The sequence below is a fragment of the Drosophila miranda genome (assembly GCF_003369915.1).
Source record: "Drosophila miranda strain MSH22 chromosome Y unlocalized genomic scaffold, D.miranda_PacBio2.1 Contig_Y1_pilon, whole genome shotgun sequence".
NCBI classification, from domain to species: Eukaryota; Metazoa; Arthropoda; class Insecta; order Diptera; family Drosophilidae; genus Drosophila; species Drosophila miranda.
The window spans coordinates 34681971-34814814 of record NW_022881603.1 but is presented as its reverse complement, the minus strand read 5'-3'; the positions used below and the strand labels follow the sequence as shown (position 1 = coordinate 34814814).

The 132844-nt window shown below is 44.6% G+C and overlaps 19 protein-coding genes and 18 long non-coding RNA genes across 55 annotated transcripts in view; 16 read left to right on the top strand and 21 right to left on the bottom strand.

Annotated features, from left to right (window-relative positions):
• The window catches only part of LOC117189592, a 1659-nt gene extending 550 nt beyond the window's left edge, over positions 1 to 1109 (bottom strand). Inside the window, exons 1-4 of one of the 2 annotated variants that reach the window (XR_004473463.1) lie at positions 814 to 1109; positions 490 to 751; positions 315 to 417; positions 1 to 227 (exon numbers count right to left, since the gene is read on the bottom strand). The exon at positions 1 to 227 is cut by the window's left edge and continues 550 nt beyond it. This is a non-coding gene — a long non-coding RNA (uncharacterized LOC117189592). Of the gene's footprint in view, positions 234 to 314; positions 418 to 489; positions 752 to 813 lie in introns of both variants that reach the window. The other variant, XR_004473462.1, reaches the window with a different exon arrangement.
• LOC117189560 overlaps positions 1 to 3684 on the top strand; it is a 15213-nt gene extending 11529 nt beyond the window's left edge. Inside the window, exons 1-3 of one of the 3 annotated variants that reach the window (XR_004473438.1) lie at positions 2464 to 2655; positions 2720 to 3337; positions 3383 to 3406. Coding sequence is in view for 2 of the 3 variants with exons in the window: in XM_033394710.1 (XP_033250601.1) it covers positions 3310 to 3337; positions 3396 to 3670 (303 nt within the window). In the remaining variant the exon portion in view is untranslated. Of the gene's footprint in view, positions 1 to 2463; positions 2656 to 2719; positions 3338 to 3382 lie in introns of those variants that run through there. The other 2 variants (XM_033394709.1, XM_033394710.1) reach the window with 2 other exon arrangements.
• On the bottom strand, positions 1534 to 1968 carry LOC117189589. Its single transcript, XR_004473458.1, has 2 exons — positions 1858 to 1968; positions 1534 to 1794 (listed from the first exon to the last, which is right to left on the bottom strand). It is a non-coding gene; the product is annotated as an uncharacterized LOC117189589 (long non-coding RNA).
• Positions 3433 to 5225, bottom strand: LOC117189572. Of its 2 annotated transcripts, none has more exons than XR_004473440.1 (4): positions 4805 to 5225; positions 4481 to 4742; positions 4306 to 4408; positions 3433 to 4218 (listed from the first exon to the last, which is right to left on the bottom strand). It is a non-coding gene; the product is annotated as an uncharacterized LOC117189572 (long non-coding RNA). The 2 variants fall into 2 exon arrangements; XR_004473439.1 differs by having other exon boundaries at positions 3433 to 4224; positions 4805 to 5223.
• A 300-nt stretch (positions 5226 to 5525) lies between these two features.
• Positions 5526 to 5960, bottom strand: LOC117189587. Its single transcript, XR_004473456.1, has 2 exons — positions 5850 to 5960; positions 5526 to 5786 (listed from the first exon to the last, which is right to left on the bottom strand). It is a non-coding gene; the product is annotated as an uncharacterized LOC117189587 (long non-coding RNA).
• Positions 5961 to 6509: 549 nt separating this feature from the next.
• On the top strand, positions 6510 to 7692 carry LOC117189567. The gene is made up of 3 exons (XM_033394717.1): positions 6510 to 6647; positions 6712 to 7329; positions 7388 to 7692. The coding sequence occupies exons 2-3, from the start codon at positions 7302 to 7304 to the stop codon at positions 7660 to 7662; spliced, it is 303 nt and encodes a 100-aa protein (XP_033250608.1). The 5' UTR covers positions 6510 to 6647; positions 6712 to 7301; the 3' UTR covers positions 7663 to 7692.
• Positions 7693 to 23277: 15585 nt separating this feature from the next.
• LOC117189552 lies at positions 23278 to 24671 on the top strand. The gene is made up of 3 exons (XM_033394698.1): positions 23278 to 23455; positions 23535 to 23876; positions 24280 to 24671. Exons 2-3 carry the CDS (start codon positions 23815 to 23817, stop codon positions 24521 to 24523), a joined length of 306 nt encoding a protein of 101 aa, XP_033250589.1. The 5' UTR covers positions 23278 to 23455; positions 23535 to 23814; the 3' UTR covers positions 24524 to 24671.
• Positions 24672 to 31227: 6556 nt separating this feature from the next.
• LOC117189551 lies at positions 31228 to 39165 on the bottom strand. Its single transcript, XM_033394697.1, has 2 exons — positions 39114 to 39165; positions 31228 to 32269 (listed from the first exon to the last, which is right to left on the bottom strand). Exon 2 carries the CDS (start codon positions 32172 to 32174, stop codon positions 31260 to 31262), a length of 915 nt encoding a protein of 304 aa, XP_033250588.1. The 5' UTR covers positions 32175 to 32269; positions 39114 to 39165; the 3' UTR covers positions 31228 to 31259.
• Positions 39166 to 42917: 3752 nt separating this feature from the next.
• On the bottom strand, positions 42918 to 43348 carry LOC117189585. Its single transcript, XR_004473454.1, has 2 exons — positions 43238 to 43348; positions 42918 to 43178 (listed from the first exon to the last, which is right to left on the bottom strand). It is a non-coding gene; the product is annotated as an uncharacterized LOC117189585 (long non-coding RNA).
• Positions 43349 to 43718: 370 nt separating this feature from the next.
• LOC117189597 lies at positions 43719 to 44418 on the top strand. The gene is made up of 2 exons (XR_004473470.1): positions 43719 to 44035; positions 44100 to 44418. It is a non-coding gene; the product is annotated as an uncharacterized LOC117189597 (long non-coding RNA).
• Positions 44419 to 44446: 28 nt separating this feature from the next.
• Positions 44447 to 45070, top strand: LOC117189562. The gene is made up of 2 exons (XM_033394712.1): positions 44447 to 44723; positions 44782 to 45070. Exons 1-2 carry the CDS (start codon positions 44696 to 44698, stop codon positions 45054 to 45056), a joined length of 303 nt encoding a protein of 100 aa, XP_033250603.1. The 5' UTR covers positions 44447 to 44695; the 3' UTR covers positions 45057 to 45070.
• On the bottom strand, positions 44828 to 46745 carry LOC117189546 (putative nuclease HARBI1). 3 transcript variants are annotated; one of them, XR_004473436.1, is made up of 3 exons: positions 46344 to 46745; positions 45691 to 45793; positions 44828 to 45609 (listed from the first exon to the last, which is right to left on the bottom strand). XR_004473436.1 is itself a non-coding variant. In XM_033394691.1 (3 exons), exons 1-3 carry the CDS (start codon positions 46207 to 46209, stop codon positions 45315 to 45317), a joined length of 726 nt encoding a protein of 241 aa, XP_033250582.1. In that variant the 5' UTR covers positions 46210 to 46251; the 3' UTR covers positions 44828 to 45314. The 3 variants fall into 3 exon arrangements, 2 of the variants coding, with proteins under 2 accessions (XP_033250582.1, XP_033250583.1); XM_033394691.1 differs by lacking the exon at positions 46344 to 46745 and adding an exon at positions 45882 to 46251; XM_033394692.1 differs by lacking the exon at positions 46344 to 46745 and adding an exon at positions 45882 to 46251 and having other exon boundaries at positions 44828 to 45603.
• Positions 46746 to 47044: 299 nt separating this feature from the next.
• On the bottom strand, positions 47045 to 47475 carry LOC117189582. Its single transcript, XR_004473452.1, has 2 exons — positions 47365 to 47475; positions 47045 to 47305 (listed from the first exon to the last, which is right to left on the bottom strand). It is a non-coding gene; the product is annotated as an uncharacterized LOC117189582 (long non-coding RNA).
• A 370-nt stretch (positions 47476 to 47845) lies between these two features.
• On the top strand, positions 47846 to 48572 carry LOC117189596. The gene is made up of 2 exons (XR_004473469.1): positions 47846 to 48162; positions 48227 to 48572. It is a non-coding gene; the product is annotated as an uncharacterized LOC117189596 (long non-coding RNA).
• Positions 48573 to 49213: 641 nt separating this feature from the next.
• Positions 49214 to 49842, top strand: LOC117189564. Its single transcript, XM_033394714.1, has 2 exons — positions 49214 to 49495; positions 49554 to 49842. The coding sequence occupies exons 1-2, from the start codon at positions 49468 to 49470 to the stop codon at positions 49826 to 49828; spliced, it is 303 nt and encodes a 100-aa protein (XP_033250605.1). The 5' UTR covers positions 49214 to 49467; the 3' UTR covers positions 49829 to 49842.
• A 12307-nt stretch (positions 49843 to 62149) lies between these two features.
• On the bottom strand, positions 62150 to 62728 carry LOC117189580. Its single transcript, XR_004473450.1, has 2 exons — positions 62627 to 62728; positions 62150 to 62567 (listed from the first exon to the last, which is right to left on the bottom strand). It is a non-coding gene; the product is annotated as an uncharacterized LOC117189580 (long non-coding RNA).
• Positions 62729 to 63252: 524 nt separating this feature from the next.
• LOC117189555 lies at positions 63253 to 64400 on the top strand. Its single transcript, XM_033394702.1, has 3 exons — positions 63253 to 63365; positions 63430 to 64053; positions 64112 to 64400. The coding sequence occupies exons 2-3, from the start codon at positions 64026 to 64028 to the stop codon at positions 64384 to 64386; spliced, it is 303 nt and encodes a 100-aa protein (XP_033250593.1). The 5' UTR covers positions 63253 to 63365; positions 63430 to 64025; the 3' UTR covers positions 64387 to 64400.
• LOC117189539 (putative nuclease HARBI1) lies at positions 64158 to 66799 on the bottom strand. Of its 5 annotated transcripts, none has more exons than XM_033394679.1 (4): positions 65674 to 66089; positions 65212 to 65611; positions 65021 to 65123; positions 64158 to 64933 (listed from the first exon to the last, which is right to left on the bottom strand). In XM_033394679.1, the coding sequence occupies exons 1-4, from the start codon at positions 65848 to 65850 to the stop codon at positions 64645 to 64647; spliced, it is 969 nt and encodes a 322-aa protein (XP_033250570.1). In that variant the 5' UTR covers positions 65851 to 66089; the 3' UTR covers positions 64158 to 64644. The 5 variants fall into 5 exon arrangements, 3 of the variants coding, with proteins under 3 accessions (XP_033250570.1, XP_033250569.1, XP_033250568.1); XM_033394678.1 differs by having other exon boundaries at positions 64158 to 64939; positions 65674 to 66087; XR_004473434.1 differs by lacking the exons at positions 65212 to 65611; positions 65674 to 66089 and adding an exon at positions 66708 to 66799 and having other exon boundaries at positions 64158 to 64939.
• A 400-nt stretch (positions 66800 to 67199) lies between these two features.
• On the top strand, positions 67200 to 67922 carry LOC117189595. Its single transcript, XR_004473468.1, has 2 exons — positions 67200 to 67512; positions 67577 to 67922. It is a non-coding gene; the product is annotated as an uncharacterized LOC117189595 (long non-coding RNA).
• A 640-nt stretch (positions 67923 to 68562) lies between these two features.
• Positions 68563 to 69191, top strand: LOC117189561. Its single transcript, XM_033394711.1, has 2 exons — positions 68563 to 68844; positions 68903 to 69191. Exons 1-2 carry the CDS (start codon positions 68817 to 68819, stop codon positions 69175 to 69177), a joined length of 303 nt encoding a protein of 100 aa, XP_033250602.1. The 5' UTR covers positions 68563 to 68816; the 3' UTR covers positions 69178 to 69191.
• Positions 69192 to 81661: 12470 nt separating this feature from the next.
• LOC117189576 lies at positions 81662 to 82248 on the bottom strand. The gene is made up of 2 exons (XR_004473446.1): positions 82139 to 82248; positions 81662 to 82079 (listed from the first exon to the last, which is right to left on the bottom strand). It is a non-coding gene; the product is annotated as an uncharacterized LOC117189576 (long non-coding RNA).
• A 545-nt stretch (positions 82249 to 82793) lies between these two features.
• LOC117189571 lies at positions 82794 to 83912 on the top strand. Its single transcript, XM_033394721.1, has 3 exons — positions 82794 to 82877; positions 82942 to 83565; positions 83624 to 83912. Exons 2-3 carry the CDS (start codon positions 83538 to 83540, stop codon positions 83896 to 83898), a joined length of 303 nt encoding a protein of 100 aa, XP_033250612.1. The 5' UTR covers positions 82794 to 82877; positions 82942 to 83537; the 3' UTR covers positions 83899 to 83912.
• On the bottom strand, positions 83670 to 85616 carry LOC117189543. Of its 3 annotated transcripts, none has more exons than XM_033394686.1 (4): positions 85191 to 85616; positions 84729 to 85128; positions 84538 to 84640; positions 83670 to 84450 (listed from the first exon to the last, which is right to left on the bottom strand). In XM_033394686.1, exons 1-4 carry the CDS (start codon positions 85374 to 85376, stop codon positions 84279 to 84281), a joined length of 861 nt encoding a protein of 286 aa, XP_033250577.1. In that variant the 5' UTR covers positions 85377 to 85616; the 3' UTR covers positions 83670 to 84278. The 3 variants fall into 3 exon arrangements, with proteins under 3 accessions (XP_033250577.1, XP_033250576.1, XP_033250578.1); XM_033394685.1 differs by having other exon boundaries at positions 83670 to 84456; positions 85191 to 85614; XM_033394687.1 differs by lacking the exons at positions 83670 to 84450; positions 84729 to 85128 and having other exon boundaries at positions 84482 to 84640; positions 85191 to 85615.
• A 141-nt stretch (positions 85617 to 85757) lies between these two features.
• LOC117189581 lies at positions 85758 to 86345 on the bottom strand. Its single transcript, XR_004473451.1, has 2 exons — positions 86235 to 86345; positions 85758 to 86175 (listed from the first exon to the last, which is right to left on the bottom strand). It is a non-coding gene; the product is annotated as an uncharacterized LOC117189581 (long non-coding RNA).
• A 533-nt stretch (positions 86346 to 86878) lies between these two features.
• On the top strand, positions 86879 to 88077 carry LOC117189570. The gene is made up of 3 exons (XM_033394720.1): positions 86879 to 87039; positions 87104 to 87729; positions 87789 to 88077. Exons 2-3 carry the CDS (start codon positions 87702 to 87704, stop codon positions 88061 to 88063), a joined length of 303 nt encoding a protein of 100 aa, XP_033250611.1. The 5' UTR covers positions 86879 to 87039; positions 87104 to 87701; the 3' UTR covers positions 88064 to 88077.
• On the bottom strand, positions 87835 to 89774 carry LOC117189538 (protein ALP1-like). Of its 3 annotated transcripts, none has more exons than XM_033394676.1 (4): positions 89352 to 89774; positions 88890 to 89289; positions 88699 to 88801; positions 87835 to 88611 (listed from the first exon to the last, which is right to left on the bottom strand). In XM_033394676.1, exons 1-4 carry the CDS (start codon positions 89535 to 89537, stop codon positions 88068 to 88070), a joined length of 1233 nt encoding a protein of 410 aa, XP_033250567.1. In that variant the 5' UTR covers positions 89538 to 89774; the 3' UTR covers positions 87835 to 88067. The 3 variants fall into 3 exon arrangements, 2 of the variants coding, with proteins under 2 accessions (XP_033250567.1, XP_033250566.1); XM_033394675.1 differs by having other exon boundaries at positions 87835 to 88617; positions 89352 to 89773; XR_004473433.1 differs by lacking the exon at positions 88890 to 89289 and having other exon boundaries at positions 87835 to 88617; positions 89352 to 89773.
• Positions 89775 to 89915: 141 nt separating this feature from the next.
• On the bottom strand, positions 89916 to 90503 carry LOC117189575. The gene is made up of 2 exons (XR_004473445.1): positions 90393 to 90503; positions 89916 to 90333 (listed from the first exon to the last, which is right to left on the bottom strand). It is a non-coding gene; the product is annotated as an uncharacterized LOC117189575 (long non-coding RNA).
• A 526-nt stretch (positions 90504 to 91029) lies between these two features.
• LOC117189569 lies at positions 91030 to 92225 on the top strand. The gene is made up of 3 exons (XM_033394719.1): positions 91030 to 91190; positions 91255 to 91878; positions 91937 to 92225. Exons 2-3 carry the CDS (start codon positions 91851 to 91853, stop codon positions 92209 to 92211), a joined length of 303 nt encoding a protein of 100 aa, XP_033250610.1. The 5' UTR covers positions 91030 to 91190; positions 91255 to 91850; the 3' UTR covers positions 92212 to 92225.
• LOC117189536 (protein ALP1-like) lies at positions 91983 to 93854 on the bottom strand. 2 transcript variants are annotated; one of them, XM_033394672.1, is made up of 4 exons: positions 93484 to 93854; positions 93022 to 93421; positions 92847 to 92949; positions 91983 to 92759 (listed from the first exon to the last, which is right to left on the bottom strand). In XM_033394672.1, exons 1-4 carry the CDS (start codon positions 93667 to 93669, stop codon positions 92216 to 92218), a joined length of 1233 nt encoding a protein of 410 aa, XP_033250563.1. In that variant the 5' UTR covers positions 93670 to 93854; the 3' UTR covers positions 91983 to 92215. The 2 variants fall into 2 exon arrangements, with proteins under 2 accessions (XP_033250563.1, XP_033250562.1); XM_033394671.1 differs by having other exon boundaries at positions 91983 to 92765; positions 93484 to 93852.
• Positions 93855 to 95602: 1748 nt separating this feature from the next.
• On the top strand, positions 95603 to 117385 carry LOC117189554. Of its 3 annotated transcripts, XM_033394701.1 has the most exons (4): positions 95615 to 95725; positions 95790 to 96332; positions 116958 to 117038; positions 117097 to 117385. In XM_033394701.1, the coding sequence occupies exons 3-4, from the start codon at positions 117011 to 117013 to the stop codon at positions 117369 to 117371; spliced, it is 303 nt and encodes a 100-aa protein (XP_033250592.1). In that variant the 5' UTR covers positions 95615 to 95725; positions 95790 to 96332; positions 116958 to 117010; the 3' UTR covers positions 117372 to 117385. The 3 variants fall into 3 exon arrangements, 2 of the variants coding, with proteins under 2 accessions (XP_033250592.1, XP_033250591.1); XR_004473437.1 differs by lacking the exons at positions 116958 to 117038; positions 117097 to 117385 and adding an exon at positions 112959 to 113260 and having other exon boundaries at positions 95603 to 95725; positions 95790 to 96458; XM_033394700.1 differs by lacking the exons at positions 116958 to 117038; positions 117097 to 117385 and adding an exon at positions 112972 to 113260 and having other exon boundaries at positions 95790 to 96413.
• On the bottom strand, positions 98767 to 99292 carry LOC117189605. Its single transcript, XR_004473479.1, has 2 exons — positions 99198 to 99292; positions 98767 to 99133 (listed from the first exon to the last, which is right to left on the bottom strand). It is a non-coding gene; the product is annotated as an uncharacterized LOC117189605 (long non-coding RNA).
• LOC117189601 lies at positions 105620 to 106494 on the top strand. The gene is made up of 2 exons (XR_004473475.1): positions 105620 to 105911; positions 105989 to 106494. It is a non-coding gene; the product is annotated as an uncharacterized LOC117189601 (long non-coding RNA).
• LOC117189600 lies at positions 107196 to 107813 on the bottom strand. Its single transcript, XR_004473474.1, has 2 exons — positions 107628 to 107813; positions 107196 to 107562 (listed from the first exon to the last, which is right to left on the bottom strand). It is a non-coding gene; the product is annotated as an uncharacterized LOC117189600 (long non-coding RNA).
• Positions 113018 to 114320, bottom strand: LOC117189545 (protein ALP1-like). The gene is made up of 3 exons (XM_033394690.1): positions 114057 to 114320; positions 113882 to 113984; positions 113018 to 113800 (listed from the first exon to the last, which is right to left on the bottom strand). Exons 1-3 carry the CDS (start codon positions 114145 to 114147, stop codon positions 113251 to 113253), a joined length of 744 nt encoding a protein of 247 aa, XP_033250581.1. The 5' UTR covers positions 114148 to 114320; the 3' UTR covers positions 113018 to 113250.
• Positions 115083 to 115670, bottom strand: LOC117189579. Its single transcript, XR_004473449.1, has 2 exons — positions 115560 to 115670; positions 115083 to 115500 (listed from the first exon to the last, which is right to left on the bottom strand). It is a non-coding gene; the product is annotated as an uncharacterized LOC117189579 (long non-coding RNA).
• LOC117189599 lies at positions 115952 to 116835 on the top strand. The gene is made up of 2 exons (XR_004473473.1): positions 115952 to 116357; positions 116422 to 116835. It is a non-coding gene; the product is annotated as an uncharacterized LOC117189599 (long non-coding RNA).
• On the bottom strand, positions 117143 to 118955 carry LOC117189541 (putative nuclease HARBI1). 2 transcript variants are annotated; one of them, XM_033394682.1, is made up of 4 exons: positions 118536 to 118955; positions 118074 to 118473; positions 117899 to 118001; positions 117143 to 117811 (listed from the first exon to the last, which is right to left on the bottom strand). In XM_033394682.1, exons 1-4 carry the CDS (start codon positions 118719 to 118721, stop codon positions 117481 to 117483), a joined length of 1020 nt encoding a protein of 339 aa, XP_033250573.1. In that variant the 5' UTR covers positions 118722 to 118955; the 3' UTR covers positions 117143 to 117480. The 2 variants fall into 2 exon arrangements, with proteins under 2 accessions (XP_033250573.1, XP_033250572.1); XM_033394681.1 differs by having other exon boundaries at positions 117143 to 117817; positions 118536 to 118954.
• Positions 118956 to 132844: the final 13889 nt, after the last annotated feature.

The window sequence follows — 132844 nt, the reverse complement described above, 5'->3', positions numbered from 1 at the left end:
GCTGTTCCAAAGAGGCGACTGTGGAAAACGGGTAAGGTTTCATCAGCTTTTTAGAAAACCTAAATGCCGAGTCCCCGATAAGCATTACAGGGACGTTTACTCCGCTTATTTCCTTGGCTTTCTCTTGGAGTAATGCCGATGCTTCGATATGTTTTGCACGGCTTGACTTCTGGTATATCATCGAGTCATTGCACCTTCCTGCAGAGCCGATATTTACATATGTAAATCTGTATCTAAAAAGAATCGGATTTAAATAATTTAGGACATTAAACCAACTTGCTAAATACATATTTTTGTGCAAGATATTTGCATACCTATAATCCACTAGGGCAAACAAGACTGTGGAATACCAGCCCTTATAGTTATGGTGGTCTACTGCCTCAGGTGCTGGTGGTTTTATTTCGATGTGGCATCCATCTAGAATAAAAAGGAAGTTTAAAAACCAATTTATATGTAAACATATTGCTGAAGTTCTTATTGATTTCCTACCAATTGCACCTAGGCACTGAGGAAACCCAATTGCCTCGAATCCCTTTACGCACTCATCAATTTTGTCGGAAGTTAGGTAATTGGGCGACGTGTACTCCTTCGAAAACTCGTCGATAAGTGCTCTGCAAAACTCGTGCAGGATACTACACACAATGTTTGGAGCTACACCGAAAAGCCTGCCAACTGTTCGGTACTCAGAGGACGAGCCCAAAGTGTATAGCGCAATGGCGATGCGCTTTTCCAAAGGAATTTAGGAATTTTCCTAAAACCATAAAATATGTCCTTGTACTTTAAACTATGGTTGAAGTTAGTAGAAGTACTCACAAACGACCATAATCTTCCTGGCTTTTGTGTTTTTATGGCAGTCATCTGGGTCATCTCATCCTCGTCAATGTTAAAGTCATCATCGTCATCATCATTATTCATTGACAGCAACATTATTAGTTGGTGCAAGAAAATATTTTGCTGTTGAACCACAGCCGAAATAATTGCTATATCTTCATCATCCATTATAAGAACCAAGAACTAATAAATCTTCCGCGCAAATTTAATGAACTTGTTATTGGCATCAGCTGTTTTTGACGGATGGTGGATGGTGGCAGTGTGAATCGGAGTTTCACATCTGTCAAAAAATCCCACCATTCCCCGGGATGGGTTCAGTGTGCAGAGCCTATAAGACCATTAGTTCTGCCCACATAATTTTAGTTTTTAGTTCTTGCTTTTATTGTATTTTGACTAAAGCAAGGTTTAAACAAAATAGTTCAACAAAAAAAAACGAGGGGGAACGTTGTGAGTTGCTGTGGACACCGCAACTCTACAGTTATACCCGATACTAAGTCAGTATCGCAAATGCGAAGATAATTTGCATCGTATGACGTTGTCGATAAACGGATAGCCGGGAAATTTGTTCAGTAAATTGCGCTGGGTATCGTCCTTGACACGCGGCGTAGGTGCCATGATCGTCGGAAATGGTAGATGAGGCCCAAAAATTTCAGCAACACACCCACGCTGTGGAATGTAATCTGAGCTCAATTTCAGTTCATCTTTTCCCAAGTTGCCTGATCGTCCCAACATGGTTAGAATGTTTATTGCCGTCGAAGGCGAGAATGTCATTATTTTCGGCTCCTCCAAGTAATGGCGGCAAGCTTGCTTGAATACTTTGATAATTTCGCCATTATTAAACACGCATTGCGCCCGCAAGCCCAAAGAGCTGGCGTATCGCATGAAAATGTCGTGCTCTGACGACCGAAATGTGCATGGGAATTGTTGGCAGCATCGCCGGCCAGCCATAAAGTACAGCAGTTGCTGCGGAATAAACTTATGTATCTTTAATAATTTCGTTCATTTCGATCAAACGAATTTACAAACCGCAACTTTTTTCACACAATCTGGCGCCGCTTTCCGTAGATGTCAAATTTTGTACGCGTCAAGTGGGACCAGTGTGACCCTCAGAAATATACCGAAACATACCGTCTTACTTTAAAAATATACCGTAAATATACTGACGAGCTCAAGTTGTATAAATGTTCCTCAATTTTGATATTCTGTCGAATATTCTCAGCTATACAGAATATTTAGCCATGCCCACAAATTTTCAACTGATTAATGATTCAATTTTCTACTTAACTGGCTTATTCTAAATAATTGCTTTTATTGGATTTTTCGTAAAAAAAAGGTTTTAGCGAAATAGGTCAAGACAAAAAAACGAAAGAGGATAGTCGTTCATATTGCTCAATTTAGAGATTCCGTTGAATAATTCTGGCTTACTAATAGGCTATTCACACTGACGACCATCCACCATCCACCATCCATTTCGGGGATGGTCCGAAATAGGCTATTCACACTGACGACCATCCACCATCCATTTCGGGGATGGTCCGTAAGGTTTTGCCGTTCCGAAAATTTCCCAGTTAGTCCACCATCCATTTTGGATGTTCCTAAACCGCACGTTTCTATGCTATAGTTAGCCGATGGTTTTCAAATGCAACTCTGAATAATTGTCATTCACAATGGAAAAATGGTATTCACTGCGAAAACGTAAACAATGATTGTGACAAAATTAACAAAAAACAAAAACAACAACAGAACAGCTCGGAAGGACAGCAGACCAAATTTTCGAAAAACTTATTAATAAAATGTATTTAGTGCCAGAAAACTCCTCCAGTGGTACGTTGAATAGATATATTTGTTTTTTATTGTTTATAATATATAATATTATTACACAATGCAGCAAACAAGAGAACAACATCAGGCGGCAGGGTGAAATGGAGTGCCGCGCTTGACAGCCTGCTGATTGACATATGGAAGGAGAAAATTAAAGATTTGCGCGGACCACGCAAAAATTCACATGTGTAAATTAAGTTGTCCGTATGTCCAAGTAGCCTTAGCTGCTTGATGCGGTGGTCCTCGTGCGGGTTCCGTGGTATAGAATCCTCTATGAAGATGGAGAGATAACTGTCTCTCTTATCACTGGCCTTGTGGTACAGTGGTATAGAATTAATAATTCAAAGTGTTTACGGCTGGTTGCCGGAGCAAGGTTTATTAACAAGCGTTAGCTTTCGTTATAAGAACAGAACTAAAACTAGGAGCCACCAGCAAGCTGGGGCATAAGCTGAATCAAAATTATTTAATTGCCAAAGAATGCAAAGCTACAAAATATATGTACTTAGAGCTACAAAGCTACAGTCGGTAAGCCGACTTGGCATAAGCGATAATGCTGATCTTGCGGCATGTGCAAGATATCAGATTACCGCCGGTTGACCGTCACATTCAGGGCGCTGAACTGAAGTTCGCTGATTTGGCATCTTGAGTGCAAACAACATGGAGCAGAGCACATTGGACAACGACAGTAAGTTTTATTAATTTATTGCTAAAAAAATATATTTCATTTAAGGTGTTCATTGCAGATACTGATGAGTCCTTTTCGGATATTATTGAGATGGCCCTGGACGGATCTTGTAGCTCCAGCACCTTGTCTGGGCGTCCGCCAAAGAAAAAGAAAAAGACCGACATTTCGTGGCTGGCAGAGATCGCCCAGGAGCGTCTCGAACAACAAAAGGACCACCACAGAAAGAAGGAGGAGCACGACGTTAGGCAGGAAAAGATGGTGCAGGACTTGATCAGCACCCAAACAAAATTCCAGAACGACTTATTAGAAGTTTTAAAAAATAAAAATAAATAAGTTTTTAATTTTCATTACGGTCTACACAATATTTTGCGATTGCAGATCGTATCTGTTCTGCTGACTGATTAAAGTCAGCAGAACTGTCGCTGGTATCGGGCTGTTCGCGCTGCTCATTTGTTGCAAGCTCCCAATTTTCATTAATCGCGCTGTTGTGCTTATTTAATATATTGTGTAAAATACAACAGCTCATTATTATGGCGCTATTATTTTTGTGGTGGCTATCAAGACCTTTTCCGATTATTCGAAAACTGGCTTTTAAATGCCCAAATGCATTTTCCACCACTCGCCTAGCTTTGGAAAGGTTGTAGTTAAACGTGCGCTGTTCCAAAGAGGCGACTGTGGAAAACGGGTAAGGTTTCATCAGCTTTTTAGAAAACCTAAATGCCGAGTCCCCGATAAGCATTACAGGGACGTTTACTCCGCTTATTTCCTTGGCTTTCTCTTGGAGTAATGCCGATGCTTCGATATGTTTTGCACGGCTTGACTTCTGGTATATCATCGAGTCATTGCACCTTCCTGCAGAGCCGATATTTACATATGTAAATCTGTATCTAAAAAGAATCGGATTTAAATAATTTAGGACATTAAACCAACTTGCTAAATACATATTTTTGTGCAAGATATTTGCATACCTATAATCCACTAGGGCAAACAAGACTGTGGAATACCAGCCCTTATAGTTATGGTGGTCTACTGCCTCAGGTGCTGGTGGTTTTATTTCGATGTGGCATCCATCTAGAATAAAAAGGAAGTTTAAAAACCAATTTATATGTAAACATATTGCTGAAGTTCTTATTGATTTCCTACCAATTGCACCTAGGCACTGAGGAAACCCAATTGCCTCGAATCCCTTTACGCACTCATCAATTTTGTCGGAAGTTAGGTAATTGGGCGACGTGTACTCCTTCGAAAACTCGTCGATAAGTGCTCTGCAAAACTCGTGCAGGATACTACACACAATGTTTGGAGCTACACCGAAAAGCCTGCCAACTGTTCGGTACTCAGAGGACGAGCCCAAAGTGTATAGCGCAATGGCGATGCGCTTTTCCAAAGGAATTTAGGAATTTTCCTAAAACCATAAAATATGTCCTTGTACTTTAAACTATGGTTGAAGTTAGTAGAAGTACTCACAAACGACCATAATCTTCCTGGCTTTTGTGTTTTTATGGCAGTCATCTGGGTCATCTCATCCTCGTCAATGTTAAAGTCATCATCGTCATCATCATTATTCATTGACAGCAACATTATTAGTTGGTGCAAGAAAATATTTTGCTGTTGAACCACAGCCGAAATAATTGCTATATCTTCATCATCCATTATAAGAACCAAGAACTAATAAATCTTCCGCGCAAATTTAATGAACTTGCTATTGGCATCAGCTGTTTTTGACGGATGGTGGATGGTGGCAGTGTGAATCGGAGTTTCACATCTGTCAAAAAATCCCACCATTCCCCCGGGATGGGTTCAGTGTGCAGAGCCTATAAGACCATTAGTTCTGCCCACATAATTTTAGTTTTTAGTTCTTGCTTTTATTGTATTTTGACTAAAGCAAGGTTTAAACAAAATAGTTCAACAAAAAAAAACGAGGGGGAACGTTGTGAGTTGCTGTGGACACCGCAACTCTACAGTTATACCCGATACTAAGTCAGTATCGCAAATGCGAAGATAATTTGCATCGTATGACGTTGTCGATGAACGGATAGCCGGGAAATTTGTTCAGTAAATTGCGCAGGGTATCGTCCTTGACACGCGGCGTAGGCGCCATGATCGTCGGAAATGGTAGATGAGGCCCAAAAATTTCAGCAACACACCCACGCTGTGGAATGTAATCTGAGCTCAATTTCAGTTCATCTTTTCCCAAGTTGCCTGATCGTCCCAACATGGTTAGAATGTTTATTGCCGTCGAAGGCGAGAATGTCATTATTTTCGGCTCCTCCAAGTAATGGCGGCAAGCTTGCTTGAATACTTTGATAATTTCGCCATTATTAAACACGCATTGCGCCCGCAAGCCCAAAGAGCTGGCGTATCGCATGAAAATGTCGTGCTCTGACGACCGAAATGTGCATGGGAATTGTTGGCAGCATCGCCGGCCAGCCATAAAGTACAGCAGTTGCTGCGGAATAAACTTATGTATCTTTAATAATTTCGTTCATTTCGATCAAACGAATTTACAAACCGCAACTTTTTTCACACAATCTGGCGCCGCTTTCCGTAGATGTCAAATTTTGTACGCGTCAAGTGGGACCAGTGTGACCCTCAGAAATATACCGAAACATACCGTCTTACTTTAAAAATATACCGTAAATATACTGACGAGCTCAAGTTGTATAAATGTTCCTCAATTTTGATATTCTGTCGAATATTCTCAGCTATACAGAATATTTAGCCATGCCCACAAATTTTCAACTGATTAATGATTCAATTTTCTACTTAACTGGCTTATTCTAAATAATTGCTTTTATTGGATTTTTCGTAAAAAAAAGGTTTTAGCGAAATAGGTCAAGACAAAAAAACGAAAGAGGATAGTCGTTCATATTGCTCAATTTAGAGATTCCGTTGAATAATTCTGGCTTACTAATAGGCTATTCACACTGACGACCATCCACCATCCACCATCCATTTCGGGGATGGTCCGAAATAGGCTATTCACACTGACGACCATCCACCATCCATTTCGGGGATGGTCCGTAAGGTTTTGCCGTTCCGAAAATTTCCCAGTTAGTCCACCATCCATTTTGGATGTTACTAAACCGCACGTTTCTATGCGATAGTTAGCCGATGGTTTTCAAATGCAACTCTGAATAATTGTCATTCACAATGGAAAAATGGTATTCACTGCGAAAACGTAAGCAATGATTGTGACAAAATTAACAAAAAACAAAAACAACAACAGAACAGCTCGGAAGGACAGCAGACCAAATTTTCGAAAAACTTATTAATAAAATGGATTTAGTGCCAGAAAACTCCTCCAGTGGTACGTTGAATAGATATATTTGTTTTTTATTGTTTATAATATATAATATTATTACACAATGCAGCAAACAAGAGAACAACATCAGGCGGCAGGGTGAAATGGAGTGCCGCGCTTGACAGCCTGCTGATTGACATATGGAAGGAGAAAATTGAAGATTTGCGCGGACCACGCAAAAAATCACATGTGTAAATTAAGTTGTCCGTATGTCCAAGTAGCCTTAGCTGCTTGATGCGGTGGTCCTCGTGCGGGTTCCGTGGTATAGAATCCTCTATGAAGATGGAGAGATAACTGTCTCTCTTATCACTGGCCTTGTGGTACAGTGGTATAGAATTAATAATTCAAAGTGTTTACGGCTGGTTGCCGGAGCAAGGTTTATTAACAAGCGTTAGCTTTCGTTATAAGAACAGAACTAAAACTAGGAGCCACCAGCAAGCTGGGGCATAAGCTGAATCAAAATTATTTAATTGCCAAAGAATGCAAAGCTACAAAATATATGTACTTAGAGCTACAAAGCTACAGTCGGTAAGCCGACTTGGCATAAGCGATAATGCTGATCTTGCGGCATGTGCAAGATATCAGATTACCGCCGGTTGACCGTCACATTCAGGGCGCTGAACTGAAGTTCGCTGATTTGGCATCTTGAGTGCAAACAACATGGAGCAGAGCACATTGGACAACGACAGTAAGTTTTATTAATTTATTGCTAAAAAAATATATTTCATTTAAGGTGTTCATTGCAGATACTGATGAGTACTTTTCGGATATTATTGAGATGGACCTGGACGGATCTTGTAGCTCCAGCACCTTGTCTGGGCGTCCGCCAAAGAAAAAGAAAAAGACCGACATTTCGTGGCTGGCAGAGATCGCCCAGGAGCGTCTCGAACAACAAAAGGACCACCACAGAAAGAAGGAGGAGCACGACGTTAGGCAGGAAAAGATGGTGCAGGACTTGATCAGCACCCAAACAAAATTCCAGAACGACTTATTAGAAGTTTTAAAAAATAAAAATAAATAAGTTTAATTTTTCATTACGGTCTACACAATATTTTTTATTTTTTTTATTTATTTATTAAATTAACAAATTATCTGTTAATAATGGTGCTTAGTTACTAAAGGCGGAAAAAGATAAGTTAAAAGTTAGCTAAATTTAAATGATTATAAATATTGCATGCAATTAGTTTAAGAGACAGTTCAGGGGATAGGGTTTGACAGAGGGAGTTATAATTATGGCATAAAACCCTAAAAGGTTCATGATCAGCATAATTAGACCTACATATGGGTAGACGGATAGGCCTAAAAGTACGGGTAGGTCTAGATGGAACGGCCAAGTCAATCTGACCCAAGAGAGTTTGGGAGTCAACAGTCCCAAGAAGGAGCTTGTGCACGAACATTACGCCATTGCATATTCTGCGATGGTGCAACGACGGCAGGTCAATAAGATTTAGCCTAGACCGGTAGGGTGGCAAGATTCTACCCGAGTCCCAGTTAAAGTTCCGAAGGGCAAAAATTAAAAATTGCTTTTGCACGGATTCAATAACAGCCTGCTGCTCTTTATACTGCGGGCTCCACACACAAGAACAATACTCCAATATAGGACGTACTAACGAGATGTACAGTTGTTTCGTAACGTACGGGTCGTCAAACTCCTTGGACCAACGCTTGATGAACGCTAAAACACCCTTAGCTTTATTTACAGTTGCAGCTATATGGGTGTTGAAACACATCTTATGATCAAAAAGGACTCCGAGGTCATTTGAACTCGAAATTCGCTCAAGGACATGATTTCCTAGAACATATGAGACAAAATGAGGAGCGCGACGGTAAAATGTCATAAGTTTGCATTTGGAAAGGTTCAGAAAAAGAAGATTAGTTGAACACCACAATAGTAGTTCACTTAGATCAAGTTGAAGGCGTGTGTGCAAATACCAATCAGAGTAAGAAAGACAGATTTTGACATCATCAGCATACATTAGTGTAGTAGAGTATGTTATAACTTGAGGAAGGTCGTTCACAAATAAAATAAACAGAAGCGGGCCCAGATGACTTCCCTGTGGCACACCTGAAGTAACATTAACAGTATTTGACAACACGTTAGAAAACAAAACACGTTGAGTACGGTTAGAGAGATAGGACAAAATCCAATCTAGAAGATTCGTTGGGAACCCTAATAAAGAGAGCTTTTGAATAAGCAGAGCATGGTTCACAGAATCGAATGCCTTGCTGAAGTCCGTAAAAACTACATCCGTCTGCAAACCAATTTGAAAACCACGGTGGATTAGGTTAGAAAACTCAAGAAGGTTAGTCGATGTTGAACGATGTCTGAAAAAACCGTGTTGCGACGGAGATATCAAGCTGCAACAAAGATGTTGCAGTTGCCGGGTGACCAGGAACTCAAGAAGCTTCGGGATGGCGGAAAGCTTTGCGATACCACGATAGTTTTCAATGTTTGATCTTGAACCTTTTTTGTGAAGCGGAATGATGTAGGACTCATTCCAAATTACTGGGAGACAAGACTGTTCCAAGGAGAGGTTGAAGAGAAAGGTCAAGGGTTTGAAAAGGGACTGGGCACAGTGCTTTAAGATGCAACTTGGTACCTTATCTGGACCCGCAGAAAACGATATGTCCATAGATGACAAACCTTCCAGAACAACGCTTTCCTCGAAAAAGGGCAGAAAAATGCTGTTAGCTTGAGGTAGCTGGTACGGATACGGAGTGGATGCGTTGTAAATATGAGACGAGTAAGTTGTTTGGAAAAAGTTAGCGAATAAATTTGCAATACCAACAGCAGAAGCTTCTCTTATGTTCTGGTAATGAAGGGACGGAGGAAAAACGTTTGACTTGCGCTTAGAGTTAACGAACGAATAGAATTTTTTAGGATCACTACGAAAGTTACTACTACATTGTGAAAGGTAATGATTATAACACTGACTATTGACGGCAAGGAACAGAGAGCGAGCGGAGGAGTATAGAGCTAAGGCCGACGTGGAGCCCGACTTCTGGTACTTTTTATAGAGCCGGGATTTATTATTTTTTAAGTATGACAAATACTTGGAGAACCAGGGAGGCTTGGACGATACAGGTACAGTGATATCTGGAACAAACGTATTAAGGGCGGAGTAATTAGAACTATAAAACGAGTTAACAGTTGCGTCTATGTTCGGTAATGAATAAAGAAACGACCAATCAACACGCGAGAGATGTAGATCTAAATCAATAAAGTTTGTTTTGCGAAAACACTTTATGTGACAAGGAGCCATGGAACTGTCAGCACCTCCAGATTGTGTACACTCCAGTGATATCAACAAAGTTGGATGGTAAGGATCTTCAGGGAGAGATATTGGGCTTGCTCTAGATACCGTAGCAAGAGAACCATCATTAACAAAAACGAGGTCAAGAAGTCTGTCCCTAATGTTTTTAACGGCATTAATTTGGACAAGGGAATTATCCGTTAGCCCATTGATAAAGTCATTATGGCAATAGGGAAACAACAGGTTAGCGTCATTACAAGGCAGCCAAGAAAGAAATGGGAGGTTAAAGTCCCCCATGACAATAATTCGATCATTGCACCCTAATGCAGAAACAACATTATTAATTGCTGAGAGGTGGTGTAAGTAAAGCTCAGCATCAGACCTGGGAGGAATGTAAGAGCAGGTTAAATAGAAAAATGCGGAGCCAACACGAACTTTGACTGCAACAAATTCAATTCCATGAATGTTATTGAATCGGAATAACTCAGATGAGAAAACAGATTATCTGCGATTGCAGATCGTATCTGTTCTGCTGACTGATTAAAGTCAGCAGAACTGTTGCTGGTATCGGGCTGTTCGCGCTGCTCATTTGTTGCAAGCTCCCAATTTTCATTAATCGCGCTGTTGTGCATATTTAATATATTGTGTAAAATACAACAGCTCATTATTATGGCGCTATTATTTTTGTGGTGGCTATCAAGACCTTTTCCGATTATTCGAAATCTGGCTTTTAAATGCCCAAATGCATTTTCCACCACGTGCGCTGTTCCAAAGAGGCGACTGTGGAAAACGGGTAAGGTTTCATCAGCTTTTTTGTTACACTTAGCTTGTTTCCCAGAGGGCAATGCCGGCTAGCTGTCGACCCCAGGGCTGGGTAGTTCCCCTTGCCCGCCAAATGTAGACAAAAAAGGAGACATACTACTTCTCGGGACATCAAAACTAACAACAACCTAACAACAACAAAGAAAATCATAAACAGACGGCTATCAAGTGGGTGAAGCTTGGGTGTTATCACTTCGCGCGCCCGCCCTACCTGTGACCAAACACAACGTTCATTTTGGCCACCCTCTGCTGGAACGGTAACGGCTGGCCTAATACATGGCTTACGCCACGCGTCCTCCCTCTATTTTAAATTTAAGGCATCATGCTTCAATATATATCCAAGCTTTAATAATCGTAAATTGACAATTTCATCTTTCTCATTAATAAATAGCTATACTCCAAATTATCACTAACCACTAAGAAACACCAAAACGTTCGACACAAAGGCAAACAAGGAAATAACTGCTGAAATTTCGTTCAACCAAACAGGGATACCCTCACCCATACGTAATGGAATATGTGTAGATGAGTGGATCCAGTTTTACGGGAGTTAATTTAACTCGGGCCCCTACGGAGACTTAACCTACCAAGAGCTCTTGTTAAGGGTCCCCGGGTCATAAACAATAAACAATATTTTTTTCACAAATCGCTCGACCAAATACGGTGGACTGATGGGACCCCCGCGTCACCCACTAAGGGTTAATCTTCTGGCACTGAACAGCTGATCGCAGATTTAGGTTCGTGAAAGGTGTTGGTGTTTTTACATATTTTTTTTCAATGTACGTTAAACGGTTTAAGCTAATACTAATTACTAAATAAAGGACAACACACGGAACAAAATAACATTTAATGTGGAACGGTGTTTGGAGTGCGGACTATGTTTTTTTTCTTTAAATTCAAACGACGTGGGCGATCGCTGGCCGTGGCCGGTCAGCCCTAAATTTATATAGGTCCGAGTATACGTGTGCGCGTGTGTGTGTGTGTGAATAGGGTTTCGGGGTTGTTACCTGGTGAATGAGACCAAACGTGTGGCACGCACTGGAAGGCGATGCAACGATCGTGCGGTGTGGCTAGAATCGCCCTGGCAGCTAAATCGTTCTCTTTCACCCTCCCCCTTCACACGTCCCGCGCTACTTGGCTCACACACGCGCAACTGGAACGTACTCACTCAGGTTCCGTTGGGCAGTCTTCTTCTCTGCAGTCGACTTTCTCGAACTCCAGTGTCCCTCTCCAGGAAACCTTCTGGCCCGGTTCTGGTGGCTATATTCCTTGCCGGCTGTTTGTAAAATTTTCTGCATTACAACCTATTTTATCGCCCGCCTTTTCTGTACTCACTTCAAACTTTCTGTTTTAAGCACAAAATTTCCAATTTCGACGTTACTCCGTCCACGCTCCACGATTTCTATAATCCAATCCACGTTTTCTAATATTTTCACTCCTATTTATCCCTTTTTCCCTTACTAATACATATAACTAATCCTATTCTCTTCCTTATATCCCCAGTGAGGGCTCCAGCTCCCCCCGATGTCACCATACACCATCGAGCCTCCCTGGACTTCCGCTAGATGGCGCGTCGCCCTCAGCCCTGGCCACCTATCGTTCAGGTGGGACTGGAACACCACCACGAGTATGTCGTCAGTCCCAGGAGGGACAACATACGCGTGGGCATGCCCACCGGATTCCGGAACACTATTGAGTACACGCCGGCGTGCCCTGCATTCTTCTGCCGCGCCCAACGTAGGCCACACCCACACCTCACTACATTCTCAGGTCTTTGGCGTGGTACACTCCTATGGGACGGCCGTTAAGGTCCTCCAGAGCATACGCGTTCTCTCCTACTGGCTTCACTACCCGGCATCGGATGAATTTGCGCGCGAACTTGGCATTAAAGCCTTTTCCAAAGTCACTAAGGACAAAATTTCGGCGGAATACCTCTTGTCCCGGCCTCGCGTAAAACACCCGAGCTCGCTGGTTGTATCTTACCCTACTACGCTCGTATGCCTGATGTAAACTAGCGCGAATCCTCTCTTGGATGAGTTGTCGCTTGTCCTGACCCTCCAGCAGCGATATGTCATGCTCGCCGATTGACCGCAGTCGCTTTGCCAGCTTGTAGCATGACCCATGCAAATACATTTGCTGCCCGAAGACTGCAAAGAATGGTGTTTCGCCTGTTGCCCCGTGAACCGAGTTCCTAATAGCCAGTTCTATCTCCGGCAGATGCACATCCCAGTCCCGGTGATCGTCTTCCAGATACGCCCGAATCGCGCTGAGTACTGTGCGATTCACGCGTTCGGCTGCGTTACTCTGCGGAGAATACACTGGCGTCCTCATATGAGTGACTCCGAATGCATCGGTCATCTCCTTAAAATTTTTCGAGACGAACTGAGCCCCATTGTCCGAGTGAATCATCTCCGGCACTCCAAACTTGTAAAACACCTCGTGAACGAGGAATCTTACAACTTCCTTTGCTGTGGCCTTGGTCATGGTCTTTAGGAATGTAAACTTAGAGAACTGGTCAACTACAATAAATATCCACGCCTGACCGTTCTTTGACCGCGGATATTTGCCCAAAAAATCAATATAAAGTTTTTGGAACGGGCGCTCAGTGACCACTTCTTGCCCCATCCCGACCTGCATCCGATAATTCGGCGCTTTCGACTCCTTGCACACGGTGCACCGTCGGATATAATCCCGCACCTCTATCGCCATGTTCGGCCAGTAAAACTGCCTACGCAATAAGTGCAAGGTTTTCGCGATTCCTCCGTGCGCTGTCTTCTCTTCCGAATGTGCTTTGTCTATCAACGCGGCCGTCAGCGAACTCGGAACCCACAATTTCCAGACGGCGCCCTCCAGTTGATCATCCAATCGTTCAAAGCGCATGCGCTTGAATATCATGCCGTCAACAATCTGGAGATCAGGTAAGCGGTCTTGGTTCTCTGTTATTTCCTTCCTTAACTCCTGATATTCTCCAGATTCAAACTCCACCGTTTCAAAACCCAGGATACTACTCGGATCCACTTCCAGCTCTTCAATACTGCGTGACAATGTATCTGCCACTACATTGTCCGCTCCTTTCCGGTGTTCTATGCCGAAATCGAAGGCCTGCAGTTGAAGGGACCAACGAGCTAAGCGACCATCCAGGTTCTTCATGGTCATGAGCCATTTGAGACTGGCGTGGTCAGTTATGACTGTAAACGGCATAAGCTCTACGTACGGACGGAACTTAAGGATCGCCATGAGGGCTGCCAGACACTCCTTCTCTGTCACCGAGTAGTTTTTTTGGTGGCAATTCAGTTTGGCAGAGAAAAACGCTATGGGCCTCTCGTTCTGCTCGTCATCCCTTTGGAAGAGTACGGCTCCTACTCCATAATGTGAGGCGTCGCACTGTATGTAGAAGTGCCGCTTGAAATCCGCGTGTACCAGGACTGGTGCCGAGGTGAGTGCAGCTTTTAGCTCCCCCATGGCTCGTTTTGCCTCCTCCGTCAATTTAAACTTTCCATTTCCCGACTTTTTCAGGGCGTCTGTGAGCGGACCGGCCATCTCAGCATAGTTTTTCATAAAGCGCCGGTACCAGCCCGCAGTTCCCAGGAAACTACGCAATTCTCGAACAGATCGCGGCTCGGGAATGCGCAAAATGGCCGACACACGATCCGGATCCATCTTCAGCGCTCCTCCTCCCACTATAAATCCCAGGTATTTAATGTTTTTATAGCAAAAATTAGATTTGCTCAGCCCTATCGTTAAATTTGCTTCTCGTAGACGCTCGGCAACCTGTCGCAGAATCTTCACGTGCGTTTGGAAGTCTTCAGCTATAATCAGCAAGTCGTCGAGATACGCATAGACGTTTGAACGCATCTCAACCGGAATCACCTTATCGACCAGTCTACATAGGCATTAAGCGGCGTTGCAGAGGCCAAAGGGCATCATACGGAACTGGTACAGAGGCCGTCCCGGCACCGTGAACGCCGTATATGGTCGACTCTGCTCGTCCAGCTCGATTTGCCAAAAAGCGAATTTTAAGTCGACGCTGGAGATATATATCGTCTGATCGAGACGCGACAAGATCCCCTCGATGCTAGGAAGTGGGTAAGCGTCCTTGATGGTTACTTTGTTGAGCTTTCGGGCATCGAGACAGAAACGATTTTTGCCCGGCCTTCGCACCACGGTGGTACGGTTGCTCCACGGACTATCACTGTACTCGATGACTCCCAAAGCCAACATTTTGTCCACCTCACCACACACCACTTCCTGCATCGCTGGCGACAGCGGGTAATGTCGATCCTTCACAGGCTCGGCCTTCTCCACCAACTGAATTTTGTGAGTCTCTCTCGACGTCCTCCCCAGGCCTACGGCTTCGAAAGTCAGAAACTCTGCCTTCACCTGATCCAAGGCTGCCCTTTGCTCTTCTGACAACTCCCATTCTTCCTGCACTATCTCCTTCTCCGGGCCTTCCACATAGTGAGCGACTTGATCAGCCAGCACTTCTTCCACTAATCTGTGAGATGCCTCTACTGGACCTTCTCCCATCCCCCCAGGAGCCAATGAGAATCCCCGCCAAAAGTCTACCCCCAAGTAAATTTCCTGTTCCAAGAAAGGGCATACGAAAAACGTTAATCTTTTTACCTCTCCCTTGTATTTCACCGGTAATTCTACTCGGCCAACGATTGCGCGATCTTCCCCATTCGCTACCTTCACTATAGAAGAATATCGACGAGCCTCCACGCCCAGCTTCTCCAGGAATTCCTGACCATTACACCCTAGCATGCTGTGTGTAGCGCCTGAATCCAACAGGCCTCGCACGGACTCGCCCATTATCGAGATTTCTGCGAAAACTCTCGGGTCTTTCTTGCACCAACGCTTTACTGAAGCAATCACCTGCCTCCTCATAGCTCGCCTTTGCTTAAAACGGGATCTCGCCTTTCTCACCCGCACCGACAGTGCTCGCATACCATCCACTCGTGGTTCAGAAAATATTCTATTTCTGGTTTCTAAATAATTTCTTAAGCGCTCTTCATATGATAAGTTCCTTAACCTAGCATGCAATTTACGTCTATCTAATTCATTTTTATTTTCTTCTACTTTCTCTGCGCAGGCCCCTTCTGTGAGCGTGATTCGCCTGCTTGGATCGCACCCCTCTTCACGTTTCCCGCGCAATTCGGACAGGTTGGACAATATGCATCGGGCTTTCCACACCGGTAGCAGAAAATTCGCCTCTCCGATGCCATACAGTCCCTAAAGCCATGATCGGTCTGCCCGACCGACTTCTGTGGAACACGCTGTGTCACTTGCGCTTCCTCAATGACCTCTGCCTCTTCATCGCCAATCGACCGATCCTGCGCGACCTCGCTGACGTTCGCATTCGGCCCGCGACCATAGTTTGTGGCTTTGGGTGCTCCTCGCCACGAAGATCGAGCCTTCCTCTTCAGATGTGCCTCTATTTCCACGCACTCATCCCGCAGTTGGTCTAAGGAATAAACCCGTAAGCCGTAGACGAAACTCGCTATCTCATCTGGGAGTGCCTTTTTGACGATTTTTACCATCTCCTTTTCAGGTGGTGGCAGCTCGACGCGAGCTTTCTCATGACATGGAAAAAGTCTTCCACACTCTCGTTTGACCGCTGCATTCTTTCTCGCAGTTCTCTCATGCGGTCGAACTCGGACGCCGTGCCTCGGAAACGAGCAATTAAGTCGCCCCTTAGTTCCTGCCAAACACCACCGCCCTGATCACGGATGTACTGCCAGTACCATTCCCGCGCGTTTCCTGTAACCAGGTGATGAAATCCGTTTAGAACTTCATCCCACGGACAGCGGCATTGGGCTTGTAGGAATTCAATTCGGAACACAAAATCCTCGACTGTCATTTTGTTGCTGTCTCCGTCGAACGTCACGTCCCATTTTTCGACTCGGCCCCACCGTGGCCAAGGTCTATAACCCGGGGGATTTGGATGCGGATCTTCTCGAGGAATCCCACCAGCTCTCCTACCCTCGCCACGACCCTGACCCGAGTGTCTGAGTGCTATCGGGTTTGGCCAATTTCGCGCTTGATGCCCACCCCGTTGATGCTGCTCACTGGATGCGGTCGGTCCTCCTCCTGAAGACGGTTCAGGACCAATACCACCTCGCCTCGAGGGAGCCAAAAATGGTTTTGGTGGCGGAATCGGCGCATCAGTCGTGCTAGACGGCTTCCTTTTCGGGATTGCTCCTCGATACTCCTGCTCGTGGTGAACCTCCTCCCGCTGCGGTTCCTTCTGCTGCTGCAGCTGTCTAACCGGCTGGAGTACCTCGTTGAGTTGGTGCATCATCTCGATAAACCCCTTACGCAACTCCTCCTGCAACACCCGACAAATCGAGTCAGTGTTCGCTGCCCTGTGTGTCGCATGAGCCTGAGCCAACGATACGTTGACTGCTGATGCCAGTTCGGAAGCAAGCGTGGGTGTAGGATCGGACATTGGCCATTCTTCTGACCTGGCCTGGACCGGTGTTCTTGGCAACCCACCCACAGCTCCAATGTCCTCCCGATCTTGATCAAACATCGCCCCTGACACTTCTCCTATCTGGTCCACTGTTTTGTTTACGCGTGATCGCGTATGATACTGTCGACTACCCCCTTCTTGTGGCATCTGCCCCGAGCAACACCAATATTAAAAAAAAAAAAAAAAAGGGAAACTCCTAAACTAGGATAATATATATAAATAAAGAAATAAATACCCAAAGAAATAACTAGTAAGAATAAATAACACCACGCTTCGGACCAATAAATACTCCGATAAATAAATAAATAAATACCGATATAAATATTGCGCCAACCAGCGCCGTTAACGAGATATATGCAATTAAATATTTGAATAAATAAATAATAGCATACATGTATATTCGATCGACACCTAAGACACTCAAACACATTCAACACAACACAAAACCTAACAACAAAAATTCCTAACAGTTCTTCTTCTTCTTACAAGATTCATTAAGAGGGGGACACGTGACTAGCCGGGACCAGCAACCGCTCCAGTTTCTGCGCTCCACTTGACAGTCGCCCTACGGATATCCTACAATTACGAACACCACCTTTGTGTGGCCTGTCATCTACTCTAGTCATCGCTCTAAGCGATGGCCGATAAACGAGAAGCCTCACGGTGCATGAGCTCACTTTGCTTGTGATTTGTTCCTGTCATCCATCATACCGATCTGCCATGACAACAGATGCATCGCGGGTTGTCTTTACGACTCCCGGGCCACCTACTCCTCACCACCTCTCGGCAGACAGACAACAGGTTCAAAAACACGAAAGCGGCTTTGTTTTAAACAAACAGGTGCGAAACTACAATGAACATTTACCTACATGACTTACTCTAACTTATTCCAATATCACATTCCATCACAGATTTATTCGATATCACAGTCCACCAGGCAATGTGTCCGTCGCAAACTCCCTGTCCATTTTTTTGTTGAACGGCAGTGACTTACGTTCACTTGCGACATCGAATAGCGACAAAATGTTCAACTGTAATTCGTAAGTCCCTATCACATATTTTATATATCCGTTAACTGCCTCCGTCTATCCATCCCTAGCATCAATCACCCCGCGCCATTAAGGACCAGCTTTACGCTCACCTTAAGCCTGCAGCAGCGACTTCTGCCGGGACAGCTAACCTGCACTTCGCGAGCTGTCGTCTTATCCACAACATTTATTTTTTTTTCCATTCCCCGCATCTGCCTTTACCAGCCCGAGTGACATTTGTTGTAATACCACCCGAACCTGCGTCAGTCCAGATGCATGCGAATTCGAAAATAACATTGGGCGCCATTTGTTACACTTAGCTTGTTTCCCAGAGGGCAATGCCGGCTAGCTGTCGACCCCAGGGCTGGGTAGTTCCCCTTGCCCGCCAAATGTAGACAAAAAAGGAGACATACTACTTCTCGGGACATCAAAACTAACAACAACCTAACAACAACAAAGAAAATCATAAACAGACGGCTATCAAGTGGGTGAAGCTTGGGTGTTATCACTTCGCGCGCCCGCCCTACCTGTGACCAAACACAACGTTCATTTTGGCCACCCTCTGCTGGAACGGTAACGGCTGGCCTAATCCATGGCTTACGCCACGCGTCCTCCCTCTATTTTAAATTTAAGGCATCATGCTTCAATATATATCCAAGCTTTAATAATCGTAAATTGACAATTTCATCTTTCTCATTAATAAATAGCTATACTCCAAATTATCACTAACCACTAAGAAACCCCAAAACGTTCGACACAAAGGCAAACAAGGAAATAACTGCTGAAATTTCGTTCAACCAACAGGGATACCCTCACCCATACGTAATGGAATATGTGTAGATGAGTGGATCCAGTTTTACGGGAGTTAATTTAACTCGGGCCCCTACGGAGACTTAACCTACCAAGAGCTCTTGTTAAGGGTCCCCGGGACATAAACAATAAACAATATTTTTTTCACAAATCGCTCGACCAAATACGGTGGACTGATGGGACCCCCGCGTCACCCACTAAGGGTTAATCTTCTGGCACTGAACAGCTGATCGCAGATTTAGGTTCGTGAAAGGTGTTGGTGTTTTTACATATTTTTTTTCAATGTACGTTAAACGGTTTAAGCTAATACTAATTACTAAATAAAGGACAACACACGGAACAAAATAACATTTAATGTGGAACGGTGTTTGGAGTGCGGACTATGTTTTTTTTCTTTTAATTCAAACGACGTGGGCGATCGCTGGCCGTGGCCGGTCAGCCCTAAATTTATATAGGTCCGAGTATACGTGTGCGCGTGTGTGTGTGTGTGAATAGGGTTTCGGGGTTGTTACCTGGTGAATGAGACCAAACGTGTGGCACGCACTGGAAGGCGATGCAACGATCGTGCGGTGTGGCTAGAATCGCCCTGGCAGCTAAATAGTTCTCTTTCACCCTCCCCCTTCACACGTCCCGCGCTACTTGGCTCACACACGCGCAACTGGAACGAACTCACTCAGGTTCCGTTGGGCAGTCTTCTTCTCTGCAGGCGACTTTCTCGAACTCCAGTGTCCCTCTCCAGGAAACCTTCTGGCCCGGTTCTGGTGGCTATATTCCTTGCCGGCTGTTTGTAAAATTTTCTGCATTACAACCTATTTTATCGCCCGCCTTTTCGGTACTCACTTCAAACTTTCTGTTTTAAGCACAAAATTTCCAATTTCGACGTTACTCCGTCCACGCTCCACGATTTCTATAATCCAATCCACGTTTTCTAATATTTTCACTCCTATTTATCCCTTTTTCCCTTACTAATACATATAACTAATCCTATTCTCTTCCTTATATCCCCAGTGAGGGCTCCAGCTCCCCCGATGTCCCCATACACCATCGAGCCTCCCTGGACTTCCGCTAGATGGCGCGTCGCCCTCAGCCCTGGCCACCTATCGTTCAGGTGGGACTGGAACATTTTAGAAAACCTAAATGCCGAGTCCCCGATAAGCATTACAGGGACGTTTACTCCGCTTATTTCCTTGGCTTTCTCTTGGAGTAATGCCGATGCTTCGATATGTTTTGCAAGGCTTGACTTCTGGTATATCATCGAGTCATTGCACCTTCCTGCAGAGCCGATATTTACATATGTAAATCTGTATCTAAAAAGAATCGGATTTAAATAATTTAGGACATTAAACCAACTTGCTAAATACATATTTTTGTGCAAGATTGTTATGATCCGCCTCTTTGCCACCCTGGCCTATCGTTCCCAGCTAGCTCACGGGGAAAAACAAAAAAACAAACAAAAAAAACAAATCTAATTTATAGGACAGACTTTTCCTCGTTGGCACTTTCGTCAGCGGGGATAGTTGGTTTCGTTATCCCTAGCAGGGTCCCACCCTTCCATGAGAGCCACCTTTTGAATTCGCTCCCTTTTCATATTCAGGGTCCCGCTCTTCTTCTCGCTCTCGTCCCACCCAACTACCGTTTTCTATTCACTCATGACTCTTTTCAAATATTCCTTTTATATCCATTATATTTTCTTATTTATCTTGAACATTATTAATTAATAATAATTAATAATCTAGGTTTATATAAAGGAAACAAATACTAACACAAAAATACTAACAAAAAAAAATAAACCCTATTTCGGCCGAGTTGGCAGCCCCCTTTGATAGAGGTTGTTGCTTCCTGATGCTTGCTGATGTTTACGTTTAATCGTGGTGTTTTTTGTATGATCGTGATATTTTGTTTAATTGTGGGTCGGACGGGTGTAGATGTGTGAAATGTGGTGATGTTATGTGATGTGTTATGAATGAGGGTATACATGCGTGGGTTGTGTGTGATGTGGGTGGATGAAGGTGGGTGTGTGTGAATCGTGTGTGTGTATTGCTGCTTTGAAGTCCGGATTCTTTCCCCGGGGGGGCTGGTGTGTGGGGACAGAAACGTGTCTCCAGTCGGTGCTCCGATGACGGTCCCTTGGTGCCGGTGCTCCGCTGACGGTTCTCGCATCAGTTTCCCGGCCTGGCCAGTACCGGGATGCTGCTGCCGATGTCCGCCGCTTCCGCTGATGTTGATGCCTGCCGCTGATGTCTTGGTGGGATCGTCGTCTCCACGATCACCAATTTTGTTTCCTTTTTTCTTTCAGGGCACGTGCGGCCTCCACTATTCTCCACCGGAAACTCTCCCTTTTTTCTTCCTCGCCCCGTTTCCTTTTCTCCCACGCAACTCTGCCACTGCTTCCCAGGATCCACTGTAGATGCCGCTGTCTCTTTCTTCTCCAGCCCTGATACCTATCGGCTCTCTCCAAAACCGCCCATAACACCACACTACCGTTTCCAGGATTACTCCGCCGAAACGGGAGTGCCAAGCTGGCGGGCTTTTTCAATTAAGGGGCCCCAAACGTAGGCCATCGCCCACACCCTGAGATTGAGAGTCTCTGGCTCCATCGACTGAGATGCCTGGGCTACTGCTTCAGATCCTTTGCGTCAAACACCCCAATACGTGAGCCTTGCAACGTCTCCAGCTCGTACAGACTGTTGCCCATACTCCGGATCACTCGGCACTTGACGTATTTTGGGCTGAACTTCGCGTTGATGTTGTTTTTAAATTTGCTCAACACGAAATTCCGCTTATATATCTCCTGACCCGGTGAGTACCTAATTTCTCGAGCTTTTCGATTATACCTGTTCTTCGCTCTGTTCTCCATCTTGTCACTCCTTGCCAAGGGTGACATTTGTGCATCATTTAGGGCACCCAGTCTGCGTGCCAATTTATAATCTCGGCCGCTAGTAAACATGTGCTGCCCAAACAACACAAAGTATGGCGACGTCCCGATACCCGTGTGTATAGCGCTCCTAGCCACACACTGGATCTCCGTCAGCTTCTCGTCCCAGCGCGTGTGATCCTCACTAGCGTATGTCCTTATTGCTGCCAGTACAGTCTGGTTCACTCGTTCGGCCGCGTTCGCCTGCGGTGCATAGTTCCCCGACTTCAGGTGCGTTATGCTTCTCCTATCCAGGAATTGAGAGAATTCAGCTGACACAAATTGCTTTCCATTATCGGTATGCACTATTTCAGGCACGCCAAACTGCGCGAAGACCTCGGCGTGCAAGAATCGGATCACGGCCGAAGACGTCGCCTTAGGCAAAGCCTTCAACCAGACATATCTGGACATGTGATCGAGGACTATTAGTATGACCACATTGCCACTTCGAGTCCTCGGATATGGACCCAGGAAATCCAGGTACAGTTTTTGAATCGGCCTCTCGGTTCTGGTTTCGGCCCCCATGAGTGGACGGTGAACCTGTGTTGAATGTTTTGTTTCTTTGCAGGTGTTACAATCAGCCACATATGCCTTCACCTGCACGGTCATCCGGGGTCAATAATAGAACTGTCGCAGCCGTCCCAGTGTCCTCGCGATTCCTCCATGCATTGCCACATCGCTGTCGTGAGCCTGTTGGATCAGTGTGCTCGTCAGGGCTTCCGGGATCCATAGCTTCCACGAAAACTCCTCTAATTCCGGCCGGCCAAACAGCAGTCCTTCCTCCACCTTCAGGTCTGGGAATTCATCCTCATCGCTCTGGACCGACTCAATTTTTCTTCGGTATTCTTCATCCTCGAAGGCTGTGGTGTCGAACTCCAGGAAGTCGATAGCGTCCACGTCAAAGGGACGTGACAGCATATCGGCGACGATATTTTCCTTTCCTTTGCGGTGCTCGATTTCGAAGTCATAAGCCTGGAGAGCCAACGACCACCTGGCTAGCCTCCCATCCAGTGCTTTGAATCGCATGAGCCACTGCAAACTCGCGTGATCTGTTATCACCGTGAATGGCATCAGTTCTACGTATGCACGGAACTTCTCTATGGCTCTTACCGCCGCCAGACACTCCTTCTCTGGCACGCTATAGTTGAGCTGTGCCCCTCTTAGCTTCGCCGAAAAGAATGCGATCGGGTGCTCTGCTCCTTCATCATCCCTCTGGAAGAGAACTGCTCCAATCCCCACGTGGCTCGCATCACACTGGATGAAGAAGTGCTTCTTAAAGTCTGGGTGATGTAGCTTGGTAAGTGCTTTCTGTAGCTCCTCGAACGATTTTCCTGCCTCCTCCGTCAGCTTAAATTGCCCTTTTCCTTTCAGACAGTCTGTCAGAGGAGCCGAGAGTGCCGAGAAATTTCGGATAAACCGCCGATACCAGCCAGCTGTCCCCAAAAATCTCCGGATTTGTCTCACGTTCCTTGGCATTGGTATTTTGGCCTGTACTTTCTCCGGATCTGTCCTAAGTGCGCCGTCGCCTACGATGTACCCTAAATACTTTAAATATTTATAGCCGAATTTCGATTTTTTTCTTCCAATTGTCAGGTTTGCCTCCTTGAGACACTTGGCCACTTCCTCTAACAGGTGTATATGCTCCTCAAACGTCCGGGAAATAACTAGTAGATCGTCTAAGTATACAAAGACATGGCTTCGGAGTCGTTGTGGAATTACTCGATCCATCAACCGACACAGCCGTTGGGCTGCATTGCACAACCCGAAGGGCATCGATTTAAATTGATAGAGTGGTCTGCCCGGCACCGTGAATGCTGTGTACGTCCGACTTTCAGGCTCCAGCTCTATCTGCCAAAATGCGTGCTTTAAATCGATGCTGCTGATGTACACCGTATCCTCTACGCGGCTCAGAATTGACTCGATGCTCTGCAGCGGGTAAGCATCCTTCACGGTTAATTTGTTTAGTTTCCGCGCATCCAGACACAATCGGTTTTTTCCCGGCTTACGTACCAGCGTCACGCGGTTGCTCCACGGGCTCTCGCTGGTTTCGATGACTCCGAGGCGCAACATTTCGTCCACCTCGGCAAACAACAGCTCTTGCACCGCGGGAGACACCGGGTAGAATCGCTCCTTTACGGGTACGGCTCCCTCGATTAATTGAATTTCGTGCCTTTCGAGCGTCGTTCTTCCCAAAACCATGTGTGTCGAATGCCCTGAAGTTGTTCTTCACCTAGTCCAGACGTGTCTGCTGCGTGTGCGTCAATTCGTGCGGTTCCGTTGGTCTAATACTAGTAAGCACCTCAGCATCAATTTCGGCTAATTCCTTGTGTCGTTCTAGGCCTACTATATGCGGAGCCAGACCAAACTTCCGCCAGAAATCGACCCCTAGGTACAGCGGTTGTTTCAGCGAGGGACACAGGAACAACTACATGGTCTGCTTTAACGTTGGAGGACCTATCTATTGGCTGCTTCGCGGCGACGTGGAACTCGACTCCTCCGATTGCGTCGTGCTCATTTTCGCGTTTCCCGGCCGACATTTAGGGCATTTAGGGAGAATGACCCCGGCCAGCCCGCACTTGTAGCAGAACAGGTTACGCACGGCCGACTCACACTCAAAATAGGTGTGACCCGGCTGAGCGCAATTCCAGCACTTCAGCTGGGTGCGGTCGCCTCCGGATTCCCTCGTCCTATGGACAGCATCCAATGCCTCGGTCTGTTCCTCCGGGTCGTGAGTGTTCGCATCCAATTCATGTACTTTGTGATCTTCCCTGCGCCTACTACCCCCATGGTCTGGACCGCTCCTTGTCCATCGCGTCGCCAGCAGTTTCTCGGCGTCCGCACACTCTTCTCGCAGCTTCTGGAGATTTGGTATCTGCATTGGATAAATCACCCTCGAAATTGCATCCCTAATATTGATCTTTATGATCTTTATTAGATCATAATCCGAGAACGGATTTAGCAATCTCGACCTCAACACCAACATCTCCTGGATGTACTGGTCCGCCGACTCCCCGTGGCGTTGTCGGCGTTCCCTGAGCTCTTGCTCTCGCTTGAACTCTGTCCGACGAACTTGAAACTGCTGCTGAAGACCATATCTCAGATTCGGCCAGTCCGGCATTCCTACCGTCCGCACATGCATCCAGTACCAATCCCTTGCGTGGCCACTGACCAATGTGTAAAAGGCTTTCAACACCTCCGCCCACGGTACCTGATACGACGTCTGTAGATGCTCCACCCGGAATATGAATTCCGCCACGGGCATCCCCTTTGGATCGCCGTCGAAGCTAAGTCCCCATCTTCGTATCTGCACTTGCTCCTGCCTAGCCTCTCCGAAACTCGGTCGATTCCTGTTAGGGTTTGCTCCTGCGCCCATCCCGTTGAACAGCCACTCCTCCACGGGTCTCTGATCGGCTTGGGTCCTCTGATCGGCCTCCAATGTTCGGTTGTCCACGAACAAGTGCGTTGGATGTGCTTGCCGTTCGCTCCGCTTTTAACGAACCCACCACAGCGTTGATCTCTCGCATGAACTCTAGCATGTCTGCTTGCATTGACGATCTCAGCGCTTCCATTTGCTGCCCGAGCGACGCTCGGTAGGTCTCCTGTGCTTGGGCTAAGGCTGCGTTCACGGCTGAGCTTAACTCGGACGGTAACACCAGGTCCTTACGGGTTCGCTGTTGACCTCCTACCGCTCCGGCTTCTGGGTCCTCCTGGTACAACCCATGTACGCATGGGTACGCATGTACGTTTTCCGCCACTTGCGACGGCCCTTCCAGCCTACTGCCGGCTTTACCGTCCTGGGACCGAGTCGTCGGCATGTTGTACGGCTGGTACCTGCGCTGTGCCTCTGGGCTACGCCTTGTGGAATAATTAATTCCATGTTTAGATAACCAAATAAATAAATTTAAATACATAAATCGGTTAATTTAAATCAATAAATTGATAAATCTAAATATCTAAATTGATTCAATCAAATAAATAAACATCTACATCTACAATTAATCGCCTAATTAAATGCAACACTAAATAACTAAATACTTCCTCTCCCAAACAAAAACTCTTTTTCCGATGACTTGCCTAATGCCTACTTCTAAAATTGCTTTTAAACAATGCTAGCGAGAATCGTCAGTCCTCAAAAAAAATGATTTCCCTTTGGGTTTTCTTGCTTCGGCTTTCCAATAGTCTGCTAAATCACTAACAAAAAAAAACATATAATTCCCAAATTGCTTCAGACAAAAATTCACCTTTAATTTGTTTGGTGGGACGAGAGACAACTGCATTAATTGTTTTGCAGGTGAGCGGACCCCCTTCTTTTCCCCTTGCTATTTACCTTCGCTTACTTTTTCTGAGTGCCAACTCCCTTTGCTGTTTCCTCCCTCAGATCGCCGTGGATCCCCCAGAATCGGACAACGACGTTAATGCCTCTGGACATAACCCGGACCACGACTCGACAGATCCTCCGGCACCTCTTCCTCTTTTCAGATCCAGACAGCGAGCTCCACGAGTCGGGCAACGAGGCTACTACCACCTGGTAATACCTGGACCACAACTCGGGACACACACTTCCTTCCCTTCTACCTCCGATACATAACTACCATGTCCATTTTCCTCTCTTCTACTCCTCTCAGCGGCTACGACGGCTAGGATTTATTCCCGGCTCGCGGACCGGCTGAGTTTCGTTCTACCAGGGTTCCATTTTACACCGGGTCTTTAAGACTCGCGTTTAAAATCGATCCCTTCTATTAGCATTGGGCGCCATTTGTTATGATCCGCCTCTTTGCCACCCTGGCCTATCGTTCCCAGCTAGCTCACGGGGAAGTCAGGGGTGTTTCCGACCCGATAAGCCAGGGGACGGATTGAACAAAACAAAAAAACATACAAAAAAAACAAATCTAATTTATAGGACAGACTTGTCCTCGTTGGCACTTTCGTCAGCGGGGATAGTTGGTTTCGTTATCCCTAGCAGGGTCCCAACCTTCCATGAGCGCCACCTTTTGAATTCGCTCCCTTTTCATATTCAGGGTCCCGCTCTTCTTCTCGCTCTCGTCCCACCCAACTACCGTTTTCTATTCACTCATAACTCTTTTCAAATATTCCTTTTATATCCATTATATTTTCTTATTTATCTTGAACATTATTAATTAATAATAATTAATAATCTAGGTTTATATAAAGGAAAAAAATACTAACACAAAAATACTAACAAAAAAAATAAACCCTATTTCGGCCGAGTTGGCAGCCCCCTTTGATAGAGGTTGTTGCTTCCTGATGCTTGCTGATGTTTACGTTTAATCGTGGTGTTTTTTGTATGATCGTGATATTTTGTTTAATTGTGGGTCGGACGGGTGTAGATGTGTGAAATGTGGTGATGTTATGTGATGTGTTATGAATGAGGGTATACATGCGTGGGTTGTGTGTGATGTGGGTGGATGAAGGTGGGTGTGTGTGAATCGTGTGTGTGTATTGCTGCTTTGAAGTCCGGATTCTTTCCCCGGGGGGGGGTTGGTGTGTGGGGACAGAAACGTGTCTCCAGTCGGTGCTCCGCTGACGGTCCCTTGGTGCCGGTGCTCCGCTGACGGTTCTCGCATCAGTTTCCCGGCCTGGCCAGTACCGGGATGCTGCTGCCGATGTCCGCCGCTTCCGCTGATGTTGATGCCTGCCGCTGATGTCTTGGTGGGATCGTCGTCTCCACGATCACCAATTTTGTTTCCTTTTTTCTTTCAGGGCACGTGCGGCCTCCACTATTCTCCACCGGAAACTCTCCCTTTTTTCTTCCTCGCCCCGTTTCCTTTTCTCCCACGCAACTCTGCCACTGCTTCCCAGGATCCACTGTAGATGCCGCTGTCTCTTTCTTCTCCAGCCCTGATACCTATCGGCTCTCTCCAAAACCGCCCATAACACCACACTACCGTTTCCAGGATTACTCCGCCGAAACGGGAGTGCCAAGCTGGCGGGCTTTTTCAATTAAGGGGCCCCAAACGTAGGCCATCGCCCACACCCTGAGATTGAGAGTCTCTGGCTCCATCGACTGAGATGCCTGGGCTACTGCTTCAGATCCTTTGCGTCAAACACCCCAATACGTGAGCCTTGCAACGTCTCCAGCTCGTACAGACTGTTGCCCATACTCCGGATCACTCGGCACTTGACGTATTTTGGGCTGAACTTCGCGTTGATGTTGTTTTTAAATTTGCTCAACACGAAATTCCGCTTATATATCTCCTGACCCGGTGAGTACCTAATTTCTCGAGCTTTTCGATTATACCTGTTCTTCGCTCTGTTGTAGGCTTCATGAGAGTTTCCTCGGACCTCATCTCGGACTATCTCCATCTTGTCACTCCTTGCCAAGGGTGACATTTGTGCATCATTTAGGGCACCCAGTCTGCGTGCCAATTTATAATCTCGGCCGCTAGTAAACATGTGCTGCCCAAACAACACAAAGTATGGCGACGTCCCGATACCCGTGTGTATAGCGCTCCTAGCCACACACTGGATCTCCGTCAGCTTCTCGTCCCAGCGCGTGTGATCCTCACTAGCGTATGTCCTTATTGCTGCCAGTACAGTCTGGTTCACTCGTTCGGCCGCGTTCGCCTGCGGTGCATAGTTCCCCGACTTCAGGTGCGTTATGCTTCTCCTATCCAGGAATTGAGAGAATTCAGCTGACACAAATTGCTTTCCATTATCGGTATGCACTATTTCAGGCACGCCAAACTGCGCGAAGACCTCGGCGTGCAAGAATCGGATCACGGCCGAAGACGTCGCCTTAGGCAAAGCCTTCAACCAGACATATCTGGACATGTGATCGAGGACTATTAGTATGACCACATTGCCACTTCGAGTCCTCGGATATGGACCCAGGAAATCCAGGTACAGTTTTTGAATCGGCCTCTCGGTTCTGGTTTCGGCCCCATGAGTGGACGGTGAACCTGTGTTGAATGTTTTGTTTCTTTGCAGGTGTTACAATCAGCCACATATGCCTTCACCTGCACGGTCATCCGGGGCCAATAATAGAACTGTCGCAGCCGTCCCAGTGTCCTCGCGATTCCTCCATGCATTGCCACATCGCTGTCGTGAGCCTGTTGGATCAGTGTGCTCGTCAGGGCTTCCGGGATCCATAGCTTCCACGAAAACTCCTCTAATTCCGGCCGGCCAAACAGCAGTCCTTCCTCCACCTTCAGGTCTGGGAATTCATCCTCATCGCTCTGGACCGACTCAATTTTTCTTCGGTATTCTTCATCCTCGAAGGCTGTGGTGTCGAACTCCAGGAAGTCGATAGCGTCCACGTCAAAGGGACGTGACAGCATATCGGCGACGATATTTTCCTTTCCTTTGCGGTGCTCGATTTCGAAGTCATAAGCCTGGAGAGCCAACGACCACCTGGCTAGCCTCCCATCCAGTGCTTTGAATCGCATGAGCCACTGCAAACTCGCGTGATCTGTTATCACCGTGAATGGCATCAGTTCTACGTATGCACGGAACTTCTCTATGGCTCTTACCGCCGCCAGACACTCCTTCTCTGGCACGCTATAGTTGAGCCTCTTAGCTTCGCCGAAAAGAATGCGATCGGGTGCTCTGCTCCTTCATCATCCCTCTGGAAGAGAACTGCTCCAATCCCCACGTGGCTCGCATCACACTGGATGAAGAAGTGCTTCTTAAAGTCTGGGTGATGTAGCACGGGTGCACTGGTAAGTGCTTTTTTGAGCTCTTCGAACGATTTTCCTGCCTCCTCCGTCAGCTTAAATTGCCCTTTTCCTTTCAGACAGTCTGTCAGAGGAGCCGAGAGTGCCGAGAAATTTCGGATAAACCGCCGATACCAGCCAGCTGTCCCCAAAAATCTCCGGATTTGTCTCACGTTCCTTGGCATTGGTATTTTGGCCTGTACTTTCTCCGGATCTGTCCTAAGTGCGCCGTCGCCTACGATGTACCCTAAATACTTTAAATATTTATAGCCGAATTTCGATTTTTTTCTTCCAATTGTCAGGTTTGCCTCCTTGAGACACTTGGCCACTTCCTCTAACAGGTGTATATGCTCCTCAAACGTCCGGGAAATAACTAGTAGATCGTCTAAGTATACAAAGACATGGCTTCGGAGTCGTTGTGGAATTACTCGATCCATCAACCGACACAGCCGTTGGGCTGCATTGCACAACCCGAAGGGCTGCCCGGCACCGTGAATGCTGTGTACGTCCGACTTTCAGGCTCCAGCTCTATCTGCCAAAATGCGTGCTTTAAATCGATGCTGCTGATGTACACCGTATCCTCTACGCGGCTCAGAATTGACTCGATGCTCTGCAGCGGGTAAGCATCCTTCACGGTTAATTTGTTTAGTTTCCGCGCATCCAGACACAATCGGCTTTTTCCCGGCTTACGTACCAGCGTCACGCGGTTGCTCCACGGGCTCTCGCTGGTTTCGATGACTCCGAGGCGCAACATTTCGTCCACCTCGGCAAACAACAGCTCTTGCACCGCGGGAGACACCGGGTAGAATCGCTCCTTTACGGGTACGGCTCCCTCGATTAATTGAATTTCGTGCCTTTCGAGCGTCGTTCTTCCCAAAACCATGTGTGTCGAATGCCCTGAAGTTGTTCTTCACCTAGTCCAGACGTGTCTGCTGCGTGTGCGTCAATTCGTGCGGTTCCGTTGGTCTACTCCTAGTCAGCACCTCAGCATCAATTTCGGCTAATTCCTTGTGTCGTTCTAGGCCTACTATATGCGGAGCCAGACCAAACTTCCGCCAGAAATCGACCCCTAGGTACAGCGGTTGTTTCAGCGAGGGACACAGGAACAACTCCATGGTCTGCTTCTGGCCTCCATACGTCATTACTGTCGACACATGTCCCAGTATTTTATGAGGAGTGCCGCCCGCTGTTTGTACTGAGAATTTCTTTATGTCTTGAAGTTTCAGCTCCAATTCTCCTATCAGTTCCAGGCCACCTTTCCCCAGAAGGCTCACCGATGCCCCTGTATCCAGTAGTCCCATCAGCGTCCTCGGGCCCAACTTCACTCGTGCGAATGGCCTGTCATCCTGACGAATTGCCGAGTGGACTGCAGCACACACCTGGAGCCGCCTTCTCTTTCGCCCCTGAAACCTGTCCCGAGCCCGCTGTGCTCTGACTGCTCCCGTTCGGATACTCTCATCGAGTTCGTCCCCCATTATCCGATTCCTGGCCTGTTCGTACTGCCGCTGTCTTTCCTTTATCGGCTTGCGCTCGGACCATCTAGCTTCGGGTAATACCGCTTGGTTAACCTTATATATGGTAGTGTAAATATTCTTATTGTTACTTCTTTCCTTAGGGGTATCTAATTTAACGTTGGAGGACCTATCTATTGGCTGCTTCGCGGCGACGTGGAACTCGACTCCTCCAATTGCGTCGTGCTCCTTTTCGCGTTTCCCGGCCGACATTTAGGGCATTTAGGGAGAATGACCCCGGCCAGCCCGCACTTGTAGCAGAACAGGTTACGCACGGCCGACTCACACTCAAAATAGGTGTGACCCGGCTGAGCGCAATTCCAGCACTTCAGCTGGGTGCGGTCGCCTCCGGATTCCCTCGTCCTATGGACAGCATCCAATGCCTCGGTCTGTTCCTCCGGGTCGTGAGTGTTCGCATCCAATTCATGTACTTTGTGATCTTCCCTGCGCCTACTACCCCCATGGTCTGGACCGCTCCTTGTCCATCGCGTCGCCAGCAGTTTCTCGGCGTCCGCACACTCTTCTCGCAGCTTCTGGAGATTTGGTATCTGCATTGGATAAATCACCCTCGAAATTGCATCCCTAATATTGATCTTTATGATCTTTATTAGATCATAATCCGAGAACGGATTTAGCAATCTCGACCTCAACACCAACATCTCCTGGATGTACTGGTCCGCCGACTCCCCGTGGCGTTGTCGGCGTTCCCTGAGCTCTTGCTCTCGCTCGAACTCTGTCCGACGAACTTGAAACTGCTGCTGAAGACCATATCTCAGATTCGGCCAGTCCGGCATTCCTACCGTCCGCACATGCATCCAGTACCAATCCCTTGCGTGGCCACTGACCAATGTGTAAAAGGCTTTCAACACCTCCGCCCACGGTACCTGATACGACGTCTGTAGATGCTCCACCCGGAATATGAATTCCGCCACGGGCATCCCCTTTGGATCGCCGTCGAAGCTAAGTCCCCATCTTCGTATCTGCACTTGCTCCTGCCTAGCCTCTCCGAAACTCGGTCGATTCCTGTTAGGGTTTGCTCCTGCGCCCATCCCGTTGAACAGCCACTCCTCCACGGGTCTCTGATCGGCTTGGGTCCTCTGATCGGCCTCCAATGTTCGGTTGTCCACGAACAAGTGCGTTGGATGTGCTTGCCGTTCGCTCCGCTTTTAACGAACCCACCACAGCGTTGATCTCTCGCATGAACTCTAGCATGTCTGCTTGCATTGACGATCTCAGCGCTTCCATTTGCTGCCCGAGCGACGCTCGGTAGGTCTCCTGTGCTTGGGCTAAGGCTGCGTTCACGGCTGAGCTTAACTCGGACGGTAACACCAGGTCCTTACGGGTTCGCTGTTGACCTCCTACCGCTCCGGCTTCTGGGTCCTCCTGGTACAACCCCGCATGTACGTTTTCCGCCACTTGCGACGGCCCTTCCAGCCTACTGCCGGCTTTACCGTCCTGGGACCGAGTCGTCGGCATGTTGTACGGCTGGTACCTGCGCTGTGCCTCTGGGCTACGCCTTGTGGAATAATTAATTCCATGTTTAGATAACCAAATAAATAAATTTAAATACATAAATCGGTTAATTTAAATCAATAAATTGATAAATCTAAATATCTAAATTGATTCAATCAAATAAATAAACATCTACATCTACAATTAATCGCCTAATTAAATGCAACACTAAATAACTAAATACTTCCTCTCCCAAACAAAAACTCTTTTTCCGATGACTTGCCTAATGCCTACTTCTAAAATTGCTTTTAAACAATGCTAGCGAGAATCGTCAGTCCTCAAAAAAAATGATTTCCCTTTGGGTTTTCTTGCTTCGGCTTTCCAATAGTCTGCTAAATCACTAACAAAAAAAAACATATAATTCCCAAACTGCTTCAGACAAAAATTCACCTTTAATTTGTTTGGTGGGACGAGAGACAACTGCATTAATTGTTTTGCAGGTGAGCGGACCCCCTTCTTTTCCCCTTGCTATTTACCTTCGCTTACTTTTTCTGAGTGCCAACTCCCTTTGCTGTTTCCTCCCTCAGATCGCCGTGGATCCCCCAGAATCGGACAACGACGTTAATGCCTCTGGACATAACCCGGACCACGACTCGACAGATCCTCCGGCACCTCTTCCTCTTTTCAGATCCAGACAGCGAGCTCCACGAGTCGGGCAACGAGGCTACTACCACCTGGTAATACCTGGACCACAACTCGGGACACACACTTCCTTCCCTTCTACCTCCGATACATAACTACCATGTCCATTTTCCTCTCTTCTACTCCTCTCAGCGGCTACGACGGCTAGGATTTATTCCCGGCTCGCGGACCGGCTGAGTTTCGTTCTACCAGGGTTCCATTTTACACCGGGTCTTTAAGACTCGCGTTTAAAATCGATCCCTTCTATTAGCATTGGGCGCCATTTGTTATGATCCGCCTCTTTGCCACCCTGGCCTATCGTTCCCAGCTAGCTCACGGGGAAGTCAGGGGTGTTTCCGACCCGATAAGCCAGGGGACGGATTGAACAAAACAAAAAAACATACAAAAAAAACAAATCTAATTTATAGGACAGACTTGTCCTCGTTGGCACTTTCGTCAGCGGGGATAGTTGGTTTCGTTATCCCTAGCAGGGTCCCAACCTTCCATGAGCGCCACCTTTTGAATTCGCTCCCTTTTCATATTCAGGGTCCCGCTCTTCTTCTCGCTCTCGTCCCACCCAACTACCGTTTTCTATTCACTCATAACTCTTTTCAAATATTCCTTTTATATCCATTATATTTTCTTATTTATCTTGAACATTATTAATTAATAATAATTAATAATCTAGGTTTATATAAAGGAAAAAAATACTAACACAAAAATACTAACAAAAAAAATAAACCCTATTTCGGCCGAGTTGGCAGCCCCCTTTGATAGAGGTTGTTGCTTCCTGATGCTTGCTGATGTTTACGTTTAATCGTGGTGTTTTTTGTATGATCGTGATATTTTGTTTAATTGTGGGTCGGACGGGTGTAGATGTGTGAAATGTGGTGATGTTATGTGATGTGTTATGAATGAGGGTATACATGCGTGGGTTGTGTGTGATGTGGGTGGATGAAGGTGGGTGTGTGTGAATCGTGTGTGTGTATTGCTGCTTTGAAGTCCGGATTCTTTTCCCGGGGGGGGCTGGTGTGTGGGGACAGAAACGTGTCTCCAGTCGGTGCTCCGCTGACGGTCCCTTGGTGCCGGTGCTCCGCTGACGGTTCTCGCATCAGTTTCCCGGCCTGGCCAGTACCGGGATGCTGCTGCCGATGTCCGCCGCTTCCGCTGATGTTGATGCCTGCCGCTGATGTCTTGGTGGGATCGTCGTCTCCACGATCACCAATTTTGTTTCCTTTTTTCTTTCAGGGCACGTGCGGCCTCCACTATTCTCCACCGGAAACTCTCCCTTTTTTCTTCCTCGCCCCGTTTCCTTTTCTCCCACGCAACTCTGCCACTGCTTCCCAGGATCCACTGTAGATGCCGCTGTCTCTTTCTTCTCCAGCCCTGATACCTATCGGCTCTCTCCAAAACCGCCCATAACACCACACTACCGTTTCCAGGATTACTCCGCCGAAACGGGAGTGCCAAGCTGGCGGGCTTTTTCAATTAAGGGGCCCCAAACGTAGGCCATCGCCCACACCCTGAGATTGAGAGTCTCTGGCTCCATCGACTGAGATGCCTGGGCTACTGCTTCAGATCCTTTGCGTCAAACACCCCAATACGTGAGCCTTGCAACGTCTCCAGCTCGTACAGACTGTTGCCCATACTCCGGATCACTCGGCACTTGACGTATTTTGGGCTGAACTTCGCGTTGATGTTGTTTTTAAATTTGCTCAACACGAAATTCCGCTTATATATCTCCTGACCCGGTGAGTACCTAATTTCTCGAGCTTTTCGATTATACCTGTTCTTCGCTCTGTTGTAGGCTTCATGAGAGTTTCCTCGGACCTCATCTCGGACTATCTCCATCTTGTCACTCCTTGCCAAGGGTGACATTTGTGCATCATTTAGGGCACCCAGTCTGCGTGCCAATTTATAATCTCGGCCGCTAGTAAACATGTGCTGCCCAAACAACACAAAGTATGGCGACGTCCCGATACCCGTGTGTATAGCGCTCCTAGCCACACACTGGATCTCCGTCAGCTTCTCGTCCCAGCGCGTGTGATCCTCACTAGCGTATGTCCTTATTGCTGCCAGTACAGTCTGGTTCACTCGTTCGGCCGCGTTCGCCTGCGGTGCATAGTTCCCCGACTTCAGGTGCGTTATGCTTCTCCTATCCAGGAATTGAGAGAATTCAGCTGACACAAATTGCTTTCCATTATCGGTATGCACTATTTCAGGCACGCCAAACTGCGCGAAGACCTCGGCGTGCAAGAATCGGATCACGGCCGAAGACGTCGCCTTAGGCAAAGCCTTCAACCAGACATATCTGGACATGTGATCGAGGACTATTAGTATGACCACATTGCCACTTCGAGTCCTCGGATATGGACCCAGGAAATCCAGGTACAGTTTTTGAATCGGCCTCTCGGTTCTGGTTTCGGCCCCCATGAGTGGACGGTGAACCTGTGTTGAATGTTTTGTTTCTTTGCAGGTGTTACAATCAGCCACATATGCCTTCACCTGCACGGTCATCCGGGCCAATAATAGAACTGTCGCAGCCGTCCCAGTGTCCTCGCGATTCCTCCATGCATTGCCACATCGCTGTCGTGAGCCTGTTGGATCAGTGTGCTCGTCAGGGCTTCCGGGATCCATAGCTTCCACGAAAACTCCTCTAATTCCGGCCGGCCAAACAGCAGTCCTTCCTCCACCTTCAGGTCTGGGAATTCATCCTCATCGCTCTGGACCGACTCAATTTTTCTTCGGTATTCTTCATCCTCGAAGGCTGTGGTGTCGAACTCCAGGAAGTCGATAGCGTCCACGTCAAAGGGACGTGACAGCATATCGGCGACGATATTTTCCTTTCCTTTGCGGTGCTCGATTTCGAAGTCATAAGCCTGGAGAGCCAACGACCACCTGGCTAGCCTCCCATCCAGTGCTTTGAATCGCATGAGCCACTGCAAACTCGCGTGATCTGTTATCACCGTGAATGGCATCAGTTCTACGTATGCACGGAACTTCTCTATGGCTCTTACCGCCGCCAGACACTCCTTCTCTGGCACGCTATAGTTGAGCCTCTTAGCTTCGCCGAAAAGAATGCGATCGGGTGCTCTGCTCCTTCATCATCCCTCTGGAAGAGAACTGCTCCAATCCCCACGTGGCTCGCATCACACTGGATGAAGAAGTGCTTCTTAAAGTCTGGGTGATGTAGCACGGGTGCACTGGTAAGTGCTTTTTTGAGCTCTTCGAACGATTTTCCTGCCTCCTCCGTCAGCTTAAATTGCCCTTTTCCTTTCAGACAGTCTGTCAGAGGAGCCGAGAGTGCCGAGAAATTTCGGATAAACCGCCGATACCAGCCAGCTGTCCCCAAAAATCTCCGGATTTGTCTCACGTTCCTTGGCATTGGTATTTTGGCCTGTACTTTCTCCGGATCTGTCCTAAGTGCGCCGTCGCCTACGATGTACCCTAAATACTTTAAATATTTATAGCCGAATTTCGATTTTTTTCTTCCAATTGTCAGGTTTGCCTCCTTGAGACACTTGGCCACTTCCTCTAACAGGTGTATATGCTCCTCAAACGTCCGGGAAATAACTAGTAGATCGTCTAAGTATACAAAGACATGGCTTCGGAGTCGTTGTGGAATTACTCGATCCATCAACCGACACAGCCGTTGGGCTGCATTGCACAACCCGAAGGGCTGCCCGGCACCGTGAATGCTGTGTACGTCCGACTTTCAGGCTCCAGCTCTATCTGCCAAAATGCGTGCTTTAAATCGATGCTGCTGATGTACACCGTATCCTCTACGCGGCTCAGAATTGACTCGATGCTCTGCAGCGGGTAAGCATCCTTCACGGTTAATTTGTTTAGTTTCCGCGCATCCAGACACAATCGGCTTTTTCCCGGCTTACGTACCAGCGTCACGCGGTTGCTCCACGGGCTCTCGCTGGTTTCGATGACTCCGAGGCGCAACATTTCGTCCACCTCGGCAAACAACAGCTCTTGCACCGCGGGAGACACCGGGTAGAATCGCTCCTTTACGGGTACGGCTCCCTCGATTAATTGAATTTCGTGCCTTTCGAGCGTCGTTCTTCCCAAAACCATGTGTGTCGAATGCCCTGAAGTTGTTCTTCACCTAGTCCAGACGTGTCTGCTGCGTGTGCGTCAATTCGTGCGGTTCCGTTGGTCTACTCCTAGTCAGCACCTCAGCATCAATTTCGGCTAATTCCTTGTGTCGTTCTAGGCCTACTATATGCGGAGCCAGACCAAACTTCCGCCAGAAATCGACCCCTAGGTACAGCGGTTGTTTCAGCGAGGGACACAGGAACAACTCCATGGTCTGCTTCTGGCCTCCATACGTCATTACTGTCGACACATGTCCCAGTATTTTATGAGGAGTGCCGCCCGCTGTTTGTACTGAGAATTTCTTTATGTCTTGAAGTTTCAGCTCCAATTCTCCTATCAGTTCCAGGCCACCTTTCCCCAGAAGGCTCACCGATGCCCCTGTATCCAGTAGTCCCATCAGCGTCCTCGGGCCCAACTTCACTCGTGCGAATGGCCTGTCATCCTGACGAATTGCCGAGTGGACTGCAGCACACACCTGGAGCCGCCTTCTCTTTCGCCCCTGAAACCTGTCCCGAGCCCGCTGTGCTCTGACTGCTCCCGTTCGGATACTCTCATCGAGTTCGTCCCCCATTATCCGATTCCTGGCCTGTTCGTACTGCCGCTGTCTTTCCTTTATCGGCTTGCGCTCGGACCATCTAGCTTCGGGTAATACCGCTTGGTTAACCTTATATATGGTAGTGTAAATATTCTTATTGTTACTTCTTTCCTTAGGGGTATCTAATTTAACGTTGGAGGACCTATCTATTGGCTGCTTCGCGGCGACGTGGAACTCGACTCCTCCAATTGCGTCGTGCTCCTTTTCGCGTTTCCCGGCCGACATTTAGGGCATTTAGGGAGAATGACCCCGGCCAGCCCGCACTTGTAGCAGAACAGGTTACGCACGGCCGACTCACACTCAAAATAGGTGTGACCCGGCTGAGCGCAATTCCAGCACTTCAGCTGGGTGCGGTCGCCTCCGGATTCCCTCGTCCTATGGACAGCATCCAATGCCTCGGTCTGTTCCTCCGGGTCGTGAGTGTTCGCATCCAATTCATGTACTTTGTGATCTTCCCTGCGCCTACTACCCCCATGGTCTGGACCGCTCCTTGTCCATCGCGTCGCCAGCAGTTTCTCGGCGTCCGCACACTCTTCTCGCAGCTTCTGGAGATTTGGTATCTGCATTGGATAAATCACCCTCGAAATTGCATCCCTAATATTGATCTTTATGATCTTTATTAGATCATAATCCGAGAACGGATTTAGCAATCTCGACCTCAACACCAACATCTCCTGGATGTACTGGTCCGCCGACTCCCCGTGGCGTTGTCGGCGTTCCCTGAGCTCTTGCTCTCGCTCGAACTCTGTCGGACGAACTTGAAACTGCTGCTGAAGACCATATCTCAGATTCGGCCAGTCCGGCATTCCTACCGTCCGCACATGCATCCAGTACCAATCCCTTGCGTGGCCACTGACCAATGAGTAAAAGGCTTTCAACACCTCCGCCCACGGTACCTGATACGACGTCTGTAGATGCTCCACCCGGAATATGAATTCCGCCACGGGCATCCCCTTTGGATCGCCGTCGAAGCTAAGTCCCCATCTTCGTATCTGCACTTGCTCCTGCCTAGCCTCTCCGAAACTCGGTCGATTCCTGTTAGGGTTTGCTCCTGCGCCCATCCCGTTGAACAGCCACTCCTCCACGGGTCTCTGATCGGCTTGGGTCCTCTGATCGGCCTCCAATGTTCGGTTGTCCACGAACAAGTGCGTTGGATGTGCTTGCTGGTTCCCGGGTGATTCCTGTTGACCTCCTCCCAGACTGGTTGCATTTCATCCCCGATTCCTTCCATTCGCATCACTCGCCGTTCGCTCCGCTTTTAACGAACCCACCACAGCGTTGATCTCTCGCATGAACTCTAGCATGTCTGCTTGCATTGACGATCTCAGCGCTTCCATTTGCTGCCCGAGCGACGCTCGGTAGGTCTCCTGTGCTTGGGCTAAGGCTGCGTTCACGGCTGAGCTTAACTCGGACGGTAACACCAGGTCCTTACGGGTTCGCTGTTGACCTCCTACCGCTCCGGCTTCTGGGTCCTCCTGGTACAACCCCGCATGTACGTTTTCCGCCACTTGCGACGGCCCTTCCAGCCTACTGCCGGCTTTACCGTCCTGGGACCGAGTCGTCGGCATGTTGTACGGCTGGTACCTGCGCTGTGCCTCTGGGCTACGCCTTGTGGAATAATTAATTCCATGTTTAGATAACCAAATAAATAAATTTAAATACATAAATCGGTTAATTTAAATCAATAAATTGATAAATCTAAATATCTAAATTGATTCAATCAAATAAATAAACATCTACATCTACAATTAATCGCCTAATTAAATGCAACACTAAATAACTAAATACTTCCTCTCCCAAACAAAAACTCTTTTTCCGATGACTTGCCTAATGCCTACTTCTAAAATTGCTTTTAAACAATGCTAGCGAGAATCGTCAGTCCTCAAAAAAAATGATTTCCCTTTGGGTTTTCTTGCTTCGGCTTTCCAATAGTCTGCTAAATCACTAACAAAAAAAAACATATAATTCCCAAACTGCTTCAGACAAAAATTCACCTTTAATTTGTTTGGTGGGACGAGAGACAACTGCATTAATTGTTTTGCAGGTGAGCGGACCCCCTTCTTTTCCCCTTGCTATTTACCTTCGCTTACTTTTTCTGAGTGCCAACTCCCTTTGCTGTTTCCTCCCTCAGATCGCCGTGGATCCCCCAGAATCGGACAACGACGTTAATGCCTCTGGACATAACCCGGACCACGACTCGACAGATCCTCCGGCACATCTTCCTCTTTTCAGATCCAGACAGCGAGCTCCACGAGTCGGGCAACGAGGCTACTACCACCTGGTAATACCTGGACCACAACTCGGGACACACACTTCCTTCCCTTCTACCTCCGATACATAACTACCATGTCCATTTTCCTCTCTTCTACTCCTCTCAGCGGCTACGACGGCTAGGATTTATTCCCGGCTCGCGGACCGGCTGAGTTTCGTTCTACCAGGGTTCCATTTTACACCGGGTCTTTAAGACTCGCGTTTAAAATCGATCCCTTCTATTAGCATTGGGCGCCATTTGTTATGATCCGCCTCTTTGCCACCCTGGCCTATCGTTCCCAGCTAGCTCACGGGGAAGTCAGGGGTGTTTCCGACCCGATAAGCCAGGGGACGGATTGAACAAAACAAAAAAACATACAAAAAAAACAAATCTAATTTATAGGACAGACTTGTCCTCGTTGGCACTTTCGTCAGCGGGGATAGTTGGTTTCGTTATCCCTAGCAGGGTCCCACCCTTCCATGAGCGCCACCTTTTGAATTCGCTCCCTTTTCATATTCAGGGTCCCGCTCTTCTTCTCGCTCTCGTCCCACCCAACTACCGTTTTCTATTCACTCATGACTCTTTTCAAATATTCCTTTTATATCCATTATATTTTCTTATTTATCTTGAACATTATTAATTAATAATAATTAATAATCTAGGTTTATATAAAGGAAAAAAATACTAACACAAAAATACTAACAAAAAAAACCCTATTTCGGCCGAGTTGGCAGCCCCCTTTGATAGAGGTTGTTGCTTCCTGATGCTTGCTGATGTTTACGTTTAATCGTGGTGTTTTTTGTATGATCGTGATATTTTGTTTAATTGTGGGTCGGACGGGTGTAGATGTGTGAAATGTGGTGATGTTATGTGATGTGTTATGAATGAGGGTATACATGCGTGGGTTGTGTGTGATGTGGGTGGATGAAGGTGGGTGTGTGTGAATCGTGTGTGTGTATTGCTGCTTTGAAGTCCGGATTCTTTCCCCGGGGGGCTGGTGTGTGGGGACAGAAACGTGTCTCCAGTCGGTGCTCCGCGGTTCTCGCATCAGTTTCCCGGCCTGGCCAGTACCGGGATGCTGCTGCCGATGTCCGCCGCTTCCGCTGATGTTGATGCCTGCCGCTGATGTCTTGGTGGGATCGTCGTCTCCACGATCACCAATTTTGTTTCCTTTTTTCTTTCAGGGCACGTGCGGCCTCCCCTATTCTCCACCGGAAACTCTCCCTTTTTTCTTCCTCGCCCCGTTTCCTTTTCTCCCACGCAACTCTGCCACTGCTTCCCAGGATCCACTGTAGATGCCGCTGTCTCTTTCTTCTCCAGCCCTGATACCTATCGGCTCTCTCCAAAACCGCCCATAACAAGATATTTGCATACCTATAATCCACTAGGGCAAACAAGACTGTGGAATACCAGCCCTTATAGTTATGGTGGTCTACTGCCTCAGGTGCTGGTGGTTTTATTTCGATGTGGCATCCATCTACAATAAAAAGGAAGTTTAAAAACCAATTTATATGTAAACATATTGCTGAAGTTCTTATTGATTTCCTACCAATTGCACCTAGGCACTGAGGAAATCCAATTGCCTCGAATCCCTTTACGCACTCATCAATTTTGTCGGAAGTTAGGTAATTGGGCGACATGTACTCCTTCGAAAACTCGTCGATAAGTGCTCTGCAAAACTCGTGCAGGATATTACACACACTGTTTGGAGCTACACCGAAAAGCCTGCCAACTGTTCGGTACTCAGAGGACGAGCCCAAAGTGTATAGCGCAATGGCGATGCGCTTTTCCAAAGGAATTGCAGCTCGGCAGTTGGTGTCCTTCTTTCGCAGCACTTCAAGCCGATTCACTAAAATATCAAAGCAGGGCCTCCATTCGGAAACTCTCTTTGAAAAACGCCTCGTTGTTTTCTGGTACATCTTTCTCCCAAAATGTCCCGAACCGCTTCTAAAACCATAAAATATGTCCTTGTACTTTAAACTATGGTTGAAGTTAGTAGAAGTACTCACAAACGACCATAATCTTCCTGGCTTTTCTGTTTTTATGGCAGTCATCTGGGTCATCTCATCCTCGTCATCATCATTATTCATTGACAGCAACATTATTAGTTGGTGCAAGAAAATATTTTGCTGTTGAACCACAGCCGAAATAATTGCTATATCTTCATCATCCATTATAAGAACCAAGAATTAATAAATCTTCCGCGCAAATTTAATGAACTTGTTATTGGCATCAGCTGTTTTTGACGGATGGTGGATGGTGGCAGTGTGAATCGGAGTTTCACATCTGTCGAAAAATCCCACCATTCCCCCGGGATGGGCTCAGTGTGCAGAGCCTATAAGACCATTAGTTCTGCCCACATAATTTTAGTTTTTAGTTCTTGCTTTTATTGTATTTTGACTAAAGCAAGGTTTAAACAAAATAGTTCAACAAAAAAAAAACGAGGGGAACGTTGTGAGTTGCTGTGGACACCGCAACTCTACAGTTATACCCGATACTAAGTCAGTATCGCAAATGCGAAGATAATTTGCATCGTATGACGTTGTCGATGAACGGATAGCCGGGAAATTTGTTCAGTAAATTGCGCTGGGTATCGTCCTTGACACGCGGCGTAGGCGCCATGATAGTCGGAAATGGTAGATGAGGCCCAACAATTTCAGCAACACACCCACGCTGTGGAATGTAATCTGAGCTCAATTTCAGTTCATCTTTTCCCAAGTTGCCTGATCGTCCCAACATGGTTAGAATGTTTATTGCCGTCGAAGGCGAGAATGTCATTATTTTCGGCTCCTCCAAGTAATGGCGGCAAGCTTGCTTGAATACTTTGATAATTTCGCCATTATTAAACACGCATTGCGCCCGCAAGCCCAAAGAGCTGGCGTATCGCATGAAAATGTCGTGCTCTGACGACCGAAATGTGCATGGGAATTGTTGGCAGCATCGCCGGCCAGCCATAAAGTACAGCAGTTGCTGCGGAATAAACTTATCTTTAATAATTTCGTTCATTTCGATCAAACGAATTTACAAACCGCAACTTTTTTCACACAATCTGGCGCCGCTTTCCGTAGATGTCAAATTTTGTACGCGTCAAGTGGGACCAGTGTGACCCTCAGAAATATACCGAAACATACCGTCTTACTTTAAAAATATACCGTAAATATACTGACGAGCTCAAGTTGTATAAATGTTCCTCAATTTTGATATTCTGTCGAATATTCTCAGCTATACAGAATATTTAGCCATGCCCACAAATTTTCAACTGATTAATGATTCAATTTTCTACTTAACTGGCTTATTCTAAATAATTGCTTTTATTGGATTTTTCGTAAAACAAAGGTTTTAGCGAAATAGGTCAAGACAAAAAAACGAGAGAGGATAGTCGTTCATATTGCTCAATTTAGAGATTCCGTTGAATAATTCTGGCTTACTAATAGGCTATTCACACTGACGACCATCCACCATCCACCATCCATTTCGGGGATGGTCCGTAATAGGCTATTCACACTGACGACCATCCACCATCCATTTCGGGGATGGTCCGTAAGGTTTTGCCGTTCCGAAAATTTCCCAGTTAGTCCACCATCCATTTTGGATGTTCCTAAGCCGCACGTTTCTATGCGATAGTTAGCCGATGGTTTTCAAATGCAACTCTGAATAATTGTCATTCACAATGGAAAAATGGTATTCACTCCGAAAACGTAAACAATGATTGTGACAAAATTAACAAAAAACAAAAACAACAACAGAACAGCTCGGAAGGACAGCAGACCAAATTTTCGAAAAACTTATTAATAAAATGGATTTAGTGCCAGAAAACTCCTCCAGTGGTACGTTGAATAGATATATTTGTTTTTTATTGTTTATAATATATAATATTATTACACAATGCAGCAAACAAGAGAACAACAGCAGGCGGCAGGGTGAAATGGAGTGCCGCGCTTGAGAGCCTGATGATTGACATATGGAAGGAGAAAATTGAAGATTTGCGCGGACCACGCCAAAATTCACATGTGTAAATTAAGTTGTCCGTATGTCCAAGTAGCCTTAGCTGCTTGATGCGGTGGTCCTCGTGCGGGTTCCGTGGTATAGAATCCTTTATGAAGATTATGTTGGAGAGATAACTGTCTCTCTTATCACTGGCCTTGTGGTACAGTGGTATAGAATTAATAATTCAAAGTGTTTACGGCTGGTTGCCGGAGCAAGGTTTATTAACAAGCGTTAGCTTAAATTCGAAGAACAGAACTAAAACTAGGAGCCACCAGCAAGCTGGGGCATAAGCTGAATCAAAAGTATTTAATTGCCAAAGAATGCAAAGCTACAAAATATATGTACTTAGAGCTACAAAGCTACAGTCGGTAAGCCGACTTGGCATAAGCGATAATGCTGATCTTGCGGCATGTGCAAGATATCAGATTACCGCCGGTTGACCGTCACATTCAGGGCGCTGAACTGAAGTTCGCTGATTTGGCATCTTGAGTGCAAACAACATGGAGCAGAGCACATTGGACAACGACAGTAAGTTTTATTAATTTATTGCTAAAAAAATATATTTCATTTAAGGTGTTCATTGCAGATCCTGATGAGTACTTTTCGGATATTATTGAGATGGACCTGGACGGATCTTGTAGCTCCAGCACCTTGTCTGGGCGTCCGCCAAAGAAAAAGAAAAAGACCGACATTTCGTGGCTGGCAGAGATCGCCCAGGAGCGTCTCGAACAACAAAAGGACCTCCACAGAAAGAAGGAGGAGCACGACGTTAGGCAGGAGAAGATGGTGCAGGACTTGATCAGCACCCAAACAAAATTCCAGAACGACTTATTAGAAGTTTTAAAAAATAAAAATAAATAAGTTTTTAATTTTCATTACGGTCTACACAATATTTTGCGATTGCAGATCGTATCTGTTCTGCTGACTGATTAAAGTCAGCAGAACTGTTGCTGGTATCGGGCTGTTCGCGCTGCTCATTTGTTGCAAGCTGCCAATTTTCATTAATCGCGCTGTTGTGCATATTTAATATATTGTGTAAAATACAACAGCTCATTATTATGGCGCTATTATTTTTGTGGTGGCTATCAAGACCTTTTCCGATTATTCGAAATCTGGCTTTTAAATGCCCAAATGCATTTTCCACCACTCGCCTAGCTTTGGAAAGGTTGTAGTTAAACGTGCGCTGTTCCAAAGAGGCGACTGTGAAAACGGGTAAGGTTTCATCAGCTTTTTAGAAAACCTAAATGCCGAGTCCCCGATAAGCATTACAGGGACGTTTACTGCGCTTATTTCCTTGGCTTTCTCTTGGAGTAATGTCGATGCTTCGATATGTTTTGCAAGGCTTGACTTCTGGTATATCATCGAGTCATTGCACCTTCCTGCAGAGCCGATATTTACATATGTAAATCTGTATCTAAAAAGAATCGGATTTAAATAATTTAGGACATTAAACCAACTTGCTAAATACATATTTTTGTGCAAGATATTTGCATACCTATAATCCACTAGGGCAAACAAGACTGTGGAATACCAGCCCTTATAGTTATGGTGGTCTACTGCCTCAGGTGCTGGTGGTTTTATTTCGATGTGGCATCCATCTAGAATATAAAGGAAGTTTAAAAACCAAATTTTAAAAACCAACCAATTTAACCAAACATATTGCTGAAGTTCTTATTGATTTCCTACCAATTGCACCTAGGCACTGAGGAAATCCAATTGCCTCGAATCCCTTTACGCACTCATAAATTTTGTCGGAAGTTAGGTAATTGGGCGACATGTACTCCTTCGAAAACTCGTCGATAAGTGCTCTGCAAAACTCGTGCAGGATATTACACACACTGTTTGGAGCTACACCGAAAAGCCTGCCAACTGTTCGGTACTCAGAGGACGAGCCCAAAGTGTATAGCGCAATGGCGATGCGCTTTTCCAAAGGAATTGCAGCTCGGCAGTTGGTGTCCTTCTTTCCCAGCACTTCAAGCCGATTCACTAAAATATCAAAGCAGGGCCTCTCCATTCGGAAACTCTCTTTGAAAAACGCCTCGTTGTTTTCTGGTACTACTTTTTCCCATTACTTCACGAACCGCTTCTAAAACCATAAAATATGTCCTTGTACTTTAAACTATGGTTGAAGTTAGTAGAAGTACTCACAAACGACCATAATCTTCCTGGCTTTTGTGTTTTTATGGCAGTCATCTGGGTCATCTCATCCTCGTCATCATCATTATTCATTGACAGCAACATTATTAGTTGGTGCAAGAAAATATTTTGCTGTTGAACCACAGCCGAAATAATTGCTATATCTTCATCATCCATTATAAGAACCAAGAATTAATAAATCTTCCGCGCAAATTTAATGAACTTGTTATTGGCATCAGCTGTTTTTGACGGATGGTGGATGGTGGCAGTGTGAATCGGAGTTTCACATCTGTCAAAAAATCCCACCATTCCCCCGGGATGGGCTCAGTGTGCAGAGCCTATAAGACCATTAGTTCTGCCCACATAATTTTAGTTTTTAGTTCTTGCTTTTATTGTATTTTGACTAAAGCAAGGTTTAAACAAAATAGTTCAACAAAAAAAAAACGAGGGGGAACGTTGTGAGTTGCTGTGGACACCGCAACTCTACAGTTATACCCGATACTAAGTCAGTATCGCAAATGCGAAGATAATTTGCATCGTATGACGTTGTCGATGAACGGATAGCCGGGAAATTTGTTCAGTAAATCGCGCTGGGTATCGTCCTTGACACGCGGCGTAGGCGCCATGATAGTCGGAAATGGTAGATGAGGCCCAACAATTTCAGCAACACACCCACGCTGTGGAATGTAATCTGAGCTCAATTTCAGTTCATCTTTTCCCAAGTTGCCTGATCGTCCCAACATGGTTAGAATGTTTATTGCCGTCGAAGGCGAGAATGTCATTATTTTCGGCTCCTCCAAGTAATGGCGGCAAGCTTGCTTGAATACTTTGATAATTTCGCCATTATTAAACACGCATTGCGCCCGCAAGCCCAAAGAGCTGGCGTATCGCATGAAAATGTCGTGCTCTGACGACCGAAATGTGCATGGGAATTGTTGGCAGCATCGCCGGCCAGCCATAAAGTACAGCAGTTGCTGCGGAATAAACTTATCTTTAATAATTTCGTTCATTTCGATCAAACGAATTTACAAACCGCAACTTTTTTCACACAATCTGGCGCCGCTTTCCGTAGATGTCAAATTTTGTACGCGTCAAGTGGGACCAGTGTGACCCTCAGAAATATACCGAAACATACCGTCTTACTTTAAAAATATACCGTAAATATACTGACGAGCTCAAGTTGTATAAATGTTCCTCAATTTTGATATTCTGTCGAATATTCTCAGCTATACAGAATATTTAGCCATGCCCACAAATTTTCAACTGATTAATGATTCAATTTTCTACTTAACTGGCTTATTCTAAATAATTGCTTTTATTGGATTTTTCGTAAAACAAAGGTTTTAGCGAAATAGGTCAAGACAAAAAAACGAGAGAGGATAGTCGTTCATATTGCTCAATTTAGAGATTCCGTTGAATAATTCTGGCTTACTAATAGGCTATTCACACTGACGACCATCCACCATCCACCATCCATTTCGGGGATGGTCCGTAATAGGCTATTCACACTGACGACCATCCACCATCCATTTCGGGGATGGTCCGTAAGGTTTTGCCGTTCCGAAAATTTCCCAGTTAGTCCACCATCCATTTTGGATGTTCCTAAGCCGCACGTTTCTATGCGATAGTTAGCCGATGGTTTTCAAATGCAACTCTGAATAATTGTCATTCACAATGGAAAAATGGTATTCACTCCGAAAACGTAAACAATGATTGTGACAAAATTAACAAAAAACAAAAACAACAACAGAACAGCTCGGAAGGACAGCAGACCAAATTTTCGAAAAACTTATTAATAAAATGGATTTAGTGCCAGAAAACTCCTCCAGTGGTACGTTGAATAGATATATTTGTTTTTTATTGTTTATAATATATAATATTATTACACAATGCAGCAAACAAGAGAACAACAGCAGGCGGCAGGGTGAAATGGAGTGCCGCGCTTGAGAGCCTGATGATTGACATATGGAAGGAGAAAATTGAAGATTTGCGCGGACCACGCAAATATTCACATGTGTAAATTAAGTTGTCCGTATGTCCAAGTAGCCTTAGCTGCTTGATGCGGTGGTCCTCGTGCGGGTTCCGTGGTATAGAATCCTTTATGAAGATTATGTTGGAGAGATAACTGTCTCTCTTATCACTGGCCTTGTGGTACAGTGGTATAGAATTAATAATTCAAAGTTTTTACGGCTGGTTGCCGGAGCAAGGTTTATTAACAAGCGTTAGCTTTCGTTATAAGAACTTAACTAAAACGAGGGGGAACGTTGTGAGTTGCTGCGGACACCGCAACTCTACGGTTATACCCGATACTAAGTCAGTATGGCTCTTCTCCGGCAGACGCCGCTAATATTAAACGACACGACAAAGAGTGCGTGCGAGAGAGACAGAAAATCAGTCTGAGCGTGACGTCGGGCGCTGCGTAGCCAGTGCAAATTGATTTGTTCCTATTGGCTATAAAAATGATCTGATCTGATCCAGATTCAGCAATCTGATAGATATGGTCATTATCTATGATTCTGCGTTTTTGGTTTTCTCATATCTTTAAAATTGTGGATGCCACAGATTTTCGTCCTTTGTGGGGGCGGAAGTGGGCGGTGCGAAGTTTTGAAATATTTTTGTAGCAGTGACATATCACAGAAGTCTGGATCCAAAACATCGTTGCTCTAGCTCTTATAGTCTTTGAGCACTAGGCGCTAATAGGGACGGACAGACGGACAGACGGACGGACGGACGGACAGACGGACAGACAGAAAGGGCTCAATCGACTCGGCTATTGATGCTGATCAAGAATATATATACTTTATGGGGTCGGAAACGATTCCTTCTGGACGTTACACACATCCATTTTCACCACAAATCTAATATACCCCAATACTCATTTTGAGTATCGGGTATAACTAGGAGCCATCAGCAAGCTGGGGCATAAGCTGAATCAAAAGTATTTAATTGCCAAAGAATGCAAAGCTACAAAATATATGTACTTAGAGCTACAAAGCTACAGTCGGTAAGCCGACTTGGCATAAGCGATAATGCTGATCTTGCGGCATGTGCAAGATATCAGATTACCGCCGGTTGACCGTCACATTCAGGGCGCTGAACTGAAGTTCGCTGATTTGGCATCTTGAGTGCAAACAACATGGAGCAGAGCACATTGGACAACGACAGTAAGTTTTATTAATTTATTGCTAAAAAAATATATTTCATTTAAGGTGTTCATTGCAGATCCTGATGAGTACTTTTCGGATATTATTGAGATGGACCTGGACGGATCTTGTAGCTCCAGCACCTTGTCTGGGCGTCCGCCAAAGAAAAAGAAAAAGACCGACACTTCGTGGCTGGCAGAGATCGCCCAGGAGCCTCTCGAACAACAAAAGGACCACCACAGAAAGAAGGAGGAGCACGACGTTAGGCAGGAGAAGATGGTGCAGGACTTGCTCAGCACCCAAACAAAATTCCAGAACGACTTATTAGAAGTTTTAAAAAATAAAAATAAATAAGTTTTTAATTTTCATTACGGTCTACACAATATTTTTTTTTTTTTGTTTTTATTTATTAAATTAACAAATTATCTGTTAATAATGGTGCTTAGTTACTAAAGGCGGAAAAAGATAAGTTAAAAGTTAGCTAAATTTAAATGATTATAAATATTGCATGCAATTAGTTTAAGAGACAGTTCAGGGGATAGGGTTTGACAGAGGGAGTTATAATTATGGCATAAAACCCTAAAAGGTTCATGATCAGCATAATTAGACCTACATATGGGTAGACGGATAGGCCTAAAAGTACGGGTAGGTCTAGATGGAACGGCCAAGTCAATCTGACCCAAGAGAGTTTGGGAGTCAACAGTCCCAAGAAGGAGCTTGTGCACGAACATTACGCCATTGCATATTCTGCGATGGTGCAACGACGGCAGGTCAATAAGATTTAGCATAGACCGGTAGGGTGGCAAGATTCTACCCGAGTCCCAGTTAAAGTTCCGAAGGGCAAAAATTAAAAATTGCTTTTGCACGGATTCAATAACAGCCTGCTGCTCTTTATACTGCGGGCTCCACACACAAGAACAATACTCCAATATAGGACGTACTAACGAGATGTACAGTTGTTTCGTAACGTACGGGTCGTCAAACTCCTTGGACCAACGCTTGATGAACGCTAAAACACCCTTAGCTTTATTTACAGTTGCAGCTATATGGGTGTTGAAACACATCTTATGATCAAAAAGGACTCCGAGGTCATTTGAACTCGAAATTCGCTCAAGGACATGATTTCCTAGAACATATGAGACAAAATGAGGAGCGCGACGGTAAAATGTCATAAGTTTGCATTTGGAAAGGTTCAGAAAAAGAAGATTAGTTGAACACCACAATAGTAGTTCACTTAGATCAAGTTGAAGGCGTGTGTGCAAATACCAATCAGAGTAAGAAAGACAGATTTTGACATCATCAGCATACATTAGTGTAGTAGAGTATGTTATAACTTGAGGAAGGTCGTTCACAAATAAAATAAACAGAAGCGGGCCCAGATGACTTCCCTGTGGCACACCTGAAGTAACATTAACAGTATTTGACAACACGTTAGAAAACAAAACACGTTGAGTACGGTTAGAGAGATAGGACAAAATCCAATCTAGAAGATTCGTTGGGAACCCTAATAAAGAGAGCTTTTGAATAAGCAGAGCATGGTTCACAGAATCGAATGCCTTGCTGAAGTCCGTAAAAACTACATCCGTCTGCAAACCAATTTGAAAACCACGGTGGATTAGGTTAGAAAACTCAAGAAGGTTAGTCGATGTTGAACGATGTCTGAAAAAACCGTGTTGCGACGGAGATATCAAGCTGCAACAAAGATGTTGCAGTTGCCGGGTGACCAGGAACTCAAGAAGCTTCGGGATGGCGGAAAGCTTTGCGATACCACGATAGTTTTCAATGTTTGATCTTGAACCTTTTTTGTGAAGCGGAATGATGTAGGACTCATTCCAAATTACTGGGAGACAAGACTGTTCCAAGGAGAGGTTGAAGAGAATGGTCAAGGGTTTGAAAAGGGACTGGGCACAGTGCTTTAAGATGCAACTTGGTACCTTATCTGGACCCGCAGAAAACGATATGTCCATAGATGACAAACCTTCCAGAACAACGCTTTCCTCGAAAAAGGGCAGAAAAATGCTGTTAGCTTGAGGTAGCTGGTACGGATACGGAGTGGATGCGTTGTAAATATGAGACGAGTACGTTGTTTGTTAAAAGTTAGCGAATAAATTTGCAATACCAACAGCAGAAGCTTCTCTTTTGTTCTGGTAATGAAGGGACGGAGGAAAAACGTTTGACTTGCGCTTAGAGTTAACGAACGAATAGAATTTTTTAGGATCACTACGAAAGTTACTACTACATTGTGAAAGGTAATGATTATAACACTGACTATTGACGGCAAGGAACAGAGAGCGAGCGGAGGAGTATAGAGCTAAGGCCGACGTGGAGCCCGACTTCTGGTACTTTTTATAGAGCCGGGATTTATTATTTTTTAAGTATGACAAATACTTGGAGAACCAGGGAGGCTTGGACGATACAGGTACAGTGATATCTGGAACAAACGTATTAAGGGCGGAGTAAATAGAACTATAAAACGAGTTAACAGTTGCGTCTATGTTCGGTAATGAATAAAGAAACGACCAATCAACACGCGAGAGATGTAGATCTAAATCAATAAAGTTTGTTTTTCGAAAACACTTTATGTGACAAGGAGCCATGGAACTGTCAGCACCTCCAGATTGTGTACACTCCAGTGATATCAACAAAGTTGGATGGTAAGGATCTTCAGGGAGAGATATTGGGCTTGCTCTAGATACCGTAGCAAGAGAACCATCATTAACAAAAACGAGGTCAAGAAGTCTGTCCCTAATGTTTTTAACGGCATTAATTTGGACAAGGGAATTATCCGTTAGCCCATTGATAAAGTCATTATGGCAATTGGGAAACAACAGGTTAGCGTCATTACAAGGCAGCCAAGAAAGAAATGGGAGGTTAAAGTCCCCCATGACAATAATTCGATCATTGCACCCTAATGCAGAAACAACATTATTAATTGCTGAGAGGTGGTGTAAGTAAAGCTCAGCATCAGACCTGGGAGGAATGTAAGAGCAGGTTAAATAGAAAAATGCGGAGCCAACACGAACTTTGACTGCAACAAATTCAATGCCATGAATGTTATTGAATGGGAATAACTCAGATGAGAAAACAGATTATCTGCGATTGCAGATCGTATCTGTTCTGCTGACTGATTAAAGTCAGCAGAACTGTTGCTGGTATCGGGCTGTTCGCGCTGCTCATTTGTTGCAAGCTCCCAATTTTCATTAATCGCGCTGTTGTGCATATTTAATATATTGTGTAAAATACAACAGCTCATTATTATGGCGCTATTATTTTTGTGGTGGCTATCAAGACCTTTTCCGATTATTCGAAATCTGGCTTTTAAATGCCCAAATGCATTTTCCACCACTCGCCTAGCTTTGGAAAGGTTGTAGTTAAACGTGCGCTGTTCCAAAGAGGCGACTGTGGAAAACGGGTAAGGTTTCATCACCTTTTTGAAAACCTAAATGCCGAGTCCCCGATAAGCATTACAGGGACGTTTACTCCGCTTATTTCCTTGGCTTTCTCTTGGAGTAATGCCGATGCTTCGATATGTTTTGCAAGGCTTGACTTCTGGTATATCATCGAGTCATTGCACCTTCCTGCAGAGCCGATATTTACATATGTAAATCTGTATCTAAAAAGAATCGGATTTAAATAATTTAGGACATTAAACCAACTTGCTAAATACATATTTTTGTGCAAGATTGTTATGATCCGCCTCTTTGCCACCCTGGCCTATCGTTCCCAGCTAGCTCACGGGGAAGTCAGGGGTGTTTCCGACCCGATAAGCCAGGGGACGGATTGAACAAAACAAAAAAACATACAAAAAAAACAAATCTAATTTATAGGACAGACTTGTCCTCGTTGGCACTTTCGTCAGCGGGGATAGTTGGTTTCGTTATCCCTAGCAGGGTCCCGCCCTTCCATGAGCGCCACCTTTTGAATTCGCTCCCTTTTCATATTCAGGGTCCCGCTCTTCTTCTCGCTCTCGTCCCACCCAACTACCGTTTTCTATTCACTCATGACTCTTTTCAAATATTCCTTTTATATCCATTATATTTTCTTATTTATCTTGAACATTATTAATTAATAATAATTAATAATCTAGGTTTATATAAAGGAAACAAATACTAACACAAAAATACTAACAAAAAAAAATAAACCCTATTTCGGCCGAGTTGGCAGCCCCCTTTGATAGAGGTTGTTGCTTCCTGATGCTTGCTGATGTTTACGTTTAATCGTGGTGTTTTTTGTATGATCGTGATATTTTGTTTAATTGTGGGTCGGACGGGTGTAGATGTGTGAAATGTGGTGATGTTAGGTGATGTGTTATGAATGAGGGTATACATGCGTGGGTTGTGTGTGATGTGGGTGGATGAAGGTGGGTGTGTGTGAATCGTGTGTGTGTATTGCTGCTTTGAAGTCCGGATTCTTTCCCCGGGGGGGCTGGTGTGTGGGGACAGAAACGTGTCTCCAGTCGGTGCTCCGCTGACGGTCCCTTGGTGCCGGTGCTCCGCTGACGGTTCTCGCATCAGTTTCCCGGCCTGGCCAGTACCGGGATGCTGCTGCCGATGTCCGCCGCTTCCGCTGATGTTGATGCCTGCCGCTGATGTCTTGGTGGGATCGTCGTCTCCACGATCACCAATTTTGTTTCCTTTTTTCTTTCAGGGCACGTGCGGCCTCCACTATTCTCCACCGGAAACTCTCCCTTTTTTCTTCCTCGCCCCGTTTCCTTTTCTCCCACGCAACTCTGCCACTGCTTCCCAGGATCCACTGTAGATGCCGCTGTCTCTTTCTTCTCCAGCCCTGATACCTATCGGCTCTCTCCAAAACCGCCCATAACACCACACTACCGTTTCCAGGATTACTCCGCCGAAACGGGAGTGCCAAGCTGGCGGGCTTTTTCAATTAAGGGGCCCCAAACGTAGGCCATCGCCCACACCCTGAGATTGAGAGTCTCTGGCTCCATCGACTGAGATGCCTGGGCTACTGCTTCAGATCCTTTGCGTCAAACACCCCAATACGTGAGCCTTGCAACGTCTCCAGCTCGTACAGACTGTTGCCCATACTCCGGATCACTCGGCACTTGACGTATTTTGGGCTGAACTTCGCGTTGATGTTGTTTTTAAATTTGCTCAACACGAAATTCCGCTTATATATCTCCTGACCCGGTGAGTACCTAATTTCTCGAGCTTTTCGATTATACCTGTTCTTCGCTCTGTTGTAGGCTTCATGAGAGTTTCCTCGGAGCTCATCTCGGACTATCTCCATCTTGTCACTCCTTGCCAAGGGTGACATTTGTGCATCATTTAGGGCACCCAGTCTGCGTGCCAATTTATAATCTCGGCCGCTAGTAAACATGTGCTGCCCAAACAACACAAAGTATGGCGACGTCCCGATACCCGTGTGTATAGCGCTCCTAGCCACACACTGGATCTCCGTCAGCTTCTCGTCCCAGCGCGTGTGATCCTCACTAGCGTATGTCCTTATTGCTGCCAGTACAGTCTGGTTCACTCGTTCGGCCGCGTTCGCCTGCGGTGCATAGTTCCCCGACTTCAGGTGCGTTATGCTTCTCCTATCCAGGAATTGAGAGAATTCAGCTGACACAAATTGCTTTCCATTATCGGTATGCACTATTTCAGGCACGCCAAACTGCGCGAAGACCTCGGCGTGCAAGAATCGGATCACGGCCGAAGACGTCGCCTTAGGCAAAGCCTTCAACCAGACATATCTGGACATGTGATCGAGGACTATTAGTATGACCACATTGCCACTTCGAGTCCTCGGATATGGACCCAGGAAATCCAGGTACAGTTTTTGAATCGGCCTCTCGGTTCTGGTTTCGGCCCCCATGAGTGGACGGTGAACCTGTGTTGAATGTTTTGTTTCTTTGCAGGTGTTACAATCAGCCACATATGCCTTCACCTGCACGGTCATCCGGGGCCAATAATAGAACTGTCGCAGCCGTCCCAGTGTCCTCGCGATTCCTCCATGCATTGCCACATCGCTGTCGTGAGCCTGTTGGATCAGTGTGCTCGTCAGGGCTTCCGGGATCCATAGCTTCCACGAAAACTCCTCTAATTCCGGCCGGCCAAACAGCAGTCCTTCCTCCACCTTCAGGTCTGGGAATTCATCCTCATCGCTCTGGACCGACTCAATTTTTCTTCGGTATTCTTCATCCTCGAAGGCTGTGGTGTCGAACTCCAGGAGGTCGATAGCGTCCACGTCAAAGGGACGTGACAGCATATCGGCGACGATATTTTCCTTTCCTTTGCGGTGCTCGATTTCGAAGTCATAAGCCTGGAGAGCCAACGACCACCTGGCTAGCCTCCCATCCAGTGCTTTGAATCGCATGAGCCACTGCAAACTCGCGTGATCTGTTATCACCGTGAATGGCATCAGTTCTACGTATGCACGGAACTTCTCTATGGCTCTTACCGCCGCCAGACACTCCTTCTCTGGCACGCTATAGTTGAGCTGTGCCCCTCTTAGCTTCGCCGAAAAGAATGCGATCGGGTGCTCTGCTCCTTCATCATCCCTCTGGAAGAGAGCTGCTCCAATTCCAACGTGGCTCGCATCACACTGGATGAAGAAGTGCTTCTTAAAGTCTGGGTGATGTAGCTTGGTAAGTGCTTTTTTGAGCTCCTCGAACGATTTTCCTGCCTCCTCCGTCAGCTTAAATTGCCCTTTTCCTTTCAGACAGTCTGTCAGAGGAGCCGAGAGTGCCGAGAAATTTCGGATAAACCGCCGATACCAGCCAGCTGTCCCCAAAAATCTCCGGATTTGTCTCACGTTCCTTGGCATTGGTATTTTGGCCTGTACTTTCTCCGGATCTGTCCTAAGTGCGCCGTCGCCTACGATGTACCCTAAATACTTTAAATATTTATAGCCGAATTTCGATTTTTTTCTTCCAATTGTCAGGTTTGCCTCCTTGAGACACTTGGCCACTTCCTCTAACAGGTGTATATGCTCCTCAAACGTCCGGGAAATAACTAGTAGATCGTCTAAGTATACAAAGACATGGCTTCGGAGTCGTTGTGGAATTACTCGATCCATCAACCGACACAGCCGTTGGGCTGCATTGCACAACCCGAAGGGCATCGATTTAAATTGATAGAGTGGTCTGCCCGGCACCGTGAATGCTGTGTACGTCCGACTTTCAGGCTCCAGCTCTATCTGCCAAAATGCGTGCTTTAAATCGATGCTGCTGATGTACACCGTATCCTCTACGCGGCTCAGAATTGACTCGATGCTCTGCAGCGGGTAAGCATCCTTCACGGTTAATTTGTTTAGTTTCCGCGCATCCAGACACAATCGGTTTTTTCCCGGCTTACGTACCAGCGTCACGCGGTTGCTCCACGGGCTCTCGCTGGTTTCGATGACTCCGAGGCGCAACATTTCGTCCACCTCGGCAAACAACAGCTCTTGCACCGCGGGAGACACCGGGTAGAATCGCTCCTTTACGGGTACGGCTCCCTCGATTAATTGAATTTCGTGCCTTTCGAGCGTCGTTCTTCCCAAAACCATGTGTGTCGAATGCCCTGAAGTTGTTCTTCACCTAGTCCAGACGTGTCTGCTGCGTGTGCGTCAATTCGTGCGGTTCCGTTGGTCTACTCCTAGTCAGCACCTCAGCATCAATTTCGGCTAATTCCTTGTGTCGTTCTAGGCCTACTATATGCGGAGCCAGACCAAACTTCCGCCAGAAATCGACCCCTAGGTACAGCGGTTGTTTCAGCGAGGGACACAGGAACAACTACATGGTCTGCTTCTGTCCTCCATACGTCATTACTGTCGACACATGTCCCAGTATTTTATGAGGAGTGCCGCCCGCTGTTTGTACTGAGAATTTCTTTATGTCTTGAAGTTTCAGCTCCAATTCTCCTATCAGTTCCAGGCCACCTTTCCCCAGAAGGCTCACCGATGCCCCTGTATCCAGTAGTCCCATCAGCGTCCTCGGGCCCAACTTCACTCGTGCGAATGGCCTGTCATCCTGACGAATTGCCGAGTGGACTGCAGCACACACCTGGAGTCGCCTTCTCTTTCGCCCCTGAAACCTGTCCCGGGCCCGCTGGGCTCTGACTGCTCCCGTTCGGATACTCTCATCGAGTTCGTCCCCCATTATCCGATTCCTGGCCTGTTCGTACTGCCGCTGTCTTTCCTTTATCGGCTTGCGCTCGGACCATCTAGCTTCGGGTAATACCGCTTGGTTAACCTTATATATGGTAGTGTAAATATTCTTATTGTTACTTCTTTCCTTAGGGGTATCTAATTTAACGTTGGAGGACCTATCTATTGGCTGCTTCGCGGCGACGTGGAACTCGACTCCTCCAATTGCGTCGTGCTCATTTTCGCGTTTCCCGGCCGACATTTAGGGCATTTAGGGAGAATGACCCCGGCCAGCCCGCACTTGTAGCAGAACAGGTTACGCACGGCCGACTCACACTCAAAATAGGTGTGACCCGGCTGAGCGCAATTCCAGCACTTCAGCTGGGTGCGGTCGCCTCCGGATTCCCTCGTCCTATGGACAGCATCCAATGCCTCGGTCTGTTCCTCCGGGTCGTGAGTGTTCGCATCCAATTCATGTACTTTGTGATCTTCCCTGCGCCTACTACCCCCATGGTCTGGAACGCTCCTTGTCCATCGCGTCGCCAGCAGTTTCTCGGCGTCCGCACACTCTTCTCGCAGCTTCTGGAGATTTGGTATCTGCATTGGATAAATCACCCTCGATAGTGCATCCCTAATATTGATCTTTATGATCTTTATTAGATCATAATCCGAGAACGGATTTAGCAATCTCGACCTCAACACCAACATCTCCTGGATGTACTGGTCCGCCGACTCCCCGTGGCGTTGTCGGCGTTCCCTGAGCTCTTGCTCTCGCTCGAACTCTGTCCGACGAACTTGAAACTGCTGCTGAAGACCATATCTCAGATTCGGCCAGTCCGGCATTCCTACCGTCCGCACATGCATCCAGTACCAATCCCTTGCGTGGCCACTGACCAATGTGTAAAAGGCTTTCAACACCTCCGCCCACGGTACCTGATACGACGTCTGTAGATGCTCCACCCGGAATATGAATTCCGCCCCGGGCATCCCCTTTGGATCGCCGTCGAAGCTAAGTCCCCATCTTCGGCCTCCAATGTTCGGTTGTCCACGAACAAGTGCGTTGGATGTGCTTGCCGTTCGCTCCGCTTTTAACGAACCCACCACAGCGTTGATCTCTCGCATGAACTCTAGCATGTCTGCTTGCATTGACTACCTCAGCGCTTCCATTTGCTGCCCGAGCGACGCTCGGTAGGTCTCCTGTGCTTGGGCTAAGGCTGCGTTCACGGCTGAGCTTAACTCGGACGGTAACACCAGGTCCTTACGGGTTCGCTGTTGACCTCCTACCGCTCCGGCTTCTGGGTCCTCCTGGTACAACCCCGCATGTACGTTTTCCGCCACTTGCGACGGCCCTTCCAGCCTACTGCCGGCTTTACCGTCCTGGGACCGAGTCGTCGGCATGTTGTACGGCTGGTACCTGCGCTGTGCCTCTGGGCTACGCCTTGTGGAATAATTAATTCCATGTTTAGATAACCAAATAAATAAATTTAAATACATAAATCGGTTAATTTAAATCAATAAATTGATAAATCTAAATATCTAAATTGATTCAATCAAATAAATAAACATCTACATCTACAATTAATCGCCTAATTAAATGCAACACTAAATAACTAAATACTTCCTCTCCCAAACAAAAACTCTTTTTCCGATGACTTGCCTAATGCCTACTTCTAAAATTGCTTTTAAACAATGCTAGCGAGAATCGTCAGTCCTCAAAAAAAATGATTTCCCTTTGGGTTTTCTTGCTTCGGCTTTCCAATAGTCTGCTAAATCACTAACAAAAAAAAACATATAATTCCCAAATTGCTTCAGACAAAAATTCACCTTTAATTTGTTTGGTGGGACGAGAGACAACTGCATTAATTGTTTTGCAGGTGAGCGGACCCCCTTCTTTTCCCCTTGCTATTTACCTTCGCTTACTTTTTCTGAGTGCCAACTCCCTTTGCTGTTTCCTCCCTCAGATCGCCGTGGATCCCCCAGAATCGGACAACGACGTTAATGCCTCTGGACATAACCCGGACCACGACTCGACAGATCCTCCGGCACCTCTTCCTCTTTTCAGATCCAGACAGCGAGCTCCACGAGTCGGGCAACGAGGCTACTACCACCTGGTAATACCTGGACCACAACTCGGGACACACACTTCCTTCCCTTCTACCTCCGATACATAACTACCATGTCCATTTTCCTCTCTTCTACTCCTCTCAGCGGCTACGACGGCTAGGATTTATTCCCGGCTCGCGGACCGGCTGAGTTTCGTTCTACCAGGGTTCCATTTTACACCGGGTCTTTAAGACTCGCGTTTAAAATCGATCCCTTCTATTAGCATTGGGCGCCATTTGTTATGATCCGCCTCTTTGCCACCCTGGCCTATCGTTCCCAGCTAGCTCACGGGGAAGTCAGGGGTGTTTCCGACCCGATAAGCCAGGGGACGGATTGAACAAAACAAAAAAAACATACAAAAAAAACAAATCTAATTTATAGGACAGACTTGTCCTCGTTGGCACTTTCGTCAGCGGGGATAGTTGGTTTCGTTATCCCTAGCAGGGTCCCGCCCTTCCATGAGCGCCACCTTTTGAATTCGCTCCCTTTTCATATTCAGGGTCCCGCTCTTCTTCTCGCTCTCGTCCCACCCAACTACCGTTTTCTATTCACTCATGACTCTTTTCAAATATTCCTTTTATATCCATTATATTTTCTTATTTATCTTGAACATTATTAATTAATAATAATTAATAATCTAGGTTTATATAAAGGAAACAAATACTAACACAAAAATACTAACAAAAAAAAATAAACCCTATTTCGGCCGAGTTGGCAGCCCCCTTTGATAGAGGTTGTTGCTTCCTGATGCTTGCTGATGTTTACGTTTAATCGTGGTGTTTTTTGTATGATCGTGATATTTTGTTTAATTGTGGGTCGGACGGGTGTAGATGTGTGAAATGTGGTGATGTTAGGTGATGTGTTATGAATGAGGGTATACATGCGTGGGTTGTGTGTGATGTGGGTGGATGAAGGTGGGTGTGTGTGAATCGTGTGTGTGTATTGCTGCTTTGAAGTCCGGATTCTTTCCCCGGGGGGGCTGGTGTGTGGGGACAGAAACGTGTCTCCAGTCGGTGCTCCGAGGTTCTCGCATCAGTTTCCCGGCCTGGCCAGTACCGGGATGCTGCTGCCGATGTCCGCCGCTTCCGCTGATGTTGATGCCTGCCGCTGATGTCTTGGTGGGATCGTCGTCTCCACGATCACCAATTTTGTTTCCTCTTTTCCTTTTCTCCCACGCAACTCTGCCACTGCTTCCCAGGATCCACTGTAGATGCCGCTGTCTCTTTCTTCTCCAGCCCTGATACCTATCGGCTCTCTCCAAAACCGCCCATAACAAGATATTTGCATACCTATAATCCACTAGGGCAAACAAGACTGTGGAATACCAGCCCTTATAGTTATGGTGGTCTACTGCCTCAGGTGCTGGTGGTTTTATTTCGATGTGGCATCCATCTAGAATAAAAAGGAAGTTTAAAAACCAAATTTTAAAAACCAACCAATTTAACCAAACATATTGCTGAAGTTATTATTGATTTCCTACCAATTGCACCTAGGCACTGAGGAAATCCAATTGCCTCGAATCCCTTTACGCACTCATCAATTTTGTCGGAAGTTAGGTAATTGGGCGACATGTACTCCTTCGAAAACTCGTCGATAAGTGCTCTGCAAAACTCGTGCAGGATATTACACACACTGTTTGGAGCTACACCGAAAAGCCTGCCAACTGTTCGGTACTCAGAGGACGAGCCCAAAGTGTATAGCGCAATGGCGATGCGCTTTTCCAAAGGAATTGCAGCTCGGCAGTTGGTGTCCTTCTTTCCCAGCACTTCAAGCCGATTCACTAAAATATCAAAGCAGGGCCTCTCCATTCGGAAACTCTCTTTGCAAAAACGCCTCGTTGTTTTCTGGTACATCTTCCTCCCAAAATGTCCCGAACCGCTTCTAAAACCATAAAATATGTCCTTGTACTTTAAACTATGGTTGAAGTTAGTAGAAGTACTCACAAACGACCATAATCTTCCTGGCTTTTGTGTTTTTATGTCAGTCATCTGGGTCATCTCATCCTCGTCATCATCATTATTCATTGACAGCAACATTATTAGTTGGTGCAAGAAAATATTTTGCTGTTGAACCACAGCCGAAATAATTGCTATATCTTCATCATCCATTATAAGAACCAAGAATTAATAAATCTTCCGCGCAAATTTAATGAACTTGTTATTGGCATCAGCTGTTTTTGACGGATGGTGGATGGTGGCAGTGTGAATCGGAGTTTCACATCTGTCAAAAAATCCCACCATTCCCCCGGGATGGGCTCAGTGTGCAGAGCCTATAAGACCATTAGTTCTGCCCACATAATTTTAGTTTTTAGTTCTTGCTTTTATTGTATTTTGACTAAAGCAAGGTTTAAACAAAATAGTTCAACAAAAAAAAAACGAGGGGGAACGTTGTGAGTTGCTGTGGACACCGCAACTCTACAGTTATACCCGATACTAAGTCAGTATCGCAAATGCGAAGATAATTTGCATCGTATGACGTTGTCGATGAACGGATAGCCGGGAAATTTGTTCAGTAAATTGCGCTGGGTATCGTCCTTGACACGCGGCGTAGGCGCCATGATCGTCGGAAATGGTAGATGAGGCCCAAAAATTTCAGCAACACACCCACGCTGTGGAATGTAATCTGAGCTCAATTTTAGTTCATCTTTTCCCAAGTTGCCTGATCGTCCCAACATGGTTAGAATGTTTATTGCCGTCGAAGGCGAGATTGTCATTATTTTCGGCTCCTCCAATTAATGGCGGCAAGCTTGCTTGAATACTTTGATAATTTCGCCATTATTAAACACGCATTGCGCCCGCAAGCCCAAAGAGCTGGCGTATCGCATAAAAATGTCGTGCTCTGACGACCGAAATGTGCATGGGAATTGTTGGCAGCATCGCCGGCCAGCCATAAAGTACAGCAGTTGCTGCGGAATAAACTTATCTTTAATAATTTCGTTCATTTCGATCAAACGAATTTACAAACCGCAACTTTTTTCACACAATCTGGCGCCGCTTTCCGTAGATGTCAAATTTTGTACGCGTCAAGTGAGACCAGTGTGACCCTCAGTAATATACCGAAAGATACCGTCTTACTTTAAAAATATACCGTAAATATACTGACGAGCTCAAGTTGTATAAATGTTCCTCAATTTTGATATTCTGTCGAATATTCTCAGCTATACAGAATATTTAGCCATGCCCACAAATTTTCAACTGATTAATGATTCAATTTTCTACTTAACTGGCTTATTCTAAATAATTGCTTTTATTGGATTTTTCGTAAAACAAAGGTTTTAGCGAAATAGGTCAAGACAAAAAAACGAGAGATGATAGTCGTTCATATTGCTCAATTTAGAGATTCCGTTGAATAATTCTGGCTTACTAATAGGCTATTCACACTGACGACCATCCACCATCCACCATCCATTTCGGGGATGGTCCGTAAGGATTTGCCGTTCCGAAAATTTCCCAGTTAGTCCACCATCCATTTTGGATGTTCCTAAACCGCACGTTTCTATGCGATAGTTAGCCGATGGTTTTCAAATGCAACTCTGAATAATTGTCATTCACAATGGAAAAATGGTATTCACTCCGAAAACGTAAACAATGATTGTGACAAAATTAACAAAAAACAACAACAGAACAGCTCGGAAGGACAGCAGACCAAATTTTCGAAAAACTTATTAATAAAATGGATTTAGTGCCAGAAAACTCCTCCAGTGGTACGTTGAATAGATATATTAGTTTTTTATTGTTTATAATATATAATATTATTACACAATGCAGCAAACAAGAGAACAACAGCAGGCGGCAGGGTGAAATGGAGTGCCGCGCTTGAGAGCCTGATGATTGACATATGGAAGGAGAAAATTGAAGATTTGCGCGGACCACGCCAAAATTCACATGTGTAAATTAAGTTGTCCGTATGTCCAAGTAGCCTTAGCTGCTTGATGCGGTGGTCCTCGTGCGGGTTCCGTGGTATAGAATCCTTTATGAAGATTATGTTGGAGAGATAACTGTCTCTCTTATCACTGGCCTTGTGGTACAGTGGTATAGAATTAATAATTCAAAGTGTTTACGGCTGGTTGCCGGAGCAAGGTTTATTAACAAGCGTTAGCTTTCGTTATAAGAACAGAACTAAAACTAGGAGCCACCAGCAAGCTGGGGCATAAGCTGAATCAAAAGTATTTAATTGCCAAAGAATGCAAAGCTACAAAATATATGTACTTAGAGCTACAAAGCTACAGTCGGTAAGCCGACTTGGCATAAGCGATAATGCTGATCTTGCGGCATGTGCAAGATATCAGATTACCGCCGGTTGACCGTCACATTCAGGGCGCTGAACTGAAGTTCGCTGATTTGGCATCTTGAGTGCAAACAACATGGAGCAGAGCACATTGGACAACGACAGTAAGTTTTATTAATTTATTGCTAAAAAAATATATTTCATTTAAGGTGTTCATTGCAGATCCTGATGAGTACTTTTCGGATATTATTGAGATGGACCTGGACGGATCTTGTAGCTCCAGCACCTTGTCTGGGCGTCCGCCAAAGAAAAAGAAAAAGACCGACATTTCGTGGCTGGCAGAGATCGCCCAGGAGCGTCTCGAACAACAAAAGGACCTCCACAGAAAGAAGGAGGAGCACGACGTTAGGCAGGAGAAGATGGTGCAGGACTTGATCAGCACCCAAACAAAATTCCAGAACGACTTATTAGAAGTTTTAAAAAATAAAAATAAATAAGTTTTTAATTTTCATTACGGTCTACACAATATTTTGCGATTGCAGATCGTATCTGTTCTGCTGACTGATTAAAGTCAGCAGAACTGTTGCTGGTATCGGGCTGTTCGCGCTGCTCATTTGTTGCAAGCTGCCAATTTTCATTAATCGCGCTGTTGTGCATATTTAATATATTGTGTAAAATACAACAGCTCATTATTATGGCGCTATTATTTTTGTGGTGGCTATCAAGACCTTTTCCGATTATTCGAAATCTGGCTTTTAAATGCCCAAATGCATTTTCCACCACTCGCCTAGCTTTGGAAAGGTTGTAGTTAAACGTGCGCTGTTCCAAAGAGGCGACTGTGAAAACGGGTAAGGTTTCATCAGCTTTTTAGAAAACCTAAATGCCGAGTCCCCGATAAGCATTACAGGGACGTTTACTGCGCTTATTTCCTTGGCTTTCTCTTGGAGTAATGTCGATGCTTCGATATGTTTTGCAAGGCTTGACTTCTGGTATATCATCGAGTCATTGCACCTTCCTGCAGAGCCGATATTTACATATGTAAATCTGTATCTAAAAAGAATCGGATTTAAATAATTTAGGACATTAAACCAACTTGCTAAATACATATTTTTGTGCAAGATATTTGCATACCTATAATCCACTAGGGCAAACAAGACTGTGGAATACCAGCCCTTATAGTTATGGTGGTCTACTGCCTCAGGTGCTGGTGGTTTTATTTCGATGTGGCATCCATCTAGAATAAAAAGGAAGTTTAAAAACCAAATTTTAAAAACCAACCAATTTAACCAAACATATTGCTGAAGTTCTTATTGATTTCCTACCAATTGCACCTAGGCACTGAGGAAATCCAATTGCCTCGAATCCCTTTACGCACTCATCAATTTTGTCGGAAGTTAGGTAATTGGGCGACATGTACTCCTTCGAAAACTCGTCGATAAGTGCTCTGCAAAACTCGTGCAGGATATTACACACACTGTTTGGAGCTACACCGAAAAGCCTGCCAACTGTTCGGTACTCAGAGGACGAGCCCAAAGTGTATAGCGCAATGGCGATGCGCTTTTCCAAAGGAATTGCAGCTCGGCAGTTGGTGTCCTTCTTTCCCAGCACTTCAAGCCGATTCACTAAAATATCAAAGCAGGGCCTCTCCATTCGGAAACTCTCTTTGAAAAACGCCTCGTTGTTTTCTGGTACTACTTTCTCCCAAAATGTCCCGAACCGCTTCTAAAACCATAAAATATGTCCTTGTACTTTAAACTATGGTTGAAGTTAGTAGAAGTACTCACAAACGACCATAATCTTCCTGGCTTTTGTGTTTTTATGGCAGTCATCTGGGTCATCTCATCCTCGTCAATGTTAAAGTCATCATCATTATTCATTGACAGCAACATTATTAGTTGGTGCAAGAAAATATTTTGCTGTTGAACCACAGCCGAAATAATTGCTATATCTTCATCATCCATTATAAGAACCAAGAATTAATAAATCTTCCGCGCAAATTTAATGAACTTGTTATTGGCATCAGCTGTTTTTGACGGATGGTGGATGGTGGCAGTGTGAATCGGAGTTTCACATCTGTCAAAAAATCCCACCATTCCCCCGGGATGGGCTCAGTGTGCAGAGCCTATAAGACCATTAGTTCTGCCCACATAATTTTAGTTTTTAGTTCTTGCTTTTATTGTATTTTGACTAAAGCAAGGTTTAAACAAAATAGTTCAACAAAAAAAAAAACGAGGGGGAACGTTGTGAGTTGCTGTGGACACCGCAACTCTACAGTTATACCCGATACTAAGTCAGTATCGCAAATGCGAAGATAATTTGCATCGTATGACGTTGTCGATGAACGGATAGCCGGGAAATTTGTTCAGTAAATTGCGCTGGGTATCGTCCTTGACACGCGGCGTAGGCGCCATGATCGTCGGAAATGGTAGATGAGGCCCAACAATTTCAGCAACACACCCACTCTGTGGAATGTAATCTGAGCTCAATTTCAGTTCATCTTTTCCCAAGTTGCCTGATCGTCCCAACATGGTTAGAATGTTTATTGCCGTCGAAGGCGAGAATGTCATTATTTTCGGCTCTTCCAAGTAATGGCGGCAAGCTTGCTTGAATACTTTGATAATTTCGCCATTATTAAACACGCATTGCGCCCGCAAGCCCAAAGAGCTGGCGTATCGCATGAAAATGTCGTGCTCTGACGACCGAAATGTGCATGGGTATTGTTGGCAGCATCGCCGGCCAGCCATAAAGTACAGCAGTTGCTGCGGAATAAACTTATCTTCAATAATTTCGTTCATTTCGATCAAACGAATTTACAAACCGCAACTTTTTTCACACAATCTGGCGCCGCTTTCCGTAGATGTCAAATTTTGTACGCGTCAAGTGGGACCAGTGTGACCCTCAGAAATATACCGAAACATACCGTCTTACTTTAAAAATATACCGTAAATATACTGACGAGCTCAAGTTGTATAAATGTTCCTCAATTTTGATATTCTGTCGAATATTCTCAGCTATACAGAATATTTAGCCATGCCCACAAATTTTCAACTGATTAATGATTCAATTTTCTACTTAACTGGCTTATTCTAAATAATTGCTTTTATTGGATTTTTCGTAAAACAAAGGTTTTAGCGAAATAGGTCAAGACAAAAAAACGAGAGAGGATAGTCGTTCATATTGCTCAATTTAGAGATTCCGTTGAATAATTCTGGCTTACTAATAGGCTATTCACACTGACGACCATCCACCATCCACCATCCATTTCGGGGATGGTCCGTAATAGGCTATTCACACTGACGACCATCCACCATCCACCATCCATTTCGGGGATGGTCCGTAAGGTTTTGCCGTTCCGAAAATTTCCCAGTTAGTCCACCATCCATTTTGGATGTTCCTAAGCCGCACGTTTCTATGCGATAGTTAGCCGATGGTTTTCAAATGCAACTCTGAATAATTGTCATTCACAATGGAAAAATGGTATTCACTCCGAAAACGTAAACAATGATTGTGACAAAATTAACAAAAAACAAAAACAACAACAGAACAGCTCGGAAGGACAGCAGACCAAATTTTCGAAAAACTTATTAATAAAATGGATTTAGTGCCAGAAAACTCCTCCAGTGGTACGTTGAATAGATATATTTGTTTTTTATTGTTTATAATATATAATATTATTACACAATGCAGCAAACAAGAGAACAACAGCAGGCGGCAGGGTGAAATGGAGTGCCGCGCTTGAGAGCCTGATGATTGACATATGGAAGGAGAAAATTGAAGATTTGCGCGGACCACGCAAATATTCACATGTGTAAATTAAGTTGTCCGTATGTCCAAGTAGCCTTAGCTGCTTGATGCGGTGGTCCTCGTGCGGGTTCCGTGGTATAGAATCCTTTATGAAGATTATGTTGGAGAGATAACTGTCTCTCTTATCACTGGCCTTGTGGTACAGTGGTATAGAATTAATAATTCAAAGTTTTTACGGCTGGTTGCCGGAGCAAGGTTTATTAACAAGCGTTAGCTTTCGTTATAAGAACTTAACTAAAACGAGGGGGAACGTTGTGAGTTGCTGCGGACACCGCAACTCTACGGTTATACCCGATACTAAGTCAGTATGGCTCTTCTCCGGCAGACGCCGCTAATATTAAACGACACGACAAAGAGTGCGTGCGAGAGAGACAGAAAATCAGTCTGAGCGTGACGTCGGGCGCTGCGTAGCCAGTGCAAATTGATTTGTTCCTATTGGCTATAAAAATGATCTGATCTGATCCAGATTCAGCAATCTGATAGATATGGTCATTATCTATGATTCTGCGTTTTTGGTTTTCTCATATCTTTAAAATTGTGGATGCCACAGATTTTCGTCCTTTGTGGGGCGGAAGTGGGCGGTGCGAAGTTTTGAAATATTTTTGTAGCAGTGACATATCACAGAAGTCTGGATCCAAAACATCGTTGCTCTAGCTCTTATAGTCTTTGAGCACTAGGCGCTAATAGGGACGGACAGACGGACAGACGGACGGACGGACGGACAGACGGACAGACAGAAAGGGCTCAATCGACTCGGCTATTGATGCTGATCAAGAATATATATACTTTATGGGGTCGGAAACGATTCCTTCTGGACGTTACACACATCCATTTTCACCACAAATCTAATATACCCCAATACTCATTTTGAGTATCGGGTATAACTAGGAGCCATCAGCAAGCTGGGGCATAAGCTGAATCAAAAGTATTTAATTGCCAAAGAATGCAAAGCTACAAAATATATGTACTTAGAGCTACAAAGCTACAGTCGGTAAGCCGACTTGGCATAAGCGATAATGCTGATCTTGCGGCATGTGCAAGATATCAGATTACCGCCGGTTGACCGTCACATTCAGGGCGCTGAACTGAAGTTCGCTGATTTGGCATCTTGAGTGCAAACAACATGGAGCAGAGCACATTGGACAACGACAGTAAGTTTTATTAATTTATTGCTAAAAAAATATATTTCATTTAAGGTGTTCATTGCAGATCCTGATGAGTACTTTTCGGATATTATTGAGATGGACCTGGACGGATCTTGTAGCTCCAGCACCTTGTCTGGGCGTCCGCCAAAGAAAAAGAAAAAGACCGACACTTCGTGGCTGGCAGAGATCGCCCAGGAGCCTCTCGAACAACAAAAGGACCACCACAGAAAGAAGGAGGAGCACGACGTTAGGCAGGAGAAGATGGTGCAGGACTTGCTCAGCACCCAAACAAAATTCCAGAACGACTTATTAGAAGTTTTAAAAAATAAAAATAAATAAGTTTTTAATTTTCATTACGGTCTACACAATATTTTTTTTTTTTGTATTTATTTATTAAATTAACAAATTATCTGTTAATAATGGTGCTTAGTTACTAAAGGCGGAAAAAGATAAGTTAAAAGTTAGCTAAATTTAAATGATTATAAATATTGCATGCAATTAGTTTAAGAGACAGTTCAGGGGATAGGGTTTGACAGAGGGAGTTATAATTATGGCATAAAACCCTAAAAGGTTCATGATCAGCATAATTAGACCTACATATGGGTAGACGGATAGGCCTAAAAGTACGGGTAGGTCTAGATGGAACGGCCAAGTCAATCTGACCCAAGAGAGTTTGGGAGTCAACAGTCCCAAGAAGGAGCTTGTGCACGAACATTACGCCATTGCATATTCTGCGATGGTGCAACGACGGCAGGTCAATAAGATTTAGCATAGACCGGTAGGGTGGCAAGATTCTACCCGAGTCCCAGTTAAAGTTCCGAAGGGCAAAAATTAAAAATTGCTTTTGCACGGATTCAATAACAGCCTGCTGCTCTTTATACTGCGGGCTCCACACACAAGAACAATACTCCAATATAGGACGTACTAACGAGATGTACAGTTGTTTCGTAACGTACGGGTCGTCAAACTCCTTGGACCAACGCTTGATGAACGCTAAAACACCCTTAGCTTTATTTACAGTTGCAGCTATATGGGTGTTGAAACACATCTTATGATCAAAAAGGACTCCGAGGTCATTTGAACTCGAAATTCGCTCAAGGACATGATTTCCTAGAACATATGAGACAAAATGAGGAGCGCGACGGTAAAATGTCATAAGTTTGCATTTGGAAAGGTTCAGAAAAAGAAGATTAGTTGAACACCACAATAGTAGTTCACTTAGATCAAGTTGAAGGCGTGTGTGCAAATACCAATCAGAGTAAGAAAGACAGATTTTGACATCATCAGCATACATTAGTGTAGTAGAGTATGTTATAACTTGAGGAAGGTCGTTCACAAATAAAATAAACAGAAGCGGGCCCAGATGACTTCCCTGTGGCACACCTGAAGTAACATTAACAGTATTTGACAACACGTTAGAAAACAAAACACGTTGAGTACGGTTAGAGAGATAGGACAAAATCCAATCTAGAAGATTCGTTGGGAACCCTAATAAAGAGAGCTTTTGAATAAGCAGAGCATGGTTCACAGAATCGAATGCCTTGCTGAAGTCCGTAAAAACTACATCCGTCTGCAAACCAATTTGAAAACCACGGTGGATTAGGTTAGAAAACTCAAGAAGGTTAGTCGATGTTGAACGATGTCTGAAAAAACCGTGTTGCGACGGAGATATCAAGCTGCAACAAAGATGTTGCAGTTGCCGGGTGACCAGGAACTCAAGAAGCTTCGGGATGGCGGAAAGCTTTGCGATACCACGATAGTTTTCAATGTTTGATCTTGAACCTTTTTTGTGAAGCGGAATGATGTAGGACTCATTCCAAATTACTGGGAGACAAGACTGTTCCAAGGAGAGGTTGAAGAGAAAGGTCAAGGGTTTGAAAAGGGACTGGGCACAGTGCTTTAAGATGCAACTTGGTACCTTATCTGGACCCGCAGAAAACGATATGTCCATAGATGACAAACCTTCCAGAACAACGCTTTCCTCGAAAAAGGGCAGAAAAATGCTGTTAGCTTGAGGTAGCTGGTACGGATACGGAGTGGATGCGTTGTAAATATGAGACGAGTACGTTGTTTGGAAAAAGTTAGCGAATAAATTTGCAATACCAACAGCAGAAGCTTCTCTTTTGTTCTGGTAATGAAGGGACGGAGGAAAAACGTTTGACTTGCGCTTAGAGTTAACGAACGAATAGAATTTTTTAGGATCACTACGAAAGTTACTACTACATTGTGAAAGGTAATGATTATAACACTGACTATTGACGGCAAGGAACAGAGAGCGAGCGGAGGAGTATAGAGCTAAGGCCGACGTGGAGCCCGACTTCTGGTACTTTTTATAGAGCCGGGATTTATTATTTTTTAAGTATGACAAATACTTGGAGAACCAGGGAGGCTTGGACGATACAGGTACAGTGATATCTGGAACAAACGTATTAAGGGCGGAGTAAATAGAACTATAAAACGAGTTAACAGTTGCGTCTATGTTCGGTAATGAATAAAGAAACGACCAATCAACACGCGAGAGATGTAGATCTAAATCAATAAAGTTTGTTTTTCGAAAACACTTTATGTGACAAGGAGCCATGGAACTGTCAGCACCTCCAGATTGTGTACACTCCAGTGATATCAACAAAGTTGGATGGTAAGGATCTTCAGGGAGAGATATTGGGCTTGCTCTAGATACCGTAGCAAGAGAACCATCATTAACAAAAACGAGGTCAAGAAGTCTGTCCCTAATGTTTTTAACGGCATTAATTTGGACAAGGGAATTATCCGTTAGCCCATTGATAAAGTCATTATGGCAATTGGGAAACAACAGGTTAGCGTCATTACAAGGCAGCCAAGAAAGAAATGGGAGGTTAAAGTCCCCCATGACAATAATTCGATCATTGCACCCTAATGCAGAAACAACATTATTAATTGCTGAGAGGTGGTGTAAGTAAAGCTCAGCATCAGACCTGGGAGGAATGTAAGAGCAGGTTAAATAGAAAAATGCGGAGCCAACACGAACTTTGACTGCAACAAATTCAATTCCATGAATGTTATTGAATGGGAATAACTCAGATGAGAAAACAGATTATCTGCGATTGCAGATCGTATCTGTTCTGCTGACTGATTAAAGTCAGCAGAACTGTTGCTGGTATCGGGCTGTTCGCGCTGCTCATTTGTTGCAAGCTCCCAATTTTCATTAATCGCGCTGTTGTGCATATTTAATATATTGTGTAAAATACAACAGCTCATTATTATGGCGCTATTATTTTTGTGGTGGCTATCAAGACCTTTTCCGATTATTCGAAATCTGGCTTTTAAATGCCCAAATGCATTTTCCACCACTCGCCTAGCTTTGGAAAGGTTGTAGTTAAACGTGCGCTGTTCCAAAGAGGCGACTGTGGAAAACGGGTAAGGTTTCATCAGCTTTTTAGAAAACCTAAATGCCGAGTCCCCGATAAGCATTACAGGGACGTTTACTCCGCTTATTTCCTTGGCTTTCTCTTGGAGTAATGCCGATGCTTCGATATGTTTTGCAAGGCTTGACTTCTGGTATATCATCGAGTCATTGCACCTTCCTGCAGAGCCGATATTTACATATGTAAATCTGTATCTAAAAAGAATCGGATTTAAATAATTTAGGACATTAAACCAACTTGCTAAATACATATTTTTGTGCAAGATTGTTATGATCCGCCTCTTTGCCACCCTGGCCTATCGTTCCCAGCTAGCTCACGGGGAAGTCAGGGGTGTTTCCGACCCGATAAGCCAGGGGACGGATTGAACAAAACAAAAAAACATACAAAAAAAACAAAACTAATTTATAGGACAGACTTGTCCTCGTTGGCACTTTCGTCAGCGGGGATAGTTGGTTTCGTTATCCCTAGCAGGGTCCCGCCCTTCCATGAGCGCCACCTTTTGAATTCGCTCCCTTTTCATATTCAGGGTCCCGCTCTTCTTCTCGCTCTCGTCCCACCCAACTACCGTTTTCTATTCACTCATGACTCTTTTCAAATATTCCTTTTATATCCATTATATTTTCTTATTTATCTTGAACATTATTAATTAATAATAATTAATAATCTAGGTTTATATAAAGGAAACAAATACTAACACAAAAATACTAACAAAAAAAAATAAACCCTATTTCGGCCGAGTTGGCAGCCCCCTTTGATAGAGGTTGTTGCTTCCTGATGCTTGCTGATGTTTACGTTTAATCGTGGTGTTTTTTGTATGATCGTGATATTTTGTTTAATTGTGGGTCGGACGGGTGTAGATGTGTGAAATGTGGTGATGTTAGGTGATGTGTTATGAATGAGGGTATACATGCGTGGGTTGTGTGTGATGTGGGTGGATGAAGGTGGGTGTGTGTGAATCGTGTGTGTGTATTGCTGCTTTGAAGTCCGGATTCTTTCCCCGGGGGGGCTGGTGTGTGGGGACAGAAACGTGTCTCCAGTCGGTGCTCCGAGGTTCTCGCATCAGTTTCCCGGCCTGGCCAGTACCGGGATGCTGCTGCCGATGTCCGCCGCTTCCGCTGATGTTGATGCCTGCCGCTGATGTCTTGGTGGGATCGTCGTCTCCACGATCACCAATTTTGTTTCCTTTTTTCTTTCAGGGCACGTGCGGCCTCCACTATTCTCCACCGGAAACTCTCCCTTTTTTCTTCCTCGCCCCGTTTCCTTTTCTCCCACGCAACTCTGCCACTGCTTCCCAGGATCCACTGTAGATGCCGCTGTCTCTTTCTTCTCCAGCCCTGATACCTATCGGCTCTCTCCAAATCCGCCCATAACTCCACACTACCGTTTCCAGGATTACTCCGCCGAACCGGGAGTGCCAAGCTGGCGGGCTTTTTCAATTAAGGGGCCCCAAACGTAGGCCATCGCCCACACCCTGAGATTGAGAGTCTCTGGCTCCATCGACTGAGATGCCTGGGCTACTGCTTCAGATCCTTTGCGTCAAACACCCCAATACGTGAGCCTTGCAACGTCTCCAGCTCGTACAGACTGTTGCCCATACTCCGGATCACTCGGCACTTGACGTATTTTGGGCTGAACTTCGCGTTGATGTTGTTTTTAAATTTGCTCAACACGAAATTCCGCTTATATATCTCCTGACCCGGTGAGTACCTAATTTCTCGAGCTTTTCGATTATACCTGTTCTTCGCTCTGTTGTAGGCTTCATGAGAGTTTCCTCGGAGCTCATCTCGGACTATCTCCATCTTGTCACTCCTTGCCAAGGGTGACATTTGTGCATCATTTAGGGCACCCAGTCTGCGTGCCAATTTATAATCTCGGCCGCTAGTAAACATGTGCTGCCCAAACAACACAAAGTATGGCGACGTCCCGATACCCGTGTGTATAGCGCTCCTAGCCACACACTGGATCTCCGTCAGCTTCTCGTCCCAGCGCGTGTGATCCTCACTAGCGTATGTCCTTATTGCTGCCAGTACAGTCTGGTTCACTCGTTCGGCCGCGTTCGCCTGCGGTGCATAGTTCCCCGACTTCAGGTGCGTTATGCTTCTCCTATCCAGGAATTGAGAGAATTCAGCTGACACAAATTGCTTTCCATTATCGGTATGCACTATTTCAGGCACGCCAAACTGCGCGAAGACCTCGGCGTGCAAGAATCGGATCACGGCCGAAGACGTCGCCTTAGGCAAAGCCTTCAACCAGACATATCTGGACATGTGATCGAGGACTATTAGTATGACCACATTGCCACTTCGAGTCCTCGGATATGGACCCAGGAAATCCAGGTACAGTTTTTGAATCGGCCTCTCGGTTCTGGTTTCGGCCCCCATGAGTGGACGGTGAACCTGTGTTGAATGTTTTGTTTCTTTGCAGGTGTTACAATCAGCCACATATGCCTTCACCTGCACGGTCATCCGGGGCCAATAATAGAACTGTCGCAGCCGTCCCAGTGTCCTCGCGATTCCTCCATGCATTGCCACATCGCTGTCGTGAGCCTGTTGGATCAGTGTGCTCGTCAGGGCTTCCGGGATCCATAGCTTCCACGAAAACTCCTCTAATTCCGGCCGGCCAAACAGCAGTCCTTCCTCCACCTTCAGGTCTGGGAATTCATCCTCATCGCTCTGGACCGACTCAATTTTTCTTCGGTAATCTTCATCCTCGAAGGCTGTGGTGTCGAACTCCAGGAAGTCGATAGCGTCCACGTCAAAGGGACGTGACAGCATATCGGCGACGATATTTTCCTTTCCTTTGCGGTGCTCGATTTCGAAGTCATAAGCCTGGAGAGCCAACGACCACCTGGCTAGCCTCCCATCCAGTGCTTTGAATCGCATGAGCCACTGCAAACTCGCGTGATCTGTTATCACCGTGAATGGCATCAGTTCTACGTATGCACGGAACTTCTCTATGGCTCTTACCGCCGCCAGACACTCCTTCTCTGGCACGCTATAGTTGAGCTGTGCCCCTCTTAGCTTCGCCGAAAAGAATGCGATCGGGTGCTCTGCTCCTTCATCATCCCTCTGGAAGAGAACTGCTCCAATCCCCACGTGGCTCGCATCACACTGGATGAAGAAGTGCTTCTTAAAGTCTGGGTGATGTAGCTTGGTAAGTGCTTTTTTGAGCTCCTCGAACGATTTTCCTGCCTCCTCCGTCAGCTTAAATTGCCCTTTTCCTTTCAGACAGTCTGTCAGAGGAGCCGAGAGTGCCGAGAAATTTCGGATAAACCGCCGATACCTGCCAGCTGTCCCCAAAAATCTCCGGATTTGTCTCACGTTCCTTGGCATTGGTATTTTGGCCTGTACTTTCTCCGGATCTGTCCTAAGTGCGCCGTCCCCTACGATGTACCCTAAATACTTTAAATATTTATAGCCGAATTTCGATTTTTTTCTTCCAATTGTCAGGTTTGCCTCCTTGAGACACTTGGCCACTTCCTCTAACAGGTGTATATGCTCCTCAAACGTCCGGGAAATAACTAGTAGATCGTCTAAGTATACAAAGACATGGCTTCGGAGTCGTTGTGGAATTACTCGATCCATCAACCGACACAGCCGTTGGGCTGCATTGCACAACCCGAAGGGCATCGATTTAAATTGATAGAGTGGTCTGCCCGGCACCGTGAATGCTGTGTACGTCCGACTTTCAGGCTCCAGCTCTATCTGCCAAAATGCGTGCTTTAAATCGATGCTGCTGATGTACACCGTATCCTCTACGCGGCTCAGAATTGACTCGATGCTCTGCAGCGGGTAAGCATCCTTCACGGTTAATTTGTTTAGTTTCCGCGCATCCAGACACAATCGGTTTTTTCCCGGCTTACGTACCAGCGTCACGCGGTTGCTCCACGGGCTCTCGCTGGTTTCGATGACTCCGAGGCGCAACATTTCGTCCACCTCGGCAAACAACAGCTCTTGCACCGCGGGAGACACCGGGTAGAATCGCTCCTTTACGGGTACGGCTCCCTCGATTAATTGAATTTCGTGCCTTTCGAGCGTCGTTCTTCCCAAAACCATGTGTGTCGAATGCCCTGAAGTTGTTCTTCACCTAGTCCAGACGTGTCTGCTGCGTGTGCGTCAATTCGTGCGGTTCCGTTGGTCTACTCCTAGTCAGCACCTCAGCATCAATTTCGGCTAATTCCTTGTGTCGTTCTAGGCCTACTATATGCGGAGCCAGACCAAACTTCCGCCAGAAATCGACCCCTAGGTACAGCGGTTGTTTCAGCGAGGGACACAGGAACAACTACATGGTCTGCTTCTGTCCTCCATACGTCATTACTGTCGACACATGTCCCAGTATTTTATGAGGAGTGCCGCCCGCTGTTTGTACTGAGAATTTCTTTATGTCTTGAAGTTTCAGCTCCAATTCTCCTATCAGTTCCAGGCCACCTTTCCCCAGAAGGCTCACCGATGCCCCTGTATCCAGTAGTCCCATCAGCCTCCTCGGGCCCAACTTCACTCGTGCGAATGGCCTGTCATCCTGACGAATTGCCGAGTGGACTGCAGCACACACCTGGAGCCGCCTTCTCTTTCGCCCCTGAAACCTGTCCCGAGCCCGCTGTGCTCTGACTGCTCCCGTTCGGATACTCTCATCGAGTTCGTCCCCCATTATCCGATTCCTGGCCTGTTCGTACTGCCGCTGTCTTTCCTTTATCGGCTTGCGCTCGGACCATCTAGCTTCGGGTAATACCGCTTGGTTAACCTTATATATGGTAGTGTAAATATTCTTATTGTTACTTCTTTCCTTAGGGGTATCTAATTTAACGTTGGAGGACCTATCTATTGGCTGCTTCGCGGCGACGTGGAACTCGACTCCTCCAATTGCGTCGTGCTCATTTTCGCGTTTCCCGGCCGACATTTAGGGCATTTAGGGAGAATGACCCCGGCCAGCCCGCACTTGTAGCAGAACAGGTTACGCACGGCCGACTCACACTCAAAATAGGTGTGACCCGGCTGAGCGCAATTCCAGCACTTCAGCTGGGTGCGGTCGCCTCCGGATTCCCTCGTCCTATGGACAGCATCCAATGCCTCGGTCTGTTCCTCCGGGTCGTGAGTGTTCGCATCCAATTCATGTACTTTGTGATCTTCCCTGCGCCTACTACCCCCATGGTCTGGACCGCTCCTTGTCCATCGCGTCGCCAGCAGTTTCTCGGCGTCCGCACACTCTTCTCGCAGCTTCTGGAGATTTGGTATCTGCATTGGATAAATCACCCTCGAAATTGCATCCCTAATATTGATCTTTATGATCTTTATTAGATCATAATCCGAGAACGGATTTAGCAATCTCGACCTCAACACCAACATCTCCTGGATGTACTGGTCCGCCGACTCCCCGTGGCGTTGTCGGCGTTCCCTGAGCTCTTGCTCTCGCTCGAACTCTGTCCGACGAACTTGAAACTGCTGCTGAAGACCATATCTCAGATTCGGCCAGTCCGGCATTCCTACCGTCCGCACATGCATCCAGTACCAATCCCTTGCGTGGCCACTGACCAATGTGTAAAAGGCTTTCAACACCTCCGCCCACGGTACCTGATACGACGTCTGTAGATGCTCCACCCGGAATATGAATTCCGCCACGGGCATCCCCTTTGGATCGCCGTCGAAGCTAAGTCCCCATCTTCGTATCTGCACTTGCTCCTGCCTAGCCTCTCCGAAACTCGGTCGATTCCTGTTAGGGTTTGCTCCTGCGCCCATCCCGTTGAACAGCCACTCCTCCACGGGTCTCTGATCGGCTTGGGTCCTCTGATCGGCCTCCAATGTTCGGTTGTCCACGAACAAGTGCGTTGGATGTGCTTGCCGTTCGCTCCGCTTTTAACGAACCCACCACAGCGTTGATCTCTCGCATGAACTCTAGCATGTCTGCTTGCATTGACGATCTCAGCGCTTCCATTTGCTGCCCGAGCGACGCTCGGTAGGTCTCCTGTGCTTGGGCTAAGGCTGCGTTCACGGCTGAGCTTAACTCGGACGGTAACACCAGGTCCTTACGGGTTCGCTGTTGACCTCCTACCGCTCCGGCTTCTGGGTCCTCCTGGTACAACCCCGCATGTACGTTTTCCGCCACTTGCGACGGCCCTTCCAGCCTACTGCCGGCTTTACCGTCCTGGGACCGAGTCGTCGGCATGTTGTACGGCTGGTACCTGCGCTGTGCCTCTGGGCTACGCCTTGTGGAATAATTAATTCCATGTTTAGATAACCAAATAAATAAATTTAAATACATAAATCGGTTAATTTAAATCAATAAATTGATAAATCTAAATATCTAAATTGATTCAATCAAATAAATAAACATCTACATCTACAATTAATCGCCTAATTAAATGCAACACTAAATAACTAAATACTTCCTCTCCCAAACAAAAACTCTTTTTCCGATGACTTGCCTAATGCCTACTTCTAAAATTGCTTTTAAACAATGCTAGCGAGAATCGTCAGTCCTCAAAAAAAATGATTTCCCTTTGGGTTTTCTTGCTTCGGCTTTCCAATAGTCTGCTAAATCACTAACAAAAAAAAACATATAATTCCCAAACTGCTTCAGACAAAAATTCACCTTTAATTTGTTTGGTGGGACGAGAGACAACTGCATTAATTGTTTTGCAGGTGAGCGGACCCCCTTCTTTTCCCCTTGCTATTTACCTTCGCTTACTTTTTCTGAGTGCCAACTCCCTTTGCTGTTTCCTCCCTCAGATCGCCGTGGATCCCCCAGAATCGGACAACGACGTTAATGCCTCTGGACATAACCCGGACCACGACTCGACAGATCCTCCGGCACCTCTTCCTCTTTTCAGATCCAGACAGCGAGCTCCACGAGTCGGGCAACGAGGCTACTACCACCTGGTAATACCTGGACCACAACTCGGGACACACACTTCCTTCCCTTCTACCTCCGATACATAACTACCATGTCCATTTTCCTCTCTTCTACTCCTCTCAGCGGCTACGACGGCTAGGATTTATTCCCGGCTCGCGGACCGGCTGAGTTTCGTTCTACCAGGGTTCCATTTTACACCGGGTCTTTAAGACTCGCGTTTAAAATCGATCCCTTCTATTAGCATTGGGCGCCATTTGTTATGATCCGCCTCTTTGCCACCCTGGCCTATCGTTCCCAGCTAGCTCACGGGGAAGTCAGGGGTGTTTCCGACCCGATAAGCCAGGGGACGGATTGAACAAAACAAAAAAACATACAAAAAAAACAAATCTAATTTATAGGACAGACTTGTCCTCGTTGGCACTTTCGTCAGCGGGGATAGTTGGTTTCGTTATCCCTAGCAGGGTCCCGCCCTTCCATGAGCGCCACCTTTTGAATTCGCTCCCTTTTCATATTCAGGGTCCCGCTCTTCTTCTCGCTCTCGTCCCACCCAACTACCGTTTTCTATTCACTCATGACTCTTTTCAAATATTCCTTTTATATCCATTATATTTTCTTATTTATCTTGAACATTATTAATTAATAATAATTAATAATCTAGGTTTATATAAAGGAAACAAATACTAACACAAAAATACTAACAAAAAAAAATAAACCCTATTTCGGCCGAGTTGGCAGCCCCCTTTGATAGAGGTTGTTGCTTCCTGATGCTTGCTGATGTTTACGTTTAATCGTGGTGTTTTTTGTATGATCGTGATATTTTGTTTAATTGTGGGTCGGACGGGTGTAGATGTGTGAAATGTGGTGATGTTAGGTGATGTGTTATGAATGAGGGTATACATGCGTGGGTTGTGTGTGATGTGGGGGGATGAAGGGGGGTGTGTGTGAATCGTGTGTGTGTATTGCTGCTTTGAAGTCCGGATTCTTTCCCCGGGGGGGCTGGTGTGTGGGGACAGAAACGTGTCTCCAGTCGGTGCTCCGAGGTTCTCGCATCAGTTTCCCGGCCTGGCCAGTACCGGGATGCTGCTGCCGATGTCCGCCGCTTCCGCTGATGTTGATGCCTGCCGCTGATGTCTTGGTGGGATCGTCGTCTCCACGATCACCAATTTTGTTTCCTTTTTTCTTTCAGGGCACGTGCGGCCTCCACTATTCTCCACCGGAAACTCTCCCTTTTTTCTTCCTCGCCCCGTTTCCTTTTCTCCCACGCAACTCTGCCACTGCTTCCCAGGATCCACTGTAGATGCCGCTGTCTCTTTCTTCTCCAGCCCTGATACCTATCGGCTCTCTCCAAAACCGCCCATAACAAGATATTTGCATACCTATAATCCACTAGGGCAAACAAGACTGTGGAATACCAGCCCTTATAGTTATGGTGGTCTACTGCCTCAGGTGCTGGTGGTTTTATTTCGATGTGGCATCCATCTAGAATAAAAAGGAAGTTTAAAAACCAAATTTTAAAAACCAACCAATTTAACCAAACATATTGCTGAAGTTCTTATTGATTTCCTACCAATTGCACCTAGGCACTGAGGAAATCCAATTGCCTCGAATCCCTTTACGCACTCATCAATTTTGTCGGAAGTTAGGTAATTGGGCGACATGTACTCCTTCGAAAACTCGTCGATAAGTGCTCTGCAAAACTCGTGCAGGATATTACACACACTGTTTGGAGCTACACCGAAAAGCCTGCCAACTGTTCGGTACTCAGAGGACGAGCCCAAAGTGTATAGCGCAATGGCGATGCGCTTTTCCAAAGGAATTGCAGCTCGGCAGTTGGTGTCCTTCTTTCCCAGCACTTCAAGCCGATTCACTAAAATATCAAAGCAGGGCCTCTCCATTCGGAAACTCTCTTTGCAAAAACGCCTCGTTGTTTTCTGGTACATCTTTCTCCCAAAATGTCCCGAACCGCTTCTAAAACCATAAAATATGTCCTTGTACTTTAAACTATGGTTGAAGTTAGTAGAAGTACTCACAAACGACCATAATCTTCCTGGCTTTTGTGTTTTTATGGCAGTCATCTGGGTCATCTCATCCTCGTCATCATCATTATTCATTGACAGCAACATTATTAGTTGGTGCAAGGAAATATTTTGCTGTTGAACCACAGCCGAAATAATTGCTATATCTTCATCATCCATTATAAGAACCAAGAACTAATAAATCTTCCGCGCAAATTTAATGAACTTGTTATTGGCATCAGCTGTTTTTGACGGATGGTGGATGGTGGCAGTGTGAATCGGAGTTTCACATCTGTCAAAAAATCCCACCATTCCCCCGGGATGGGTTCAGTGTGCAGAGCCTATAAGACCATTAGTTCTGCCCACATAATTTTAGTTTTTAGTTCTTGCTTTTATTGTATTTTGACTAAAGCAAGGTTTAAACAAAATAGTTCAACAAAAAAAAACGAGGGGGAACGTTGTGAGTTGCTGTGGACACCGCAACTCTACAGTTATACCCGATACTAAGTCAGTATCGCAAATGCGAAGATAATTTGCATCGTATGACGTTGTCGATGAACGGATAGCCGGGAAATTTGTTCAGTAAATTGCGCTGGGTATCGTCCTTGACACGCGGCGTAGGCGCCATGATCGTCGGAAATGGTAGATGAGGCCCAAAAATTTCAGCAACACACCCACGCTGTGGAATGTAATCTGAGCTCAATTTCAGTTCATCTTTTCCCAAGTTGCCTGATCGTCCCAACATGGTTAGAATGTTTATTGCCGTCGAAGGCGAGAATGTCATTATTTTCGGCTCCTCCAAGTAATGGCGGCAAGCTTGCTTGAATACTTTGATAATTTCGCCATTATTAAACACGCATTGCGCCCGCAAGCCCAAAGAGCTGGCGTATCGCATAAAAATGTCGTGCTCTGACGACCGAAATGTGCATGGGAATTGTTGGCAGCATCGCCGGCCAGCCATAAAGTACAGCAGTTGCTGCGGAATAAACTTATCTTTAATAATTTCGTTCATTTCGATCAAACGAATTTACAAACCGCAACTTTTTTCACACAATCTGGCGCCGCTTTCCGTAGATGTCAAATTTTGTACGCGTCAAGTGAGACCAGTGTGACCCTCAGAAATATACCGAAACATACCGTCTTACTTTAAAAATATACCGTAAATATACTGACGAGCTCAAGTTGTATAAATGTTCCTCAATTTTGATATTCTGTCGAATATTCTCAGCTATACAGAATATTTAGCCATGCCCACAAATTTTCAACTGATTAATGATTCAATTTTCTACTTAACTGGCTTATTCTAAATAATTGCTTTTATTGGATTTTTCGTAAAACAAAGGGTTTAGCTAAATAGGTCAAGACAAAAAAACGAGAGATGATAGTCGTTCATATTGCTCAATTTAGAGATTCCGTTGAATAATTCTGGCTTACTAATAGGCTATTCACACTGACGACCATCCACCATCCACCATCCATTTCGGGGATGGTCCGTAAGGATTTGCCGTTCCGAAAATTTCCCAGTTAGTCCACCATCCATTTTGGATGTTCCTAAACCGCACGTTTCTATGCGATAGTTAGCCGATGGTTTTCAAATGCAACTCTGAATAATTGTCATTCACAATGGAAAAATGGTATTCACTCCGAAAACGTAAACAATGATTGTGACAAAATTAACAAAAAAAAACAACCGAAAAGCACGGAAGGACAGCAGACCAAATTTTCGAAAAACTTATTAATAAAATGGATTTAGTGCCAGAAAACTCCTCCAGTGGTACGTTGAATAGATATATTTGTTTTTTATTGTTTATAATATATAATATTATTACACAATGCAGCAAACAAGAGAACAACAGCAGGCGGCAGGGTGAAATGGAGTGCCGCGCTTGAGAGCCTGATGATTGACATATGGAAGGAGAAAATTGAAGATTTGCGCGGACCACGCAAAAATTCACATGTGTAAATTAAGTTGTCCGTATGTCCAAGTAGCCTTAGCTGCTTGATGCGGTGGTCCTCGTGCGGGTTCCGTGGTATAGAATCCTTTATGAAGATTATGTTGGAGAGATAACTGTCTCTCTTATCACTGGCCTTGTGGTACAGTGGTATAGAATTAATAATTCAAAGTGTTTACGGCTGGTTGCCGGAGCAAGGTTTATTAACAAGCGTTAGCTTTCGTTATAAGAACAGAACTAAAACTAGGAGCCACCAGCAAGCTGGGGCATAAGCTGAATCAAAAGTATTTAATTGCCAAAGAATGCAAAGCTACAAAATATATGTACTTAGAGCTACAAAGCTACAGTCGGTAAGCCGACTTGGCATAAGCGATAATGCTGATCTTGCGGCATGTGCAAGATATCAGATTACCGCCGGTTGACCGTCACATTCAGGGCGCTGAACTGAAGTTCGCTGATTTGGCATCTTGAGTGCAAACAACATGGAGCAGAGCACATTGGACAACGACAGTAAGTTTTATTAATTTATTGCTAAAAAAATATATTTCATTTAAGGTGTTCATTGCAGGTCCTGATGAGTACTTTTCGGATATTATTGAGATGGACCTGGACGGATCTTGTAGCTCCAGCACCTTGTCTGGGCGTCCGCCAAAGAAAAAGAAAAAGACCGACATTTCGTGGCTGGCAGAGATCGCCCAGGAGCGTCTCGAACAACAAAAGGACCTCCACAGAAAGAAGGAGGAGCACGACGTTAGGCAGGAGAAGATGGTGCAGGACTTGATCAGCACCCAAACAAAATTCCAGAACGACTTATTAGAAGTTTTAAAAAATAAAAATAAATAAGTTTTTAATTTTCATTACGGTCTACACAATATTTTGCGATTGCAGATCGTATCTGTTCTGCTGACTGATTAAAGTCAGCAGAACTGTTGCTGGTATCGGGCTGTTCGCGCTGCTCATTTGTTGCAAGCTGCCAATTTTCATTAATCGCGCTGTTGTGCATATATAATATATTGTGTAAAATACAACAGCTCATTATTATGGCGCTATTATTTTTGTGGTGGCTATCAAGACCTTTTCCGATTATTCGAAATCTGGCTTTTAAATGCCCAAATGCATTTTCCACCACTCGCCTAGCTTTGGAAAGGTTGTAGTTAAACGTGCGCTGTTCCAAAGAGGCGACTGTGGAAAACGGGTAAGGTTTCATCAGCTTTTTAGAAAACCTAAATGCCGAGTCCCCGATAAGCATTACAGGGACGTTTACTACGCTTATTTCCTTGGCTTTCTCTTGGAGGAATGCCGATGCTTCGATATGTTTTGCAAGGCTTGACTTCTGGTATATTTACCATCGAGTCATTGCACCTTCCTGCAGAGCCGATATTTACATATGTAAATCTGTATCTAAAAAGAATCGGATTTAAATAATTTAGGACATTAAACCAACTTGCTAAATACATATTTTTGTGCAAGATATTTGCATACCTATAATCCACTAGGGCAAACAAGACTGTGGAATACCAGCCCTTATAGTTATGGTGGTCTACTGCCTCAGGTGCTGGTGGTTTTATTTCGATGTGGCATCCATCTAGAATAAAAAGGAAGTTTAAAAACCAAATTTTAAAAACCAACCAATTTAACCAAACATATTGCTGAAGTTCTTATTGATTTCCTACCAATTGCACCTAGGCACTGAGGAAATCCAATTGCCTCGAATCCCTTTACGCACTCATCAATTTTGTCGGAAGTTAGGTAATTGGGCGACATGTACTCCTTCGAAAACTCGTCGATAAGTGCTCTGCAAAACTCGTGCAGGATATTACACACACTGTTTGGAGCTACACCGAAAAGCCTGCCAACTGTTCGGTACTCAGAGGACGAGCCCAAAGTGTATAGCGCAATGGCGATGCGCTTTTCCAAAGGAATTGCAGCTCGGCACTTGGTGTCCTTCTTTCCCAGCACTTCAAGCCGATTCACTAAAATATCAAAGCAGGGCCTCTCCATTCGGAAACTCTCTTTGAAAAACGCCTCGTTGTTTTCTGGTACTACTTTCTCCCAAAATGTCCCGAACCGCTTCTAAAACCATAAAATATGTCCTTGTACTTTAAACTATGGTTGAAGTTAGTAGAAGTACTCACAAACGACCATAATCTTCCTGGCTTTTGTGTTTTTATGGCAGTCATCTGGGTCATCTCATCCTCGTCAATGTTAAAGTCATCATCGTCATCATCATTATTCATTGACAGCAACATTATTAGTTGGTGCAAGAAAATATTTTGCTGTTGAACCACAGCCGAAATAATTGCTATATCTTCATCATCCATTATAAGAACCAAGAATTAATAAATCTTCCGCGCAAATTTAATGAACTTGTTATTGGCATCAGCTGTTTTTGACGGATGGTGGATGGTGGCAGTGTGAATCGGAGTTTCACATCTGTCAAAAAATCCCACCATTCCCCCGGGATGGGCTCAGTGTGCAGAGCCTATAAGACCATTAGTTCTGCCCACATAATTTTAGTTTTTAGTTCTTGCTTTTATTGTATTTTGACTAAAGCAAGGTTTAAACAAAATAGTTCAACAAAAAAAAAAAACGAGGGGGAACGTTGTGAGTTGCTGTGGACACCGCAACTCTACAGTTATACCCGATACTAAGTCAGTATCGCAAATGCGAAGATAATTTGCATCGTATGACGTTGTCGATGAACGGATAGCCGGGAAATTTGTTCAGTAAATTGCGCTGGGTATCGTCCTTGACACGCGGCGTAGGCGCCATGATCGGCGGAAATGGTAGGTGAGGCCCAACAATTTCAGCAACACACCCACGCTGTGGAATGTAATCTGAGCTCAATTTCAGTTCATCTTTTCCCAAGTTGCCTGATCGTCCCAACATGGTTAGAATGTTTATTGCCGTCGAAGGCGAGAATGTCATTATTTTCGGCTCCTCCAAGTAATGGCGGCAAGCTTGCTTGAATACTTTGATAATTTCGCCATTATTAAACACGCATTGCGCCCGCAAGCCCAAAGAGCTGGCGTATCGCATGAAAATGTCGTGCTCTGACGACCGAAATGTGCATGGGAATTGTTGGCAGCATCGCCGGCCAGCCATAAAGTACAGCAGTTGCTGCGGAATAAACTTATCTTTAATAATTTCGTTCATTTCGATCAAACGAATTTACAAACCGCAACTTTTTTCACACAATCTGGCGCCGCTTTCCGTAGATGTCAAATTTTGTACGCGTCAAGTGGGACCAGTGTGACCCTCAGAAATATACCGAAACATACCGTCTTACTTTAAAAATATACCGTAAATATACTGACGAGCTCAAGTTGTATAAATGTTCCTCAATTTTGATATTCTGTCGAATATTCTCAGCTATACAGAATATTTAGCCATGCCCACAAATTTTCAACTGATTAATGATTCAATTTTCTACTAAACTGGCTTATTCTAAATAATTGCTTTTATTGGATTTTTCGTAAAACAAAGGTTTTAGCGAAATAGGTCAAGACAAAAAAACGAGAGAGGATAGTCGTTCATATTGCTCAATTTAGAGATTCCGTTGAATAATTCTGGCTTACTAATAGGCTATTCACACTGACGACCATCCACCATCCACCATCCATTTCGGGGATGGTCCGTAGTAGGCTATTCACACTGACGACCATCCACCATCCACCATCCATTTCGGGGATGGTCCGTAAGGTTTTGCCGTTCCGAAAATTTCCCAGTTAGTCCACCATCCATTTTGGATGTTCCTAAACCGAACGTTTCTATGCGATAGTTAGCCGATGATTTTCAAATGCAACTCTGAATAATTGTCATTCACAATGGAAAAATGGTATTCACTGCGAAAACGTAAACAATGATTGTGACAAAATTAACAAAAAACAAAAACAAGAACAGAACAGCTCGGAAGGACAGGAGACCAAATTTTCGAAAAACTTATTAATAAAATGGATTTAGTGCCAGAAAACTCCTCCAGTGGTACGTTGAATAGATATATTTGTTTTTTATTGTTTATAATATATAATATTATTACACAATGCAGCAAACAAGAGAACAACAGGAGGCGGCAGGGTGAAATGGAGTGCCGCGCTTGAGAGCCTGCTGATTGACATATGGAAGGAGAAAATTAAAGATTTTTGCGCGGACCACGCAAAAATTCACATGTGTAAATTAAGTTGTCCGTATGTCCAAGTAGCCTTAGCTGCTTGATGCGGTGGTCCTCGTAAGGGTTCCGTGGTATAGAATCCTTTATGAAGATTATGTTGGAGAGATAACTGTCTCTCTTATCACTGGCCTTGTGGTACAGTGGTATAGAATTAATAATTCAAAGTGTTTACGGCTGGTTGCCGGAGCAAGGTTTATTAACAAGCGTTAGCTTTCGTTATAAGAACAGAACTAAAACTAGGAGCCACCAGCAAGCTGGGGCATAAGCTGAATCAAAAGTATTTAATTGCCAAAGAATGCAAAGCTACAAAATATATGTACTTAGAGCTACAAAGCTACAGTCGGTAAGCCGACTTGGCATAAGCGATAATGCTGATCTTGCGGCATGTGCAAGATATCAGATTACCGCCGGTTGACCGTCACATTCAGGGCGCTGAACTGAAGTTCGCTGATTTGGCATCTTGAGTGCAAACAACATGGAGCAGAGCACATTCGACAACGACAGTAAGTTTTATTAATTTATTGCTAAAAAAAATATATTTCATTTAAGGTGTTCATTGCAGATCCTGATGAGTACTTTTCGGATATTATTGAGATGGACCTGGACGGATCTTGTAGCTCCAGCACCTTGTCTGGGCGTCCGCCAAAGAAAAAGAAAAAGACCGACATTTCGTGGCTGGCAGAGATCGCCCAGGAGCGTCTCGAACAACAAAAGGACCACCACAGAAAGAAGGAGGAGCACGACGTTAGGCAGGAGAAGATGGTGCAGGACTTGATCAGCACCCAAACAAAATTCCAGAACGACTTATTAGAAGTTTTAAAAAATAAAAATAAATAAGTTTTTAATTTTCATTACGGTCTACACAATATTTTGCGATTGCAGATCGTATCTGTTCTGCTGACTGATTAAAGTCAGCAGAACTGTTGCTGGTATCGGGCTGTTCGCGCTGCTCATTTGTTGCAAGCTGCCAATTTTCATTAATCGCGCTGTTGTGCATATTTAATATATTGTGTAAAATACAACAGCTCATTATTATGGCGCTATTATTTTTGTGGTGGCTATCAAGACCTTTTCCGATTATTCGAAATCTGGCTTTTAAATGCCCAAATGCATTTTCCACCACTCGCCTAGCTTTGGAAAGGTTGTAGTTAAACGTGCGCTGTTCCAAAGAGGCGACTGTGGAAAACGGGTAAGGTTTCATCAGCTTTTTAGAAAACCTAAATGCCGAGTCCCCGATAAGCATTACAGGGACGTTTACTACGCTTATTTCCTTGGCTTTCTCTTGGAGTAATGCCGATGCTTCGATATGTTTTGCAAGGCTTGACTTCTGGTATATCATCGAGTCATTGCACCTTCCTGCAGAGCCGATATTTACATATGTAAATCTGTATCTAAAAAGAATCGGATTTAAATAATTTAGGACATTAAACCAACTTGCTAAATACATATTTTTGTGCAAGATATTTGCATACCTATAATCCACTAGGGCAAACAAGACTGTGGAATACCAGCCCTTATAGTTATGGTGGTCTACTGCCTCAGGTGCTGGTGGTTTTATTTCGATGTGGCATCCATCTAGAATAAAAAGGAAGTTTAAAAACCAAATTTTAAAAACCAACCAATTTAACCAAACATATTGCTGAAGTTCTTATTGATTTCCTACCAATTGCACCTAGGCACTGAGGAAATCCAATTGCCTCGAATCCCTTTACGCACTCATCAATTTTGTCGGAAGTTAGGTAATTGGGCGACATGTACTCCTTCGAAAACTCGTCGATAAGTGCTCTGCAAAACTCGTGCAGGATATTACACACACTGTTTGGAGCTACACCGAAAAGCCTGCCAACTGTTCGGTACTCAGAGGACGAGCCCAAAGTGTATAGCGCAATGGCGATGCGCTTTTCCAAAGGAATTGCAGCTCGGCAGTTGGTGTCCTTCTTTCCCAGCACTTCAAGCCGATTCACTAAAATATCACAGCAGGGCCTCTCCATTCGGAAACTCTCTTTGAAAAACGCCTCGTTGTTTTCTGGTACTACTTTCTCCCAAAATGTCCCGAACCGCTTCTAAAACCATAAAATATGTCCTTGTACTTTAAACTATGGTTGAAGTTAGTAGAAGTACTCACAAACGACCATAATCTTCCTGGCTTTTGTGTTTTTATGGCAGTCATCTGGGTCATCTCATCCTCGTCAATGTTAAAGTCATCATCGTCATCATCATTATTCATTGACAGCAACATTATTAGTTGGTGCAAGAAAATATTTTGCTGTTGAACCACAGCCGAAATAATTGCTATATCTTCATCATCCATTATAAGAACCAAGAATTAATAAATCTTCCGCGCAAATTTAATGAACTTGTTATTGGCATCAGCTGTTTTTGACGGATGGTGGATGGTGGCAGTGTGAATCGGAGTTTCACATCTGTCAAAAAATCCCACCATTCCCCCGGGATGGGCTCAGTGTGCAGAGCCTATAAGACCATTAGTTCTGCCCACATAATTTTAGTTTTTAGTTCTTGCTTTTATTGTATTTTGACTAAAGCAAGGTTTAAACAAAATAGTTCAACAAAAAAAAACGAGGGGGAACGTTGTGAGTTGCTGTGGACACCGCAACTCTACAGTTATACCCGATACTAAGTCAGTATCGCAAATGCGAAGATAATTTGCATCGTATGACGTTGTCGATGAACGGATAGCCGGGAAATTTGTTCAGTAAATTGCGCTGGGTATCGTCCTTGACACGCGGCGTAGGCGCCATGATCGTCGGAAATGGTAGATGAGGCCCAACAATTTCAGCAACACACCCACGCTGTGGAATGTAATCTGAGCTCAATTTCAGTTCATCTTTTCCCAAGTTGCCTGATCGTCCCAACATGGTTAGAATGTTTATTGCCGTCGAAGGCGAGAATGTCATTATTTTCGGCTCCTCCAAGTAATGGCGGCAAGCTTGCTTGAATACTTTGATAATTTCGCCATTATTAAACACGCATTGCGCCCGCAAGCCCAAAGAGCTGGCGTATCGCATGAAAATGTCGTGCTCTGACGACCGAAATGTGCATGGGAATTGTTGGCAGCATCGCCGGCCAGCCATAAAGTACAGCAGTTGCTGCGGAATAAACTTATCTTTAATAATTTCGTTCATTTCGATCAAACGAATTTACAAACCGCAACTTTTTTCACACAATCTGGCGCCGCTTTCCGTAGATGTCAAATTTTGTACGCGTCAAGTGGGACCAGTGTGACCCTCAGAAATATACCGAAACATACCGTCTTACTTTAAAAATATACCGTAAATATACTGACGAGCTCAAGTTGTATAAATGTTCCTCAATTTTGATATTCTGTCGAATATTCTCAGCTATACAGAATATTTAGCCATGACCACAAATTTTCAACTGATTAATGATTCAATTTTCTACTAAACTGGCTTATTCTAAATAATTGCTTTTATTGGATTTTTCGTAAAACAAAGGTTTTAGCGAAATAGGTCAAGACAAAAAAACGAAAGAGAATAGTCGTTCATATTGCTCAATTTAGAGATTCCGTTGAATAATTCTGGCTTACTAATAGGCTATTCACACTGACGACCATCCACCATCCATTTCGGGGATGGTCCGTAATAGGCTATTCACACTGACGACCATCCACCATCCACCATCCATTTCGGGGATGGTCCGTAAGGTTTTGCCGTTCCGAAAATTTCCCAGTTAGTCCACCATCCATTTTGGATGTTCCTAAACCGCACGTTTCTATGCGATAGTTAGCCGATGATTTTCAAATGCAACTCTGAATAATTGTCATTCACAATGGAAAAATGGTATTCACTGCGAAAACGTAAACAATGATTGTGACAAAATTAACAAAAAACAAAAACAACAACAGAACAGCTCGGAAGGACAGGAGACCAAATTTTCGAAAAACTTATTAATAAAATGGATTTAGTGCCAGAAAACTCCTCCAGTGGTACGTTGAATAGATATATTTGTTTTTTATTGTTTATAATATATAATATTATTACACAATGCAGCAAACAAGAGAACAACAGGAGGCGGCAGGGTGAAATGGAGTGCCGCGCTTGAGAGCCTGCTGATTGACATATGGAAGGAGAAAATTAAAGATTTGCGCGGACCACGCAAAAATTCACATGTGTAAATTAAGTTGTCCGTATGTCCAAGTAGCCTTAGCTGCTTGATGCGGTGGTCCTCGTGCGGGTTCCGTGGTATAGAATCCTTTATGAAGATTATGTTGGAGAGATAACTGTCTCTCTTATCACTGGCCTTGTGGTACAGTGGTATAGAATTAATAATTCAAAGTGTTTACGGCTGGTTGCCGGAGCAAGGTTTATTAACAAGCGTTAGCTTTCGTTATAAGAACAGAACTAAAACTAGGAGCCACCAGCAAGCTGGGGCATAAGCTGAATCAAAAGTATTTAATTGCCAAAGAATGCAAAGCTACAAAATATATGTATTTAGAGCTGCAAAGCTACAGTCGGTAAGCCGACTTGGCATAAGCGATAATGCTGATCTTGCGGCATGTGCAAGATATCAGATTACCGCCGGTTGACCGTCACATTCAGGGCGCTGAACTGAAGTTCGCTGATTTGGCATCTTGAGTGCAAACAACATGGAGCAGAGCACATTCGACAACGACAGTAAGTTTTATTAATTTATTGCTAAAAAAATATATTTCATTTAAGGTGTTCATTGCAGATCCTGATGAGTACTTTTCGGATATTATTGAGATGGACCTGGACGGATCTTGTAGCTCCAGCACCTTGTCTGGGCGTCCGCCAAAGAAAAAGAAAAAGACCGACATTTCGTGGCTGGCAGAGATCGCCCAGGAGCGTCTCGAACAACAAAAGGACCACCACAGAAAGAAGGAGGAGCACGACGTTAGGCAGGAGAAGATGGTGCAGGACTTGATCAGCACCCAAACAAAATTCCAGAACGACTTATTAGAAGTTTTAAAAAATAAAAATAAATAAGTTTTTAATTTTCATTACGGTCTACACAATATTTTGCGATTGCAGATCGTATCTGTTCTGCTGACTGATTAAAGTCAGCAGAACTGTTGCTGGTATCGGGCTGTTCGCGCTGCTCATTTGTTGCAAGCTCCCAATTTTCATTAATCGCGCTGTTGTGCATATTTAATATATTGTGTAAAATACAACAGCTCATTATTATGGCGCTATTATTTTTGTGGTGGCTATCAAGACCTTTTCCGATTATTCGAAATCTGGCTTTTAAATGCCCAAATGCATTTTCCACCACTCGCCTAGCTTTGGAAAGGTTGTAGTTAAACGTGCGCTGTTCCAAAGAGGCGACTGTGGAAAACGGGTAAGGTTTCATCAGCTTTTTAGAAAACCTAAATGCCGAGTCCCCGATAAGCATTACAGGGACGTTTACTACGCTTATTTCCTTGGCTTTCTCTTGGAGTAATGCCGATGCTTCGATATGTTTTGCAAGGCTTGACTTCTGGTATATCATCGAGTCATTGCACCTTCCTGCAGAGCCGATATTTACATATGTAAATCTGTATCTAAAAAGAATCGGATTTAAATAATTTAGGACATTAAACCAACTTGCTAAATACATATTTTTGTGCAAGATATTTGCATACCTATAATCCACTAGGGCAAACAAGACTGTGGAATACCAGCCCTTATAGTTATGGTGGTCTACTGCCTCAGGTGCTGGTGGTTTTATTTCGATGTGGCATCCATCTAGAATAAAAAGGAAGTTTAAAAACCAATTTATATGTAAACATATTGCTGAAGTTCTTATTGATTTCCTACCAATTGCACCTAGGCACTGAGGAAACCCAATTGCCTCGAATCCCTTTACGCACTCATCAATTTTGTCGGAAGTTAGGTAATTGGGCGACATGTACTCCTTCGAAAACTCGTCGATAAGTGCTCTGCAAAACTCGTGCAGGATATTACACACACTGTTTGGAGCTACACCGAAAAGCCTGCCAACTGTTCGGTACTCAGAGGACGAGCCCAAAGTGTATAGCGCAATGGCGATGCGCTTTTCCAAAGGAATTGCAGCTCGGCAGTTGGTGTCATTCTTTCGCAGCACTTCAAGCCGATTCACTAAAATATCAAAGCAGGGCCTCTCCATTCGGAAACTCTCTTTGAAAAACGCCTCGTTGTTTTCTGGTACATCTTTCTCCCAAAATGTCCCGAACCGCTTCTAAAACCATAAAATATGTCCTTGTACTTTAAACTATGGTTGAAGTTAGTAGAAGTACTTACAAACGACCATAATCTTCCTGGCTTTTGTGTTTTTATGGCAGTCATCTGGGTCATCTCATCCTCGTCAATGTTAAAGTCATCATCGTCATCATCATTATTCATTGACAGCAACATTATTAGTTGGTGCAAGAAAATATTTTGCTGTTGAACCACAGCCGAAATAATTGCTATATCTTCATCATCCATTATAAGAACCAAGAATTAATAAATCTTCCGCGCAAATTTAATGAACTTGTTATTGGCATCAGCTGTTTTTGACGGATGGTGGATGGTGGCAGTGTGAATCGGAGTTTCACATCTGTCAAAAAATCCCACCACTCCCCCGGGATGGGCTCAGTGTGCAGAGCCTATAACACCATTAGTTCTGCCCACATAATTTTAGTTTTTAGTTCTTGCTTTTATTGTATTTTGACTAAAGCAAGGTTTAAACAAAATAGTTCAACAAAAAAAAAACGAGGGGGAACGTTGTGAGTTGCTGTGGACACCGCAACTCTACAGTTATACCCGATACTAAGTCAGTATCGCAAATGCGAAGATAATTTGCATCGTATGACGTTGTCGATGAACGGATAGCCGGGAAATTTGTTCAGTAAATTGCGCTGGGTATCGTCCTTGACACGCGGCGTAGGCGCCATGATCGTCGGAAATGGTAGATGAGGCCCAACAATTTCAGCAACACACCCACGCTGTGGAATGTAATCTGAGCTCAATTCCAGTTCATCTTTTCCCAAGTTGCCTGATCGTCCCAACATGGTTAGAATGTTTATTGCCGTCGAAGGCGAGAGTGTCATTATTTTCGGCTCCTCCAAGTAATGGCGGCAAGCTTTCTTGAATACTTTGATAATTTCGCCATTATTAAACACGCATTGCGCCCGCAAGCCCAAAGAGCTGGCGTATCGCATGAAAATGTCGTGCTCTGACGACCGAAATGTGCATGGGAATTGTTGGACAACGACAGTAAGTTTTATTAATTTATTGCTACAAAAATATATTTCATTTAAGGTGTAAACTTTTAATAGCACGGTTTTATTATATGTTCTTCTTTCTTGATCGTCGTATTCGAATGAATGTGTGCTGGCATATCGATACTTGTCGAGGACAAGTATCGATATATCGAGTACATTGGTATTTCTTATAATACTATCGATGAGTAAATCTTAAACTAATATTCAAATCTTATAAACTAATATTCATATCTTACATTCGGGCAACCTGACTACAGATCGCCCACGATCTACACACTAAGGCATACAGTTGGTTAAACATTTCTTATTCGGTATTGTCTTATTCGCCGGCCAGCCATAAAGTACAGCAGTTGCTGCGGAATAAACTTATCTTTAATAATTTCGTTCATTTCGATCAAACGAATTTACAAGCCGCAACTTTTTTCACACAATCTGGCGCCGCTTTCCGTAGATGTCAAATTTTGTACGCGTCAAGTGGGACCAGTGTGACCCTCAGAAATATACCGAAACATACCGTCTTACTTTAAAAATATACCGTAAATATACTGACGAGCTCAAGTTGTATAAATGTTCCTCAATTTTGATATTCTGTCGACTATTCTCAGCTATACAGAATATTTAGCCATGCCCACAAATTTTCAACTGATTAATGATTCAATTTTCTACTTAACTGGCTTATTCTAAATAATTGCTTTTATTGGATTTTTCGTAAAAAAAAGGTTTTAGCGAAATAGGTCAAGACAAAAAAACGAAAGAGGATAGTCGTTCATATTGCTCAATTTAGAGATTCCGTTGAATAATTCTGGCTTACTAAAAGGCTATTCACACTGACGACCATCCACCATCCACCATCCATTTCGGGGATGGTCCGTAATAGGCTATTCACACTGACGACCATCCACCATCCACCATCCATTTCGGGGATGGTCCGTAATAGGCTATTCACACTGACGACCATCCACCATCCACCATCCATTTCGGGGATGGTCCGTAAGGTTTTGCCGTTCCGAAAATTTCCCAGTTAGTCCACCATCCATTTTGGATGTTCCTAAGCCGCACGTTTCTATGCGATAGTTAGCCGATGGTTTTCAAATGCAACTCTGAATAATTGTCATGTACAATGGAAAAATGGTATTCACTGCGAAAACGTAAGCAATGATTGTGACAAAATTAACAAAAAACAAAAACAACAACAGAACAGCTCGGAAGGACAGGAGACCAAATTTTCGAAAAACTTATTAATAAAATGGATTTAGTGCCAGAAAACTCCTCCAGTGGTACGTTGAATAGATATATTTGTTTTTTATTGTTTATAATATATAATATTATTACACAATGCAGCAAACAAGAGAACAACAGGAGGCGGCAGGGTGAAATGGAGTGCCGCGCTTGAGAGCCTGCTGATTGACATATGGAAGGAGAAAATTAAAGATTTGCGCGGACTACGCAAAAATTCACATGTGTAAATTAAGTTGTCCGTATGTCCAAGTAGCCTTAGCTGCTTGATGCGGTGGTCCTCGTGCGGGTTCCGTGGTAAAGAATCCTTTATGAAGATTATGTTGGAGAGATAACTGTCTCTCTTATCACTGGCCTTGTGGTACAGTGGTATAGAATTAATAATTCAAAGTGTTTACGGCTGGTTGCCGGAGCAAGGGTTATTAACAAGCGGTAGCTTTCGTTATAAGAACAGAACTAAAACTAGGAGCCACCAGCAAGCTGGGGCATAAGCTGAATCAAAAGTATTTAATTGCCAAAGAATGCAAAGCTACAAAATATATGTATTTGGAGCTGCAAAGCTACAGTCGGTAAGCCGACTTGGCATAAGCGATAATGCTGATCTTGCGGCATGTGCAAGATATCAGATTACCGCCGGTTGACCGTCACATTCAGGGCGCTGAACTGAAGTTCGCTGATTTGGCATCTTGAGTGCAAACAACATGGAGCAGAGCACATTGGACAACGACAGTAAGTTTTATTAATTTATTGCTAAAAAAATATATTTCATTTAAGGTGTAAACTTTTAATAGCACGGTTTTGTTATATGTTCTTCTTTCTTGATCGTCGTATTCGAATGAATGTGTGTTGGCATATCGATACTTGTCGAGGACAAGTATCGATATATCGAGTACATTGGTATTTCTTATAATACTATCGATGAGTAAATCTTAAACTAATATTCAAATCTTATAAACTAATATTCATATCTTACATTCGGGCAACCTGACTACAGATCGCCCACGATCTACACACTAAGGCATACAGTTGGTTAAACATTTCTTATTCGGTATTGTCTTACTTAACATACTATTTCATCGATTAACAACATGAGACCATGTTTTTATCCTTACACTCTACCCAGGGTTTAAGCCTTGCTGGTTCTAGTATACTTCGGAATGGCATTTTGTAACGGTTGCGGTTGGACAATACCGATGCAAAATAGGTTATCGCTATGGTGCTCGGATATCGCATGCAATAACCTTGGGCCAATTATCGCTGCAGGGCATAGTATAGTTGGGGTGGGTGCAAGCAAGCTCGAGGTAGGGAACAGCTGAGCTGAGCTGCCGTAAGTGCTGTGCAGCGCATCGCAACGGAGCTTTCGAAGCCGAGCTTTAAGATCGGTAAGCTCTTATTTAAGCAGTGCAAAAGCACCAGAACGTTCTCTTTCGAAAATTTGAATCTGTGCAGCCGGTGGCTATCTCCGCGTCGGTAGCAAATATATAACTAAATCGACCACGTGTAAGCCCAAAAGAAAAGAAAAGTAACCCAAATAAGTGCCACAAAGTTAAATCGAAAAGAAATAAAACGGAACGGGGAAAATCCCACACGGTGGGCGCGCCGCAAAAATCGGTCGAAAATTAATAATCGTGCGCCGAGAAAACTGGCAAGAAACTACCCTGGCGAAAAGTGCATATTTGCCTCGCCTCGCCAGCAAGTGTTGTTCTTGTTGCAAACCCGTGCGTCCCGCAGCTCTGCCAGGAGAACCCAACGCTCGTGTCTCCGTGGAAAAGTCCGAAAAACTGGTATGTTACAGTGCCCTGTAGGGAAAAGTTAGATTTTTTTCTTAGCCCTCGTGGTTTTGGTTCTGTTTCGCCCATAGGGCCCTGGCCCCGAGCGGTAGCCACCCGGCTCTCCCCAAAGTTCTGCCCCACCCACACCAAACTCCCACCCTTGACGGGAGTACTCTTCGGAGTCGACCTTGGTGTGGGGCGGAGATTTTTTGTCCCGTTTGGAGTCGTTGAAGCATCCACCTGCCCGGCGACATAACCTCCACCGGCCATCACCCTGGCGCCATATCTAACGTACGCGCATAGAGGGCATAGAGGGCATAGAGATCACCCCCCCCTATGCGCCGCTAACTCGCTGTCTGCGACGGCCTAGAAGACGCCGCCACGGATCCGGACCCAGATTTCGTAGCATAGTGTAGTTTTAATTGTAATTTTTTTGGTTCCTTCTGAGCGCTTATATGACTATGTAACTTTCCTTAACTCTGCGTCACAGTCCTACCTCGATAGGCGGGAATGTGAAAGTTCTCAAAGCGGAATTTATTTTTTCGGGTTGGGGACCGAAAAACTTAATCATAAAGTAACAGACTACAAAAAACAAAAAAAAAAAAAAAACCTTTTTCATACCCCCCTATTTACCAATCCCCCTTCGCCCTGGGCACACATTAACATGGTTTCCACAGCTCCACAACGAAAGGCGCCTTTCAGCGAGGGACCACTGTATTAAAGCCGTAAGTGACCCAATTTCAATTTTCTCCTTTGCGCCTGTCTTCGTCAAAACCTAAAACGCATGAGCAGCGGCCAGCCGCTGCTGATAAGAGAGCGCAACGCTTGCGTTCCACACGCTCGAAGCTTTTCGGTCTCTTCGGTGCCATTCTGCTAAGCTTGCCTTGCTCACATTCCCTGCATTCTTTTAATGCATGGAAACGTAGCCAAGCTATACACTAACCAACATAGAAAAAAACATCTCCTCAACCCAGAAAAAATAAATAAATAAATTTATAATGTTTAATTAAATTTCGTTTTGGCTCACCATTGCTGATCGCTGGTATGACCCCCGCTGCTTTTGAAAATTTTTTTTTGATTTTTATTTTTTTTCCTTTATACATACCTAATTTACTTATTTCGAATATCCTATATTATATTCCTATCTTTTTTATTTATACTCCACCGTTTATATATACCTATATCTATAAAATTTTTTTTTCTCCTTAGGGATTAAGCCTCCTATTTTTTTTTCATTCCACTAAAATTTTTTTTTGAGTTGCCTGCTGATTGTAGTTTAATACTTGTGTTATTTTTGGAAGTGAAACTTGGTTTGCTAGTTTTTGATTGAAGCAACATGTCTATGATGAAGTACAACGAAATATATTGAATGTTATTAGCAATGAACATGGAGTAGACTTATAATTTCCAAGGGACAGGGTGACGTAATGGGGTAGGGTAAGAATTTTAGGGATTTCCAGAACCTTCGCACCACTGGAAATCATGGAAGGGTGGGTATAGAATCGTGTGGGTCGACTTCCATCGCAAGACCTCACGCCCGCGAGAGTTTGGAACACGCCGACGAAAGCCACTAGTACTTTTCGGGTAAGCCCTATGATTGTGCCATTTAATGTCCGTTATGCTCGGAATAGGCATAGTGTTGTTTTCGGAGTTCGCTCCCGGTAGAGTCACGGGATTCTAAAAAATTTAAAGTTTATGTAGTAGGAGTCGAGACGCGGTCAAACGAACCCCCCCAAGTTACCGAATGAGCACGGAACCAAAGAATCCCCCCCGGCCGTGACCTCGACATCCCCTCCAATCCATCCCCTACTCACGGATAGAAATATATCGTGGAAATGTTACATAAATTTTTGGCGCCCAACGTGGGGCCGGTTTTTTTTCAATGCTAGCTACTGTCTATACACAGTTGGACGCGAGGGGGTAACGTTGTTACATAAATTTTTTGGCGCCCAACGTGGGCCCCTAGCCAAAGTTATAGTGACAGTAAAAAGTATTGGTAACTTTAGCAACAAAATCAGCTATTGGCTCGTCCCACCTATTGCTCGTTTGTATTCATATGCTTAATGCTGACTTTAGTTTTCTCTAAACGATCTGGTCATTGCTCCGATACAATTTCAGAATATTGCGGATTCTGCTTGGATCCTAATACTGGTTGTTCCTCTGAGTTTTAGGGGGAGGTCGTCGAGTCTACGACGAAGGGAAGCTTAAGTGATCATCCGGAATTGAGAAAGTAGTTCCCATGTTGACGCATCCTGTCGGGCTAGTCAAACTTGTTGTCTGGAATGTGTATATATGCTGCTTGCGTATTCATACCGAACAAGCGAGATTGGTTTAGGTCGCGTCCTCCAAACTACAGTTAATTCAGCGGATATTAGTTTCAATAGATTGAACTGTGAGGTTGATTCGGATTTGGTATTGTTACTCTTTGCGCATAGCATACGGTTGCATACAATTGCAGAATATTGCATATTTGGTTTCGGCCGGATATCAGTACCGATTGTCCCTGTACGGGTGATGGAAGCACAGAGATGGCGGTCCCAGATTTGGTCTTCACTCATACCCTTACCATTGGCGGGTATTATTCCAGCGGCAGCGGTGGCTGCATATGGTTGTCTGGAACTAGCGCGTATGCTGCTTGCGTATCCTTGCCGAATCATATGTGGACACTTAAACCAGTGCACTGATACTAAGACAATGCAAATTAGAAACCATAGCCCAAACAAAATCAATTCTTTTGTCGCTGTTCCAAAGATTCGCAACTCCTATCCCTATCTTATTATGTCATCCATTAAATGTCACCCTAGGAAAAATTTGGTAGAATATAGAAAAAAAAAAATAAAAAATAAAACTTAATAAAAATGCCGCTGCGACAAAGTCCTCAGCAAAACAATCCGCTGAGTTCGGAAAACTTTTGCGGCATTTGTTGCTCCGAAATGTCCAATACTCAGCCGTGTTTTTGTACTCCGTGCAATCACGTTTTCCATAAAGCATGTCTGGAAGAATGGTTCCCTCATCACGATGATTGTCCGAACTGTAGCCGAGTATGTACGCTATCTCAAGCAAAACTAGTTGTTGGCAATTGTTCTCCAAACAAGCCGCAGCCGGAACCAACAGAATTACCCGGTCCCTCGGGAATTACTACTCGAAGTCTTGCCAAAGCTTTGGAGGTCGTACAGACCCCGGCAAATGGACATTGTCAGCCAGAGACGGGAAAGATATCCGAGGGAAATGGCAAGAATACCCAATTGAGCCAACTTCCAACTGTAGGTTCAGTCCCGGTAGAACGAACCAATAGGCCAACTCGTTCCAAAAGAACTCGAGCACCAGCCAAAAAGCAGGTCCCGAAGTTCCCGCCAGGTCGATCTTCCGGTCCGGAAGTAGTGTGTTTGTCGGGATTGGATGCTAGCCGTAGCTCCAACCAGACTGAAGCTCCGGCAGCTAATGTCGCCACTCACTCTAGCCCTTGGGAAGCAACCAACGCACGGACAGCCCCTCTAAGCCAGGGGTTGGACTTGGATGTCCTCCAACAGATAATTGAGCGCACTGTGGCCAGAGCCATATCCACTTTGCAGATTCAGCCGCCAGCGAGTCCGCAGGAAGGGTATGCGAGGCCAAATATCCCAACACCAGTTTCATGTATAAACAGCATGACTAGCCTGCGAACGGCCAAGACGGCCAACATTATGCAAAAGTGGAATGTTCCTTTTGATGGTTCTACCGAAGGTTTAGGGGTAGAAGAATTCATTTACCGAGTCAAAACATTAACCGATGAAACCTTGGATAGCGATTTTCTCGGCCTTTGCAAACATTTGCACATCTTGCTGGTTGGCAAAGCGCGCGATTGGTATTGGAGATACCACAAGCAAGTAGATCGCATCGTTTGGACAGAATTTTGTGCAGCTCTTAGACAACAATATAAAGACTATCGTTCGGAGTTTATGAGCAAGGAATTGATTCGAGCTCGAAAGCAACACGTCGGAGAACCCTTCGTCGCTTTTCACGACGCCGTGGCTGGTCTTATAGATAAATTTGGCATTAAAATGGCGGAAGAGGAATTAATAGAAATATTAAAAGCAAATTTGCTTCCCGAAACCCGTCACAAAATCTTATATCAGTCCATTAGCTCAGTTGGTCAATTGAGAAGATTAGTACAGATGCATGAAAATCTAGTGCAGGAGTTACAGAAATCTGACAAGTCTCGGCCACCGGTCGGCCGTCGTTCGATACATAGTCTGGAGGAATCGCGCCCTGAAAGCGATCAAGAAGAGTATGAGGATATCAGCGTAGAGGCCATTCAAAGTTCGACGGCTAAGCGTTCTTGTTGGAATTGTGAGGAGCTTGGACATGTGTGGGAAAATTGTATGGCAGATAGGCGGATATTTTGTTACGGCTGTGGAGCTCCGAATGTCTATAAGCCGCAGTGCCAAACATGCATTCGTAGAGCTTCGGAAAACCGTCAGAAGGGTGCATCCAACAACAGCCGGATGCCCCCAAAAAACCACCATTAATCTTGCCCGTTGACTTAGAGCGAGACAAGAAGAGTTTGGCTTCTTGTTGTGAGAAAAGAAAGGAAACGAATACGATCGTAAAGAGAAGTTGTCGGTTTCTACCCTATCCCGAACGGATTCATAAATATTTAGAGGTTCGAAACAGAATTTTTAATGAAAAACCACATGAAGCCCCAAAACGAATCCAGCGTTTAAGAAAATATTATGATAAGGTCAAAAATAACCGTAGACTGTTAGTTTCCGCTATTATTAATAGTCCCAAGGATATGCGCAGTTATGCCGAAGTATCCTTTCTGGGTCGAACAGAACAGGGGCTGTTAGACACCGGCGCAAGTATCAGCTGTATAGGTGCTGAAGTAGCTCAGACTGATTTTTCATCCTTTTCTGAATATAAAGTAATAAAAGCCACTGCAAAAACTGCAGATGGCCAAAGTCAACAGATACTGGGGGTATTAAATGTCATCATGCGTTATCGAACTATCGAGAAACCCATGAAGTTATATATAATTCCATCCCTGACACAAAATCTAATCCTAGGTCACGATTTTTGGAGATCCTTTTCGCTGGCCCCAGACATCATTGCAGCTGTCGAGATAAGTTCGAAAGACGATGAGGCAGCCGAACCAGATCCCTTACGGTATCCTTTAACTAGGCAGCAAAACCAACAACTCGAGGTAGTTAAACAGTTATTTCCCAACGCGACGGAGGGACTAGGGCGTACGGCCTTGCTTAAGCATCATATCGATGTAGGTCAGGCCGCCCCCGTAAAACAACGCTTTTACCCGGTTAGCCCAGCGGTGGAAAAGTTGCTTTATGCTGAGGTAGATCGCATGCTCCAACTAGGCGTTATCGAACCGTCATCCAGTGCTTGGAGTTCGCCAATGCGACTGGTTCTCAAGCCCAACAAAGTCCGTCTGTGTCTCGATGCTCGAAGACTGAATGAAGTCACCCGTAAGGATGCCTACCCATTACCAAGTATCGATGGTATTTTTGCCCGGTTGCCCAAGGCAAATATCATAACCAAGCTGGACCTAAAAGATGCATATTGGCAGATCGAACTCTCTGAGGATTCCAAGTCACTAACTGCTTTTACGGTCCCGGGAAGGCCTTTATATCAGTTTAAGGTTATGCCTTTTGGCCTGTGTAACGCTCCATCCACTATGTGTCGTTTGATGGATGAGATCATTCCCCCGGATTTGCGTTACTGCGTCTTTGGATACTTGGACGATCTCTGCATCGTATCAGCAGATTTCTCTTCCCATCTAGCCGTGCTGGTACGACTTGCTGAACAGTTCAGAAAAGCCAACCTGACTCTGAATATTAAGAAGAGTCAGTTCTGTGTCACCAGCGTAAATTATCTTGGATACGTCATCAGTAATGGAGGTATTTGCACTGATCCCTCCAAAGTAGCTTGTATAGTGAACTGGCCACCGCCAAGGAATCTAAAACAGGTTCGCGGTTTTCTTGGGGTCTGTGGCTGGTACGGGAGATTCATCCAGAATTTCTCTGAGCTATCCTGTCCTATCACCGAGCTTCTTTCCAACAAAAAGAAATTTATTTGGACCCCGGAAGCACAAGTCGCAATGGACTCTTTAAAAACCGTGTTGACTTCTGCTCCAGTGCTTGAAAACCCAGACTTCGAACAGAAATTTTTCCTCCACTGTGATGCTAGTGATTTTGGTATAGGAGCCGTGCTCGTGCAATTGGTGGATCTGCAGGAAAAGCCAATAGCGTTTATGTCGAAAAAACTAAGTCGTGCGCAACGTAACTATAGCGTTACGGAGCGCGAGTGCTTGGCCGTAATTCTGGCCATCGAAAAGTTCCGTTGCTATCTGGAACTGCAGGAATTCGAAGTGGTTACTGATCATTCCAGTTTGTTGTGGCTAATGCGCCAGCAAAACGTGTCGGGGAGGTTAGCTCGATGGATTTTTAGATTGCAGCAATTTAAATTCTCGATATCGCACCGAAAAGGAAAAGATCACATTGTCCCCGATGCTCTTTCCCGATTACATGAACCTAAAGTATCCGCAGTAGTGATGAGTCCTGTGATAGATCTCGAATCCGATGCCTTTCAGGATGAGAGCTACCAACAGTTAAAAGAACAGTATCAGAAAAATTCCTCTCAACTGCCCGATCTGAAGATTATCGACCAATTTCTGTACATTCGAACCGAACACGCAGATGGAAAGGCGGAGCAAGACAGTCGAGCTTGGAAGTTATGGGTTCCCGAGCGATTGAAGACCGACGTTCTTAAACAAGCTCATGACAATCCTACTTCAGCGCATGCCGGCATGCAAAAGACCATAGAAAAAGTTCGAAGAAGTCTGTTTTGGCCCGGCTTAGCTAAAGATGTTCGAGAGTATATTCGTAGTTGTGAGGTGTGCAAAGCATGCAAAGCTCCTAATTATACTCTGCGGCCACCCATGGGAAACCACATACCAACTTGTCGACCATTTCAACGATTATACATAGATCTGCTTGGACCTTATCCACGCAGCAAAAATGGACATGTTGGTTTGCTAATTGTCTTAGATCACTTCAGTAAATACCATTGGCTACACCCCTGAAGAAATTTACTTCCGTAGTAATCCAAGAATTTCTGCTAAAGCATATCTTTCATGCATATGGGGTGCCTGAAACTATTGTTAGCGACAATGGAAAACAATTCAAAGCTACAGAATTCAACGCATTCTTGACACAGCTGGGAATTAAACATATGTACACGGCACTATACTCTCCCCAAAGTAATGCGGCGGAACGAGTAAATCGTTCATTGTTAGCTGCCGTGCGAGCATATCTTCAGCAGGATCAGACATACTGGGATCAGCATCTCTCAAGTATATCTTGTTCGCTGCGATCGTCACTACATCAGTCCTTAGGTTGTTCACCATATCGAGCCCTGTTTGGCTTAGATATGCTCACTCATGGGACGGATTATAAGCTTCTGAAGGATTTAGACTTGCTGGAAGAACCCGTTGTCCCGGTAGCTAGGTCAGACAATTTAGCTCTAATTCGAAAAGATATACAGGGCAATATTAAGAAAGCGTATGAGCGCAACGTTGCTCAATACAATTTACGAGCCAAGCCTGTGTCGTTCCGAGAAGGTCAGGAAGTATTTCACCGAAATTTTTCCTTGAGCAAATTCACGCAAAATTTTAATGCCAAATTGGCTCCTAAATTTCTGAAATGTCGCGTGCGGAAAAAACTGGGTAATTGTTTCTACCTCCTGGAAAATCTGCAGGGCCGAGAAATAGGAACCTTTCATGCGAAAGACATTCGATCCTGATTCCCGCTAATATTCCGTCTAACGGTGGCATATTATCGGGTGGTGTAACGGTTGCGGTTGGACAATACCGATGCAAAATAGGTTATCGCTATGGTGCTCGGATATCGCATGCAATAACCTTGGGCCAATTATCGCTGCAGGGCATAGTATAGTTGGGGTGGGTGCAAGCAAGCTCGAGGTAGGGAACAGCTGAGCTGAGCTGCCGTAAGTGCTGTGCAGCGCATCGCAACGGAGCTTTCGAAGCCGAGCTTTAAGATCGGTAAGCTCTTATTTAAGCAGTGCAAAAGCACCAGAACGTTCTCTTTCGAAAATTTGAATCTGTGCAGCCGGTGGCTATCTCCGCGTCGGTAGCAAATATATAACTAAATCGACCACGTGTAAGCCCAAAAGAAAAGAAAAGTAACCCAAATAAGTGCCACAAAGACAAACCGAAAAGAAATAAAACGGAACGGGGAAAATCCCACACGGTGGGCGCGCCGCAAAAATCGGTCGAAAATTAATAATCGTGCGCCGAGAAAACTGGCAAGAAACTACCCTGGCGAAAAGTGCATATTTGCCTCGCCTCGCCAGCAAGTGTTGTTCTTGTTGCAAACCCGTGCGTCCCGCAGCTCTGCCAGGAGAACCCAACGCTCGTGTCTCCGTGGAAAAGTCCGAAAAACTGGTATGTTACAGTGCCCTGTAGGGAAAAGTTAGATTTTTTTCTTAGCCCTCGTGGTTTTGGTTCTGTTTCGCCCATAGGGCCCTGGCCCCGAGCGGTAGCCACCCGGCTCTCCCCAAAGTTCTGCCCCACCCACACCAAACTCCCACCCTTGACGGGAGTACTCTTCGGAGTCGACCTTGGTGTGGGGCGGAGATTTTTTGTCCCTTTTGGAGTCGTTGAAGCATCCACCTGCCCGGCGACATAACCTCCACCGGCCATCACCCTGGCGCCATATCTAACGTACGCGCATAGAGGGCATAGAGATCACCCCCCCCTATGCGCCGCTAACTCGCTGTCTGCGACGGCCTAGAAGACGCCGCCACGGATCCGGACCCAGATTTCGTAGCATAGTGTAGTTTTAATTGTAATTTTTTTTGGTTCCTTCTGAGCACTTATATGACTATGTAACTTTCCTTAACTCTGCGTCACAGTCCTACCTCGATAGGCGGGGATGTGAAAGTTCTCAAAGCGGAATTTATTTTTTCGGGTTGGGGACCGAAAAACTTAATCATAAAGTAACAGACTACAAAAAACAAAAAAAAAACCTTTTTCATACCCCCCCTATTTACCAATCCCCCTTCGCCCTGGGCACACATTAACATGGTTTCCACAGCTCCACAACGAAAGGCGCCTTTCAGCGAGGGACCACTGTATTAAAGCCGTAAGTGACCCAATTTCAATTTTCTCCTTTGCGCCTGTCTTCGTCAAAACCTAAAACGCATGAGCAGCGGCCAGCCGCTGCTGATAAGAGAGCGCAACGCTTGCGTTCCACACGCTCGAAGCTTTTCGGTCTCTTCGGTGCCATTCTGCTAAGCTTGCCTTGCTCACATTCCCTGCATTCTTTTAATGCATGGAAACGTAGCCAAGCTATACACTAACCAACATAGAAAAAAACATCTCCTCAACCCAGAAAAAATAAATAAATAAATTTATAATGTTTAATTAAATTTCGTTTTGGCTCACCATTGCTGATCGCTGGTATGACCCCCGCTGCTTATGAAAATTTTTTTTGATTTTTATTTTTTTTCCTTTATACATACCTAATTTATTTATTTCGAATATCCTATATTATATTCCTATCTTTTTTATTTATACTCCACCGTTTATATATACCTATATCTATAAAATTTTTTTTTCTCCTTAGGGATTAAGCCTCCTATTTTTTTTTCATTCCACTAAAATTTTTTTTTGAGTTGCCTGCTGATTGTAGTTTAATACTTGTGTTATTTTTGGAAGTGAAACTTGGTTTGCTAGTTTTTGATTGAAGCAACATGTCTATGATGAAGTACAACGAAATATATTGAATGTTATTAGCAATGAACATGGAGTAGACTTATAATTTCCAAGGGACAGGGTGACGTAATGGGGTAGGGTAAGAATTTTAGGGATTTCCAGAACCTTCGCACCACTGGAAATCATGGAAGGGTGGGTATAGAATCGTGTGGGTCGACTTCCATCGCAAGACCTCACGCCCGCGAGAGTTTGGAACACGCCGACGAAAGCCACTAGTACTTTTCGGGTAAGCCCTATGATTGTGCCATTTAATGTCCGTTATGCTCGGAATAGGCATAGTGTTGTTTTCGGAGTTCGCTCCCGGTAGAGTCACGGGATTCTAAAAAATTTAAAGTTTATGTAGTAGGAGTCGAGACGCGGTCAAACGAACCCCCCCCAAGTTACCGAATGAGCACGGAACCAAAGAATCCCCCCCGGCCGTGACCTCGACATCCCCTCCAATCCATCCCCTACTCACGGATAGAAATATATCGTGGAAATGTTACAATTTGCGTCAACTGACAGTCCTCAATGTCGACAACCTCATAACGATCATTATCCAATACTCTATTGATCCTGTACGGTCCTCGATACTTTGGTGCGAACTTCTTATTGATCCCCGGTGTTGTGTCCACATGCCGGACTGCTACATAGTCACCAGGTTCATACTTTAATGGGGCTCTATGTTTATGGGCATACATCTTCTCATTTCTTTTCTGCGACAACCGTATGTTCTCACTTGCTATTTCTCTTATAGTTTCCAACTCTCTAAGTTCTGACGCTAACTTCTCCTCTAGGTATTCGGTTAATTCATCTACAACGGGTCCTTTCTGGGGTATTCCAAATAACAATGTGCTAGGTGTCTTTTTCGTACTGCTGTTAACGGAGATATTAATGGCGTGCTCTACCTTGCTCATCAACCTATACCAATCGGCTTGCTCAAGGGGCTCTGACAGTTTTCCTAACATAGGAGTAAGAACACGATTCACCCGATCCACTTGGCCATTCGCCTGCGGTGCACCTGTAGCTACCTTAATGTGCTCTATCCCTCTCTCCTGCAGAAAACTAGAGAACTCTAACTAGGTGAAACAGGTCCCACGATCTGATATTATCCTAGTAGGGCGACTATAGAAATCAAAATATTTACTTAAGGCATCCTTCGCTTCCCGCGTGATGGTACTATTAACCGGGAACAATTTGACAAACTTAGTGAATGCATCTATTACCACAAGGAGGTGTTTTCGCTTAGATCTAATACTCGGCAACGGACCCAAATGATCAACATGTAGGGTATGAAAAGGAACACACGACTTTGGGATACTATGGAGCGTTCTGTTATGGATTGTTTTAGGCATCGAGTGTAGTATACACGGTAGACAGTTACTGATGAACCTTGCCACTTTACTTCTCATTGACGGAAACCAGTAGGTCCTCAAAAGGTCACTCACGCACTTCTCTGCGGCCAGATGTCCTAGTTTTTCGTGTGACCGCCTTATCAACTGCTCTTCCATACACATTGGTACATAGAAACATAGTTTGTTTTCACAACTCCTCTTGTAAACAATACCATCTATCATTTCAAAATCTACTTCAATTCCATCCTCTAGAATTTTTCGAATCCTAACTACTTCCTTGTCTCGCATCTGTTCTGTTTGCAATATCAAATCAACATCTTCTGGCGTTGCACCTACTACCCCAACTATCAATGATTTTAGTAATCTTTCCTCCTGAAACTCTAACTTGTCCCTCTCTACTGTATCCTCAACACATTTTTTCTCTTTATCTAAATTCCTATTACTAATGTACTTTACTCCCCCCACCACATCGTTAACGCTTCTTCTACATTGGCTCAAATCTCTAATTTCAATCTTCGATCCATCCTCTTCCCTATATTCACTATTCTGTATGTTATCTCTACAATCACTACCAAGGTTCTGTCTATCATCAGACTTCCACCTATTTCCCAATCTACTTCCTACTGCACTTGATTCTCCACACTCAATCGCGGGTTCTGTACGGTACTACTACGCTCTCTACTGATATTTAATTCTCTACACTTAATCACAGGGTTCTCTACGGTACCTCTATGCTCACTACCAGGGTTGTCTCTACTTACACTATTCCTTGTATATTGCTTTCTACTCTCATCTTTTTCTAAATTAGACTTTTCTAAACCGTATTTGACTCTATAACCATCCTCTAACATATTCGTCACTTGATCTTGTCTGCTCAGCGCATCAACGTGCGCCATACTGGCCCCAGGTCTGTGCATAATGGAGTAATCATAGTTCTCTAACTCTAGGGACCACCGTGCTATCTTAGGACTAATTGACTTTCTGGTTAACGTCTGTACTAACGAATTACAATCCGTGATTATTTTGAAGGACCTATGCTCCAAATATGCTCTAAAACGCCTCAATGCATAAATTATAGCCAATGTCTCTAGTTCGAAACTATGATAACGTGATTCTCTTTCTGTTGTTTTGCCGGAATAATAGGACACAGGGTGCATCTTCCCATCATCTTGTCTTTGCATCAGTATTGCGCCATAACCGCATGAACTTGCGTCTGTATGTAATTCCGTTTCTCTATTTGGGCTAAAAATGGCTAATACCGGAGGATTTGCCAACGCATTCTTAAGAGTTTCAAACGTCTTCACCTGTTCTCTATTCATGGGAAACGGACCACCTTCTTTTAACAACTGCACCAAGGGCTTAGCTGTCGTCGCAAATGACAACATGAAACGTCGAAAATACGAAAAGAATCCCAAGCATGAGTGCAGTGCTTTTACATTTTGAGGGACTGGGTATTTTTTCAAGGCCTCAATATGGGAATCACTAGGAACTATTCCGTTTTGATTAACTTTATACCCCAGGAAATCGATGTTTCGATTGACAAACCTACACTTTTTTAGATTTATCTCTAAATTTTGCTCGCTAAACCGAATGCATAGTCTTTTTAATATATCCATGTGTTCTTCAACTGTTTTAGTCGCTACTAATATATCATCCATGTACACTACAATGCTTTTGTTCCTAATAAAGTCTCTCAAGAGCTCCGAAATAAATCTCTGAAAAATAGCGGATCCATTTTTTAACCCAAAGGGCATTCTCAAGTACTCATACTGTCCTTGCGGTGTCACAAACGATGTATACGGAACTGATTTTTCTTCTACGCCTATTTGATGATACCCACTTTTCAAATCTATAATGGAAAAACAGCACTTGTTTTCTAAAAACTCAAGACAGTCCTCAATAAGGGGCAATGGGAAATTATCTTTAACAATTCGTTTGTTCAGACCACGGTAATCGACACACATTCGAAGTTCTCCTGATTTTTTTTTTACTAGGACCAACGGGGAAGCATAAGGAGACTCACTATGACGGATTACTTTCTTTTCTAACAGATCATCTACTATTTCAGCTACTTTCTCTCTCTCATGGTAGGATAAACGACGCGGAGTACAATGAAATGGTGTTGTTTCTGTTACACGAATCTGCACCTGATACTTTGGTGGTGCTTTAAAGTCAAATTCTTTGTGTAAATAGTATGTCTTAATAACTTCCCTACACTTTTCTTCAAGAGTGGGGCCAAATTCGAAACCTACGTTAATATGTTCCTCTTCATCAATCTCTACCGCCGCACAAAAGTTACTGAACTCGTCGCCTTGATTCATATTCTCGATGGCCATTTTGTCATTCCTTGAGTTTTCTTGTGTCTGATTTTTAAATGGATTAGTACATTTGATTAGCACGCTTCTTTCTGATTGATTACCATCTAACTCATCATATAGTCTTATGTTAATATTATTTTTACGTTCGGTGAATAAAGACGCGCAGGTTAAACTAATAGCTTTTTGCTTTAACGAGCTTAATGGTGTGTGTTGCTTCGCATTGATATTTTTCTTATGAACTAATTTTACTTCAATAACTTTAAGGGCATCGCGTCCCAAAAATAGCGGCAAAGGCAGCATGTTATCATCTACGATGTTTAATAAAACGATATATTTCTTTGTGCAAAATTCAATATGGCACTTAAATTTTCCCCATATGGGAATTGGTTGTCCTCCTAGTCCATAGTATTTCCTAACTTCATTATAGGCTTCAACTATAGCCGACTTCGGTATCAAAGACTTATGAATAAAACTTACAGGGCTACCTGTATCAAATAGACTAAAAATACTGACGCCTCTTTGTTCACCAAACGGAAGTCATAAAGTGATTAACTGGACAGCCGCTAAATCGTCGTTGTTTTTTTCTCCTGGTCGCTCCTCATCTTGAACTGCAGCTACCCTAGTGGCCATCTTTCGTTTCGGGCACTGCGAATATAGGTGGCTGGTACTCCAACAGTTAAAACATGCCCCATCCGGTCTCTTTGGCTGACTGCATTCCTTCATAACGTGCCCAAATTGCCGACAGTTGTAGCAACGCATTGCGCCACCACCTTGCTGCTGCCCAACTGCCATATTCACATTTAGTTTTCCCTTTGTCATACCTTCGCTACGAATTGCAACGACGCCAGGAGCTCTTCTGACCTTATCATAGGTGACCATCTTGTCACGCAACTCGTTGAGTGTGCTGCAATATAGCATGGATGCTGCCATGCCCGTCTTGTCCTGCAGTCCCTCTACGATGAATTTGATCACATCGCTCGTGGCCATGTCTGCTTGCGACGCTATGCTGCACATTGCGACGAAATATTGCAATGCGCTTTCATTATTTGCAATTTTCCGTGCCTCCAGTCGCTTTCCAATGTCCCACGCTGTCACTTTCTGCTCAAAGACGTTGAGCAATTCTGCTCGCATCAATTGCCAAGTCAAAGGCGCCACATGGTCGATGTACGCCTTCGCCGATCCGCCTAGCAGCCGCTTCGCTAATATCCAGCATTTGGACTCGGATACACCATGGAAATTCATAATGTCCTCAAAGTTACTTATCCAACTGGTTACAGCCTGGTCGTCATCTCCAGAAAATGGACGCATCAACGCCTCAATGTGTGTCAAGTCGATGCAATCTCTCGGCGTTTCCAACTCCATAGCCTCTTTCTCCGTTTTCAATATGCTTAATTTGAGATCAGCTAAGCGCTTGCGAGAAACGTACAATTGTTCCAACTGCTGCAAACGGCGCGATTCTTCTTCGTATTCATCTGATCACATGGTCAATTTCGAACAAGCGTTGTCTTGTCGCGGCATGAATGCTTCTCGAGCCTTCTGCACATTTTCACCATATTCTTCTGGCGCCGCTTTTACTGCGTGTTGTGCACTACGGTTGTCTCTATCTATCTCGCGCTCAACCGGGACTGCAAAAATGTCTGCCTGCATAGTCTCGTCTGCGCTTGGCGCCGTATTTCCTAGCTCATGCGTGTCTTCCATGATTTTTTTTTACTGCTGTACGTAATTGTTGTATGTTGGCATCTTGATCAAAATATACGTTTTGCCTACGCAATATGTCGCTAAGTTCACTTTTGGTTTTCGCTCTTATGTCTGCATAGTTCATCACAGAGTTTTTTTTTTTTGGCAAACCCCACACCTGATATGTAAACTTTTTATAGCACGGTTTTATTATATGTTCTTCTTTCTTGATCGTCGTATTCGAATGAATGTGTGTTGGCATATCGATACTTGTCGAGGACAAGTATAGATATATCGAGTACATTGGTATTTCTTATAATACTATCGATGAGTAAATCTTAAACTAATATTCAAATCTTATAAACTAATATTCATATCTTACAAAGGTGTTCATTGCAGATCCTGATGAGTACTTTTCGGATATTATTGAGATGGACCTGGACGGATCTTGTAGCTCCAGCACCTTGTCTGGGCGTCCGCCAAAGAAAAAGAAAAAGACCGACATTTCGTGGCTGGCAGAGATCGCCCAGGAGCCTCTTGAACAACAAAAGGACCACCACAGAAAGAAGGAGGAGCACGACGTTAGGCAGGAGAAGATGGTGCAGGACTTGATCAGCACCCAAACAAAATTCCAGAACGACTTATTAGAAGTTTTAAAAAATAAAAATAAATAAGTTTTTAATTTTCATTACGGTCTACACAATATTTTGCGATTGCAGATCGTATCTGTTCTGCTGACTGATTAAAGTCAGCAGAACTGTTGCTGGTATCGGGCTGTTCGCGCTGCTCATTTGTTGCAAGCTCCCAATTTTCATTAATCGCGCTGTTGTGCATATTTAATATATTGTGTAAAATACAACAGCTCATTATTATGGCGCTATTATTTTTGTGGTGGCTATCAAGACCTTTTCCGATTATTCGAAATCTGGCTTTTAAATGCCCAAATGCATTTTCCACCACTCGCCTAGCTTTGGAAAGGTTGTAGTTAAACGTGCGCTGTTCCAAAGAGGCGACTGTGGAAAACGGGTAAGGTTTCATCAGCTTTTTAGAAAACCTAAATGCCGAGTCCCCGATAAGCATTACAGGGACGTTTACTCCGCTTATTTCCTTGGCTTTCTCTTGGAGGAATGCCGATGCTTCGATATGTTTTGCAAGGCTTGACTTCTGGTATATCATCGAGTCATTGCATCTTCCTGCAGAGCCGATATTTACATATGTAAATCTGTATCTAAAAAGAATCGGATTTAAATAATTTAGGACATTAAACCAACTTGCTAAATACATATTTTTGTGCAAGATATTTGCATACCTATAATCCACTAGGGCAAACAAGACTGTGGAATACCAGCCCTTATAGTTATGGTGGTCTACTGCCTCAGGTGCTGGTGGTTTTATTTCGATGTGGCATCCATCTAGAATAAAAAGGAAGTTTAAAAACCAATTTATATGTAAACATATTGCTGAAGTTCTTATTGATTTCCTACCAATTGCACCTAGGCACTGAGGAAACCCAATTGCCTCGAATCCCTTTACGCACTCATCAATTTTGTCGGAAGTTAGGTAATTGGGCGACATGTACTCCTTCGAAAACTCGTCGATAAGTGCTCTGCAAAACTCGTGCAGGATATTACACACACTGTTTGGAGCTACACCGAAAAGCCTGCCAACTGTTCGGTACTCAGAGGACGAGCCCAAAGTGTATAGCGCAATGGCGATGCGCTTTTCCAAAGGAATTGCAGCTCAGCAGTTGGTGTCCTTCTTTCGCAGCACTTCAAGCCGATTCACTTAAATATCAAAGCAGGGCCTCTCCATTCGGAAACTCTCTTTGAAAAACGCCTCGTTGTTTTCTGGTACATCTTTCTCCCAAAATGTCCCGAACCGCTTCTAAAACCATAAAATATGTCCTTGTACTTTAAACTATGGTTGAAGTTAGTAGAAGTACTCACAAACGACCATAATCTTCCTGGCTTTTGTGTTTTTATGGCAGTCATCTGGGTCATCTCATCCTCGTCAATGTTAAAGTCATCATCGTCATCATCATTATTCATTGACAGCAACATTATTAGTTGGTGCAAGAAAATATTTTGCTGTTGAACCACAGCCGAAATAATTGCTATATCTTCATCATCCATTATAAGAACCAAGAATTAATAAATCTTCCGCGCAAATTTAATGAACTTGTTATTGGCATCAGCTGTTTTTGACGGATGGTGGATGGTGGCAGTGTGAATCGGAGTTTCACATCTGTCAAAAAATCCCACCATTCCCCGGGATGGGCTCAGTGTGCAGAGCCTATAAGACCATTAGTTCTGCCCCCATAATTTTAGTTTTTAGTTCTTGCTTTTATTGTATTTTGACTAAAGCAATGTTTAAACAAAATAGTTCAACAAAAAAAAAACGAGGGGGAACGTTGTGAGTTGCTGTGGACACCGCAGCTCTACAGTTATACCCGATACTAAGTCAGTATCGCAAATGCGAAGATAATTTGCATCGTATGACGTTGTCGATAAACGGATAGCCGGGAAATTTGTTCAGTAAATTGCGCTGGGTATCGTCCTTGACACGCGGCGTAGGCGCCATGATCGTCGGAAATGGTAGATGAGGCCCAACAATTTCAGCAACACACCCACGCTGTGGAATGTAATCTGAGCTCAATTTCAGTTCATCTTTTCCCAAGTTGCCTGATCGTCCCAACATGGTTAGAATGTTTATTGCCGTCGAAGGCGAGAATGTCATTATTTTCGGCTCCTCCAAGTAATGGCGGCAAGCTTGCTTAAATACTTTGTTAATTTCGCCATTATTAAACACGCATTGCGCCCGCAAGCCCAAAGAGCTGGCGTATCGCATGAAAATGTCGTGCTCTGACGACCGAAATGTGCATGGGAATTGTTGGCAGCATCGCCGGCCAGCCATAAAGTACAGCAGTTGCTGCGGAATAATCTTATCTTTAATAATTTCGTTCATTTCGATCAAACGAATTTACAAACCGCAACTTTTTTCACACAATCTGGCGCCGCTTTCCGTAGATGTCAAATTTTGTACGCGTCAAGTGGGACCAGTGTGACCCTCAGAAATATACCGAAACATACCGTCTTACTTTAAAAATATACCGTAAATATACTGACGAGCTCAAGTTGTATAAATGTTCCTCAATTTTGATATTCTGTCGAATATTCTCAGCTATACAGAATATTTAGCCATGCCCACAAATTTTCAACTGATTAATGATTCAATTTTCTACTTAACTGGCTTATTCTAAATAATTGCTTTTATTGGATTTTTCGTAAAAAAAAGGTTTTAGCGAAATAGGTCAAGACAAAAAAACGAGAGAGGATAGTCGTTCATATTGCTCAATTTAGAGATTCCGTTGAATAATTCTGGCTTACTAATAGGCTATTCACACTGACGACCATCCACCATCCATTTCGGGGATGGTCCGTAATAGGCTATTCACACTGACGACCATCCACCATCCACCATCCATTTCGGGGATGGTCCGTAAGGTTTTGCCGTTCCGAAAATTTCCCAGTTAGTCCACCATCCATTTTGGATGTTCCTAAACCGCACGTTTCTATGCGATAGTTAGCCGATGGTTTTCAAATGCAACTCTGAATAATTGTCATTCACAATGGAAAAATGGTATTCACTGCGAAAACGTAAACAATGATTGTGACAAAATTAACAAAAAACAAAAACAACAACAGAACAGCTCGGAAGGACAGCAGACCAAATTTTTGAAAAACTTATTAATAAAATGGATTTAGTGCCAGAAAACTCCACCAGTGGTACGTTGAATAGATATATTTGTTTTTTATTGTTTATAATATATAATATTATTACACAATGTAGCATACAAGAGAACAACAGCAGGCGGCAGGGTGAAATGGAGTGCCGCGCTTGAGAGCCTGCTGATTGACATATGGAAGGAGAAAATTGAAGATTTGCGCGAACCACGCAAAAATTCACATGTGTAAATTAAGTTGTCCGTATGTCCAAGTAGCCTTAGCTGCTTGATGCGGTGGTCCTCGTGCGGGTTCCGTGGTATAGAATCCTTTATGAAGATTATGTCGTAGAGATAACTGTCTCTCTTATCACTGGCCTTGTGGTACAGTGGTATAGAATTAATAATTCAAAGTGTTTACGGCTGGTTGCCGGAGCAAGGTTTATTAACAAGCGTTAGCTTTCGTTATAAGAACAAAACTAAAACTAGGAGCCACCAGCAAGCTGGGGCATAAGCTGAATCAAAAGTATTTAATTGCCAAAGAATGCAAAGCTACAAAATATATGTACTTAGAGCTACAAAGCTACAGTCGGTAAGCCGACTTGGCATAAGCGATAATGCTGATCTTGCGGCATGTGCAAGATATCATGCATGTGACCGTCACATTCAGGGCGCTGAACTGAAGTTCGCTGATTTGGCATCTTGAGTGCAAACAACATGGAGCAGAGCACATTGGACAACGACAGTAAGTTTTATTAATTTATTGCTAAAAAAATATATTTCATTTAAGGTGTTCATTGCAGATCCTGATGAGTACTTTTCGGATATTATTGAGATGGACCTGGACGGATCTTGTAGCTCCAGCACCTTGTCTGGGCGTCCGCCAAAGAAAAAGAAAAAGACCGACATTTCGTGGCTGGCAGAGATCGCCCAGGAGCCTCTCGAACAACAAAAGGACCACCACAGAAAGAAGGAGGAGCACGACGTTAGGCAGGAGAAGATGGTGCAGGACTTGATCAGCACCCAAACAAAATTCCAGAACGACTTATTAGAAGTTTTAAAAAATAAAAATAAATAAGTTTTTAATTTTCATTACGGTCTACACAATATTTTGCGATTGCAGATCGTATCTGTTCTGCTGACTGATTAAAGTCAGCAAAATACAACAGCTCATTATTATGGAGCTATTATTTTTGTGGTTCTTTTCCGATTATTCGAAATCTGGCTTTTAAATGCCCAAATGCATTTTCCACCACTCGCCTAGCTTTGGAAAGGTTGTAGTTAAACGTGCGCTGTTCCAAAGAGGCGACTGTGGAAAACGGGTAAGGTTTCATCAGCTTTTTAGAAAACCTAAATGCCGAGTCCCCGATAAGCATTACAGGGACGTTTACTCCGCTTATTTCCTTGGCTTTCTCTTGGAGTAATGCCGATGCTTCGATATGTTTTGCAAGGCTTGACTTCTGGTATATCATAGAGTCATTGCCCCTTCCTGCAGAGCCGATATTTACATATGTAAATCTGTATCTAAAAAGAATCGGATTTAAATAATTTAGGACATTAAACCAACTTGCTAAATACATATTTTTGTGCAAGATATTTGCATACCTATAATCCACTAGGGCAAACAAGACTGTGGAATACCAGCCCTTATAGTTATGGTGGTCTACTGCCTCAGGTGCTGGTGGTTTTATTTCGATGTGGCATCCATCTAGAATAAAAAGTAAGTTTAAAAACCAATTTATATGTAAACATATTGCTGAAGTTCTTATTGATTTCCTACCAATTGCACCTAGGCACTGAGGAAACCCAATTGCCTCGAATCCCTTTACGCACTCATCAATTTTGTCGGAAGTTAGGTAATTGGGCGACATGTACTCCTTCGAAAACTCGTCGATAAGTGCTCTGCAAAACTCGTGCAGGATATTACACACACTGTTTGGAGCTACACCGAAAAGCCTGCCAACTGTTCGGTACTCAGAGGACGAGCCCAAAGTGTATAGCGCAATGGCGATGCGCTTTTCCAAAGGAATTGCAGCTCGGCAGTTGGTGTCCTTCTTTCCCAGCACTTCAAGCCGATTCACTAAAATGTCAAAGCAGGGCCTCTCCATTCGGAAACTCTCTTTGAAAAACGCCTCGTTGTTTTCTGGTACATCTTTCTCCCAAAATGTCCCGAACCGCTTCTAAAACCATAAAATATGTCCTTGTACTTTAAACTATGGTTGAACTTAGTAGAAGTACTCACAAACGACCATAATCTTCCTGGCTTTTGTGTTTTTATGGCAGTCATCTGAGTCATCTCATCCTCGTCAATGTTAAAGTCATCATCGTCATCATCATTATTCATTGACAGCAACATTATTAGTTGGTGCAAGAAAATATTTTGCTGTTGAACCACAGCCGAAATAATTGCTATATCTTCATCATCCATTATAAGAACCAAGAATTAATAAATCTTCCGCGCAAATTTAATGAACTTGTTATTGGCATCAGCTGTTTTTGACGGATGGTGGATGGTGGCAGTGTGAATCGGAGTTTCACATCTGTCAAAAAATCCCACCATTCCCCCGGGATGGGCTCAGTGTGCAGAGCCTATAAGACCATTAGTTCTGCCCACATAATTTTAGTTTTTAGTTCTTGCTTTTATTGTATTTTGACTAAAGCAAGGTTTAAACAAAATAGTTCAACAAAAAAATACGAGGGGGAACGTTGTGAGTTGCTGTGGACACCGCAACTCTACAGTTATACCCGATACTAAGTCAGTATGGCTCTCCTCCGGCAGACGCCGCTAATATTAAACGACACGACAAAGAGTGCGTGCGAGAGAGACAGAAAATCAGTCTGAGCGTGCGTAGCCACTGCAAATTGATTTGTTCCTTTTGGCTATAAAAATTATCTGATCTAAACCAGATTTAGCAATCTGATAGATATGGTCGTTAGCTATGATTCTGCGTTTTTAGTTTTCTCGAATGTGCAATATTGTGGATGAAACAGATTTTCGTCCTTTGTGGGGGCGGAAGGGGGTGGGGCGAAATTCTGAGATATTAGTTTTATAGTGAGATCTAACAGAAGTGCGGATACCAAATTTGGTTACTCTAGCCTTAATAGTCTCTGAGATTTGTGGATGCCCCAGATTTTCGTCCTTTGCGGCGGCGGAAGGGGGTGTGGCGAAATTTGGACACGAAACGGTCAAGGTCCGATATCACAGGAGTGTGGATACCAAATTTGGTTGCTCTGGCTCTTATAGGTTCTGAGATCCTTGAACTCATATTTTGCAATTGACAAAACCGACCATGAAACCTGTGTGTTAGAGAGAGACAAAGAAAGAATGAAATTGTTTTCTTGATTCTGGCTATAATCATTATACGATCTGGTTCAGATTTTGCACTCTAGAAGATATAGTCATCTTCTACGATTCTGCGTTTTTGGTTTTATCTTATCTTTAAAAATGTGGATGCCACAGATTTTCGTCCTTTGTGGGGGCGGAAGTGGGCGGGGCGAAGTTTTGAAATATTTTTGTAGCAGTGACATTTCACAGAAGACTGGATCCAAAACATCGTTGCTCTAGCTCTTATAGTCTTTGAGCACTAGGCGCTGAAGGGGACGGACAGACGGACAGACGGACGGACGGACGGACAGACGGACAGACAGACATGGCTCAATCGACTCGGCTATTGATGCTGATCAAGAATATATGTATATACTTTATGGGGTCAAAAACGATTCCTTCTGGACGTTACACACATCCACTTTTACCACAAATCTAATTTACCCCAATACTCATTTTGAGTATCGGGTATAAAAAAACAGTCGCAGTGTTGCTGTTATTTAGAGACACATTTTCTCAATTCTATAATATTCTTTTCCCTAGGGTATGAGAATTAGTGTTGCCGGTAATTATTGTTGTCAACCGGTTATTCACCAATAAATACTCGATTTTGATATTCCGTTGAATATTACTAGCTAAATAGAGCCCTTAGCTTTGCCCACATCTTTTATCCGATCAATGAATCAATTTTCTACTTAACTGGCTTATTCTTATTACTTGCTTTTATTGGATATCTATATAACGTTGAAAATTAAATTTAATAGATTGATGAAATCGACAAAATATACCATTATATACCGATTTACCGTAAATACCGTTGATGTCAAATTTTGTGCGCGTCAATCAGTGTGGCTGACCCTCAGAAATATACCGAAGTACACCGAAATATACCGTCTCATGTACTGATGAAGAAACGAACTTAGCCCACTTAAGGCCCCTTTTTTAAAAAGGATAATAACTTGAGCTAAGTCACGGAAAATAATACTAATAATAATAATTCTTTTTGTAGATCCATCCCATCTTTAACCGATATCTTCTACCTGAACTGCGCCCAAATTCTTCAAGATTCATTATTTTCGTGGAGCATTGGGTAGACATTGGGTTAATTGTTTAAATGTTCGGAAAAAACAAATCGCATTCCTCGATTTTGATATTCGCTTTGATATTACTAGATAGCTAGGGTCCTGAGACCTGTACACATAATTTTACCCGACTGATGAATCATTTGGTCTATAAGATTGTCTAATTTTAAGGACCCCGTTTTATTGGATTGTGTCTAAACCAAGGTTTGAAGAAAAAATGTGAAAACAAAAAGTAAGTCAGCATGAATTGATAGGTCATTTGGACACTTGTTGCTTGTCAAGCAAATAGGCAGGTGTCCCACGCAGCAGCTACAGCAAACAGATCTGCTGCTAAACATAGTCGAAACCCTATTTCCAGAGCAGTGGCAGCCCAAAGGGTGATGGATGGAATTCTGTCACTTGAAATAGAAGCAATCACAGAAGCCACAGCAGAAGTCCTCGAAAGGACGGTAAAGTACCAGGACCTGATGGGGTCCCAAATGCCGTAAACCGCACGACTATTGAGAAAATTCCACAACTGTATGAAGCGACTAGTTCGTATACGTGAGGGAAGCCGACCGGGGAGCCATCATCGTATAGACATACAAAGTAGAGCGAGCCAGAACATGGCTATCCCGGACGGGACTAACATTAGCCACCCACAAAACATAGGCGATCCCTATAGGAATCATTACTAAGGACAATAAATAAAACTACATGTTTTTTCTGTTGTTTTTGTTTTTGTAATTTTAATTTTTGCAATAAATATATCTTTTTTTTAATTTTCTGAAAACCGTTCTCGATTTATCCTCTTGCGTTCGAGAAAACTTTTTCCTAAAATTTAACCAAAACACGATTTGACAAGAAATAAAATGGGCATTGGGATTAATGGGCGATTTCGATGATGATTTGGGACTAATGAAGTAAGGACAAGCCACTTTTCAGCCAGCCTGAACTGACTGCAGCTTGCCTGGCTGTTCCTTGCCTCTGTGTTCCTATGTATATGTGTACATATTCGCATATGTTTATTATTTTAATATATTTATACCCGATACTCAAAATTCCCGAAGGAATCGTTTCCGACCCTATAAAGTATACATATTCTTGATTAGCATCAATAGCCAAGTCGATTGAGTCCTGTCTGTCTGTCCGACCGTCCCTTCTGTCCGTCTGTCCGTCCCTATGAGCGCCTACTGCTCAGAGACTATAAGAGCTAGAGCAACGACATTTTGTATCCATACTTCTGTGATATGTCACTGTTACAAGTACATATATTTCAAAATTCACCACGCCAACTTCCGCCTCCACAAAAGGCGAAAATCTGTGGCTTCCACAATTTTAAAGATACGAGAAAACCAAAAACGCATAATCGTGGAAAATGTCTATATCTTTTAGACTGCAGAATCTGAACCAGATCGTATTATTATAGCCAGAATAATGAAAACAATTTCATTTTCCTTCGCTCTGTCTCTCTCTAACACACACGTTTGATGGTCGTCTTTGCCTATTGCAAGAAACGAGTTCCTAGATCTCAGAGACTATAAAAGCTAGAGCAACCAAGTTTGATATCCACACTCCTTTGATACGCACGAGTTTATTTCAAAATTTGCCCCCACTACCTTCCGCCCACACAAAGGACGAAAATCTGTGGCATCCACAATAAACGCATTCTCTAGCTAAAAACGCACAATCATAGAGAATGACCATATCTACCAGATTGACGAATCTGGATCAGATCGGATCATTTTTATAGCCAAAGGGAACAAATCCATTTGCAGTGGCAACGCAGCGCCCGACGACATGTTCAGACACGCACTCTTTGTCGCTCAATGTAGCCATACTCACTATGTATCGGGTATAAATGTAGAGTTGCGGTCGCAGCAGCAGTTTAATATTAAATCCATCTGTTACCCTCAGCTAGCTCTTAGCAACGTCACTTTTGTCCCAACCAAGTGCTCGGACGACCTGTTGAATGTACGTACTTTTGTGTTTTGCTCTCTCCGTCTGGATAAAACTACTAATTTATCAAATTTATCTCCGTGACTGGCGAAAATCTTCTAGCTGAACCCTCCACGAGGGTGCCGGCTGGGCAATGGACACTACATTACCCCGGGCAAGGGTAGTGCAGTGTCGCTTGCTTCGTCCGGGGTAATGCAGTGTCTAGCTAAGGCAAGCGTCTTCCCGATTTAAAGTCGGGGGAACCGAACCAGGGCCATGGCTAGAGGTGCCTGGCGGTCTGGCCTAAAACGCTAGGGGGTGGTTCCCCCGAAAAATATTAACCGGTATGGACCCTCGGGACAACTATGGAGGCGAAGAAGGAGCAAGCACGGGTTGGGATGTCAACCCAAACGTCGGTGGGAAGCGTGACTGCTACCACCGGTGGGAATTGTGACTGCTACCACCGGCGGGCACGGGGAGGAGCAATCCTCTCTGCGTATCGCCAGCGGTCACACCTCGGACTTGGCGGGAGCAGGCCAGGTCAGTTGTATAGCTACTGCAAATTGAGCCGCCCAGATGCCGTAGTCGAAACAGACACGGATCTGGAGAGCGTGCTCTCTCTAAGCAGGACGGAGGAAGAGAGCCTTCTCCGCTCGCCGAAACCAGGCACCAGCTCCCTGCGTAGGGAAGGGCCGAAACGTTCCAAAGAGGGGATGAAGGCCAAAGCACAGTACAAAGCGGCCCTCACCATCAAAAGCCGGCTGCAAGGTAAAGCAGGCATCTCCCAGGAGGAGAAAGTCAAGCTAGCCTGGGCCGAGCAGCGAGTAGAGGAGGGCCGGCTGCACTACGCTCAGATGCCACAAATGAGGGCGTCGAATGGCGAATTTGCCAATAAGGTGGAGGAGATGATGGCAGAGAGGCAACGCTCGACTGAGAGTGCCATTAAAGACACTCCTGCGAGCAAGCGGCAACGCGGGCCCAAGAGTGCAGCCCCTCCACCTAAAGCGGCCAAGAAGCCAACAAAGCCGAAAGCGAATGTCAGCGATGTGACCAAACGACATCTGATCGTGGCACTCATCGACCGTAGCGAGGAGAACGGCAAGATGACCGCGGCACAGTGGAAGCTGGTGCATGCACGTCTTGTCGACGCACTGTTTACACATATGGAGGAAGACCCCGGGGCCCCAATGCCCACTTTCGATGGTGCTGGGTGGCTAAATGGGGTTAAAATCCTAAAGTGCAACGACGATCCAACCCTAAGGTGCCTGACGCGCACGGTCTGCCAACTGGAGGCGATGTGGGAGGGGGCCAAGCTGGACCGGGAGCTTATCCCGTCCAAGCCTAAGGCGAAGGTACTCTTCCCCATCACAATCCAGGGGGACTGAGCGCTGAAGCTCCATCAGCGGCAAAACGCGGACGTGCCAACGACCGATTGGAGGATCTTACACATTGGTAGCCCACTACCCAACGAGGGGGGTCAATGTGTGATCCTGCGTCTACCTGCGCCTCAAAATGCGCCACCCCGAAAACAAGGACGCGCACACCCTACAGGCAGGCGAGGTGGAAAGGCACTTAGGTCTCGAGTCCATCGTGGAGGCCGCCCAGGGTCTTACGCTCGAAGACGCAGAGGAAGAAGAGGAGGACGGTGACCGGACGCTGGTAGTCAACCAGTCAGGTGCAATTGATCCAGCCACCCATGCTGAGTGTGCTGCAGCTTAACCTGCATAAAAGCAAGGTAGCGTCGGCGGAGCTCCTCATCGCCATGGAGCAAGGGCTCGCCGACATAGCTCTAGTCCAGGAGCCCTGGATGCGAAAGGCAACTCAGTGGCCGGACTAAAGTAATTTTCGCTAGCTGTATTTCCGGGCGGTTCCGGTAATTTCGAACCGATCTAGGTTAGGTTAGGTTAGGGTAAGGCGGTAGCCAGGGCGGAAGGAGACCCCCCCGATCTGAAGCCAGGTGTCAGGGAGGCACCCGTGGGAGAAGACTCCCTCGTAAATTATTTTGAGCCCATTAATGACTTTTTGTCCCGCGTGAATCAGTTGGGCAGGGATAATGCCGTCTGGCCCCGCAGACTTGTATGGTTTAAAACTTGTGATCAGGGAAGTAGGTATTAAGGAGAAGATTTAGCGACTCATCGCTAGATGAGGTTCAAGACTGGTCGGTGATCTTCAAGTACCCCAGGGTGGGGAACTCTGCGCAGGAACGAGGCTTCAGAGTTGTTCTAGATTTCTACAGCTCCGGCTGGAAAAATAGCTCCATTAGGGTATTGAGGGTTTTTTTTTAAACCATGGTTTTTATGAAAGTTTTTTCTGTTGGACGTTGACTTGCAATGACTGCATCTTACAAGAGGCGATGCAATTACTGCACCGTCAAATGGAACGCGAGCATGTAGGAAAGATAGCTGTTAGACTAATATTCGAGGAAAATAAGCACAAAACTTACTAAGAGAACTAGGCATTCATTCAAAATACAAATACCACTACAATTACTTATTACTAGAAAGGTGTGTAAGGATTAGTAATTTAATAAGAGGAAGAGAATTAGTGGTGGATATAATATGCTAGAGGGAATTATAATCCGAGCATAAGACCCTAAACGGTTCATGAAAGGAATAATTCGACCTACAAAGTGGAAGGAACAACGGTGTACCATTTTTAGTAAGTCTAATATGAATCGTGAAGTTCATGCGGCTTAACAGATCAGGGCTGTCTATGTCACCCCTGATCAAGTTTTGCATACAAATCACACCAAGCATTTTTCTACGGTTAATTAAGGATGGGAGGTTTACTAATAGCAGTTTACTAGAGTAAGATGGGAGTCTCACACCCGCCTCCCAGTTAAGGCCCCGCACAGCAAAGAGAAATAAGTTTTCTTGTACTGATTCTATACGGTCCTGGTGTACTTTGTACTGAGGGTACCATACACAGGAGCCGTATTCTAAGATCGGACGAACAAGCGAAGTATAGAGAGTTTTTGTTATATAGGGGTCGTCGAATTCCTTTGACCACCTCATTATAAACCCAAGCAGGACCATGCCCTTATTTACCATGGTAGAAATATGTTCAGAAAACTTCAACTTGGCGTCTAACATAACACCAAGATCATCCACCAGGGTAATTCTCTCAAGAGAACCACCAAATAGGGTATAGGGAGCCAACAAGGGGCTAGAACGGTGAAATGTCATAACTTTGCATTTCGAGACATTAAGATGTAACAAGTTTGCACAACACCATGACTGAAAGTTATTGAGATCGGACTGCAAGCGAGAATGAAATAATGTGTCCTTATACTGGACACAGAGTTTAACATCATCCGCATACATAAGTACTCGAGAGTATGTTAATACCGAAGGCAAGCCATTAATAAAGAGTGTGAAGAGTAAGGGGCCTAGATGGCTGCCCTGTGCTACTCCCGAAGAAACCTTTACTGGTGAAGAGAGAGGGTTTTTGAAGAGGATTCTTTGAGACCTGGAACAAAGGGTTGGGCGGAAATCCTAAAAGCTCAAGTTTATTCGCTAAAAGAGAATGGTTTACAGAGTCAAATGCTTTACTAAAGTCGGTGTAAATAACATCCGTCTGTAAGTTAACTGGAAAGCCTTTAATAATGAAAGAGGTAAACTCTAACAAGATCGTGGTGGTTTATCGCCGCCTTATAAATCCATGCTGAGTTGGAGATATAAGTGACTTGCAGAGATGTTGCAAGTTAAAACCTTCTCAAACATTTTGGGAATAGCTGATAACTTTGCTATACCTTTATAATTTTTTGCTTTAGACTTGCTACCTTTTTTATGGAGAGGAATTATAAACGATTCCTTTCAGATCGGGGGGAAGCAAGAATAATCAATGGACAGGGTGAATAGTTTAAGCAAGGGTCCATACAGTGCCCGCATAAAACTTTAAGGTGTATGTTAAGCAGACTATTGTATTGTAATATTTACTTATATGGAATACTAGTCACGGTTTTTTTTTGTACTATGAGCAATGTATCCTTCATCACAAATTCTGATGTAATATTGTGGAATCTATTTGAAATATAAAAAAAATCGGGTACATCGAGGTTGATAAAGCACTTGGAATTTCCAGTTCCATTATTATTCTCCGAATTATCCCAGTTAAACAAATTTAAATTAGCTTTTGCTTGTATTGATTTAATTTATCAATAAGTTTCTAATATTTTTTTTTTTAACTCTATAGACAGACGGACGGACGGACGGACAGACGGACAGACAGACATGGCTCAATCGACTCGGCTATTGATGCTGATCAAGAATATATATACTTTATGGGGTCGAAAACGATTCCTTCTGGACGTTACACACATCCACTTTTACCACAAATCTAATTTACCCCAATACTCATTTTGAGTATCGGGTATAAAAAAACAGTCGCAGTGTTGCTGTTATTTAGAGACACATTTTCTCAATTCTATAATATTCTTTTCCCTAGGGTATGAGAATTAGTGTTGCCGGTAATTATTGTTGTCAACCGGTTATTCACCAATAAATACTCGATTTTGATATTCCGTTGAATATTACTAGCTAAATAGAGCCCTTAGCTTTGCCCACATCATTTTATCCGATCAATGAATCAATTTTCTACTTAACTGGCTTATTCTTATTACTTGCTTTTATTGGATATCTATATAACGTTGAAAATTAAATTTAATAGATTTATGAAATCGACAAAATATACCATTATATACCGATTTACCGTAAATACCGTTGATGTCAAATTTTGTGCGCGTCAATCAGTGTGGCTGACCCTCAGAAATATACCGAAGTACACCGAAATATACCGTCTCATGTACTGATGAAGAAACGAACTTAGCCCACTTAAGGCCCCTTTTTTAAAAAGGATAATAACTTGAGCTAAGTCACGGAAAATAATACTAATAATAATAATTCTTCTTGTAGATCCATCCCATCTTTAACCGATATCTTCTACCTGAACTGCGCCCAAATTCTTCAAGATTCATTATTTTCGTGGAGCATTGGGTAGACATTGGGTTAATTGTTTAAATGTTCGGAAAAAACAAATCGCATTCCTCGATTTTGATATTCGCTTTGATATTACTAGATAGCTAGGGTCCTGAGACCTGTACACATAATTTTACCCGACTGATGAATCATTTGGTCTATGAGATTGTCTAATTTTAAGGACCCCGTTTTATTGGATTGTGTCTAAACCAAGGTTTGAAGAAAAAAGGTGAAAACAAAAAGTAAGTCAGCATGAATTGATAGGTCATTTGGACACTTGTTGCTTGTCAACCGGTGGTATGGATACCTCAATACCCTAGTTCCTTCAATTAATAAAAATTATGTTTTCCAATCAGATTTAAAACATAAGTATTGACATTTTCTCAGATTGACATGTTTTAGACCTAATTACGCTTATGATTAGTTTCCTGTTCGTATAAATATCTCGATCCCGATACCTATTCTTGCTTTCTATAAGAAGAACAGTTTGCAGCAGATGAAGGTTAGATGAAAATCATCCAATTAAAACTCAATCACCGCGTGGTGGCACAGCAACTGATGGAGTAGACCATAAGAGACCACTCTGAATATTGGACTGCTGACTGTAGCAAACAGGCAGGTGTCCCACGCAGCAGCTACAGCAAACAGATCTGCTGCTAAACATAGTCGAAACCCTATTTCCAGAGCAGTGGCAGCCCAAAGGGTGATGGATGGAATTCTGTCACTTGAAATAGAAGCAATCACAGAAGCCACAGCAGAAGTCCTCGAAATTCTAAAACGCATCAAGGACGGTAAAGTACCAGGACCTGATGGGGTCCCAAATGCCGTAAACCGCACGACTATTGAGAAAATTCCACAACTGTATGAAGCGACTAGTTCGTATACGTGAGGGAAGCCGACCGGGGAGCCATCATCGTATAGACATACAAAGTAGAGCGAGCCAGAACATGGCTATCCCGGACGGGACTAACATTAGCCACCCACAAAACATAGGCGATCCCTATAGGAATCATTACTAAGGACAATAAATAAAACTACATGTTTTTTCTGTTGTTTTTGTTTTTGTAATTTTAATTTTTGCAATAAATATATCTTTTTTTTAATTTTCTGAAAACCGTTCTCGATTTATCCTCTTGCGTTCGAGAAAACTTTTTCCTAAAATTTAACCAAAACACGATTTGACAAGAAATAAAATGGGCATTGGGATTAATGGGCGATTTCGATGATGATTTGGGACTAATGAAGTAAGGACAAGCCACTTTTCAGCCAGCCTGAACTGACTGCAGCTTGCCTGGCTGTTCCTTGCCTCTGTGTTCCTATGTATATGTGTACATATTCGCATATGTTTATTATTTTAATATATTTATACCCGATACTCAAAAATCCCGAAGGAATCGTTTCCGACCCTATAAAGTATACATATTCTTGATTAGCATCAATAGCCAAGTCGATTGAGTCCTGTCTGTCTGTCCGACCGTCCCTTCTGTCCGTCTGTCCGTCCCTATGAGCGCCTACTGCTCAGAGACTATAAGAGCTAGAGCAACGACATTTTGTATCCATACTTCTGTGATATGTCACTGTTACAAGTACATATATTTCAAAATTCACCACGCCAACTTCCGCCTCCACAAAAGGCGAAAATCTGTGGCTTCCACAATTTTAAAGATACGAGAAAACCAAAAACGCATAATCGTGGAAAATGTCTATATCTTTTAGACTGCAGAATCTGAACCAGATCGTATTATTATAGCCAGAATAATGAAAACAATTTCATTTTCCTTCGCTCTGTCTCTCTCTAACACACACGTTTGATGGTCGTCTTTGCCTATTGCAAGAAACGAGTTCCTAGATCTCAGAGGCTATAAAAGCTAGAGCAACCAAGTTTGATATCCACACTCCTTTGATACGCACGAGTTTATTTCAAAATTTGCCCCCACTACCTTCCGCCCACACAAAGGACGAAAATCTGTGGCATCCACAATAAACGCATTCTCTAGCTAAAAACGCACAATCATAGAGAATGACCATATCTACCAGATTGACGAATCTGGATCAGATCGGATCATTTTTATAGCCAAAGGGAACAAATCCATTTGCAGTGGCAACGCAGCGCCCGACGACATGTTCAGACACGCACTCTTTGTCGCTCAATGTAGCCATATTCACTATGTATCGGGTATAAATGTAGAGTTGCGGTCGCAGCAGCAGTTTAATATTAAATCCATCTGTTACCCTCAGCTAGCTCTTAGCAACGTCACTTTTGTCCCAACCAAGTGCTCGGACGACCTGTTGAATGTACGTACTTTTGTGTTTTGCTCTCTCCGTCTGGATAAAACTACTAATTTATCAAATTTATCTCCGTGACTGGCGAAAATCTTCTAGCCGAACCCTCCACGAGGGTGCCGGCTGGGCAATGGACACTACATTACCCCGGGCAAGGGTAGTGCACTGTCGCTTGCTTCGTCCGGGGTAATGCAGTGTCTAGCTAAGGCAAGCGTCTTCCCGATTTAAAGTCGGGGGAACCGAACCAGGGCCATGGCTAGAGGTGCCTGGCGGTCTGGCCTAAAACGCTAGGGGGTGGTTCCCCGAAAAATATTAACCGGTATGGACCCTCGGGACAACTATGGAGGCGAAGAAGGAGCAAGCACGGGTTGGGATGTCAACCCAAACGTCGGTGGGAAACGTGACTGCTACCACCGGCGGTCACGGGGAGGAGCAATCCTCTCTGCGTACCGCCAGCGGTCACACCTCGGACTTGGCGGGAGCAGGCCAGGTCAGTTGTATAGCTACTGCAAATTGAGCCGCCCAGATGCCGTAGTCGAAACAGACACGGATCTGGAGAGCGTGCTCTCTCTAAGCAGGACGGAGGAAGAGAGCCTTCTCCGCTCGCCGAAACCAGGCACCAGCTCCCTGCGTAGGGAAGGGCCGAAACGTTCCAAAGATGGGATTAAGGCCAAAGCACAGTACAAAGCGGCCCTCAACATCAAAAGCCGGCTGCAAGGTAAAGCAGGCATCTCCCAGGAGGAGAAAGTCAAGCTAGCCTGGGCCGAGCAGCGAGTAGAGGAGGGCCGGCTGCACTACGCTCAGATGCCACAAATGAGGGCGTCGAATGGCGAATTTGCCAATAAGGTGGAGGAGATGATGGCAGAGAGGCAACGCTCGACTGAGAGTGCCATTAAAGACACTCCTGCGAGCAAGCGGCAACGCGGGCCCAAGAGTGCAGCCCCTCCACCTAAAGCGGCCAAGAAGCCAACAAAGCCGAAAGCGAATGTCAGCGATGTGACCAAACGACATCTGATCGTGGCACTCATCGACCGTAGCGAGGAGAACGGCAAGATGACCGCGGCACAGTGGAAGCTGGTGCATGCACGTCTTGTCGACGCACTGTTTACACATATGGAGGAAGACCCCGGGGCCCCAATGCCCACTTTCGATGGTGCTGGGTGGCTAAATGGGGTTAAAATCCCATGCAACGACGATCCAACCCTAAGGTGCCTGACGCGCACGGTCTGCCAACTGGAGGCGATGTGGGAGGGGGCCAAGCTGGACCGGGAGCTTATCCCGTCCAAGCCTAAGGCGAAGGTACTCTTCCCCATCACAATCCAGGGGGACTGAGCGCTGAAGCTCCATCAGCGGCAAAACGCGGACGTGCCAACGACCGATTGGAGGATCTTACACATTGGTAGCCCACTACCCAACGAGGGGGGCCAATGTGTGATCCTGCGTCTACCTGCGCCTCAAAATGCGCCCCCCCGAAGACAAGGACGCGCACACCCTACAGGCAGGCGAGGTGGAAAGGCACTTAGGTCTCGAGTCCATCGTGGAGGCCGCCCAGGGTCTTACGCTCGAAGACGCAGAGGAAGAAGAGGAGGACGGTGACCGGACGCTGGTAGTCAACCCGTCAGGTGCAATTGATCCAGCCACCCATGCTGAGTGTGCTGCAGCTTAACCTGCATAAAAGCAAGGTAGCGTCGGCGGAGCTCCTCATCGCCATGGAGCAAGGGCTCGCCGACATAGCTCTAGTCCAGGAGCCCTGGATTGCGAAAGGCAACTCAGTGGCCGGACTAAAGTAATTTTCGCTAGCTGTATTTCCGGGCGGTTCCGGTAATTTCGAACCGATCTAGGTTAGGTTAGGTTAGGGTAAGGCGGTAGCCAGGGCGGAAGGAGACCCCCCCGATCTGAAGCCAGGAGTCAGGGAGGCACCCGTGGGAGAAGACTCCCTCGTAAATTATTTTGAGCCCATTAATGACTTTTTGTCCCGCGTGAATCAGTTGGGCAGGGATAATGCCGTCTGGCCCCGCAGACTTGTATGGTTTAAAACTTTTGATCAGGGAAGTAGGTATTAAGGAGAAGATTTAGCGACTCATCGCTAGATGAGGTTCAAGACTGGTCGGTGATCTTCAAGTACCCCAGGGTGGGGAACTCTGCGCAGGAACGAGGCTTCAGAGTTGTTCTAGATTTCTACAGCTCCGGCTGGAAAAATAGCTCCATTAGGGTATTGAGGGTTTTTTTTAAACCATGGTTTTTATGGAAGTTTTTTCTGTTGGACGTTGACATGCAATGACTGCATCTTACAAGAGGCGATGCAATTACTGCACCGTCAAATGGAACGCGAGAATGTAGGAAAGATAGCTGTTAGACTAATATTCGAGGAAAATAAGCACAAAACTTACTAAGAGAACTAGGCATTCATTCAAAATACAAATACCACTACAATTACTTATTACTAGAAAGGTGTGTAAGGATTAGTAATTTAATAAGAGGAAGAGAATTAGTGGGGGATATAATATGCTAGAGGGAATTATAATCCGAGCATAAGACCCTAAACGGTTCATGCAAGGAATAATTCGACCTACTAAGTGGAAGGAACAACGGTGTACAATTTTTAGTAAGTCTAATAGGAATCGTGAAGTTCATGCGGCTTAACAGATCAGGGCTGTCTATGTCACCCCTGATCAAGTTTTGCATACAAATCACACCAAGCATTTTTCTACGGTTAATTAAGGATGGGAGGTTTACTAATAGCAGTTTACTAGAGTTAGATGGGAGTCTCACACCCGCCTCCCAGTTAAGGCCCCGCACAGCAAAGAGAAATAAGTTTTCTTGTACTGATTCTATACGGTCCTGGTGTACTTTGTACTGAGGGTACCATACACAGGAGCCGTATTCTAAGATCGGACGAACAAGCGAAGTATAGAGAGTTTTTGTTATATAGGGGTCGTCGAATTCCTTTGACCACCTCATTATAAAC

Bases quoted from the DNA above. Each gene is read 5' to 3' on its own strand.
- LOC117189567 (XM_033394717.1), top strand. From the start codon at position 7,302: ATGGAGCAGAGCACATTGGACAACGACA. The intron at 7,330-7,387 runs GTAAGTTTTATT...TGTTCATTGCAG, and splicing joins GAGCACATTGGACAACGACA to ATACTGATGAGTACTTTTCG.
- LOC117189552 (XM_033394698.1), top strand. From the start codon at position 23,815: ATGCTGCTGATGTACACCGTATCCTCTACGCGGCTCAGAATTGACTCG. The intron at 23,877-24,279 runs GTAAGCATCCTT...GTGTCGTTCTAG, and splicing joins GACTCGATGCTCTGCAGCGG to GCCTACTATATGCGGAGCCA.
- LOC117189551 (XM_033394697.1), bottom strand. From the start codon at position 32,174: ATGGGCGCAGGAGCAAACCCTAACAGGAATCGACCGAGTTTCGGAGAG.
- LOC117189562 (XM_033394712.1), top strand. From the start codon at position 44,696: ATGGAGCAGAGCACATTGGACAACGACA. The intron at 44,724-44,781 runs GTAAGTTTTATT...TGTTCATTGCAG, and splicing joins GAGCACATTGGACAACGACA to ATCCTGATGAGTACTTTTCG.
- LOC117189546 (XM_033394691.1), bottom strand. From the start codon at position 46,209: ATGGAGAGGCCCTGCTTTGATATTTTAGTGAATCGGCTTGAAGTGCTG. The intron at 45,794-45,881 runs GTAGGAAATCAA...TTTATATTCTAG, and splicing joins TCAGTGCCTAGGTGCAATTG to ATGGATGCCACATCGAAATA. The intron at 45,610-45,690 runs GTATGCAAATAT...GATTCTTTTTAG, and splicing joins TTTGCCCTAGTGGATTATAG to ATACAGATTTACATATGTAA.
- LOC117189564 (XM_033394714.1), top strand. From the start codon at position 49,468: ATGGAGCAGAGCACATTGGACAACGACA. The intron at 49,496-49,553 runs GTAAGTTTTATT...TGTTCATTGCAG, and splicing joins GAGCACATTGGACAACGACA to ATCCTGATGAGTACTTTTCG.
- LOC117189555 (XM_033394702.1), top strand. From the start codon at position 64,026: ATGGAGCAGAGCACATTGGACAACGACA. The intron at 64,054-64,111 runs GTAAGTTTTATT...TGTTCATTGCAG, and splicing joins GAGCACATTGGACAACGACA to ATCCTGATGAGTACTTTTCG.
- LOC117189539 (XM_033394677.1), bottom strand. From the start codon at position 65,850: ATGGATGATGAAGATATAGCAATTATTTCGGCTGTGGTTCAACAGCAA. The intron at 65,612-65,673 runs GTGAGTACTTCT...TTATGGTTTTAG, and splicing joins CAGGAAGATTATGGTCGTTT to AAGCGGTTCGGGACATTTTG. The intron at 65,124-65,211 runs GTAGGAAATCAA...TTTTTATTCTAG, and splicing joins TCAGTGCCTAGGTGCAATTG to ATGGATGCCACATCGAAATA.
- LOC117189561 (XM_033394711.1), top strand. From the start codon at position 68,817: ATGGAGCAGAGCACATTGGACAACGACA. The intron at 68,845-68,902 runs GTAAGTTTTATT...TGTTCATTGCAG, and splicing joins GAGCACATTGGACAACGACA to ATCCTGATGAGTACTTTTCG.
- LOC117189571 (XM_033394721.1), top strand. From the start codon at position 83,538: ATGGAGCAGAGCACATTGGACAACGACA. The intron at 83,566-83,623 runs GTAAGTTTTATT...TGTTCATTGCAG, and splicing joins GAGCACATTGGACAACGACA to GTCCTGATGAGTACTTTTCG.
- LOC117189543 (XM_033394685.1), bottom strand. From the start codon at position 85,376: ATGGATGATGAAGATATAGCAATTATTTCGGCTGTGGTTCAACAGCAA. The intron at 85,129-85,190 runs GTGAGTACTTCT...TTATGGTTTTAG, and splicing joins CAGGAAGATTATGGTCGTTT to AAGCGGTTCGGGACATTTTG. The intron at 84,457-84,537 runs GTATGCAAATAT...GATTCTTTTTAG, and splicing joins TTTGCCCTAGTGGATTATAG to ATACAGATTTACATATGTAA.
- LOC117189570 (XM_033394720.1), top strand. From the start codon at position 87,702: ATGGAGCAGAGCACATTCGACAACGACA. The intron at 87,730-87,788 runs GTAAGTTTTATT...TGTTCATTGCAG, and splicing joins GAGCACATTCGACAACGACA to ATCCTGATGAGTACTTTTCG.
- LOC117189538 (XM_033394675.1), bottom strand. From the start codon at position 89,537: ATGGATGATGAAGATATAGCAATTATTTCGGCTGTGGTTCAACAGCAA. The intron at 88,802-88,889 runs GTAGGAAATCAA...TTTTTATTCTAG, and splicing joins TCAGTGCCTAGGTGCAATTG to ATGGATGCCACATCGAAATA. The intron at 88,618-88,698 runs GTATGCAAATAT...GATTCTTTTTAG, and splicing joins TTTGCCCTAGTGGATTATAG to ATACAGATTTACATATGTAA.
- LOC117189569 (XM_033394719.1), top strand. From the start codon at position 91,851: ATGGAGCAGAGCACATTCGACAACGACA. The intron at 91,879-91,936 runs GTAAGTTTTATT...TGTTCATTGCAG, and splicing joins GAGCACATTCGACAACGACA to ATCCTGATGAGTACTTTTCG.
- LOC117189536 (XM_033394671.1), bottom strand. From the start codon at position 93,669: ATGGATGATGAAGATATAGCAATTATTTCGGCTGTGGTTCAACAGCAA. The intron at 92,950-93,021 runs GTAGGAAATCAA...TTTTTATTCTAG, and splicing joins TCAGTGCCTAGGTGCAATTG to ATGGATGCCACATCGAAATA. The intron at 92,766-92,846 runs GTATGCAAATAT...GATTCTTTTTAG, and splicing joins TTTGCCCTAGTGGATTATAG to ATACAGATTTACATATGTAA.
- LOC117189545 (XM_033394690.1), bottom strand. From the start codon at position 114,147: ATGTCGCCCAATTACCTAACTTCCGACAAAATTGATGAGTGCGTAAAG. The intron at 113,985-114,056 runs GTAGGAAATCAA...TTTTTATTCTAG, and splicing joins TCAGTGCCTAGGTGCAATTG to ATGGATGCCACATCGAAATA. The intron at 113,801-113,881 runs GTATGCAAATAT...GATTCTTTTTAG, and splicing joins TTTGCCCTAGTGGATTATAG to ATACAGATTTACATATGTAA.
- LOC117189554 (XM_033394701.1), top strand. From the start codon at position 117,011: ATGGAGCAGAGCACATTGGACAACGACA. The intron at 117,039-117,096 runs GTAAGTTTTATT...TGTTCATTGCAG, and splicing joins GAGCACATTGGACAACGACA to ATCCTGATGAGTACTTTTCG.
- LOC117189541 (XM_033394681.1), bottom strand. From the start codon at position 118,721: ATGGATGATGAAGATATAGCAATTATTTCGGCTGTGGTTCAACAGCAA. The intron at 118,474-118,535 runs GTGAGTACTTCT...TTATGGTTTTAG, and splicing joins CAGGAAGATTATGGTCGTTT to AAGCGGTTCGGGACATTTTG. The intron at 117,818-117,898 runs GTATGCAAATAT...GATTCTTTTTAG, and splicing joins TTTGCCCTAGTGGATTATAG to ATACAGATTTACATATGTAA.